Genomic DNA, 144,179 nt, shown 5'->3' with positions numbered 1-144,179 from the left:
AGCTGGAGGAGGGTGTTACGGTGTGTTAAATGGCTGCAGGGGAGCACTGTGAGCTGAGCACACAATTCCAAAAAGCTATCGCTTTGTCTAACATGCAACTTTCACTTGTCTTGATTGTCATATTATAGTCCCTTGATTCTAAGACACCATCCATTGTAAAAAGCATCAATTTACTGACAACTTCTCCAGAAAAAGCAAAGACCATATTAAACACACATACATTGAAAAGCCTACGGAAGCTTGTGTTTGTTCATTCCAACACATCCCACTTTCTCCTATCGTTACGACCATCAAAACTTGACTCTAAGTTTCTTTTACAAAGTATAAAAAGAAGTCTGAGCCACTTTCAGACCATAAAGCTATTCTAATTTTCATTACCCACGTCCATTGTCTTGACAGATAGCAATTTTTAGATTAGTAATATAACTGAAAAGCATATCAAAGAATCTGGAATTTTGTCTCCATTTCTGCTTTGATTATGCTTACAGGATTTTTAATTGAATTACATATCTCTGGAATTCAACATGCTTTTCTTGAAAGTCAGCTAGAGGCTTTTATCTGATGTTCCGAGCTTGAGTGATAGACCTTCACAAAATTAGTTAGATGCACCTTTCTCCTAGCTTTGAAAATTCGATAACGTATTCTGAAAAACTTGGCCTTCTCTGATGTCTTTAATTGCATCACATAGCGTGTGATAGGCGGTCTTTGCTGCATACACAGTAACTTTTTGTTTGGTGCTGTACAATGATGTAGGCTTGTTTTAAGATATTTTTGTCGATTTTTACAATTCCACTCCTAAATTTAATTTAAACGCTATACACATGTAGTGCCACCCACAGAACTAACTCATCTGAGGTGAACGCCTACCTTCTTGGCCCACCAAAGCGGGCACATGAACACGGGGAAGCAATGGTAACTTGGGGTCTCTGGCTACCGCCTAGAGAGTCTCTTTGGAAAGATTTTAAGACACATCCTGATTTGAGAAATGCCAAAATATGGAAAATGTGTATCTTGCAATCAAGCAAATATATAGTTTTCTTTCACTGAGACTGGATACGTGACAGGCCTTTTTAAACTAAGTGATTCAGGCACCTGGGTGGCTTAGCCATTTAAGCGTCAGACTCTTGATTTCAGCTCAGGTCACGATCTCGCCATTCGCGAGCTCGAGCCCCTTGTCGGGCTCTGCGCTGATAGTGTGGAGCTTGCTTGGGATCCTCTGTCTTCCTCTCTGCCCCTCCCCCCCCACAAAAAATAAGTAAACATTTAAAAATAAATAAAGTAATTCACATGGTTTAACTCACTTAATCCACATGACAATCTAGCAAGCTGTAGCTCTTAGGCCCATTTTATAAATGAGGAAACTGAGGTTGTCAGAATAGGTAATTTCCCCAAGACCACCCAGCCAGTAAATAACTGAGCCAGGATTGGAGGCCAGCCTGACTCCAAATCCCATGTTTAGTGAGTGTATCAAAAGGCTTCCTCATTAATTGTGTGGTAGTCAGCAAGAGTTATTAAGATAAGATTGACAAGATTAATTATAAGATTAATTAATAGCATGAATTTATCCATCTTGCTATTATTCAATTAACTGAGCTGTTTTTCCAAGAAATGTGGACAAGACTACTAAGTAGCTGTTATATGTTTCAATATCATTTCTGGTATAAGTTGGATGAATCACTATTCACACATCCTTGATTTGCTCATCATTAAATTCATCGAACTATTTTTTTTTTTTTTTTTTTTTAAATTTTTTTTTTTCAACGTTTATTTATTTTTGGGACAGAGAGAGACAGAGCATGAACGGGGGAGGGGCAGAGAGAGAGGGAGACACAGAATCGGAAACAGGCTCCAGGCTCTGAGCCATCAGCCCAGAGCCTGACGCGGGGCTCGAACTCACAGACCGTGAGATCGTGACCTGGCTGAAGTCGGACGCCTAACCGACTGCGCCACCCAGGCGCCCCCATCGAACTATTTTAAGTAATAATTATCATAGTGAGTGGGAAACAACCTGCGGCTAGGGTTCTCTGAGATGCTCAGCTCCTTCCCCCACCTGCCCTAGGCCAGGTGTCCACAGCAGAGAACTGTTGAGCAGCTAGCTGCCTGAGCCTTGCCATAACTCGCAGAGGCAAGGAGACAGGGCAAATGAACATAGAAAGTGCCCTGTTCTGGCAGGTTCCTGATCCTCTCACATTAGAATTCTGCCTCTGGGAATGGTACCAAGGGGTGGTGTGCGGGACAGCAAGGTGTCACCTCAAAAGTCTTAAAGGACATCCAGTCGGCCAACAGACACATGAAAGGCTGCTCACTATCACTCATCATCAAGAAAATGCAAATCAAAACCACAGTGAGATATCACCTCACACCTCTGAGGATGGCTAAAATCAAGGACAAAAAAATAACAGGTGTTGGTGAGGATGTGGAGAAAAAGGAACCCTCGTGCGCTGTTGGTGGGAATGTAAGTTGGTGCAGCCATCGTGGAAAACAGTATGGAGTTTCCTCAAAAAATGAAAAATAGAAGTATCGTCTTAACCCATAATTCCTCTACTGGGGGTTTATCCAGGAGAAATAAAAACACTAACTTGAAAAGATATATGCACTCCTATGTTCACTGCAGCACTATTTACAACAGTCAAGACATAGAAGCAACCCAAGTGTCCATCAAGAGACAAATGGATGAGGAAAAAAAATATATATATATATATATGATACATATTTAATGGAATATTACATGCCATAAAAAGGGATGAGATCATGCCATTTGAGACAACATGAATGGACTTAGAGGATATTATGCTAAGTGAAATATGTCAGACTAAGAAAGACAAATACCACATAATTCCATTTATAAATGGAATCTGAAAAAAATGAGTAAACAAACAGAAGAATCAGAACTATAAATACAGAGAACAAACCGATGGTTGCCAGAGGGAAGGAGGTGAGGGGTGGGCAAAATGGGAGAAGGGAGGAGGGAGATACAAGCTTCTAGATATGGAATGAATGAGAGCCATGGGAATAAAAGGCACAGCATAAGGAATACAGTCAATGATACTGTGCTAGGGATGTAATGGGACAGATGGTAGCTATACTCGAGGTGAACACAGCATGATGTTTACACTTGTCAAATCACTAAGTTGTATACCTGAAACTGAAGTAACACTGTGTGGCAACTATACCCACACTATGTATATAAAATAAAATGGACATGGTGGGGGGGGGGGGGAACGTATTAAAGAATAACCCCAGGCAGTGTAGATTTTCTTAGGAACCCTGGTACCATCTGAGAGCATATTTCCTTTGCTTGTTAGAAAACAGTGATGCTGTTTCAACCTAACCTGCCAGGTTTTGGTGAAGAGGGTTTTCTTCTAGCCACAGCCAGTAGCAAACTTCTTGCCTATCGAGTACAAGTAAATAAGTAAAGCTCACAGCGAATATTATAATAAATCACATATTATAATTACAATGCATATTAGAGATTATAATATTATACTATAATTACGGCATAAGGAACATTGAATCTGAGCATAGTAACTCATTCATGGCACTGGGGCCTCATGGGACTTCCTTCCCTAATGCTGGGAAACCCACCCTGAAAAGCTTCATCAACTTTCCAAGGACTGTGGTTGGGGTTTACTTGATAGATTGTTCAATGAACTGCAGACAACACCCATTTCTATTGTTAGAGAACTAAACAGAGGACACAAAAATCTTTATGTGCGGGTTTCAAACGTGTTTTTGCCTTGTTTCTCATTTCCTTCTATTATTTTCAGGCTCACAGGTTGCTCGAATTTGCCATCTTTATGATTTCCTCCCCCTGCACCTTATTACCAGCTGTCTATTAGTCATGCTCATCTAAGTGGCTTTTCAGTTAAAACCAAACCTTCCAGTTGATTTATCCTTTCTTTCATTCATTCACTTTCATTCATTTGTGCTGCAAATACTGAGTCCCTACTATGTTTGAAGTCCTATATGTATACCCATGTGACTAACTCACTGGGAACATTGAAATCAGTTCAAACAGACACGAGCTATATTTAATAACCGATAGAAAATTCAGTTTTACTCTTCCCTAGAATCTTGTTGGTCTCTGAGTTCCCTGTGGGGCACCTTTAGATTAAAAGCTAGATCTGCCCCTTCCTATATCATCATCTCTGCTATTGAAGGGGAAGCTCAACAGGCAGAGGCTTGTGGATTTGGGCATTTGGCAAATCTGGTCCAAATTCTGTATCACTTACCAGGTATGAAACCAGAAACAAGTTTGATAAGTTCCCTCAAGTCTTGATTTCCTCATTTACTAAATGGGACAGTCACATCTAACTTCAGGGTAGTTGAAAATCTCAAACACATTATTGTAAGTAAAGTAATGCAGGGCGCCTGGGTGTCTCAGTCAGTTGAGCACCCAACTTCAGCTCAGGTCATGATCTCACAGTTCGTGGGTTCGGGCTCCGTGTTGAGCTCTATGCTGACAGCTCAGAGCTTGGAGCCTGCTTCGGATTCTGTGCCTCCTTCTCTCTCTGTCTCTCTCTGTCTCTCTCTGTCTCTCTCTCTCTCTCTCTCTCTCATAAAAAGAAATATCAAAAAACAAAAAATTTTAAAAAAATAATTAAAGTGATGCAAAGAAGTAGTCAATAAATGTTACTTCTCCAATGCCACACCCCTTTCTTACTTATGTCTTCTTTACATTCTGTTACAGATTCAGTCTTTATCCAGTTAGCAACTCTTATGTGCCCTGCATGATGCTATTTTTCTTCTAAACTGGGCTCGAGAAGTTCTAAACAGGAAGAGCTTACAGTCGATCTGGATGGAATGGAGACTTGCCGCAGGCTATATTTGCAGAGCAAGCTAGCTTTGTACTAAGAATTTATGTGCAGGGGCAGGGAGCGGGGTTAGTGGGAGTGCTGATGGAAGTTATGCCTCTGCCTACCTGTACCGGCCAACTGCCCCAGAGAGAAGACCGCTTCCCTTGAGGCCTCAGTGATCTGGGCTACCGCAAACCTTCTCCATGCACTGCTGTGTCCTAGGTGCCCTCACTTACAAAGCAGGTGCAAAGAAAGTGCCCCTGCTTCCTGTGTCCTTGATCAGGGCCCCCAACTCTCTTTCCAAACTGGCTCTCAGGCAGGCAACTAATTTCTCTGCTGAGTAAGCTTTTCTGCCCTGACTCTGGATGAGAGACCTCTTCAGCCAGCTTCCTTCTAGCTTAGTCACTGGATTATTTTCCTTCTGCTCCTGCTTCCATTGCTTATTTATTATTTATTTCCAGTTCTTCATTCAGTATTGGTGACCAAACCTCTTTCTTCCTTATTTCTTTTGTGTTGAATTTTCTAATTTGGAAGGAAAATATTTTTAGGGGCATATAATGCCTGTTTAGTATTTTTTTAGGCTACATCGCACACACGTCATCTCATTTACCTCTTACAACAACCCTGAGATGTAGGCATTATGACTCCTCCTATTTTGAAGATTAAGAAATCCAGTCTTAGAAAGACTGATATGTGGGAAGGGTCTTCAACTCTATATGCTCTTCCCATTACCCCAATTCGAAGTATTACAAATACTTTGCAAACAAATTCACAAATAGACTATAAAAACAGCGTCTGCAATTGTCGACCGACGTGCATATGAAATTGCCTTTGTTTTTCATTAGCTAGGTCTTCAGTCCTAAACACCTGGGTGTCTTCTGGTCTAAGTTTTGAAAGACAATATTTCAACTAATTCATCCATTTCAACGGACTATTTAATAGTATATTTTCTAAGGCATCAGTAAGCAAGAGGACTACTGATAATAGAGTACAATTATTACCATATACATCAATTCTTTGTGTCTGCATTGTATTTATTTACTGACAAAGCCTTTTTCCCCCAGTGTCAGCACTATGTCATTAATATAGCTTTAAAAGAGAATTGTATTCTCTTCTGACCCATATATCACTAACAAAATTATTAGCAAAGATCCAATTCTCAATGACAAGCACAAAATAGTCCTAGATTTTAGCATATATCAAGCTGGCGTAGTTCAACAACTATTCTCTGACATTGATGTATTTCATCAGGACAGTCCGTGTCATTAGAAGACTTTGCAAGTTTCCCCAGTATCATATTATCAGGTTGTATTTTTCTTTTGGCTCTTCCAATTTTGCCTTCACGTCATAAAATCAGTAATGACCAGTTTTAAAATGTTTTTTATTAATGTTTTTTATTTATTTATTTTTTTAGAGAGAGAGCGTGCAAGCAGGGGAGGAGACACAGGATCTGAAGCAGGCTCCAGGCACTGAGCTGTCAGCACAGAGCCCGACACGGGGCTCAAACTCAAGAACCATGAGATCATGACCTGAACCAAAGTCAGACACTTAAACAGCTGAGCCACCGAAGCACCCCAGTAGTGACCAGTGTTAAAGCAGACTTATAAAGGCATGTGTAACTTTGAAATTGACACCTCACTATCAAGGTGGGAAAGTCTTAGCAAACTTGGCCAAGAAAAATCCCCTAATTTCATCAGTCAGGTTTTCTGGGGCAACCAGCCTACTTCTTTACTCTCTTCCACACTAATGTATATCCAACAATATAGCTTATCCTAAACATCACAACATAAAGGTTTGTGTCAGTCGGCTTGGGCTGCTGTAACAAAACACCATAGATTGGACAGCTGAAACAACACACATGGGGAAGTCCATGATCAAGTGCCAGCGTGGTCAGGTTCTGCTGAGGGCTCTCTTGCTGGTTTACAGATGGCCACCTTCTTGTTGTATCCTGATGTGGCAGAAAGAGAGGGCACAAGACCTCTAGTCTTGGGGCGCCTGGATGGCTCATTTTGTTGAGCATCCGACTTCGGCTCAGGTCATGATCTCACAGTTCATGAGTTCAAGCCCCATGTTGAGCTCACTGCTGTCAGCACAGAGCCCGCTTCTGATCCTCTGTCCCCCTCTCTGCCCTTCCCTGCTTGCACTCTCTCTCTAAAAAAAAAAAAAAAAAAAAAAATCTCTGGTCTCTTTATATGGGCACTAATTTTGTCATGAGGACCCCACCTTCATGAACTCATCTAAGCCTAATTATTTCCCAAAGGCCCACCTCCAAATACCATGCATGAAGTTGGGGATTAGGGGTTCAGTATACGAATTTTGGGAGGGGTACATAAACATACAGTTTATAACAGTGCCCTCATCATTTATGATATAATCTGTCTAAAAAGTTTTAACGTTTATTTATTTTTGGGACAGAGAGAGACAGAGCATGAACGGGTGAAGGGCAGAGAGAGAGGGAGACACAGAATCGGAAACAGGCTCCAGGCTCCGAGCCATCAGCCCAGAGCCTGATGCGGGGCTCGAACTCACAGACCGCGAGATCGTGACCTGGCTGAAGTCGGACGCTTAACCGACTGCGCCACCCAGGCGCCCTAAAAAGTTTTAAATTGCTGGTATTATCACTGGCTCGTGTACCACCCTAACCAGGCCTGAGTAGAGGAAGGGAATAAGGATAATAAAAGAGAATACACAAGTATGAGTCCAGGGACCTGGGATCCCATACAAACTCTGCCACTAATTCTTTGATCTTAAACCACGTCTTGTCCTGGGGCTGTACCTTGCTTAGCAGAAAAATGAGTGAGGCACAATGATCTCCCAAGTATCACCAGCTTTAATAAATAAGTAAAGATTCTGTGACTGTATGAATAACATATGCCCTGGGATCCGTGAGAAAACCCAACATAAGCGTCGTTGAGAAAAACTTCACAAAGAATGAATGTGAACAAAGCAGATGACTGAAATCGTCACTTTACTACCTCACGTCTTCATTTCTAGAGGGAATGAACCTATGCGAGATCAACAAAGCTTTCCTATTTAGAACAGATAAAGGCTTTATAAAATCTGAATGGTAATCTGCAATATAAACTGCTTGCCATTTGCTAGGCGATTCTACATGCCAATCATTTTAGATACTTAACTCATACAATCCTTAAACCGCCCTGCAAAGCAGACAGCATCCTTTCCATCTTCCATGCACTCCAATACACCAGACCTCTAACAGCCCTTCAGAATCCCCATGCTCACTCCTACATCACCTGGCTCAACACTCATCTGACTTCTCATCATTTGGGTCTCATCTCAAATGTTGCATATTTTTGAAAAGTTTTTCCCTCGTTGCTCTGGATAACATACCAACTCTGTTCTTACCCCAGTCACTTTCCATCCCATTGTCCTGTATTCTCCATGCTACTTATCACTGTGTGATATACCTTATGTGTATTTTCTCCCTCTCCATTCCCCACCTTAACTACAAGGTGAGCTTTATGAAGGCAGGTAATTAGCTTACTCAAAGCTAGATCCCGAGCAATTGGAACAGTGCCAGCTTAGTTAATATCTGGTGAAGAAGAGACTGTCACCCCCACCTCACAAATATATACGGTTGAGGCTCAAACAAGGTTGATGGCTTTCCCAAGGCTACATGCTGAACTGATAGAGCTAAGATTCAAACCCAAGGTTGTCTAGCTCCAACATCCATGTTCTTTCCAGTATCTCAAAAATTCACAGGCATCAAATACTCTCCATAAGAGTTGTTTTCATTTTGTGTTTTTGTTTGTATAACAATCTAAGACAGAAAAGTGAACATAGTCAACATGATATGGAATGTCACCTTATCACCTCATAAATGAACACTGTTCCACAATTTTAAGTCCTGCCTTTGCATTTGGATTCGCCACTAAGTTAACACTGTCTAAGCAAGTACTAACCAAAGCCTAAGTGATATCATGATATAATATAGGAAATAAAAGATTAATAGTACTTCAAATAGATCAGGAAATAAGAGCTTTACGATATTTCAACAGAACAAAATAGTGGGAGAATATACTCATCATCTTCCTTACAGCGATTGAAACATATCAAATTCAAATGAACATGTATCAGAATAATGACACAAGTAGCATTGTCTGAAGATGGTCCTAAGATCTCACTCTGGATCACCTGTATTATAAAGCAGTTGGCCCTACACCAGACCCAGTTTGGTGGCTACCCTCCCCTAACAAGAAAGTCTGCACCAAAACACGACTCCACATGGGTCCCCAATGTCTCCAAGTAACTGCATTTCCCAGATGACTCTTCTTTTTTCATTAATTTAAAAAAAATCTAATGTTTATTTATTTTTTTTTTAATTTTTTTTTTCAATGTTTATTTATTTTGGGGACAGATAGAGACAGAGCATGAACGGGGGAGGGGCAGAGAGAGAGGGAGACACAGAATCAGAAACAGGCTCCAGGCTCCGAGCCATCAGCCCAGAGCCCGACGCGGGGCTCGAACTCACGGACCGCGAGATCGTGACCTGGCTGAAGTCGGACGCTTAACCGACTGCGCCACCCAGGCGCCCCAAATGTTTATTTATTTTTGAGACAGAGAAAGAGCACAAGCAGCAAGGGGCAGAGAGAAAGAGACACACAGAATTGGAAGCAGGTTCCAGGTTCTGAGCTGTCAGCACAGAGTCTGACATGGGGCTCGAACTCATGAATGGTGAGATCATGACCTGAGCCCAAGTTGGACGCTTACCCAACTGAGCCACCCAGGCGCCCCTCCCAGACAACCCTTTTAAACAATGGATTCCAAATCCAGATATCCCAAGAGTTTGAGCAGTCTATTTGTCTCACTTTTAACATGGAAACTTTGTTGGGTTTATATTATAAAAAGGTAAATAAATAGGGGGCAAAGAATCTTCACTCAAACACCTATAGCATGTCTGGCAAAGTTCACTAACTCTAACCCATTTCCTTCCAGAGGCAACCAAATGTCTTTCTTCTTAGTGACACTTACCCTGTAAAAGTAAAGCCTATTTTCTATTCATTCTGGCTGGCATTGTGAAATTATTTTTGAGCCCTACTACAAGACAGATAGTGATCATGAAAGGAGCCATCTTGAATAGCGCAAAGAGATTCACCCTGCACAAGTACCATATTCACACAATGAAAGTACCATATTCACACAATTAACATTGTTTTTAACAAACCAGTATTAAATAAATGTTGTAGATTGGATTCTACTGGTTTTATGGGTTGCATGTAATTAGTTTGTAAATTTGATTTGGATGGTAGCTATATGAGAGCTATAAGCACAAAGCGTTTGTATCTGGTTCCGTATTTATTCATACTTAACCAATATTTTAACAAAGTAATTTAAATCAATACTTCTGCTTGGAAGACACTGTTATGTTTGTGAATTCTGGGCTCTGCTCAAGCCCAGGTGAGTAACTCCAAGACTTTAGTAAGCACATTTTTGTTTTCCCACAGGAAGAACTACCTAAGAGGGGACATCTGGTTAAAAATAACTTTCCACTGTACCACTGTGGCTATTACCTACATAGCTTTCTGAACATTTGGGTACAAGGAAGCCTGAGTGAGAAGGATGTTACTCACCCCTAAGTATTAGAAAATATACTTTGGGCTGACTTCCCCTCCAGTCACAAGTTATACTGAGTCGAACATGCTCATTTTGTTCTCCTAGAGACTGATGGGAGAATCCCTTGATAGAGAACTTTTTTTAGCCCTATACTACTCAGGCAATTTCTGACCTTACAAAAATTAAAGACTCACCTGGAGTTTGGGAAGGGAACAGATATATTAAGATACTCTAGCCTTACTGGAAGACTGAAAATATTCCCTTGAGTTTCCATGTGTAATCAAGCAGTACCAGTCTTTTTTTTTTTTTTAGTTCAAAATTCTTTATTTTTTAAATTTAGATTCAAGTTCGTTAACATATAGTATAGTATTGGTTTCAGGAGTAGAATTTAGTGATTCATCACTTACACATAACACCCAGTGCTCATCCCAACAAGTGCCCCCCTTAATGTCCATTACCCACGTAGCCCATCCCCTACCCATCTCCCCTCCAGAAACCCTCAGTTTGTTATCTATATTTAAGTGTCTCTCATGGTTTGGCTCCCTCTCTGTTTTCATCTTGTTTTATTTTTCCTTCCCTTTCCCTATGTTTATCTGCATTTCTTAAATTCCACATATGAGTAAAATCATATGGTATTTGTCTTTCTCTGACTGACTTATTTTGCTTAGCATAATAATGGATATTATTATGGAACTCTAGTTCCATCCGTATCATTGCGAATGGCAGGATTCCATTCTATTTGATATCCCATTGTATATATATGCACCATATCTGTTTTATACATTCATCAGTCAATGGACATTTGGGCTCTTTCCATAATTTGACTATCGTTGATAGTGCTGCTATAAATTTTGGAGTGCGTTTGCCCCTTCAAACCAGTATTTTTGTACCTTTGGGGGAATACCTTGTAATGCAATTGTTGGGTCTTAGGGTAGTTTTATTTTTAATTTCTTGAGGAACCTCCGTACTGTGTTCCAGAGTGGTTGCACCAGTTTGCATTCCCACCAGCAGTGCAAAAGGGTTCCCCTTTTCCACATCCTTGCCAACATCTATGGTTTCCTGAGTTGTTAGTTTTAATCATTCTGACAGGTGTGAGGTGGTATCTCATTGGGGTTTTGATATGTATTTCCCCGATGATGAGTGATCTTTTCATGTGTCCATTAGCCATCTGTATGTCTTCTTTGGAAAAGTGTCTATTCATGTCCTCCAAGCAGTCCCGATCTTACTCTGTGATACTAACATTGAGGTTGCCTTAAGAAACTTACAATAGTGAGAGTTATATCAGACACCAGAACAAAACCAAGTAGTATGAAGGTGAAGAATAAAGTCTCTGGACACCCTGGAGTTTGTTTAGCAAATCTACAACCCTGGGGCGCCTGGGTGGCTCAGTCGGTTGAGTGCCAAACTTCACTCAGGTCGTGATCTCACGGTTCATGGATTCAAGCCCCGCATTGGGCTCTGTGCTGACAGCTCAGAGCCTGAAGCCTGCTTTGGATTCTGTGTCTCCCTGTCTCTGCCCCTCCCCAGCTCATGCTCTCTCTCTCTCTCTCTCTCTCTCTCTCTCTCTCTCTCTCTCTCAAAAATAAATAAACTTAAAAAAATTAAAAAGTAAAAAAAAAAAAATCTACAACCCTAAGTCCCATTTTCACCTCTCCCCCTGCCTTTAAAGAGCTCTTGACAAAGATATGGAAATTGAATCATACTGGAAATTAAGCTATAATGACTGCATCTCTAGTCAAGTTAAAGTGGATTCTTCTCTCGTTTGTTTTTCCATAAACCGTTTGAGCTTTTGAGTTTTCCAACAAGCATAATTTACAAATTCATTTGCTATTGGGGTTCTCATTATAACCTTGATTGTAATCTTTAATGAACTGGCTTATAGCAATATTCTGAACATATCAAATCTCACTATTGATTCTATCCTAGCATACTGTGGTCACTCTGTCACCTACCTCTATATTCATTCTCCAGAGAATTAACTTATGAACTGAAAGTTTTAGGAGAGGACATTTAACTCCACTACTGGTTGTAAGTTGAAACAAATGCATTAATTGGTTTTACATAGAGATGTAGCATCCAGCTGTAACATTAACGTGTAACATTATCAAAATGCGTAAGATGTCAAATGCTATTTTAATATCCTGATTATAACTACTTAATTAAATGATCCAGATAGCATCAAATACATTAATATTGACACATATTTTAAATCAAGCATGTGTTTTGCACTCTTTCAGGAAAGGGTTTGCATAAGTGATTTCCTGTTTTGTATCGAATCGGATAACTGGATGGGTAGAAAGCTCGTAGGAACTGTTGAGACACGTGAGGTAAGAGCTAAAAAATAGAACTATACTTTTTAGTGGTGATTTAAAAAAATATTCCCACAAGGTATTTGAAGGGAATCATTTGAAGCAGCACAGCAGTTTAGTTGTTCCAGAAATGATGCTGCATTAAAGAGGAAAAAACAAGATGATACCAAAGAAATGGCACTTAAAAGGAAACTTGGAATTAAATTTGAAAACGTGATATCATGTCACGGTTCATGGGAAGTCTTAAGACTTCTGCTCAAGTCCTAGTCATGACTGAAACTGAGGTACCAGCCTTCTGATGACCACACTCTTCTCCCCCACAGCAACCCATCACAAGCGTCCCTCCCTGCCCACACTCTTCATTTGCGGGGCCCATGGGAGAAAACTCTGCCTTCACCCCTTCTCTAAGAGAGCGACAGGTCCAGGAACACCCAGGTGCGTTTGTGAAGATTTTATTTCTAAGTGCCCAATGAGCTGCATGAAAGAAATTATGATGTAACATGTTACAGTTAGGGAAGAGAAAAAGACAAAGGCTTTTTGTGCCAGACAGAAAAAAAACAACTCACCCAGAGATTCATTTTAAATATTGCCTAGAGGGGATAAACACACACACACACACACACACACACACACACGGATATGAATGTATATGGATATATATAATTGGTGTATCGATATAGATGAATATACCATACATCCATGTGTGTGTACATGAAGAAAGAGAATGCATGCTTTCTTCCAAAAGATTCTGTTCAATTCTAGTTCGATCTTTCCATGCATAGCTATTTATATATTTATTGCGTATTTTATTTATTTATTCATTTATTTGAGATAGAGAGAGATAGAGCACGCAGGTGGGGGGAGAGGGGCAGGGGGAGAGAGAGAGAGAATCCCAAGCAGACTACATGCTCAGCACAAAGCCCCACATGGGGCTCAATCCCATGACCCTGGGATCATGACCTGAGCCAAAATCAAGAGGCAGATACTCAACTGACTGAGCCACCCAGGGGCCCCTGTTACATATTTTAAAAGAACATCTATATAGATAGGGATACAGCTATAAATGTGTTATAGCAACTGAAATATTCATTAGCAACTGAAATATTTTTTAAACACCAAGGAATAAATTTAACTAGAAATGAGCAGAACCTTCCTGAAGAATATGTTATATCTCTACTAAGGTCCAGAAAAGAGAACTAATAAATCACATACCCTCTTCTTGGATCAAAACCATAAACTTGCAAAGATGCCAATTCCATTTAGTTTAACCTATAAATTTAGTAAGATCCAAATACAAATACTGGAAAGGTTTTTAACCTTGTGAAATTAGAGGTTTTTTTTCCTTTTGTACAATTTTATTGGCTAATTATTTCAAATTATTTCATTGTCTCATTTTTTATTTTTTTCATTTTATTTCATTGTCTTGTTTTTTATTTTTACTTGAAATACTTGTCACCATTAGGAGTTAGGCCAGCACTGGATGATATAACACACACACACCGGAATGTTTTAGTTACCTGACATAAACTCAACACTTCTCTATTTTCATTGTACTGAACTTCTTAAAAGGAGTCAATAGAGCTTCTCTCTCTTTCCACTCTTTTCTTGTGGCTTCTAATGCTGCCATCCGCTCCTGCCTTTCCTTCACTACTGTCCTTTTCTGTCTATGCCACTTTACTCTGACATCGAAATATTGCAGATGCCTCAGAGCCTCTCTATCTAAACACCTGCCCATGTGATCTCATTGAGCCCATCTATAGAATCCTAAACTAAAAGAGCCAACCTCAGCGTTCTCCCAAGCTCCTTCTTCATGTCCAACTACCTCATTGACACCTCCATTTGCATATGAAACAGGCATCATACAATTTACCATGCCCAAATAGAACTCTTACTCTCTCTGCCCCCAAAAGTATTACTCAGCTCACATTCCCTGTCTTGGTAAATACCACAACCAAACAGTTGCCTAAGTCAAAAGCTGAATTATTCTTGGTCCTTTCTTCTTAATTTTTTTTAATGTTTATTTATTTTTTGAGAGAGAAAGTGACAGAGCATGAGTGGGTGAGGGCAGGGAGAAAAGGAGAAGCAGGCCCCAGGCTCTGAGCTGTCAGCAGAGAGCCCGACGCAGGGCTCAAACTCACGAACCGCGAGATCATGACCTGAGCCGAAGTCGGGTGCTTAACCGACTTAGCCATCCAGGTGCCCCAATTCTTAGTCCTTTCTTTTCCCTCATCCCCCATATCCATTTTATTGTCCAGCCCAAAATATCTGAAATCCATTCCTTTCTCTCTCTACTATCACCATCCCGATGATACAAGCCACCATCATTTCCAACCTGGACCATCATGCTGGCCTCCTAGCAGGTCTCCCTGTTTCCACCCTGGGGGTAACCCCCACAGCCCATTCTTCATGCACCAGCCACAATGATTATTTTATAGCACAGGTCACATCTGGTCACTCCTCCGCTTAGAGTCCTTTAAAGCCTTCCCTTTGAAAATGGCAAAAGTCTAAATTCTTCTGCTCACCACAGCCAACAAATCTCTCCTGGTAGGACTCCTACTTACTTCTCCAATCTCAACACACCACATTCTCCTTTCCACTACAGGCTCCAACACTCTGCCCTGAGATCTTTACACTTGTTACACTCTTTGTCTTGGTTACCCTCCTTTTCCCGCTCTGTTTCCCATTCTCACACAGAAAGTAATTGCCATAAAGAGCCAAACGACAAAAATTTAAAAACAGGGGTCTCATTACCATAGTTGAAGACTATCAAAAGGTCTTTTAACATATTTTCCTGCAATGCTTTTTTAATATATAAGATCCTTATCTTGCTGCAAAAGACTGAAAATAATAAATAATTATGCACTTTTAATTTCTACAGAAATCCCAAAGAACTAAGTGTGCATTGTTTGGGGGGTGGGGGTGGGGATAACGAGTTAGAGTAACCAAGATAATTTTAAAACTAGAGCAGGTGAAAGACATCAGCTTTATCAGATGCTAAGACGTATTTTGGACCTCCAATAATTTAAAACATTAAATAAGGGGTATAACTTTAGAAAAGTAAGGGACAAACATTTGCAAATGATAGGACCGTATACCGAGAGAGCCCCCAAAGAATAAGCCAGATACGTTTTTTAAAATGAGAATTTGGTTGGAACACTGACACTACTCAACCCCAAGCCTTACTACAAAGCTACAATAATCAGGACAGTGCGGTATGGATGAAAGAACAGATAAATAGATCAATACGATAGAACAGAAAGCCCAGAAATAGACCCATATGAATACAGTGAACTGATCTTTGACACAGGAGCAAAGGTAATACAATGGAGAAAAGATTGTCTTCTCCACAAATGGTGCTGTAAAACTGGACATCCACATGCAAAAACAGGATCTAAACACAGACTTACACTCTTCACCAACATTCATGTAAAGCAGATCATAGACCTTAAGGAAAAGACACGGAAGAACCTTAAATGCATCCTTAGGTGAAAGACGCCAATCAGAAAGGAATATATACTGGATGATACCAATTATGTGACATCCTGGAAAAGGCAGAACTATGGAGAGAACAAAAATTCACTGGTTGAAGGTGTTGGGGAGACGGGGAAATGAACAGGTGAAGCACAGAGGAATTTCAAGGCGGTGAAACTACGATGGTCCCTTGACTTAAAATTTCTCAATTTTATGATGGTGCTAAAGCAATATGCATTCAGTAGAAACCAAACTCGAAATTTGGAATTTGGATCTCATCTCAGGCGAGCAGCATCTCAGGATGCTGGTCAGCAGCAGGGAGTGGCCGCCATGTGAACACGAGGGTCAACGACGATACACTCACAACCATTCTGTTTTTCACTTTCAGTTCAGTGCTCAACAAATTACATGAGATATTCAACATTTTACTATCAAGTTGGCTTTATGTTAGATGATTTTGCCCAACTGGAGGCTAATGTAAGTGTTCTGAGCACATTTAAAGTAGGCCAGGATGAACTATGATGTTCGGTAGGTTAGGTCTATTAAGTGCATTTTCGACTTACAATATTTTCAACTTTCAATGGGTTATTAGGGCATCACCCTATCATTAATCAAGGAAGACCTGTGTTTACATTTGTCAAAACTCATAAAATGTACAACACCAAGAGGGAGCTCTCAAGTAAACCATGGACTTTGGGTGCCAATGATGTGTCAATGTACATTTATCAGTTTTAACAAATGTGCCACTCTAGTGGGAATGTTGACAATGGGGAAGACCATGCATGTATAGGAGCAGAATGGGTATGTGGGTTTATGGGAAATCTGTACTTGCTTCAATTTTCTTATGAACCTAACACTGCTCTAAAAAAATAAAGTCTATTGGGGCACCTGGGTTGCTCAATTGGTTGAGCTTTCAACACCTGATTTCAGCTCAGGCCATGATTCTACGGTCATGGGATTAAGCCCCATGTCAGGCTCTGGGCTGGGTGTGCAGCCTATTTAAGAGTCTCTCTCTCTCTCTCTCTCTCTCTCTCTTGCTCTGCCCCTCTCCCCTGCTTGGGTGCTTTCTCATTCTAAAAGTAAAAAAAAAAAAATTTTCTTTTAATTTAAATAGAGTCTATTTTTTTAAAAACGAGAGTTTAGTAAAATTACAAAAAATACAGAAACCAATGAAACATAGAGGAAACTATACTTTTAAAACTAATTCTAAGTAGTAACATATAAGAATTACATGTGTAACATATAGAAATATAACATTAAATGAATAAAGAGACCTGCTTTGACTGGTGGTAGGAAGACAACACTACAGAAATATAAATTCTTCCTAATTATCCTCTAAATTCTAAGTAATCTCATTCAAAATTATTTTTAAAAAATTTTTTTTTTCAACGTTTATTTATTTTTGGGACAGAGAGAGACAGAGCATGAACCGGGGAGGGGCAGAGAGAGAGGGAGACACAGAATCGGAAACAGGCTCCAGGCTCTGAGCCATCAGACCAGAGCCCGACGCGGGGCTCGAACTCGCGGACCACGAGATCGTGACCTGGCTGAAGTCGGACGCTTAACCGACTGCGCCACCCAGGCGCCCCTCAAAATTATTTTAAGGCTAATCTGGAAGAATAAACATGTGAAGAAAACCCAGGAAAATTCTTAAAAAGAAATGTAAGGAAAAAGGCCCTAAATTACCACATGGTAAAATGCATCACAAAACGACAGGTCAATTGAGGGAAAACAAAGTTTAAAACATACAAAGGCCTTCATTGGGTGATAAAGGCATTTCAAATCCCTTGGTAAAAGAAGAATCAGAGTGTTGAGTCAACTGACTAGTCATTCAAAAATAAATAGAAACATACAGTCAAATATAAATAAAGCCGGGGAAATGTGATTAAGATTGATGGGTTGTATTAATGTCAATATCCTAGCTGTGATATTATACTGTTGGCTTTTGCAATGTTACCTTTGGGGGAAACTGGATAAAGTATGCCAGGAATCTTATTACAACTGTATGTGAATCTACAATTATTTCAATAAAAACTTCAATGAGAGGGGCGCCTGGGTGGCACAGTCGGTTAAGCGTCCGACTTCAGCCAAGTCACGATCTCGCGGTCCGCGAGTTCGAGCCCCGCGTCGGGCTCTGGGCTGATGGCTCAGAGCCTGGAGCCTGTTTCCGATTCTGTGTCTCCCTCTCTCTCTGCCCTTCCCCCGTTCATGCTCTGTCTCTCTCTGTCCCAAAAATAAATAAACGTTGAAAAAAAAAATTAAAACTTCAATGAGAGAGATCAAAGATTCTGTAACTACAGCAAAATATTTTCAGATGGCTGTTGTATCTAAATATACATATTTTTTATTAAATGTAATTTCCGTATCAATAATTTTTTCTCAATTCTACTGTTTATATTTGGTTTTTTTTTCAATGTAAAGAAATAATGTTTTATAGTTTTTTTTTTAATTTGAGAGAGAGATAGCAGGGAGAGGGGCAGAGGAAGAGAGAGAGAAAATCTTAAGTAGGCTTCTTGCTCAGCACGGAGTCCCACAAGGGGCTCCATCCCAAGGCCCTGGGATCATGACCTGAGCCGAAATCAAGAGTCCGATGCTCAATCGACTGAGCCACCTAGGCAGCCCAAAGAAATTAAATTCTAAAGGAGTTCTTTATTTTATCTGTTACCATGTATTATTCTTAGCTAATACTATATTTAAACAATTCTTGCCCTTTGCACCAAATCTAAACTCCCTCCCAGCACATATATTCTACACTTCCCCACCCCATGAAGTGTACAAAATAAGTTTGTTGAAATGAGCTTTCATTTAGTGAAACAAGCAGATAAAAGAAAAACGAAATGTTGAATAAAAGAGTAATTCTGCTCTACAAACCAATATTTCTGCTAAATTCTGCGCATGTGCAGCTGTGCTTAGAGGATTCCTTTCAAGGACTGTCATCCAACAGAAGAGAGTTAACCATGGAGCAGTGGGAGTCTTGCCTCCCTTGTCTTACTCCTTTCTTTACTCCCTGCCCTTCATGTTTCCTCTCCTTCTGCCTTTTTTTTTTTGTTAAGACTTCATTTTTAAGTAATTTCCATACCCAAGATGGGCCTCAAAATTACTACCCCTAGCTCAAGAGTTGCACAGTCCACGGATGAGCCATCCAGGGGTGCCTCCTGTTCTTGAGGACAGGAAGCATCAGGACTTATTTTTTAATGCTCCTTGGGTGATTCCCATATGCAGCCCACTTTGAAAACCCCTGGCGTAGACACTTGGTGGTTGCAAAGGCCTCCTCCTGTGGGCTTTTGATGAGAGAGGTGTTCCTAATGAGTGAAGGAACCAGGAGCCCTCCTGGTTGGTGGCCCTACTTCCAGATACTTTTCAACCCTGTGACTATGTCCTCCGTTCCCTGCCGAAGAACACCCCCCACCCACGCTCCAAATGCTTCCGTCTCCTCACTCAGATGGCAGTCTCCAAGCTGCCGGGGCCCAGTACCCCATCTCACCGTGTTCTCACCTCCTGATGGAAGCTGCTGCCTGAGTCTCTTCCACCCTGTCTCCCTCCCAGAGTGTGGTGGCAGTGTTTTGCCTTCTGAGAAAGTCATTCCCGCTTGCGAGGCCCAGGGAACCCAGAGCCGAGCAGCAGAAGAAACACTCAGATGTCGATTACAGACCCCTGGGTGGAAGCGAGCACGTGGAATGAAACACAGGCAGAAGACAGGTGTACGAGCGACTCTAAGAACTGAGAGGTTAGTTCCAGACGGAGCGTGGGTGCAAGCACGTGTGTGTGTGTTAAACTGTGTAAAAAGTGTTAGCGTAACAAGTGTTAGCGGCCTTCATTTTGAATAACTAATGAAAAGAAAACCTGTAACATTTTTGTCTTGATTTTGTAGAAAGGAATACCTAGTAATTGTCACGAATTGTTTATCATTTATGTAATTATCAGGCAGCATGCAGATTGGATGTGTACGTATCATTTTGTGCTACATGAATATACGTATGTATATATTAGACAAACGTGTGAATTTCACTTTACAATGATGCTTACTGCTGCTAGTACTACTCATATCACAGGTTATAGGTTTGTAAGATCATCTCAGAAATTTTGGCACATGAGGTTGTTTTGAAGTCCATTGTTTGATCTGTAACATATCCAATCCCTGCAAACAGAGTCCTATTCTACCCAGCGCTTCTTCACAGAGGTTTTTACAATATTCTGCCCAACAAGGTGCCATCATTTTTCTATGACCTGTTCTAAACACAGTCATGATTAATTTTCAGTACACGGTGCATAACTACAGAGCGTACTTAAGATTCATTCTTCCAGCAGGGGGCTCTCTCACCATTAGAAGCATAGATGGGAAAAGAAAAAATGATCCACCCCGTTGTTCATTCAATTCATTTACTCACTCAGCAGAATATCACTGAGTTCCTGCGATCTGCCTAATTCTGTTACTTTCCAAGGACACAGTAGGGAGTACTTCATTCTCATGGAACTTAGAATCTAGTGTCTAATTTTTAGCTACCTCTAGTGGACACAATCATTGCTTCCCAAGTAAAAGCTGTTATTACTGGGACGTTTATTTGGGGAGGAGGTGATCCTGCTGCTGAGAAAGTAAGTACTTTGGAAAAGAGTTTGAGTACACATTACTCAAACTGAGTCTCTTCCACCCCGTCCTCCTCCCAGAGTGTGTTGGCAGTGTTTTGCTTTCTGAGAAAGTCACTCCCACGTCCGAGGCCCTTTGATTGGCTCTCCTCCGTGCTCTGAGATGTATTCCCTCCTTCAACTAGGAGAGAAATGACCTCTGTTCCTACCATACCCTCTCCTGAGATCCAGCCACTGCTGTATTCTGAGAAAAAAAAAAAAAAAAGACTAATCTAGTGGGAGAAACTTTCTATGCCAACGTCAAATTTCTGATCTTAGTATCCATTATTCTAAGAGCAATGAGGGAATTAGAAACGATATTCAGGGTGCAGACATCATAAACACCATCTAGAGCAATGGTAGCCAAATCGTTTCATACAAAGACCGATTCAGAAAAACTTAAGATTTTTCAGATTACATTTTTGTCTTCCTACCAAATGAAAATTATATCATTGCATCTTACAGGGGAAAAATCATTCTTACAACTTGAATTACCCACTTGAATGAATCTTTTCAATGTGAAAGAGAAGATTGGAACGGCTTTATGGACCACTAAGATGGTAACCTCTGAACATCACCAAGAAGTAGAACATGGTGGCAGCTTCTAATCTTTCTTCTTAATGATTTAGGCTGGATGCATCCCAAGGACCAAGGAGTGTACATTTTTGATCTAGTGTCCAACCATCTTCTTTTGCTGATTAGGGATCTAGAGCCCAGAGAGGAGGCAGGACTTATACATGCCACACAGTGAGTTCTCAGGGCATCTTTTTTCCGAATTCATTCTTAAAGATTGTGAAATCATAGCATCTTAAAGTTAAACATTAAAAAAAAAAAAGATTCGTTTTATTTATTTTTGAGAGAAAGTGAGCACAAGCACAAGCAGGGGAGGGGGGGCGCGGGAGGAGACAGAGGATCCAAGCAGGCTCCACACTGTCAGCAGAGCCCCAGGTGGGGCTCGAACTCAGAAACTGTGAGATCATGACCTGCGCCGAAGTCAGACGCCTCACCGATTCAGCCACCCAGGCGCCCCAAAGTTAAAATGAATCTTAGGAAGTCAATCAATCCAACCTTCTGCCCCAAGGGAAAGCCACTTTGATAGCACCCCTAAAACAACATCATCTAAGCAGTGACAGATTGCTAATAGTGTTCTACCTCTCCAAGGGGCTCATTCCATTCTGAATTTTCTCATCATATAAAAATCATACATGGGGCCCAAAGATAACTTCTTGTCATCATTTCTAGCTTTGTTGTCTGCTTCTGTGCAAAGAATTGTACCACAGTTGCTCAAGGACAATGATCATAACTCCAGTTCCCTTCTCTGAGCAAAACATACTCTATGCTTCAGCCATTTTCCATATGCTGTAGTTTCTCCTGACCCTCACTCAAATCCCAACTAGCCCCTAAAATGTGATGCCAGACGTGAAACTTTTTCAGATGAATCTGACAAGCCATGAGAACAGTGGGATGAACAAAGATACAAAGTGTGTCCATTTCCCAGAAAACATATTTTATCTATGCAGAGAATAAAGAGTACTACTTATGACTATTCCTTTTCTTTTTTTTTTAATTTTTTTTTAACATTTATTTATTTTTGAGACAGAGAGAGACAGAGCATGAACGGGGGAGGGTCAGAGAGAGAGGGAGACACAGAATCTGAAACAGGCTCCAGGCTCTGAGCTGTCAGCACAGAGCCCGATGCGGGACTCGAACTCATGGACCGCGAGATCATGACCTGAGCCGAAGTCGGCCGCTTAGCCGACTGAGCCACCCAGGTGCCCCTATTCCTTTTCTAGAAGAAAAACTGCCTTGTGTGCCATTTCAACCCATGGAAGGCTTTTCCAGTTTAGCCAGTTCTCCAGGGTAAGAAAAAATGAGTTTATTTAGAGGGAAAAAAAATCAAAACGTTTCATGCAGATGATACAAATAAAAGTTCAATGAGGAAATTCCAAATACCACTCCCTCCATCCAAAAGTCCCAGGGCCTGAGCTCCAAGTTAACTGGGTGTAAATGGATAGTGAATGCCTAAAGGTTCAGTCCTCTCTTAAAGGTACCATATTTTCATGAAGCACATACTCTCCAGGATCTAGAGGTATAACTATAAGAGGTTTTGGGGTTCAAACAATAAGCATATCAAAAACCCACCAGGTAATCAACAATGCAAATCTCTTCTATTAGTAAATAATATATGGATGTGTTGATGCAAATCAGTGAGTACAAAATACTCCTTGCAACAATTTCCAGACTCATTTTCCAACATTTCCTAAAACCAGTTTCCACTATTTAACCATGGTGGAAACCAATCTACTGCCCTCAATCTTTCTGAAACTCTTTATGGTATTTTCAGCAACTCAGCAGTCACTCAAAAACGGTCCCAGACGATGCCAAAGAGTCAATATTGGCAAATGCCCAGAATTTCATACTAACCTCCAACAACTTACATGAATTGTCTTCTGTATCTTTTCATCCCCAAACCAACCACCTGCTCACCTTGTGGTCAGTGTCGCAGGGGAAAATTTCAGAGGCTTACAGTGACCATATTCATTGGGTTAAAAATAAGATGACTTATGGGAACAATGGAACAAAATATTTTAATTAGTATCTTCAGAAAATTTAGAAGTCACGGTACTAATACCTCTCCCCATGTGGACTTGGGCCATGTTCAGTTTTACCGAGATCATGTCCTCATGTGTAAGCCATGAGAATATTTTACATACGCTCCATTCACTCTCGTTGGAGAAATTTTAGTCCCCAAATGCACGACATGAAGATAATAGCTAATGATGTACTTACTCCAATTTGTTGGGTATCTAACAGAAATTATTTTACCTTCATAAAAAAACTTTTCATGCATGTATCTGCTTCTTCCACGTTCTGCAGATAGGGAAGCTGGGCTTTAGAAGAGTGAACTCACTCGTCTAAGGTGGCGTAGGTGGGGAGGTGAGAAAACTGAGCCTGGATCCCAGTCTGCCTCCAGAGTTTACGCAAAGTAGCACCATTCAAGAGAAGGCTTCTCACTGAGGAAGGGAGGATCTGGATCCCGGCTGAGGATCTTCGACCTGGAAACAGTAAGAAGTACCTAGGCTGGGAAGGACTCATTTCACTTCTGACAATTATCTTAAACATCAAACCAAATAGCTATACCTACTTCCTAAACACTTATTTTTGAAAACCCTAAAACCACCTTCAACCCCATTTTGAGCCCCAAGTCTATCAGTTCTTTCTTTCCCCCCATTAGGAGGACAGCTTCGTGTAATGAAAAATCGCAGAGCTGGAAGTCAGGAAACTGGGCTCTAATTCCAACCTCACCATCCTCAATCGTGGGTAAGCCATTCCCTGGAATCTATTCTCTCAACCCTAAAATGAAAATAGCAATGTTCCCAACTTCCTAGAACTGCTTCTGAGTATTAAATAAGAATATTGTACATAAAAAAAAAATGTTTCTCAAAATCCTGTACAAGCATTATAATTACTATTATGCTTTGCACTTGTTGATAACGATTTCTACTCTCTTCGTAGATGTAGCCATCTGGGATATTTTCCTATTTCCCCTTTGATTATAGTTAAATGAGAGCGAGCTGTCAACAGAGTGAAGGAATTTTCAAACGTTAATTTTCATAGGCCGTCAAACATACAATGATAATGCTTAAACTCGAATTTCCTTAACACTTCATCTTACTTGTTCTAACAAGTACACAGAACAATGAATGTAGCTAACAGCGATTCCCCATTACCTCCCTACCATAAAGCACTCAACTTTTATAATTTATGTGGAGCAAGTAATAAGCACAGAGATGGGCAATTGCTTTTTAAGAAGTATTTGTTTTCAGCTTACATTTCAGAGTAATGTGGAGGACTAAATTGTTTTCTTTTGAATGGCCTTTTGTCAGGTAGAACTCTCAGTATCACTAATAGATTATGAACCGGCAGCATAGTCATGGGAAAAGGAAAATGAATTTTTAAAAGCATTAGACCCTAAACGCTTATCAGTATTCATAAACCATAGTGAAGACCACAACAGTCTATTATGGAAGTAATATTATCAATCATGTTTTATAATATTTCTGTAGATAGTTAGACACTGTTATCGTAACAATTTTCAGTGTAGATTTTTTTCATCCAAGACACTCTTTCTCATAATCAAGGAGTAAAATGTGTGCATGTCCATCTTGATGCTAACTTATAATTGAATTTCTTTCATCCTGTATCTGCTTATCTTTATGTCTGAAAAAAAATGTTTAGGAAATGCTGTTCAATTTGTACCTTCAGGGGCCTCCCCAGACCTATTGTCTGACCCACGGGTCAGTATGTGACACAAGCATTTCCTCTGCCTTTACCCTCGTCCTGAACTATATTCTGAGAATTTCCTGGCTCGAAGCCTATGATCCTCCTGCCAGATTTTATCTTCTTCTGGCTGCATCCAGCTGTTTGCTTTGGACATCCAGTCATCTGCAGGCCAAACTGCTCCCTTCGTGGGAGCGATGAAAGGTCAGCAGACAGGATATCGGCAATCCTCATCCTCAAAAGAAAAATCTGGCTTTGGAAACAATCCTGGAATACTCCCTGACCCAAAGCAGAGATGCCAGGTGGTCCTCTGAACAATTATCTGTGCTCAAGTGCATTCGTTTAGAGATCATATAACAAAGCGGAAAAAGGATCGTCGCTAGAACAACATTGCTTCCCCAGCTCTACCACTTATTAGCTGTGTGACCTTGGATGAGTTCCTTAACCCTTCCGTGTCTCAGCGTCTCCATCTAGAAAATGTGGGAAATAATTGTACCTACCTCAGAGTTACTGCAAGAAGTGATTGAGTTCATAAGTGTACGATACTTAAACGTGCCTGGTGCGGGGCACATGCCTGATGTGTTTCCTATTAGCGTTACCACCGCCTTCTGGTTTTATTCATTCATTAAATACTTATTGGTCTCTGCAGGTGCTGTGACATCAGGCATCGTAATACAAGCCTGAGCAAAGCAAACAACAAACAGCCCGCGTGGCATCTATAGCAACAGACATAAATCAAATAACCTCGTACGTATGTAATAGTAAACATGATATAAATACACGAGACATGACTGCACCCCTGGAAATCGTGGGCCCCTCTACCAGGTTTCTTAATGTCTGCAGGTCCTCTACCTTTTCCAGGTGACAGGTAGGCGCCTGCTTGCTGTGAGCCAGTACTGACCTGCTTGTCTGGTTCCTTCGAGCCCTGCTTCTGGGAGGAGGCCCGGTTCCCACCCTTGTACTTCTTGGTTTTTTTTGCATGGCTCTGTTCGACAGTACCGTCCACATCTCAGTAGCTCAGGGCTGCCCCCTTGAAACTCTGCCCAGGCCCGGATTCTATTTAAATCAGCAGCCTCCCGGAGTCTGCCACTTGGATGGCAGGTGAGTCATATTGTTTGGCGTATTTGTTCCAGCTTCCCCTGATTGTTCGCATTCCTGCTACCTTCGACGCACGCTTTACAGCACCTGGATCCGGGGCGCCTGCGTGGCTCAGCGCGTTAAGCCTCTGACTTTGGCTCACGTCATGATCTCAACGGTTGGTGAGCTCGAGCCCAGCATGGGGTGAGCACTGAGCCCTGCTTCAGATGAACATAAGCCCTACTTCAAGTGAGCCCCTTTTGTGTCTCTCTCTCTCTGCCCCTCGAGGGAATCTCTGGCTTGTGCCCTTTCTCTCTCTCTCTCAAAAAAAAAGAAAAAAAAATACGATACTTGAATCTGGTATCAAATGCTGCCTTTATACTTGTTACTCTGTGAATTCTACTAAATTTGTCAACCTTTCTTGGCCTTTGTAGTCTCAGTGGGAAACTAAGAGTAGAAGTATCCACACCGTAGACTTGAGTGGCTTAAATAAGATAAGACGTCTTACACAACTTTTAGGTTTAACACTCAGCAAATAAATTCATCCATACAACAGACACTTATGCCCAGACGCTGAGGATATTTATTCAACAAGGACTCATCCCCAAGCACTGAGGATACACGAGGGAAAAAAAGACCTAAGTGAGTTTCTTCATTTGTGAAGATTATATTCTACCGGGAGAGGCAGCTAAAAAGTGAAATAATGTAAATTTTAAGTTCTGTCCAACCTGCCCTTGAGGAGACAGGATAATTCAAGTGGGTGAATACCAGGAGGCAGAGATCATGGGGGGCCATTTTGGCCAAATGTTATTATTACTACTACCAAATTTTGTGTTGAAAACAGATTTTCTGCTGTTATTGCTATTAATGTGGTTCTTACAAGTTAATAGGGTTCTTACAAGTTAGTGACTGGATGGCTGATGGTTCTTAGTTGCAGGCAGCGAAAACCACCTCCAGCTGACTTAAGCAGGAAGCAGGGATTATGAAACATTCAGGAGTGGCTCCCAGAATCATTGGAAGAACTAAAGAATTGGCATGGGACTGAGCAGCCGGCAACACTAGCCAGAATTGTGAGGCAAAACCTATCTGGTAAGACCCCTGCCCCCTCTGTCTCCACTACTCTGAACCTCAGATGTGATGGCCTGCATCACCAACACTCCCGGTCCCAGATGCTGCATAGGCCCAGCTGTCCTAAGAAACCGAGTCTCCCTCAGGTCCTACCCCCATAGCACTCAGGTCTCAGAGCCCCCACATCACCTGTTCTGGGCTCTCAGTGGGCACCACGTGACTGATGGAGGCTAAGTCTGAGACATAGGTCAAATGAGTAAGGATTTGGCATTTGCTTCCTCTATGGTTGCAAATAGGCCTGCTTCTTTCCAAGATTCATTAGAAGGAGAGTTCCCCAAACAGAAGATGAGCATTCCATTGCTGGACAGCCAAAATAACTTCTAAAAGCAAGGTCCACTAAAGTGGTCATTAATGATTTCTCTACGGTGAGCATGATTTTTTAATCCATGCATTAAAAATTCAGTGAGTTCCTGCAGGGAAGTTCTCTCAAGAATTTCTATCCCTCATTATATTCCTTTCTAAGTTGAAATGATATTCTTGGAGCTAAAATATTGGTCAAAACACTACATCTTTGACTGATTTACTTGTATTATTATTTTTTCACCAATGGATTTTTCCAGAAAATCATTAATTGTACATTATAGTCTCCACCAAGACTTGTGCCCTTTCAGCACTCGGAAGCCGTGATATCACAAGCCTCTTGCCCTAGAAAAAGTAAGATGTCTCTATTCATGACCACCTTGGAAGAAGTTCAACTTCTCATTGTTTGTTGTATTTTAACTGCATTTTTCTAGAAGACAGTCATGAGAGTTTCTCTCATCAGAAATGTCAGATTAGGTGATTCTGAGCCCTTGCGATTCAGCACCAGTGAACTTGATATGTGGTAGAGGCTCCCCCACATGCCAGAGAGGGAGCCTCTGACACCAAGGTCAAGGCCAGATGGTCCTCCAAAAAAGATTGTACCATGTCACATGCCTAGAAACAGCTTAAAGCTGCTGCAAAAGAAAGAGACTCAGGAAATTTCTGCTTTGGGTAATGTTCTACTTCCATTATCTCAAGAATCTAGAATTTTTCTCTAGTCTTTTACCTTAAGGCCGTAATTTCCCCCTTTTTAATTTTTCCCTGATAGTACACATCTGCAGAAGTTTGCCCAGGAAGCATACATCTGGCAAGTTGATAATATTGCTTTAAAAATACTTCACAATAGTGTGAGGGGGAAAAAAAATGGAGATGCAATCCACGTGCAGGTTGGTTAATTTGAAGTTTAAATCTTGGTTCCCTAATTCAGCTTGATTCATTTTGATTCATTTTAAATAATGTGTCTCAACCGGGGGTGACTTGGCCCCCTAGGGAACGTTTGGAAATGTCTAGAGACATTTTGGTAGTCACAGCTGGGGATGGGGAGGGGTGATACGACTGACGTCCATTGGGTAGCAACCAAGGATGTTGCTAAATACCCTACAATGCACAAGGCAGCTTCCTACAACAAAAAATTCTCCCACCCAAGATGTCAATCATGCTGAGGTTGAGAAATCCTTATGCGAACACAGTGACTTTCATAGGTGTTTCCAGTTTTCCTTCCTTACACCATAGTTCTGACCCTTCCTGGCATAGAGATACCTCTTCCAGTTCTCAGGTCTTTAAAGAGGCAAGATCCTTCCTGAGTGGTCGCTCCAGATCTCATCCTCAAGCCTGAACTGTGGAAGCTCTACCTTGATCTCCCATTCTGAAAATTCTTTGAGCAAATTTACCTTGGTGAAAACTCCTTGGTTTTCTGAAACACTTCTACTCAATTACGTGTATTTGAACCTGGGACTTGAACAAACTCAACTCCTGCTCTTATCACATTGTGCACGTCCAACCTTAGTTTTTCTAAACATTATCGGTCTAAAGCCCTGACGGGCATCCACCCTCTCCTCCTACAGTCTATGTGGCCTTGGAAAGTCACGTAAGCTCTCGCCACTGTATTTTCACGTCTGCAAAATAATATAATACAACTAACTTCACAGGATATTTTGGTCATATGACATAATATAAAAGCCTTTAATAATCAATAAGACAGGAGAAAGTTTGCTTTTACCATTATTATTCTTTTTCTCTCCACCTCCTTTCCATACCATGCTCGCCTACGGTTAATAATGTATAGAGCTCTCTGAGAAGGATGTCACATAGTGTACCAGTCAGGCATTTACTTTTAGCAACAAAACCAGTATACCTATAACATGCACTTTTATTACATTTGCTCCTACCCATAAAGACAGTAAACTACATAGTCACATGCTCTGGAGAATAGAGAACGCATTGTACTGCCATTAGACCCTTCCCCAATTTAGCAGAAAAAACTATTCCAGACAGGTCACGATTTTTACTGCATGGTGCCTGGGAATAGAAAATAAAATGAAATATCATAAAATATATTTTTTCATAAGAACAATCATGATTTGTGGTTGGAAAAAATGGCATCAAAAAATCAAGGAAAGAACAAACAATAAGTAAACTTCTATAATCTCTGAAAAAGAAATACTCCACGCCATAGAAAACAAACATAAATGTGTTGCACACATTGACACGCAATATTTTTGTTAGTTTTAACATTTATAGGACTTTTTATTGATGACTTGGGTAGTTTGTTTTATAAAAACACAACTCATGGAGGTTTGAATTGTTGTCTTCTCTATCTCTTAGTAAATTTCTCTGAACTTAGCAGAAAAAAATCAGCCCTTTTCCATCTACCTTGGAGAGTTTTGACCCATTGAGATCATTATTCAGAGTCACTGCAAGATCTGAGCGTTTGAATCTTCCCCAAAGAACTTTAGTTCCCAATTACCTCTATCCTCCAGCATCGGAAGGGAACACAAACCACATAAGGAAACCTGTAACGAACTAAGTGACGAAAAGGATGAGTATAGTGCAATGGCTGTGAGCACTGGAAGATATTAATGAGGTGCCTATTGATGAAACACAGAGCTTTTTGAGGGTTGGACCATGGAGACATAGTCATCTCTCCTCCTCTTGCCACTCCCCTGGTTTTCTGCCCAGAGCCAGTAGCATGAATTACAACTTCAGAGATTGTGCAATGAGTGAGTGTATTCACAACAAAGTGAACTACAGGTGTTAATTACCCGGTTATACACACTAGTATCTATTTGTCTATATCCCCTAGTAACCTTTCAGTTTTATAAAACACGATTCCTTCAACCCACATGTATTCTTTAGTAAGTATATACAAAGGAAAACATTTCAGAATTATGATACTCAGGAATGTTATAAATGCAGACATTTTGATGTGTGTGTCTTGAATCAAAAGTCAATTTCCCTCCAGCTACAAGCATGTTTCTGGGAGTTATTTCTGATGCATATGATCAGACTTTATACAGTCTCCACAACGTTATCTTAATCAGCACTGGCGATTTACCGATGCCTGCTCTTGTAGGCAGATTGTTGTTTAAGGATCCAGTGAGATGTCAATTCTTCCTTCAAGAAGTCTTCAGTTGCATCACAGACTCAAGTCAATGTGGCAGACTTTGCAAGCTCTATCTCTGCCTCCTAATCCATCCAGTCTAGTGAAGTTCCCTAAGGGTCCATTTCAGCAATTGCTGTCACTTGTGGCAGTGTGACATTTGCCTTTCCTATTAGGTTCAGGATCGCAAAGTTAAGACTTCAGAGACTATTCCTGTCAACCCAGGGATGGACCAAGAATCCATGTATTGCCAAAGGTGAGTAGTGGTGCCCGGCCCAGGAATCCGCATAGGTATGGAGTAACAAAATGAAAAACAGCATACTTTTCAATCGATTGTGTTTTGTCCCAACAATACATGTATTTCCATAACCAAGAAAATAACAAAAGTTGTCCTGTAATCATTGAATATAAAAAATGACACATAATTCAGAACCAAGAAATGCAAAAGTCTTAGAAGAGTAAGTGTTTACAAATAACAGTCTACACAGTAAGTCTAAGCTCCCTTATCTCAACTAAATGTCTCTTTTTGGTCAAGTTGACTCACCGTCTTCCTAAAATGGCGCATCTCCTCTCAGCTAAGCCAGTCAGAGTCTGAGTCTGCTGTTGCCACCATGATCCTGTCCTTGGAAGGGACTTTCTGAACGATCAGAGCTATAATTTCCGGGCCCCTGATGTTCATCACCATCCACATTGAGGCCACTTAAGCCTCAGCTCTAAAAATGGGTCTAGATCCTTTGAAGCAGAAGGACCTAGGCAGCTCTAGCATCACACTCAATCACTCTGGTTGTGTGTCCATCCCAAATACAGCGGCCTCCCAGATTCATGGCCACACACACAACATGGCCGGGATGCTGGTCCTCTGACCCAGCTCTGGTCTTGGACTATTGCTCACTGACTCATCTGCACTTGCTGCCTGGAACTCAGTGCTGATACCATCCATTTATTTTAGAGGGCTTAATCAGGACACGTTGAAGCACAGGGTTCCTTGAATCTTCATCTTGAAAGTGTTTAACCTGTAAGGGTCCTAGCTGTTCATGACACTGAATTTGCATGAGGCACATGACCTAAAGGAGAGCTTGAGAGAAGCAAGAGAAGCGGGAAACTGAATTTTATGCTCAGGTGGACACTCTGTGTGAGGCTAAAGTCATTTTAGTACTGTGTTGTTCTTCAGTACTGCATTTTCACATTTGAAAAGTATCGGGAAGAAAGCAAGAAATCAACCATACTCCCACAACTCGGAGAATGACACGATTAATATTTGATTCCTTCTAGTATATTTTTCGAAGTGTGGGTATATACATAGACATATACATATACATGTATGCACATACACACATAATTAAAGCTTCTGCACCCAATTCCACCATTTGTGTGTCACATGGAGTTTGGGGTGGAGGGGTGCTCTCTGTACCAACGAGAAATGTTTGGACACCAGCTAGATGCCCTACAATTCAACTCAATTCGGACACTGTCTACCCAGAAATGGCATCAGATTCCACACGTTAAGGGTTTAGTCCTACAAAACTGTCCCCCCAACACACACGTACAACTTCAGACTCCAGTGCAAGCCCAGGGGGTCACTTGTGCATCTGACTGACTATAAATTGGAGGGTCCCACGACCCCCTCCTTTGGTTCAATTAATTTGCTAGAATGGCTCAGAGAACTCAGAGAAACGTTCTACTCTAGATTACTAGTTTGTTATAAAATAATAAGACTCCGGAACAGCCAGATGGTAGAGCTGCAGGAAACAGAATGGGGAAAAGACATAGAGCTTCCATGCCCTCTCCAGGTGTACAACCCTCCCAGCACCTCTGGGAGGTTCTCGTCCTCATACTCACGAGCCCAGAAGTTCACCAATCAAGTTCTTTTGGGCTTTTCTGGAGGCTCATTACACAAGCATGGTTGACTAAATCATTAACCATTGGCCATTGATTCAACCTTCAACCCCTCTTGTCTCCCCAGAGGTCAGAGGGTGGTTGGTTCTCTCAGCCACAAGTCCCATCCCTCAGTGGGGTCCCCAAATCACCTCGTTAATGTAACAAAGGACACCTTTATAGCTCTCATCCCTTGGGAAATTCCAAGGGTTTTAGGAACTCTGTGCCAGAAACAGACAAAAACCAAATACATACTTCTTATAAGTCACAATATCCCAATAATACTCTCACAGATCCATTTTTACTGTCTCAAATTAAAGGTGCATACTATAGGGGCACCTGGGTGGCTCAAAGTCAGTTAAGTGTCCCACTTTGGCTTAGGTCATGATTTACAGTACGTGGGTTTGAACCTTGCATCGGGCTCTGTGCTGACAGCTCAGAGCCTGGAGCCTGCTTCCGATTCTGTGTCTCCCTCTCTTTCTGCCCCTCCCCCCCTCCACTTGTTCCCTCTCTGTCTCTCTCTGTCTCTGTCTCTCTCTCTCAAAAATAAATGAACATGTAAAACAATTGCATACTATAGTTCACTATTTCTGCAGAATACTATTGGTGGTAATCTACAGGAAGTTAAGAGGTGTGGTTTAAGAGAGAGATCATGGACTGCAAGAAAGGGTATTTTCACATTTTACTCCACATACCATGATGCTTTCTTAAAAATTTAAAAATAAACACGCATTCGTGTATTGCTTTTGTAATATGAAAATAAAAGGACATGGTCCCAGTTAAAATTGTCATGGCCCTCTTCAAGATTATGATTTTGTGTGTGTATGTTGAAGCGGGTCTCAAATTCTTTTAAAAAACTATTCAGACCCTGTTTGCACGCGTTGTCTTGGCTCACCACCATGAAAAAGTGAGATGAGTATCTATTCAGGCATGAATCTTGGTTATTAGTTAAGGTTCTGAATTATACTAAGACAATTAACCCATTCGATAATTCAAGAAATATTTTGAGCACCTGCTAAGAGCCAGTGTAGTGATAAATATTCAGTATATAACTTAGAGCGAGATAGACAAGGTTCTTGTCCTCATTAAGCCTATCTTCTAATGCAACAGGCAAACAATAAATTGATGTTCTATTCAGAATATGCTAGATTATTCTGTAATGATATACAATCCCCCAAATCTTAGTGGCTCAAAACAAAAGGTTTATTTCTCATATGCCACATGTCTATCACAGCTTGGCAGGGGAATTTGCTTCTAACAGATACTAAAAACTCAAAACCCAGGTGGAGGGTTGCCTGTTGGAAAAAAAATACATGGGAGGAGATCAAAATGACATTTAAATGCTTAAAAGTTCTGACCTAGAAGTGATTTCATATCATTCATGTTCATAACTCATTTGCTAGAACTAGTCATATGGGCCCATCTAACTGCTAGGGGGACAGAAAGTGCTCCAGTGTGGGAAGCATGCACAGATGAGACTAGTGACAGCGGCCTGCCCTTCTGATCATTCTTCCCATGTGCAAAATATATGCATACCCTGTGCAGGGAAATAACCCCAAAAGGTTTATCACAGTGTCAAGCTCAAAGTCCAAGATCTCACAGTACTTGGGCCTAGACGTATCTTCTCTTGATCTGGAGACATATCCACTAAATAAAATGTCTGCACCATTATTCCCACCTCCCCACGCCTCCCAACCCACCCCATCCTATTCGGAATAGGATAACCATCATAAATACTCCATCTGAAAGCAAGAAGATGATTATAGCCATCGTTAGTCCATGGCAGTTGTGGAATTCTGCCAGGCAGACATTGAGGTCCTAGACACTAGGGTGAGGAATGTTCCTTGGTGAAGCACCAATTCTGATCCATGGTAGTCTTTCGTCTCCCATTGCCTTGTCTCCTGTGGTCATTAGTTCCACCTTCCACCTTCTAGAAGCCTTCTTTTCCATTACCCTCCATGTCCTTAGATTAAGTAAGCATTGGATGGAGCGCCTGGGTGGCTCAGTCAATTAAGCGTCTGTCTTTGGCTCAGGTCATGATCTCACAGTTCGCGAATTCGAGCCCCGCATTGGGCTCTCTGCTGACGGGTCAGAGCCTGGAGCCTGCTTCCGATTCTGTGTCTCCCTCTTTCTCTACCCCGACCCATTTGTGCTCTCTTTCTCAAAAATAAAGTTAAAAAAAATTTTTAAAAGATTAAGTGAGCATTGGAGAATATGTCCTTCTTGGTTTTTGAACAGCTTTCTCGGACTACTTCCAGCCCACAGACAGCTGAGGTCCAAGGGTCATTTAAGTTTCATTTACAGTTTCCTTTAGCACTCGCTGCTCGATATTTCAGCACCACCCTAAAAATTGTGGTCAATTCCTCCTACATTTGATTCAAGTCCCTTCCATGTGCTATCATCACAGCCACTGTGCTTTCTGAGACACAAATTTTTCTCTTGTTTAATTTTTCTATTTATTTGGGTAGCTTGAGCCCATCAGGCTTTGTCAGTGAGAAGCCCTGTGCCGTTTTATTCAAATGAAAGGCTTTACTGGGTACCACTTTAATCTACTCAGAGGCTTTCGTCATGAGTGTGACTGTCATGTCCTTGATTTGATCCTTGCCACAAGGCTGAGGTCTAATCGGCCTTTTTGCTCATCTCAGTTTTAGATGAGAACCATTTGTATCTTCCAAATGCAAGCTTCCAGATCTCTGGACGCTATGATCTCTTTCAGTTGTAATTGAAAGCTGGACAATTACTTCCGTTTCATGTCTTCCTGTAGTATCTTATGTATTCAGGAGTACCAACACCCAAATGGACCTATCAGACACATGCAGAATATCCCATCTGGCAGCTGTAGGATATGCATTCTCATAAAGTGCACATGAAACATTTTTTAGGATAGATCTTACATTAGGCAACGAAACAAGTTTCAACAAATTCAAGAAGATATGAATTATATGAGATATCTTTTCCAACCATAGAATGCTTTTTTTATTCATTTCTGAGAGACAGAGAGAGACCGAGCGTGAGTGGGGGAGGAGCAGAGAGAGGGAGGGAGACACAGAATCTGAAGCAGGCTCCAGGCTCTGAGCTGTCAGCACAGCGCCCGATGCAGAGCTCGAACCCACGGACCGTGAGATCATGGCCTGCACCGAAGCTGGACGCTTAACTGAATGAGCCACCCAGGCCCCTAAACAACACATTCTTGAACAACTGATGGATGAAAGGAGAAATCAAAAGGGAAATTAAAAATAATCTGAGACAGGGGCGCCTGGGTGTCTCAGTTGGTTAAAACTCCTACTTCAGCTCGGGTCATGATCTCACAGTCCGTGAGTTTGAGCCCTGCATCGGGCTCTGTGCTGACAGCTCAGAGCCTGGAGCCTGCTTCAAATTCTGTGTCTTCTTCTATCTCTGCCCCTCCCCTGCTTACTCTCTCTCTCTCAAAAATAATGAATAAACATTAAAAAAAATCTGAGACAGATGAAAAGGGGAACACAACATACCAAAACTTATGAGATGCCACAAAATCAGTTCTAACAGGAAAGTTTATAGCTATAAATACATAAATTAAGAAAAAAGAAAGATATGGGGCACCTGGGTGGCTCAGTCAGTTAAGCGTCCCTCTTCAGCTCAGGTCATGATCTCGTGGTTCTTGAGTTCAAGCTCCACATCCAGCTCTGTGCTGACAGCTCAGAGCCTGGAGCCTGCTTCTGATTCTGTGTCTCCCTCTCTCTCTGCCCCTCCCCACTCGTGCTCTGTCTCTCTTTCTCTCTCAAAAATAAATAAACATTAAAAAATTAAAAAAGAAAAAAGAAAGATCTCAAATAAGCCGGACATTATACCTCAAGGAACTAGAAAAGAAGAACAAACTAAGCCCAACATTAGAAGGAAGGAAATAAAGACTAGAGCATAAATAAATTGAAAACAATAGAAAAGATTAACAAAATAAGAGCTAACTCTTTGAAAAGATAAACAATTTGTGGGTCATAAATACATACAAAGGGTCATAAGAGACTATTATGAACAATTACATGCATAGGTTGTTCTAGGACAACTTACAAGAGTGGATAAATTCCTAGAAATATACAACCTACCAATACTGAATCATGAAGAAATAGAATATCTAAACAGACCAATAATAGGTAGGAAAGTAAGAGATTGAAGTAAGAGATTTGATAACTTATCAAAAACCTCCCAATAAAGTTTAGGACCAGACGATTTCAGTGGTAAATTCTACCAAACACTCAAAAGATTAATTACAATCCTTCCCAAGCTCTTAAAAAACAAAGAAATGAAGAGGAGGGAATATTCGCAAACTCATTTTACAAGGCTAGAATTACCTGGATACGAAAGCCAAATGAGCACACTAGTAGAAAAAGCAGCTACAGGCCAATATCCCTGATAAATATAGATGCAAAATTTCTCAACAAAGGACTAGCAAACTGATTCAGCAGAACATCAAAAGGCTCATACACCATGATCAAGTGGTATTTATCTCTGGGTTACAAGGATGGTTCAACATACACAAATCAGTAAATGGGAAACATCACATTAGGAGAATGAAAGATAAAGATCCCGATCATCTCAATCGATGCAGGTGAAGCACAAAATTCAACATCTTTTCATAATAAAACTCTCAACAATTGGGTATTACAAGAATGTGCCTCAGCATAATAAAAGTATATATGACAAGCCCACAGCTAACATCACAGTCAAAGGTGAAAGATTGAAAACTTTTCCTTTAAGATCAGGAACCAAAACAAGGATGCCCACTTTCACCAGCCAGAAAACTCAGGCAAGAAAAAGAAATAAATACAAGACATCCAAATTGGAAAGGAAGAATTGCAAGTGTCTCTGGGTGCATATGGCATGATCTTACATATAGAAAACCCTAAAGACTCTACCAAAAATGGTTAAAACTAATGAATTCAGTAAAGTTGCAGGGTGCAAAAATCAACATATAAAAATCAGTTGCATTTCTACACATTTAACAATGAACTGTCTGAATAAGAAATAAAACAATCCTACTCCCAATAACATCAAAAATTATATAATACTTAGGAATAAATTTAACCAAGGAGGTGAAAGATCTGTATACTGAAAACTAGATGACATTGGTAAAAGAAATTGAAGAAGATACAAACCAATGCAATGATGCCCATGTTCATGGATTGGAAGAATACTGTCAAAATGTCTATACTACTCAAAGCAACCTTTACATTTAATGCAACTTCTATAAAAATTCCAATGGCATTTTTTACAGAAATAGAAAAAAAATCCTAAGATTAGTATGGAATCACAAAAGACCTCAAATAGCCAAAGCAATCCTGAGAAAGAAGAACAAAGCTGAAGGCATCACACTTCATGATTTCAACAATATTACACAGCTATAGTAATCAAGACTGTATCATACTGGCATAAAAACAGACACGTAGAACAGAATAGAGAGCCCAGAAATCAACCCACACATGTACAGTCACCTAACATTTTAAAAGGGATCCAAGAAGACGAACTGGGGAAAAGATAGTCTCTTCAATTAGTGGTGTTGGGAAAACTGGACAACCACATGCAAAAGGGTGAAATTAGACCACTATCTTACACCACTTAAAAATTAACTTGGAATGGGGTGCCTGGGTGGCTCAGTCGGTCGAGCGTCTGACTTCAGCTCAGGTCAGGATCTCATAGTTTGTGAGTTCAAGCCCCGCATCAGGCTCTGTGCTGACAGCTCAGAGCCTGGAGCCTCTTCCAGATTCTGTGTCTCCCTCTCTCTGCCCCTTCCCCGCTCATGCTCTGTCTCTCTCTGTCTCTCAAAAATGAATGAACGTTACACAAAAAAATTAACTTGGAATGGATAAAAGACTTAAATGTAAGACTTGAAACCATAAAACTCCTAAAAGAAAACATAGAAAAAATGCTTCTTGACATTTGTCTTGGCAATGATTTTTTGGATATGATACCCAAAACACGGGGAGCAAAAGTAAAAATAAACAAGTGGGATTACATCAAACTAAAAAGCTTCTGCACAGAGAAAGAAACAATCAACAAAATTAAAAGACAATCTACAGAATTAGAGAAAATATTTGCACATAATAGGGGTTGATATCCAAAACATATATGGAACTCATACAACTTATAGCAAAATAACAAATACCCAACTTAAAAATGGGCAAAAGACTTGAATAGGCATTTTTCTAAAAAATATATACAAATGGTCAACAGTTACGTGAAAAGGTGCTCAACATCATTAACCATCAGAGAAACGCAAGTCAAAACCACAGTGAGCTCACACCTCACACCTGTTAGAATGGCCATTTTGAAAAAGACAAGAGAGATAATAAATGATGGCAAGGATGTGGAGAAAAGGGAGTCCTTGTATACTGTTGCCGGGAATGTAAATTGGTGCAGCCACTTGGAAAACAGCATGGGGGTTCTTCCAAAAATTACAGATAGAACTACCATATGATTCAGCAATTCCACTTCTGGGTATATAGCCAAAGGAGACAAAATCACTATCCTAAACTGACATCTGCAGCCCCATCTTACTGCAGCATTAACTAGAATAGTCAAGAGATGGAAACAACCTAAGCGTCCATTGACAGATGAACGGATAAAGAAAATGTGGTATATGCACCCAACAGAATATTATTCAGCCATGAAAAAGGAAATCCTGCCATTTGAGACAACATGGATGAATTTGAAACATATTATGCTAACTGAAATAAGTCAGACAGAGGAAGACAAAAACTGTGAGGTCTTCATCTTACTTATATGTGGATCTAAAACACCCAACAGGAAACAAACAAGCAAACGAACACACAGAAGATTGGTGGTTGCCAGAGGCTAGGGGTGGGGCAAATGGGTGAAAGTGGCCAAAGGGTACAAAAATTCTAGGTATAAGGTCAGTAAGTTGTGAGGATCTGATGTACAGAATGCTGACTACAGCTAACAATACTGCATTGCATCCCTGAAAGATACTAAGGGAGTAAAGCTTAAAAGTTCTCACCACACACACACACACACACACACACACACACACACAGTAACTTTGAGGTGATGAACGTATTTACCATCCTTACTGAGGTAATCATTTTGCAATATGTGCATATATCAAGTCATCACACTGTATACCTTAAACTTACACAAAGTTATATGTCAGTTATATCTCAGTGAAGCGGAGAAAAAAATTAAAACATGCCCCCTCCCCCGCCATACGCACACAAAAAATAGTTACCAACACATGCCACCAGCTTTCCATTTTCCAGTCTCTTCCACTAGAGCTCCAAATGTACAGGGTACATTAGCTGCCTTTCAGGCTTTACTTTGCTACCGCGGGAGATTGTTTTGCCAAAGGTTTCACTCCTGTAGGTATGATTCATCATCCTTATGGCTTCTAATATCACTTCCTTTGTTGTGTACTACCTAGCCCTTAAGTCAATGCCATCTCATTGAGGTGTTTTGTTCTAGTAACAGCTCTCTTCTGACAATAATTTCTGTATCAGTCAAGATTGGCCCAGTGTTGGCTGCGGTCATAAACACCCAAACCTCAGCAGCTGAAACGTTTAATTATTATTTTACTCCGTATCCATCGTGGGATGGTAGGGGAGCTCTCCTCAATATAGTCACTCAGGGACGCGGGCTGACTATAGCCACTGCCTTCAATGTTCCTGGCAAGCATGGAAATGGCTATTACTTCTGCTCATAAATAATAGGCCAAAATTAGTTACATGGCATTACTCAACCACAAGGAAGCCAGGGAGATCAATTCTCTCTTGTGCTCAGAATGGTAGACAGAAGGAAATATTTGTTGAGTCCCATGAATACCTACCAAAATAGGTAAATAACAACAACGAAATAATGCAAAATCCGTGAAAAGCGGGGCAAAGGGGGGGAAAAAACTGGACTATCTGGCTATATTTGCATTGAGACTTCAAAGTTCAGAAGGAGTAAGCAAGAAGGAAAAGAATATTCCAGCCAGGAAACAAGGACAACGGCCCTCGAGTGGAATGAGCTTGGTTTTTCCTACAACTGATTAGAAGACAAGATTTTTGAGGAACTGAAGAAGCAATACGGGAGGGAGGGGAGTGTCATAAGACGCGAGAGACATCAGAGTCGGATCACAGAGGACCCACCATAGCAAATCAGTAGAATTTTATCCTAAATGCAATAGGAAGCCATTGAAGGGCCTTAGGGCAAAACGTGTCTGTTGGATTTCTGTTTGAAAAAGGTAGCTCTGGCTAGGTGAGGGATTCCTGGGAGAAGGGTAGGAGTAAAAATGGGGAGACCAGCTAGGAGGCTACTGTGGCAGTGCAGACAGAGATGACGGGGCTGGGAAGGGTTGTGGCGGGTCATCAGTAGTGAAGATGGGAAGTGGTGAACAATTTAAGATACATTGGGAAGGACTTACCGATGGATTGAATAAGAGAGAAAGATTGGGAATGATAGGGGTTATTTATGACTTCCAGTGTCAAAGATGATCAAAGCTGCACAGTTAACATGATAAGTGGTAAGGACAGATTTTTTTTTTATCAGTAATAACTTGTTAAAATCAAAGACAGAGACCAGCCTTGAAAATTCCCTGAGCAGACAGTACCAGTTTAGTGATATGAACAAAGATTAATTTAACGTATTTTGTAAGCCTAACTTGACCTCTGAAAATCACAAGCAAAGCTTAAACTGTCTCCCAAGGTTGATATGAGGTAACCCACTAACTGGTATCTTATCATTTAAGCAAATTCTCAACGTTTATTTATTTTTGGGACAGAGAGAGACAGAGCATGAACGGGGGAGGGGCAGAGAGAGAGGGAGACACAGAATCGGAAACAGGTTCCAGGCTCTGAGCCATCAGCCCAGAGCCTGACGCGGGGCTCGAACTCACGGACCGAGAGATCGTGACCTGGCTGAAGTCGGACGCTTAACCGACTGCGCCACCCAGGCGCCCCTAAGCAAATTCTAATACTATAACCAGTCACCGTGAGGAATAAACAATATGCTTTGCCACCATATAAGCTGCTTAATACAATATACCCCTGAGCCTCGTTTCATGTTTTGGTTTGAGGGCTCCTGGCTTGCAAACTATCTTTTTAGCATGTGCACAATAAACTTTTACTAATTACTACTCCTAGTGATTCATTGGTTTTACTCCTTTTATATCTGAGCTTTTGGCAAACTAGTGCCGTAGGGAAAAGAATCCAACTTGAAATGAACTCAACTTTGACTTGTACAGAGATGATTGGGTGTTTTAAAGGAAGAATGGGGGAGTAAAGGGGAGCCAAGTAGGGGCTCAATAGAGTTAATGCAAGTAGGCCAGCTGTGTATGCCAGCTGGCAATCACTGAGGTTAGGATTCTACCTTCCAGCAGAGATGGGGAGACAGAAGCCCTAACCCCAGGTGTTGGCTGGAATGAACAGTAAAAAAAAAAAAAAAAGTGGCAGCCTTGAGTTTTCTCAGGCAGGCATTTTAAGGGGGACTGGGGTCATCTTAGGATGTGGCCTTGAGCTGTTAGGAATTACGTTAGTGTTTGTTCAACTTTTTAGAGATCAAGGTTGAGGCATGGTTGAGAATAGGGCTCAGAGTAGCCTGGCTACAGTTGGGCCAAGGAGAGAATCTTTGTCACCATGCGTTCTAGTGACGTATGGTTGCTGGTGTCTTTCACAGAGAAGGGGGAGTCTATGGGGACAACTAGGTTTAGATTCCAGAGGAGATCAAATCCTATGTTGGACATGTTAAGTTTGACACATTTGAATGGCTAAGAAGTTAAATATAAGAATGGATCATAGTAGAAATCTGAGCTAGAGATATAAATCAAGAGCTGTCAGCAAGATGTAACTCAAAGATCACACAGGTGGGAGTGGGAGATCAAGAAGACATAGGGACTCCAGGATTTGCCTTACAAATCACTCCTTGAGAGTTATTTGATACAGAAATTTATCACCATTAGGTAGATGGATCTGTGTTTCTAATTGTCAGAAAGTGAAATTAACAGAACATCAATCAGGGTAGCTGTTAAATATTTGGAGATTTTTATTTTGATTTGAAACCTCTATTTGCTATTTTTTTTTAATGCTTGTTTATTTTTGAGAGAGAGAGAGAGAGAGAGAGAGAGAGCACAAACAAGGGAGGGGTAGAGAGAGGGGGAACCAGAGAATCCCAAGCAGGCTCCACACTGTCAGCAGAAAGCCCGATGCAGGGCTCTATCCCACAGACTGTGAGATCATGACTGGAGCTGAAATCAAGAGTCGGGCACTCAACTGCCTGAGCCACCCAGGTGCCTCTCTATTTGCTATTTCTAAATCATAGCCAAAAAATTACATTTATTGAACACTATTGTTCACATTTAACAAATGTGGGAAACCGAACAGAGAAGGGTCAAATAATTTTTGTCTTACAAAATTAGTAAGGGTTGGATCCTGTATTCAAAACTAAGCAATCTATTTCCAGAGGCTATAATCTGAGTATTACTATATGGTAAACATAGTAAAGTAGTTTGCCTTCTTTATAGAGTGGGTTGTAAATAATAGACTTGATATACCTTTATAACTATTTATATATATACATTTATATATAACTATATATAGTTACACATATATATGTATAGTTATATATATACATGTATATATAAATATGTGTATACATATATATGTATATATATGTATATATATACACACATATATATGTATACACATATATAGTTATATATAAATGTGTATATATATGTGTATACATATATATGTATATACATATATATTATATACCTTATATATTTATATATGTGTATATATATTTATATATATAAATATATAAGGTATATAATATATATATACGTATACACACACATATATATATATATAAATAGTTCCAGTAAGCTTTTTTGAATCTTTGTTCATGTGTGCATGTCTGGGTCATCAGTGTTGGGGCAAAATTCACTTGGATTCTGTGCCCCAAGGTATTACACCCAAACTCTAGGAAGAGTAGAACCGGCTTCACTAGAATAGTCCTGAAGCTTCAATCCACTGAAAACAAACAGAAAATTTAAAAAACACAAATTATACGGGACAGTTGGGTGTGCTCTGGCCTATGGCACCAAACTGAATTCTTAGTCCTGGAAATAAACTTATTGCATCTTTTTTAAATTATATCCTCCGTGCCTAGCAGAACCTGGCATGGAGGAGGAGCCCAAGGGATGCTTGATAGTGGAGAAAGAAAGGGAAGGAACAAGAAAGGGAGGAAAGGAAAAAGAGAGGAAGGGTGGCAGGAAGGCAGGGGGAAGGAGGGGGGGTGAAAAGGGAAGGAATTCAAATCAAACATTCCTACTGCACACTTTTAGAAGGTGAGCAAGATGCCCTCCAAGGTTGTGTTTTAAAGAAAAAGTTCTTCCCACGTGTAGTGTGCAGAAACGTCCTGGTTCCACCTGAAATACCCCAACCGCCCCTCCACTCGCTGCCCTCCCCGCCTGCGGCCTCGCTACGCTGGCCTTTCAGTCCCGCCCACTCCCGACCCCGTCAACCAGCCTGCCTAGCCACTGCGCCTGCGCCCATGGAGCGCTCCGCTGCGCGCCGTCGGGGCGGGGTCGAGAGCGGGGCGTTCCGCCGAGGGGAAGAGGAAGAGGAAGTTGGGGGAGGATCCTAGCTGGGAGTGAACCGGAAGTGTAAGCGCTCTTGCTTCTCTTCGGCCAGGCGGAACCTGCTCTGCTGGGCCCGGTGGCCGCAAAAGAACTTTCTATCTCCCGCCCCAACGGTCGCCGCGGCCAACTGCCTCGCCCGCCTGGCAGCCTTTCCCGCCTTCTCTTCCCTTCGGCTCCGCGCGGCCCTGTCTCCCTCTCGCCCCGCGGTATCCGCTTGCTGCTACCACCGCCTCCTCGTCTTCTGCCCGGCCGAGCGGCCCGCCCCGCTGCAGTGATGTGCGACAAGGAGTTCATGTGGGCCCTGAAAAACGGAGACTTGGATGAGGTGAAAGACTATGTGGCCAAGGTAAGCGGCGACGAGTGGAGTACGCGAGAGCACGGAGGTGGGATGCCGATGGATGGGGCTGAGGAAGCTGACGCGAGCTGGGTTGGCGGGGGTGGGGGCGGCGGGGGGTGGGGGGGAGGAGAACCAGCCGGGATGGAGGTGGCACCGAGGAGAGAAGGGAGTCCGGGAGCGTCTATATTGAGGGAAGGGGTCCTGATGACGCGGTCGCGTTCCGTGCCAGGTAACTGCTCGGTGGTTCAGTCAGGCTCTTGTCTGCCTGCCTCCCTGGGGGGAGGGGAGGAGTGGTCACCCTCTGTTAGGGTCCCTTCTGAGCCCTGGTCACTTGAGTCTGGCCCTCTTCTATGCCTGAGTTACTTAAACCTTGCTCTGAATGGGGTAATTCTCCATCTTGGACCTGCCGGTTGCTGAATGAATCAGAGGAACGTCTTCTTGAACTTTGAGCCGGTTAAGAATTTAAAGTAGTCATTGACCGTGAAAAAAGAGTGCCGAAAATAGCAATGGTTACAATTCTGAAACTTGGTATCACTTCACTGTGAAGCCTTCGCTTTGGGTGTGGCCTTTTTCGTCTCCCACACTACAACACATACATCCTGGCTTCAAGTGGTAACGTTGTCCATTAGCGCCGGGGGGTGTTTAAGATACAGAACAGTTTTCCAGCAGGCACGTTGACTTCAGTTACTCCATGTTGATCCTTGATCCCATCTGAAGTGAAATGCCTAAACGTGTAATAAATAGTGTGCCGTTCATTCACAGTTATATTTGGGGGTAGGATCATGATGAGGAAAGCTCATCTCAAACCTACACTCAGAATGCAAAATTGAATCTGCATGGTGGTGGAGTGGTAACATTCCAGGCCGACCTGCCTCTGGACCCCAGAACTGTGCCTTTTGTAATTAGGAGAGTACTTACGTGTTTTTTGTTTTGTTTAATTCGGTGGTAATGTTAAAAAAAAAAAAAAAATCCCCAAAGTGTAACCTTAAGACATAACCTTGGAGGACATCTTCTAAAAAGTGTAACTTTAGGACATAGCCGTGGGGGGCATCTGACTCACCTTCTAAGAGTGTGAGAACTGGTTCTGGATTTTAGTTCTTCAAAGGATATGCCCACCGATGTGCTGCTTTGCCTCCAGAGATCTGTTAGGAAGCAACTAAGCAGAAGCAGAGTTTCTTAAAACTTGCAGGATTGTGCAAGGCAAGCTGCTGCTGGTCTTTACTCTGTTTAATAAATACCATTACAATTTAGACTTTCTGCTTGCAGATCATGTGTTTAGCTATTTGCAGTGGATTTGTAGGACACCTTCTCACCGCCCTCTCAGCTAGTGGTAGTCTGAAACCTAACTTACGGGATGTTTCAATACAAAGTTTAAAGGAAGAAATTACTGGGGCGCCTGGGTGGCTCAGTCGGTTAAGCGGCCGACTTCGGCTCAGGTCCTGATCTCGCGGTCCGTGGGTTCGAGCCCCGTGTCAGGCTCTGTGTTGACAGCTCAGAGCCTGGAGCCTGTTGCAGATTCTGTGTCTCCCTCTCTCTCTGACCCTCCCCCGTCCATGCTCTGTCTCAAAAATAAATAAACATTAAAAAAAAAAAATTTAAAGGAAGAAATTACTGAGACACTTCATTGCCTGGTACATTTTTCAGTGATGGGACGCCACAGTACTCGGGAAGTTGAGTGGGCTCTTGTTTTTCTGTTATGCAAGAAGCTAGGTTATTTGGTTAACTTGAAATATACAAAGTTGGTAAGTAGTAAGGGAGCTTACACCTACAGAACCAACACCATTTATGGGGTGTTTTCCTGATACATTATTTTATATCATTCTTGTGAAATACTTTTATTAGTCCTGTTTTACAGAAACGCAGAGTACTTAAGACAAAAGTCCAAAGTTGCAGAGATAACAAATGAAGCCAGAACTGGACTGCTGGCTCCAAAACTTAGGCTCTTTAACTGCTGCATGCAGCCTCCCTGTATAAAATGTAATTGTGAAAGCATATAATGCCAAGATTTCTAGTGGGGCATTCCCAAGGTCGGCCTCAGGCAGATGAGTGACACCCACAGTTCTCAGTTACGCAAAAACACTCACGTTAAAATAATGATGGATTGATTTTTGTTGGTTTGTTTTGGAATCAGGTCATTGTGTTTACTTTTGTTTTTTCCCTGTTACTACCAGGCTGTCTATTCTCATCAAAAGAGATGTGCATGAGGGGCGCCTGGGTGGCTCAGTTGGTTAAGCATCGACTCTTGGTATCTGCTCAGGTCCTGATCTCACAGGTTGTGGGATCGAGCCCTGCAGCAGGCTCTGCACTGACAGCATGGAGCCTACTTGGGATCCTCTCTCTCTCTCTCTCTCTCTCTCTCTCTCTCTCTCTGCCTTTGTCTTGCTTGTGCGCTCTCTAAATAAATAAATAAACATTAAAAAAAAAAGATGTGCACGAGAGGAAAACTAGACATTCAAAGAAAAGGAAGTATTAACTGGTTTATCCGAAAAGGTTTGACTGTCGTGTAGTCCTACGAACAGTGAGCTTTTTCCTTAGTTTTATTGAGTAATCTGAGTCTCTTAGAATACCGTTTGTTTTGTTAATGAAAAATAACAAAAACCGAAACCGCCCAAAACCGGCACTCCAGTTTTTACTGACTGAGTTCCCTTCAGGTGTCTCTTCACACTCTCAGGTGCTTATAACATAGTTTCTTCTGTTCTGCAGCCGTCTTCCCTGCTTACTCATTGACTCATCTTTTTCATCCGCCAGTTTATGGTACTCTACTCATTATGACACTCTGAACTTACGTAATGTGCATTTATCTAAGTAACTGCAAAGAAAGTACATAAAGCACCGTTTGGAGTCCTCTAGTTTTCCTTGTAAGCAGTAAGAACCTTTAAAATATTCTTCTCTACTCCTGTGAAGATGTCTCGCATAGTTAGTATACACGAATGGACCTGTAGGTGAAGCATTTTAGTATTTTCCCTCTTTAAAACTAGTATTTAAAAAAATCAGTAATTTTACTTTTCTACCTGCTTCTGACTTATATACAGAAATCTAAATATGGAGAGCCATAAATTACTGGTTTGGGGTGAGTTCATGAACTCTGAAAACTAAGTTCAGAGTCCCCAGACCATTGAAAATTATCTCTCTCTAAATGGAAAAAGCAGCATATAGAGAAGATTTTAGGTTAATCCGTATTAAATGTTCATCTGTAACATTAAAACAATGTCTGAGACTGTTTGGCTTCTTGACTGACCTAAAGACCATACTTGGTTCATTCGTTTTTCGTGGGCACCTTTCAGGTCCCACGCACTTTGCTAGGCCAGGACTGATAGTGAAGAAATTGGACACAGTGCTCAGGAAACTTAAGCATCTGTATTCAGCAGACTTGTGTGGGAAAACTGTCATACTTTTAAAGAAGTTTGAAAACTGTAAGTAACATCTCACATAAAATTTGGTTTGTCCATTTGGAAAACGAGAAAGCCGGAAAGTAAGATAATCATGAGCAGCAGTAGTAGATACTCGTAGCCCCATTTTCAATCTGTATACATCTTCTGGGTGACATTACCCTTGCCTTGTCTGCCATTTTTCCCTGTGTGTTAATTTCTTCCATTGGACTTCATTCTGCTCTCACCTGAGCTCCAGACTTTCTAATGGATAGTTCTGTTCAGATATATTCGATTGACCCCACATTGCCCTCTCCAAAACTGTTTTCATTTTTGTTGTCTCCATTTCGACTAATGACATCACGACCCAGCCGTTTCCCCAAATGAGAAATTGGGGGATCTTCCCAAATTTCTGCGTGTTATCAAGACTGCCTTCTTAGTCTCTCGTCCATTCTTTACTCTCCATTCTTATCACGACCTTAGATTAATTGCTGTGTCTTTCCCATCTGGACTGTATTTTCCTTGACTATAGTGTTCCTCTCTTTCCTCGTCAACTTGCACATCTTAGGGGAGGGGATCTCTCTGTCACGTGAATTCTGGGCATGTTGTCTTTTTCGGCCAACCTCCTTCACTGCTCTTAAAATACTTTTATGATTCCCCATTATTAGTTTTTTAAAAAGCCATCTCTTCCGTAAGTACACTCTGATCTGGCCGGGGCCTGCCTTTCTGCAAACACTGTCTACAGGTCCTCTGCCCCAGACCCTGCCAGCTGTTTCTTACTTGTACATCTTTCCAGGCACTCTTTTCTTCCTCCCTGAGCAGGTCTGCTCACCTCAATCCCTAACGCCCAACCTCGTGAGCTCCTCTTAGTGCACATATCACTTCTTCCAGAAAAACATTTGATTTCAAATGGTACACTGCTTCTTTTACTGTTTCACTTACCACATTGCTGTGACTTTGTTTACATGTCTGTCTTTAATTAGGCTCTGAGCCTCTGGAGCTTAGATATTATATTCTTTTTCATCTTTGTATCTCCAGTACAGTGCCAGGGAATTTCACACATTAAAAACATATGTTCTGAGAAATTCTTTGTCTTAGCTACAGTTTCAACATACTTCATTAGCAATATAATTGCTATTGATTACCATTGACAGAGTGATTTATATTGCCAGGTACGAGACGATACTCTGCAAGATCTTTACCAAAATTTTCATTTGCTTTTTACCAAAGCATTTCAATATAGCTAATAGTATCCCCATTTTAAGGATGAGGAAATTGAAACCTCAGAGAAGTTAAGCAACTTTAACAAGGCCACAAAGTAGCACAACTGGGATTTAAACCTAGAGCTGTCTGACTCTACAGCCCATATTTTTTTCTCACTGTATCAGTCTTCCCTGAAATGGTTATCTGGTGTCTTAGCTCAGAGTAGCTTAGCATCAGCACCTTAAGAGAGAGAAAGGGGCTTATAAGAAGTAGGCACAAGTTATCTCTGATTATGAATAATGACATAGAAAAATGGCTACACTTAGCAGTTTGGAAATAGCATAGAAACAGTATCTCTTATAAACTTTAAATCTCACTGGGGGCTATCTTTGCTCAGTGTACATCTATAAAGAGATGGATAGTTTGATAACTTATGGAAACTTGTATTTATAGTCACACAGTTTTGGGGGCTTTTTTTAAGATTTTTTTTTTAAAGTTTCTTCTACACCCAGTGTGTTACTTGAACCCACCACTTTGATACCAAGAGGTGGATGCTCCACCGACTGAGCCAACCGGGTGCCCCACATAGTCACACAGTCTTAACAATTTATATGTGTAATTATGATCCTGCGCGGTACAGAAAAACTTAAATTGTGTCTGTTTGCTTTAAGAAACAAAAGTTAAGTATTGAGATTTCTTTTCAGTGGTTTAAATTAAACAGACTGCAGGGGCGTCTGGGTGGTTCAGTTGATTAAATGTCCGACTCTTGATTCCTGCTCAGGTCATGATCTCATAGTTCATGAGTTCAAGACCCGCATCGAGGTCTGTGCTGACAGTGAAATGCTTGCTTGGGATTCTGTCTCTCCCTCTGTCTGTGCCCCTCCCCTGCTCGCTTTCTCTCTCTCTCTCTCTCTCTCTCTCTCTCTCTCCCTCTCTCCCTCTCTCCCTCCTTCTCTCTTTCAAAATAAATAAACTTTAAAATATATATAAATTAAACACATTGTAATTTTTTCAAAAAGTATGTTCTTAAAATTTTGTATGTTTGAGCACTGTGATGCCAAGTGTAAGTATAATTTCACTTACACATCATATAATTTCATTTACTTATCACATCAACCCATGAGCATAGTTAATGTTGCTAACCCCCATTTTAGAGACTAAGAGACTGAAGCAAAGATTAAATAGCTTGCCCAAGGTCATAAAGCTCTTGTTTAGTGAAGCTGAGATTTGAACTCTGACTTCATAGTTCCTTGCTATGATACTTCAGCATGCCATTGGCCTCCATTTCTCAGTAATGCTAGGTAACTCAGGAGATGCTGTATTATTGAATATACAAGTGTTAAAAATAATCACAGCAGGATGGTAATTATCCATTGAGACTACTTAGGGGTGACTTTTTTGGTAGATTTTGAGGATCCAGCTGTCCTAGATAGAGGTGAATGCTTATGAGATGTATTGATAAGTTGTCCCTTATAATCTCCAGCAGGTCCCATACATGTAGTCTCTTGTTTACATGTGCTTCTTTTTCACTTGCTGTGAAATACTATACATCAGGTCTGTAACTTCCCTTTCTCTGTGGTTTCCCTTCTTTCTCCAGCCCCCATTCTAATTACATCTACCTTTGACACCCTGGTAGGTTTTAAAAGCAACAATTGTGCACTCTTTGAAAGGGTAGGATCTCTTGAACCTGAGAAAAGTATCAACTCTAATCTTGAGAAATTGCCAAGACTTATTGGGATCACTTTTCACTTTCCTAATAAAATTGGCAATTTAAAAACAGTCCTAATTCAGTCTGTCTTGCATTTATTCATTTTAGGTGGTTTCCCTTTTCTCCATTCCTTTTTTAAATTGCCAGTTTCTTATATCGAAAAGATTTGTTGCTGTGTTATGTATGCCTTTTCTGCATCAGGGCTGGTGACTCCGTCAGAAAGCAAATGTATCAGCTTGTATAAATATAGGTGCCCCCAGAAGGTATAGAACGTTTAGTGTAGATACTTTTTTTTCTATTAGTCTGGTGTTTGTTTTGTTTTGTTTTGTTTTAATGCAAAGGAAGACCTTTCTTATATTGGGAGGCTCGTGTTCACTCAGATGTCCATAGGCTATATATAGTGTTTTGCTCTAAAATTTTAGACAGGATCCTTACACTAGTGCAGACAATTAAAAGCGCAATAAGTTAAAGCCAATTTAATTATAAAAACAACATAAGCTTATTATTTAAAAGACAACTCTGTGTTGAATAAAATAAATTGAGACGAAGTCTCTCATTGCTCACTCCTCCTCCCCAGGTGGTTTCTTTAAAGGATGGCTTGTCAGGTGCCTGGGTGGCTCAGTCCATTAACTGTCTGACTCTTGATTTCAGCTCAGGTCATGATCTCATGGCTTGAGAGTTGGAGCTTCATATGGAGCTCAGCGTTGACAGGTTGGAGCCTGCTTGGGATTCTCTCTCTCTGCCCCTCCCCTACTCGCTCTCTCTCTCTCTCTCTCTCTCAAAAAATAGACTTGAAAAAGAAAATAAAATATAGGTTGTAGTAGGTATTTTCAAGACAGAAAAGCATAAAAAAGACAAAAATTGACCTATAATTCTACTATCTAGATAATTGCTGTTAACTTTAAAAAGTGAAATTAATTCAGGAACAGATTAAAAAATGCATCAGCTATGGCTCCCTTTCCAGGTCTCTTTGAACAAAGTGAACCATTCTTAACAGTTTCACCTAATTGCCGAAAAGCACTGGAAATTTACTTATCTATTTCCCCACTTAAAAAAACGATTCTGTATATACATACCTTCTGCACTTTGCTTTTTTTAATTCCTTTATAATTCATCTTAGGTTCCACATTGAAATCTATTCATCCTCTCCTTTTTTTTTTTCTTTTTTCCGGTGGGACACAGCGTTCTGTTTTCTGTTTCATAGGATGTACCATAGTTTATTTGACTAGTGTTCAATGCAGACATTTTTTCCGGCCTATTTTTGTGATTAAACAGTGCTGTCATGATTACCTATGTATAAACCTTGGCAGCTTTTGAGGCTATATCTGTATTACCCTCCTGAGAAAGTCTTATCAACCTAGCCACAAATCAGTAAGCACATAAGACTAATTATTCTCTCACAACATCAGCAGCACTGGCCATCATGACACTTTGTAGTTTTTGCTGTTTGAATAGGTGAGAAATGATACGTTGCTTCAAATTGCATTTCTTTAATAAGAAAATCCAACATCAGATCTTTAGCATTTGTGTTCTTTTCCCCCAATTTCTTGTTTATTTCTTTTGTTCAGTTTTCTGTTAGGTAGTTGGTCTTTTTTTTATTGATTTGTATGAGCCCTTTATAAATTAAGGAATTTAGTTTTTTATCATATGTTTTGCAGATATTTTTTCCAGTATGTCTTTTGACTTCATCCATTTTGTTTTTCTATAACAGTCTTTACTTTTCATGTGGTAAATCTCACTTTTTCCCCTTGTGTGACTTGGATATTTTCTATTACAGAGATCTCTTTCTTTATAAGATTATAAATTTGGTCTTCTAGAACGTTTTTCTTTTTTCTTTTTTTTTTTTTTTTTTGGCATTTTAGGCAGTTGATACTTCTGTTATTTATTTTCAAGTAAGCCACAAAACAGGAATGTAGTTTGTGTGTTTTTCTGACAGTTTGTTTCCGTACCATTTATTGTGTAATTTTTTAATTTGTTCCTGAATTAATAATCTGAACTACTGTCTTCATCATAAACAGAATTTCAGTATGTGTTTGGATTTCTTGCTCTATTTCGCTCCATACTAAATTGTTTTAGTTACTGTAGCTTCATTATTTAGTATGGAGTAGAGCCATTTTCCTCTTATATCCTTTTTAGAATTTTTGTAGAAAGGTTCCTTTAAGATTTTTTTCCCTTTTCTTTTGTCTCAGGGAAAATGGGAGCATTTTTTGAATGACTTCAAACTTAACCCTTATGTCTCCATAAGCATTAGACATTTTTTTTCCTAGAATGCTGGTATCATGTAATCTAAAGACCATAATGCTTTAGATTTTAATTCATTATGAACTGTCTTAAGATCAGAGGATATAGTGCAGCATGGGAGTATTCTATATCAAAGTATTTGTAACAGTGAAATTGTGTTTAGGCAATCAAATCACAGCTGAATTGATAATTAAGAGTTAATAGGTACTATAACAAAGACTACCTTACGGTAAGAAATACGACTGAAATTAATTTTTTTGCAACTGTATCTTTATTAATAGTTCCGATAAGCTTGGGCGGTTGGTTTTTCTTATTCTTTTTTCTTCTCTTTTCTTTCTTTTCTCTTTTCTTTTTTCTTTTTTTAGTCCACAAAACATTACAAAGATGGAGAGGGGCTGTGATTACTGAAAGCAATGAGAGAAGAAACAAAAACATGAGCTGACCCGAGAAAATGAAGGGCCAAGAGTCATATTACCTTAAAGTTCTAGGGGCCCATACAATAATGAATATGTATGAATGTAACTGTGAGCTTCATGAATAGTTTAAATTCGGTCCACTTTTCTCTTATTTAAAAAATCGGACACATGTATATTTTGGAAAGGTTTCTATTTGACTATATAAAATAAAGAACGTTTTGATACTTAGGTCTAAATTCTTGACCTTCTGAAAAATTTAGGCATCCAAATAAGGGGGTTTTAGAAGCTAAAACACTCTCCTTAGGGAATTTGGAATTTCATTGTTGATTTAGCTATCATGTTAATGGCTTTGGAATTAAACCCTCTAGCTGTGGTTCTCTTAACTAACTGGATCACTTTGAGTGAATGAGTTAACTGCTCAGAACCAGAGTTTCCTCACTTGGGAAAAAATGAGGATGTTTATAAGACCCTCTTGATATATTTAAACTGTGTACCTTTTTCCCTGGCATGTGGTGAAGTGTTAGCCAATAAACGTTAAGCCGTTGTTACTCATGATAGTGACCATAAATATGGTTAGAAGCAAAGCTACTTAAATATCCGTCTAGTCCACCTCCCTTATTTTGTAGAGGAGGAAAAATCAGATGTTAAAGGGCTTGACCCAGATCATACTGCTAACAGGTATTAGGATTTTAATGCAGTTTTCTGGAACCAGAACAGATTTTTTTCACTTATATTATGGTATTTTATAATAAAGTACTTTATACTTTATTACATCTGATGGAATATTTTTTGCCTACCCTATCTGCTTAGTAAATTTCTGCTTATTTTTAAGTTCTTGTTCCGCATAGCATTCACTGTGCAGTTAATTCCTCATTTATGCCAATGTGGTATCAAATATAGATATAGAATCTAATATAGAATATAGATATCTAATATAGAACTTTTTCGCTGTGTTTATTGTAGTGCAGTGTTTCTTACACCGGAGAGCTATGGGTTCCTGATTTGACTGACAAGTCCCTAGACTTGAATTTGAAAAACAGTGGTTGAGAAACTCAGATCTTGTTCTGTAGAACTGTTGCTCGTGTCTTTAAGTTTTGAATGTTCAAAAAGAGTTTTTGTCTTACTGGTTTAAAAAAAAAAGGTGCATGTGTAGGAGTGAATCGCTTGTTACCATTTAGATATTGAATAGTGCCTCTCAAACTTGAGAACTCAGAGATTACGTAATCTCCCTGCAAAATATGGTGTAGATCTTTTTTTATAATTTTTTTTAACGTTTATTCATTTTTTGAGAGACAGAGAGAGAGACAGCATGAGCGGGGAAGGGGCAGACAGAGAGGGAGACACAGAATCCAAAGCAGGCTCCAGGCTCCAAGCTGTCAGCACAGAGCCCGACGTGGGGCTCGAACTCACGAACTGTGAGATCATGACCTGAGCCGAAGTCGGACACTCAACCGACTGAGCCACCCAGGCGCCCCAGTGTATTGTGTAGATCTTGGTTTAAGGTGCAGTGTTTGTAGTGGGGCTTTTGTCTTTTTAGGGGTGGAGGTTCCCAGAATTTGAAGGCCCTTCCTTCTTACATAGTAGGAGTCTTGGTGAAATGCAAGGCTTGGCTCCTGCCACAGTAAAAGCCAAAAAGGACAAATAACTTGCTTCTTCCTGCCTGCACTTAAGAAATGGGCCCATAATCCATAACCCTAATTGGATGCTTTTACCTGGAGCTGATACAAAGACTCGGGCACTGTAACGGATGCAGTGGCAGCAGTAAAACCTGCAGTTTCAAAAAGAGAAGTAGTGTTGTGTCCATTGTGGCCTCTCTTCTGTGCCCAGATGATTCTCTGAACATTTTGGTTTTATTTCTTGTTTCTAAGCCTCTTTCATTGCTGTACGTTTACTCAGCTTGGTTCTTCAACCTTCACAATAATTCTGAGAGATACTTTTATTATTTGTTTAATGCATTCCATTTCTGTTCATCATTATGAATTGCTTTCCACTGCTTGTAATTAAGAGCCCCGTATGAATTTTTACCTGCCTGTTCTCCATTATTATGCCGTGAACTTTTTGAAGATAAAAAATCATCTTGTGTTTCCAGTATTTATCTCATTGTCTCTTTTCTGCCGTATAGTTAAGTTTGGGTTGAATTGGTATTCTAGGAACTAACCCTTACTTTGTTGTTTCCAAAGTTGTTTTACCATGTTCTTCTTTGTGACAGTTGTTTTTTCGTATAAATGATGTTCCTTCATTTCCTCTCTTGAAAATGGCTGTTTTCAAAGTCTTTGTTTTAAACTCAACAAGTACCGCCCAACTTTTTCACACTATTACAATAGTTGTGGAATACAATGATAGTGACGATAATTGCCTAGATAGAACACCACCTTCCGCTTGTAACCTCTCATGGCCATCACTTTAGAATTTCAGTGATGAATTTTTAAAACCATACAGTCTGAGTAAAAGTGAAGGTAGTTTTATGCTTGTTTTCTTGTGAAGAATAAGCAGCATCATTGCTTTTTCACTGGTAATAATGAACAAATATTAAAATCTATACTTAATGCCACATTGCTTAAAACAGTATGAAAGCACGTGGACCATCAAACCAATAAAATTGAAAGCCTTCCAGCTGCAGACCAATTCCTTGGAAAACACCTTTATTATTTACTTTAAAGCTCTCTTTAGGAGAGTAATTATACTTTCACTTTGCATTCCAGCACACCTGGGTTTGAGTGCCAACCCTACCACGTACTAACTTTGACCAAGTTGATTAATTCCATGAGCCTCAGCTTTCTCATCTGCAAGTAGGGATTGTAGTAATAGCCAATTCAGATGTTTTATCTCATTTTTAAAAGAGATACTGAATGTAAGATTCAGCATAGCATTACCTAACAGATTATAACTGCATAGCGTATGCCTGCTATTTGAGTTGCTTTTATGTAGATCCATTCCTAAAAGGAGTCTTAGGCCAAGGCTGTCTTAGGTTTTGTGAGCTCTACAGCCTCTATCATCAGTATTTATCTCTGCAGTTATGCAAAAGCAGCCATGGATGATATATAAGCAGATAAGCATGTCCCTGTTCCAGTTACACTTTATTTACAAAACCAGGCAGCAGGCCGGATTTGACCCATGGGTCAGAGTTTGCTCATCCCTGTATAACACTGAAGTTACAAAAACTGGCTTGTCTAATAAACTAAATTTTATTTCTTTCTTCTCAAGATTTTGAGACCTAAAGTAATTAACATGTGTGATCAAACATAACACTTATTTTGGGGCTCAACATTTCCGAAAATATGATTCAGAAATCTTTCTGCTGTAAAGATATTGAAGGAAGAACAAGACTTGGAAAAGCCACATGTAGATAAGGGGATGAGAAAGAAAGTTCAATGAAATTCTTTAAAAGAAAAAGCAGAGTCTTAATAGTAAATTTGAAGCTTAGGCAAGAGGCCTAGAATTATTCTGAAAAGAATCATTGCTTGTATACATGCAGATAAGAACTGATTTAAATCATTAAACTGAAAGGGAATTCTGCAATCTATAATCTTTTCGGTTATCAAAGGTCATTCTTCACCAGAGTGTTCCAGAATTATTCTCTCTCCAGTCCTAATGCCAGTCCCACAACCTCACTTGATTTTCAAACTCTGGAAGAGAAAGAGAAGGCTAGTTAGTACAGTTTTCACTGGTTCATACATAATTCATTCAGCAGATACCATTAAGCACTTATAGTGCTTAGTAAGCATAGAACTTAACAACAGTGAATATTTCTGAGGATCCATTTTCTTCAGTAGGTTCATTTAAAAGGCTGTACAGGATAAACAACAAATAAGGTAGTTGTATAGAATCTGAATAAATTATTTTCCTATTTAAAACATGGCATACAAATAAAACTTAGAAAGCAACTATACAAATGTGTTTAAATTCTACAACTATATAAAAATAGTAGACTGCTTTAAGAGCCAAGAAGTAGCCATATTTGATTGCAGTAGAGAGGAGAATCAGTGCTATAGAACATCAAATTCAAAACGGACGATAATGGGGCACCCGGGTGGTTCAGTCGGTTAAGCATCCAACTTCAGCTCAGGTCATGATCTTGTTGTTTGTGAATTTAAGCCCCACGTCAGGCTCTGTGCTGACAGTTCAGAGCCTGGAGCCTGCTTCGGATTCTGTGTCTCCCTCTTTCTGCCTCTTCCCCGCTCACACTCTGTCTCTCTCTCTCTCTCTCTCTGTCTGTCTGTTTCTCTCTCTCAAAAATAAACATTAAAAAAATTTTTTTTGAAATGGAAGAATGGGAACAGAATGCCTTCTCTTTGAGTACTTACCCTGTGCAAGGTATGGTCCTGTATAATAAATTAATATAGATACGCATATAATTTAATCTCACATCTACCCAGGTAGGCTTAATCTCCATTTTATAGTTAGAGAAATGAAAATTAAGCAACTTGCCTGAAATCCTACAGCTCGTAAGTAGAAGGACAGGATTTGATCTGACCCATCCAGGAGAGTACTCTTTTCCCATCATTTGCATTGAAATTTTTCAGAGCTACAAATGAAATAGATAGGGGGAAAATTGAAGATTATCACAGTATGTAAAGCATTGAGATGGAACCAGCAAAAGATAGGGAAGAACATACAAGTTTGAACCGATAAATAGAAATACAAGTTTTCACAACTGAAAACACCCAAAATTGGACATACAGGGTCCCCATCTTTTATTCAAAATCAGTAAACACAAATGAGGAACAAGACACATCTTAGATAAAATGATTATGAAGTTTTTTTTGTTTTTGTTTTTTTAGGTCTGTATGCTCATGGGAAAAATTACAACATTAATTTTAAGGGGTTACGTCATCTTTCCTTTATTTTTTTTTAAGTTTTTTTTTTGTTTTTTTTTGTTTTTTTTTTTTTTTTTTAACGTTCATTCATCTTTTGAGAGACAGAGACACAGAGCATGAGGAGGGGAGCGACGGAGAGGGAGACAGAATCCAAAGAAGGCTCCGGGCCCTGAACTGTCAGCACAGAGCCCAACGCAGGGCTCGAACTCACAAACCATGAGATCATGACCTGAGCCGAAGTCAAATGCTTAACCCACTGACCCACCCAGGTGCCCCCCTTTATGTTATTTTTGATGGTACTGGAAAACAGTGAAACAAGCGTTTGTGTCAGGAATAAAACCTATAACATGAATTCAAGTTGTCACTCCTGTACGATGGTGACAGAAAAACAAATCTTAAGAAAATATGTACACCCTCCCCTTCCCACTCAATAGATTTCTGTAGAGATTGCGTTTAAAATTGTAGGAATTGAATTACTCTTCCCCTTCTTTCTCCCTTGCTCCCTCCTTTCCTTCCCTTCTCCCACTCCTTTCCTATCATGGGTTTATTTACAGATACAGACTTTAGGAATGTAAATCATTGGATCCTGACAGAAGATATTTCCCTGGCTACCTAAGATTTTAGGAATAAATTCCAGCTGTGGAGCCATGAATTAGTTTCTTTGAAAATGAGGCTAATTTTTGATCATATTAATTTTTCCAAATTGAGATACTATAATAATGTTTTGAGTGGATTTTTAAAATTTTGGTAGTCTTTCTAAATATAAATACATGCATTTTGTAAAAATTTCAATTTTATACCACCAGTAAAAATTTTAATACTTCACTGTTTCCATAGGAAAATTTCTAAGTGTGACTAATGGCTTTAAAACCTGCCAAAGAAGAGGGGTAATTGGGTGGCTCAGTCGGTTAAGTGTCCGACTTCGGCTCAGGTCATGATCTCATGGTTCGTGAGTTCGAGCTCCACTTCGGGCTCTGTGCTGACACCTCTGCCTGGAGCCTACTTCAGAGTCTCTGTCTCCCACTTTCTCTGCCCCTCTCCCGCTCACTCACTCTCAAAAATAAATAAATGTTAAAAACAAAAAATAAAAGAAAAAAACCTCCAAAGAAGAAAAATAAAGTGAGCTTTTATTAAGTAAATCAACTATATAAAACTAAGTGACTGAAATAGTCATCTTGGAAAAAAAAAAAACCAAACTTACATTAAAAGTTCTATGTAGGGGCACCTGGGTGGCTCAGTTGGTTGAGCATCCAACTCAGACTCAGATCATGATCCCAGGGTTGTGGGATCAAGGCCTACATCAGGCTCCACAATGAGCATAGATTGTGCTTAAGCCTGCTGAAGATTCTCTCTGCTTCCCCCCACCCCCCAACCCCTGTCCCCTGTTCACGCTCTTTCTCGCTCTTTAAAAAAAATAACAAAGTTCTTGTAATATATAGATAAGGGAACATACCATAAAATTTGGGGCCTTACCTTTCATGGACCTTCATTTAAAAACATTTTTTGTTAGTAAAGAGGGTAAATGCTTAACACGTTTATTAGTTAAAAATACAAAAATAAAAAGTTATGCATTACATTCGCATTTAAATTTTTCTCTGGTTCATATTTTATTTGATTTTCATTAGTTCTGTGTGATACTGGCAAGTAACTTAATGAACATGAATGTATAATTTGAACATATAATTCCAGAACCTTGAATAGTCCTAAATTAAGAATCCCAGAGACAGAAAAACATAGCTATTTACATGAACTATGTTAAAAACACAGGACTTTGGGTCACCTGGGTAGCTCAGTCAGTTAAGCGTCCGACTCCTGATTTTGGCTCAGGTCATGATCTCACCATTCATGGGATCAAGCCCCGCATGACAGTGAGAATCCTGCTTGGGATTCTCTCTTCCCGTCTCTCTGCCCCTCCCCCAAATGCACTCTCTCTCAGAATAAATAAACTTACTTAAACAAAAAAAACCAAAAACAAAATAAAAACGCAGGGCTTTGTTTTATTTTGTAGTTCTCATCCTTAAACAAATTATATGTGTTTTGTTTGTTTTTTTACCATGAGCAGGTTCTTTGTTAAAAAAAATTTGTGCCAAATTATCAGGCATTATGACCATTGAAGTTTCTTAACATTACCACTATTTGTAGTGATTTTGTCAGTGAAAATAACCCTCAGTAGGTAACATGTCTGGGGTGACTGATCCTGGTAGCTTTTAGGTGACCACTTTGGTCAGGATCATCTGAGTAATGGTTTTAACTAACTAGTAATAAGAAGCTATTCAAAACAAATTTAAAATGTTTTCAGTGGATGCATTATTACATATTTACTAAATAGGTAGGTGCCCATTAAATAAATGATTATTATGGGTATTATTACTGTTCATTACTTTGAAATGAGTTCGTATTTATAATATTGAAAGTTTGATGCATTTGGTGTGGCAGATCTCTTCTGTTAACTTTAAAGAAAATATGTAGAAGTAAGAGCAAGTTGATTATATATTTCTCAGACCTACTTTTCTGTTGTGCCATCTACTTATATAATCACCTTTTTTTATTTGCTTTGCCTCTCAGTGGTAAATTATACATGTGAAGCCATTGCTATGTTGTAATTTATAACTCTGGTTCTTTTTATCCATTAATGTCACCAGTGCAATAATACATGATTTTTATGTTATGTTGTTATGTTATGTTATGTTATGTTATGTTATGTTATGTTATGTTATGTTATTGGCAAAGTTATATCCTAAGGCAAGGACTTTTAACCTCAAAGAGCAGGGGAGAGAGGACAGAGGGATAATTGTGGGAGGAGGGGCCATAGCATTCATCCAATTTCTTAAAGGCTCTGTCATTACAAAAATACTAAATACCATAGTCTTAAGGAAACTCTGAACTCCAAGTGAGGAAACATAATAAATACTTAGCTGTAACTGGATTACTGGGAACATTGACTCAACATTATGGAATTTGTTAAATTTAGTAGTTTTATGCATTCTTCTATCAGTTAGGTGTCCAGTATTAACTTACATGCTGTGCTACAAAACGGTCACACATATGCTAATTTAGTCTAGTCTCTGTTAAGTAGTTTTTGAGGACACTGGTTTCTTGTGACAGAACAGTATGTGCTTATGCCTTAGAACTCAGTTGCAGCAACATGTAGGTATCTTGGAGATCAAAGGAAGCAAATTACTTGCTTCTTTTCCCCTGAAAAAAGTCCTAAAAAAAGTTCTCTGCAGGAGTCAGATGACCGTTCCATTTGGAAATATTATGAAGAATGTTATCTCAATCTGAATATTTATTATTCAAATGAACCTAACGTGTAGTAGAGGCCTGAAAGAAGGTCTGGATCTAGTAAATATCTCCACCAAACCATACTTCTGAAAAGCATATAAAAGGTTTGCTATTACAGACAAGACATCTGAAACTTTTCAACAGTATATACATATTTGTAAATGTGTTTTTATTGCATATTAAAACCACTTAGGAGACTAGATAAGGCAAACTTTTAAAAAATCTGGAAGAATCTAGTGAGAGCAAGATTGAGACATGCACAAAAATAGAAATACTAAGTAAACTACACCAAGTAAATTGTAGTCCTCTGTTTGGACCGTGGATGTTAAGAGTTGAGCACTTCCTATCCCAAAGCCCGTTGAAATTTTTTTATTCACCATTGTACCTAACCTGTTATCCCTTATTTGTCTTAAACTTCCAAAAGCTATACTTAAAGTGAAGTAGTATTAGCAGTCCACCAGAAGAAATTTACTCTCTGGACCACGTAAGTGATTAGAATAACAATATCCCTAGAATATAGATAAAGCACTAATACTTGCCCTGTGTTACAAGTAAACATAATGAGCGGTGCCTGGGTGGCTCAGTTGGTTAAGCGTCCGACTCTTGATTTTGGCTCAGGTCATGATCTCATGGTTCGTGAATTCAAGCCCTGCATCGGGCTCTGCGCTGACAGTGTGTAGCCTGTTTGAGATTCTCTCTCCCACTCTCTTCCCCTCCCCCATGCGCGTATCCACGTGCTCTCTTCTCTCTCTCAATAAATATTTTTAAAAAACAACAAATAAACATAATGATACTCTAATGGCCACCATGTAATATTAGGTTATTTGCTGAGTACTTTGTCTACATTTTCTTTTAATTCTCATAAACGTTTGATTTTAAAAAGATACCATGAAACATGGTTTTTATGGGTAATACCGGTAAATGAAGATTGAAGAAATTTAAGTAATGTGCCCAGGGTAACCAGGCTAGTAAATGTCAGACCAAGATTTGTCTCTAGATCTGTTGGATTCCATAAACCACTCATTCCATTATATGATGAGTATTTTTGAAAGACTGAGGGAATAGAGAAATGGAGTTTCGGTTTTTGCGTGACTTAGTACAAACCTGTCGTCAAGAGAAAGTTTTAGAACCACGGTGACCGCACAGCTCATGCTATGTGAATGACAGCCATTACTTGACCTCATGAACTTGTCTTTTTTGTTCACTTTTGTACGTTTCTACCATGTAGAATGATGTCTAGCTCTTAGTGGGAACTCATAAATATTTGTTGAATAAATGACCAAATAAATGGCTAGTGAATGAAAAATATCTTTAATGCTTGAAGGTTTTAGAAAAGATCTAGAGCTGTGCATATGATGCTAAGAGTTTATATAGAAAGAGCTTGTGGCTATTCTCTATCCAGAAGATGAAATCAAGGATCAGATTAAGGAGTGTCAGCTTGAGCTGAAAGTCACTGGCAAGATTTGGAATCTAAATGGCAGGAAAAGAAGTGTCCACATTCTGAACAGGAAGGAAAGTGTTAACAGAGACAGTGAACCAGTTGACCTTCATCTTGGCATTAGCAAACTGGCAGAAAAGGGGTCTGGATCGGGTGGAGGTGGGGGAAGCTGGGACACTGTCTTGGGATTTAACTCTTGTCACCCAGTACATTAGGGATGTTCTGTGTTCATAAATGCTTTTAACTGCTTCTCAGGTGTAATACAAAAAATCAAGAGATCAAATAAAAGAGATGCCAGTCCACTTTGATTTAATCATGTAAATAATCATTTCAAGCTTCATAATTAAAAAATAGTTTGTCATTATAAGACCTCTTTACCTTTGACATAGAACATTGCTCACTGTTTCTTTTATAATTTGTTATTCAGGAGGAACCCGTCAAATTATTAGAGTACCTCCAAAACCAGGTATTAGTTGGCCAGTTTGCTTAAAATGAAAGATGAATTCAGCACCTGCTTGGACTCCTAGACTTTGACTCAAAATATTAAGACTTATTTTTTAAAATAAGCTTGGAGATTTCTGCAGTTAGTCCTGAAAGTGTTGTACATTGTTCTTAATTTTTGTTCATTCCACATGCTTTTTATAAGGATATATTTTGAGTAGGTTTGTGAATAATTATTCTAAAGGAAATAATGGAGTGTGTGTGTGTGTACATATAAATACTGGATTTTTTCCTTAAAATTGTTAAATGAACTCTTATTATTGATTTTTACAAAACTAGAAAAATAGACCTTTGAATTTGAATTCAGATGTTGTGCGATTAATTTTCTTTGGAAACAAGATGGATTGGATGAGGTTTCTGTACATTTTTTTAAATGGATTTTTAAATTTGTAAAAATTGTCATTACCTTGTAGCCAATATGGAAAGTTATCAGAATTAGTACTTAGAATTTTTGTTGTTGCAAGATCGTGGTAAAATTATAAATGTTTTCAAAGTCCAGTGTGAAGCAAAATACTGACTTTTTAAAAATTTATTTGAGAGAGAGAGAGAGAGAGAGAGAGAGAGAACCAGTGGGGGAGGGACAGAGAGCGAGGGAGACAGAGAATCCCAAGCAGGCTCTGTGCTGTCAGCATGCAACCGGACGCGCAGGGCGTCATCTCAGGAACCCATGAGATCATGACCTGAGCCGAAATCAAGAGTTGGGTATTTTTTTTTTTAATTTTTTTTTTAATGTTTATTGATTTTTGAGACAGAGAGAGACAGAGCATGAACGGGGGAGGGTTAGAGAGAGCGGGAGACACAGAATCCGAAGCAGGCTCCAGGCTCTGAGCTGTCAGCACAGAGCCCAATGCGGGGCTCAAACTCACGGACCGTGAGATCATGACCTGAGCCGAAGTCGGACGTTTAACCGACTGAGCCACCCAGGCGCTAGAGTTGGGTATTTAACTGACAGAGCCACCCAGGCACCTCAATAACTGACATATTTTTAAAAGCCATGTACAGTATGCATGTAATGTATAGTTACATTAATTTAACTAGCATTTCACAAAAGCTGTGGTTTTCCACGGTTTTGGGTCTATCCATAAGTAATATTCTTACCTTTAATATAATAATTTAATATTTTTACCTTTATTTTCAAAATAGTAATTCCAGTATTAAGCTCTTCTTTGCTTCATTGGTAATTTAGAACATTTACTGTTGGTTTGGTTGTATGTTATTTTTGTTTGTTCCTTTGGTTTTTTTGGTCCTGGTTTGTGTTTGTACTAAAGCTTTTAGTATTAATTTTTAATTTTTATTGCATTGGGATTAGAGAACCATAGGTTCTCTATGGTTTAAACTTTGGAATGTATTGAGGTTTTCTTTGGTCTGTTATAATCAAGTTTTGTTAATCAGTGGAAGTTGACGGTGTAGTTTCCATAGAGCACAAAGTTCAATATATATTAATTCCATCATAGTGATTATTAATCACGCCTGCCATATCCTCACCCACCAAAGACTGAGCTTATTGTGATAGTCCCTCGCTACCATGCTAGTTTTGTCACTTGTTTTCTTGGTATTCTTCAGGTAGATTCACGACTAACAAACATTTTTAAAATGTTGAATGGACATCTTTTTTGCATATACTTTCCTTTGTCTTGAATTTAACTTTGTTGTATATTAATTTTTTTTACATTTTAAAATTTATTTTTGAGAGAGAGAGAGACAGAGCACAAGTGGGGGAGAGGCAGAGAGAGAGAGGGAGACACAGAATCGGAAACAGGCTCCAGGCTCCGAGCTGCCAGCACAGAGCCAGACGCGGGGCTCAAACCCACAAACCGTGAGATCATGACCCGAGCTGAAGTCGGACGCTTAACTGACTGAGCCACCACAGGTGCCCGTATTAATATTAATTTTTTAGAGTATGTGCCTGATATATTTTTGCCCATTCGTTTATGTTTTTCACACTTTCTCATATTTTGTTTGTAGGTGTGCTCAGGTAGCAGCTTCTATTTGGATTTTTGTTTGCCTTTCTTTTTGTTAATGTTACTTAACAAAATCCAAGATTCATTCTTTACCATTAAAGATAACCTGACCTAGTTGCCTTTTTTGTGGAGCAAAACCCTGCAAGTTATTAATTTGGTTATTCAGACCTTGGGTATTTGGCAGATATTTTCTTTTTTTTAAATTTTTTTTCGATGTTTTATTTATTTTTGAGTCCGAAGGAGACAGAGCGTGAGCAGGGGAGGGGCAGAGAGAGCGAGACACAGAATCCGAAGCAGGCTCCGGGCTCTGATCTGTCAGCACAGAGCCTGACACAAGACTCGAACTCACGAACTGCGAGACCATGACCTGAGCCGAAGTCAGATGCTTAACCAACTGAGCCACCCAGGTGTCCGGGCAAATATTTTCTTGAAAATGAAGTTAGTGAGCCTGTCAATTCAAGGAAAACAGCTAGTAGTTTTTATAGCCAGTGGTAAAATTCAAGCTTTAAAAGAAAATTCAAATTTTGGAACATTTATATCTGCCAGCTAGAGCCTGACAGCTTTCCAGTACTTAGTTTACTGATGAGATTGGAAGCGTCATCAATGAATATGATTGTTTTGATATTGAAGAAAGAAATGTGTCAACATTTGGAAGATCTACATCACTCAGTAAACCAATATTTTCTAAATGACCAATGCATGACATTACAAAATCATGCATATATAAAAGATCCATTCAAATTGTAAATTGATGGTTTTAATGTAAGAATATGAAATTCATTGATACAGTGTCAGATTTCCACAATGTAAATAATTAACAAACTACCACTTGTTGAGTTTTGGTGTAGTGTTAGAGAAAAGCCACATAATTAACTGAAAAGGTTGTTAAAAGCATGTTAAATTTTTTACTTGTTCAACTACATATCTGTGAGAGGCCAAATTTTCATCATATATTTTGGCCAAAACAATATGTCAAAACAAATTGAATGTGGAAGCAGATATGAGAAGGCAGCTGCCCTCTATTAAAACAAACATTAAAAAGATTCCCCGCCCCCCCAAAAAAAGTAATACAGTAATACACCCTTCACTTTTTGGGGGGAGAAGGAGAGGAGGAATATAGTTATTTTTTATTTTTAAAAATCTCATTTACGTTAACGTGCAATGTGCTGCTTTTTGTTATTTCTAAATGAATGAGTAAATATTTTAAGTTTTTTACTTTAATTTCTAACTTGATAAATAACCATAGATATAACCATTATAAACAAAAACCCTTTGGGATGCTGAGAGTGAAGTGCCCGAGACTTCACTGCACTAGACATCTTAAGGTGCCGCTTACCTCCTCCTTCTCCCCTCCTGGGAACCGCAGTGGTGTGTTTTCTGATTTGCTGGTACCCAAGGCTGCCTTTGCCTTCACATGAGTGTTGATTTGCTTGGTGTGGAATGCATGAGTCATAATTTATTCTCTCTCAACTGCAGATCAGAGATTCTCAACCTTCTGCCTACCTTCAACATGTCTAAAGGACACCTCATACATCCCCCATTAGTGTTGCTGTCAGTAACTCTCCTCAGAGGGTTGTACCTGATCCCCAAGTCCTCTCTGGATATCATTACTATACATAGCTTCTTTCTCTTGTCCTCTGGAATCCAGTGTTGTAGAGAGAGACCAGACTAATTTAATTTTCTTTAGAGTTAATGTATTTTTTATTTTATTTTTTTTGTTTGTTTCTGTCCTTGTAAAACAGAAATTGCAAAACTGTATTACTGGGCAGGGGGAGTGGAGTGGCGGGGGTGTTCTATTGAATTTTGTCCATAATACAGTGAGCTTTTACGATCTGCAGATCTGCGGGCTCAGGTTTTTTGTTTGTTTGTTTGAGCCCAAAAAAGTTTACTTTTATAACTGTTTCCCTTCGTTCTGACTTTGTATCATTTATAGATTTTTACTTTACTGTCTTTATATCATTTTAAGCATTTTCATTTATCACCTCAGTATTCTGGGAGAATTTCTTAAGCTTATTGTCAATTCTTTAATTGAACTCACGAACTGCGAGACCATGACCTGAGCCGAAGTCAGATGCTTAATTTAGAGTTGGTAGGGCTGCCCAGCTCTCCTGATGTAAGTGCAGATTTTAATCTTTCAATTGCAGTTTTAATTCTCCTGCCAGATTTCACTTTCTCAGCCAGCTTCCTGTTTCCATCATCCTGGATCTCATTTTGTTCACTTTGCATGTTTGCTTGTTTTCTTCTTAAGATACTTTTTTCATAGAAACAATGTCTTTTGGATTCCATCTTGATCACTCTGAGTGCTTTCTAAAATTAAGTTTCTTGAGTCTTCAGTATGATTTTTCTTTTGCTGTAGTTTTCTTGTAGTTTTCATACACACACGCCCCATAATGTTTTTCTTCTGTTACTTATCCTTGAAAGGGGAAGAAAGCTGTCCAGACTGAGGGTGTGCAGACACACAGGACGTGAGGATTGCTCCTGACCACACATATCACCTGTCTTACACTAGAAGAATTCTAGTTTCTGGTGGCTCTCTTGGCCTGATGTGATATCTTTTATATTCTCTGTTGCCTCGTTCTAAAACACTACTTAAAAAATTCTAACTTGAGGCAGGAATGTGCCTTCGGTCTCTCTGTGACTCTGTCTCCACATAAAGTGGTTGATCCTTCGTGGGTAGAGAAATAGTGGATCACTTTTGTTTTCCTCCAACGGAAGTGGATTCTGCCACTAAGAGGAGACAGTGGGGGAGAAGAAACTTTTAATAAACCTTTTCCCAGAGGGAATAAATGATTGAACAAGAGAGTGACTTTTTTTTCTCTCTTGTAAAAGAAATCGAGAAGCAGGCAGTCCACGCCTGGTGCATTGGCTTCATGGTCATGAGGCACTCAGGCTCCTTTTCGCGTGAGGTACTTGAGCTCCTCCGTTCTTAGTCACTTCTGTCTTCAGGATCACCTCATGGTCAGAATCACTGCTGGAATTTCAGCCACCATTCTCTCATTCAAACAGGAATAAGAGAAGTAGATCTTCCAGTAAGTCTTTGAGGCACCATTCAACTTGTGTTCTCACCTATCGGCTCCTCCTAGGTACTGAGTTGCTGGGAAATGTGTGGTAGCTGAGCACATTGCCAACTTAATAAAGTCAGGATTTCTTGATAAAGAGGAAGGATAGAATGGTGATGGAAGAGGTAATCTCTGCCGCAGTGGCACTATAGTAGGGCAACATGTAAGTCAATCACAAGGGCATGCTTCAGTAACACTGTGTAGTTCATGTAGTTGGCCAATACAGTTGGTTTTCTGAGCTTTTTTGAGTTGTCTGTCTCTGTTTTCACAAAAGTTGAGGCAGGCACATCAGGAGTGTGTCCCTGAGAATCTATTACTTGTACTGGAGGTCAGTCTGCTTTCCTTTTCAAGTTTGTGGACACAACTTGGATGAAGTGAGAACTTCCAGACATTTAGGATTAGCATTGGGGTTTAATGTGTTCCTGTTGGTTTTAATTTTTTACTATTTTCATTACATTGTGGTAACCATGAGTTACCAGAGTGGGGTAACCATGCCAAGGAAAGAAAATATGAAATATTCTGGTTTAATTTAATGTGAGCAGGTCTGATTTTCTTGGAATTTCACCATTTTATGTTCTCCAACTTCAGCATAGTATAATTCTGTACTACAACACATTCTGGTATTTTGACCCAGTCATATTTTAGTTTCTGTCGTAAAGCCAGCCATAGGCAGTGACTGTTCTTGTTTTTCTAAAGCACATAATCAACCTGTAAGTTACCCTTCCCCCTTTTCACCAAGGCACAGTGGTAAGGCTTTCCTCCACCACCACCCCCGCCCTGCATTTTGTGACCCAATTTCAGAGATGTTAAAATACAGGAAAATGTGTGCTTTTGAATTGATGGAATGTGATATTGTTATGTTCTATAAAATAAGAACTTCAGTGGTATAGGGTATTTGGTATTAATCTACATGTCCAGAATTAGGAAAATATTTAGGTAAACTGGGGCACATCTGCTTGACAGAATATTATGTAGCTTTCAAGAAAGATAGCAAGGTATCTCATATGATGTATAATAAGTAGTGTGATTATAACTTTTTTAAGTAACTACTTTCACAGGAAAAAATGTAAACCAAAGTACAGCAAGGTAGTAATGATGGTTGTATTTTAGATGGCAAGACTCACTAGGAGAAAGATCTTTTATTTTTCCAAATTTTATTTAATGACCGTATTACTTTTTAAGTGTATTTGTGGTGGTCATGGGGTTGTCTGTAACACTTACGAAGGGATCAATTAGAAATAAATCCTGCTATGCTAACTTCCCTTTTTTTTTTTTTGTAGTTCCTAGACCATTAGATAAAGGAAATCTCAAACATTTCATTGAAATTTTTATGTTTTAATGTTATGCTTGGATGAATGATGGTAAAGGATGGTTGGATAAGAGTGTAGTGAATGAGATTCAAGACTGAATGGCGGTGGTATCTAAATGAGCTCTTTCTTTATGTAGCGAACTGAAGGAAGTTTCCTGAATACTGGTGGGGCTCATTCCTCAGTCTTTTCTCTTTTTCTAATAAATGTCTTAGGTCACATGATGAAGATATGTGAGGTACAGCTAGATGGAGGGTGGGGATCAGAACTAACAAATTCCTTTTAATAAGAATCTAGAAAGAACTTGGCAGCCTAGAAAAATAAGATGACCATTATAAGATGAAATTTAAGAGCAATTAATATAATGTCCCTACTTGTATACTCAGAAATACCAGTAACTGAAGGTCAGGATAACAACAAATCATATAAAAGATTTCACTTTAGTTATAATGTGATACGGCTGCTAAACATAATTGGTATATTATACCTGTTCCATGTGTCCCCAAGGAATAGAATTAGAACTGGTAAACAGTGGATTTTCCAGCATTTTAAAGGAATGAGCTGATCAGTAAGATCTTGAATTGCCTTTCATTAGAGAGGTTCAGTTTTAGGTTGGGCATACACAGGCAAGGATTCAAACACAGAGTGAGTGGTTGGGTTGGATGACCTTCAGAGTCCTTTCCAACACTGAGACTCTGACTTTCAGACACACTAATAATGTTTTTAAAATACCTCTATGGGGAGTGATAGTTGTTATGGTAAGCAACAGGTTCCATAGTGTGACAAAGATGGTGTAAATGACTGCCCCAATTCATTAAAATGGGCTGTAAGGCACAAGTTGCCCATAGACATTACATAGGCAGTATATATAAATAAGGCATGGCCCTTTTTTTAATGGAGTTTTCATTGAAGTATGTAAGTAATAAATACATGATTGAAGAAAGGTAAATGTAGTGTAGTAAGAGACATCAACAAGAACTTTGAGGATTAAAAGGAGGGAATTATATATCAAGAGTATCAAGGAGAGAAAAAAGAGTATCAGGTAAAAGTGTGACAAGAGAAAAATAGGTCTTGGAGAGTAAGTGGAATTTTAGCAGATCAAGACACGAACGGAAGTGGGGTAACCATGCCAAAGAAAGACAACAACATGAAGTTTCCCGGAAGTGGGAAAGCACTGATGTGTTGGGAGCATTGTATATATGAGATGAAACAACCAGAATGGCAAGTTGGTGTTGAATGGAAGATGACTTGAGTGTCACGCTGAGGATTTTCTGTTCAACAAAAGGGAGTAGTTGAAATTTTTTGAGTAAAGGAGTAGCACGATCAGTCTTACTTTTTAGGAACATTGATTAACTTGATTCACGTTTGTTGAATTGTTGAATGTGGAGAAATTGGGTAGAAAGCTATTCAAATGAGAACTGTTGAGGCCTCTATTAATATTAATAAAAGCATTTGGCATTATTGAGTGCTCACTCTGTGCCAGGAACTTTACATTATTTCAGCAAAGACTCACAAATGTCACGGGATCCATACTTTTCCAAAGTATCACCTCCTAGCTTTCTGGGAGGAAATTCCTATGGGAAATCCATACACCATAATAATTAATCTCTCCAGGCATATTCTCTTGTATACACATGTGCTGCATTTACCCACACTCTCCAAGTTATGTCTTAATATGGCATTTTATAACCTGCTATCATAATAATTTAGTAATCACAACAAATAATTATTGAGGTTGAGAAGTACCACATTTGGCATTGTGGTAAAAATACGTGTAAGATGTAGTCTCGGACTCCTAAGGTAGGCATAGACCCACAGTTCCACTTTTTTGTACCATTAGCATGCCCAGCTAGGACCATGGCTTCTTAGTAAATACTAGCTGATTTATTGATATTAAAGATAGAACTAGACCGTTACACCAATCATTTTCTAGACAGATAAGAACATATCAGAATAACAGAGGCTCTTAGTTATTGAGAACAGTGATACTTGAGAAATGAAGCATGGTTATCTTTCACAAATGCCAGTAATGTCATTTAATTTTTAAGAAGTTGGAAAACCTGTCCAGTGTCCAGCCCTAAAGTGTCATGCTTTAGTGTTGAAATAAGTGATATTAATAGTAATTAAGTTCTTCCCTTAATATAGACTCACCAGTGTATTGACATAAATGAGTCATGCATTATCACTTTTTTTTTTTAATTCTAAGAATAATTTTGATTAAGGAGCAAGATAGAGTCAGAGAAGGTAGTCTGCAGTTTGTTAGAATATAGGGTAATCTTAAAACTATTCTTGGGTTCCATTTGATTTAGAATTTCACAGAGACTTTTTCCTCCACCATAATCTAACCCCCCCCCCCCCCCCCCCATATTTGAGAGGCACCAGGAATCAACCTATCCTAAAGCATTTCATAGTCACTAACGTGGTTCTGGATAGAATGTATTAATTTAAACTCTCACCAGAAAATATTGTGAAGTAGAGGGCGCCTGAGTGGCCCAGTTGGATAAGTGTCCAACTTCGGCTCAGGTCATGATCTCACGGTTCATGAGTTCAAGTTCCACATCGGGCTCTGTGCTGACAGCTCAGAGACTGGAGCCTGCTTTGGATTCTGTGTCTCCTCCTCCCTGGCCCTCCCCCATTCATGGTCTGTCTTTCTGTCTGTCTCTGTCTCTGTTTCTCAAAAATTAACATTTAAAACATTTTTTAAAAAAATATTGTGAAATAGTATTATATGTGTAGTATATATTACTTACATATATTACATATGTGGAATATGCCATATATAGAGAAAATAAGAATAGCTTCATAACAACTTAAGAGAAAAATAATGGCAAAATATAATTTTAATAAAAATCTTTGTTGTGTATTTAACGGTTAACAGGCTTCGCTGTTGCAGTAAAGAAAAGAGTAAAACAAAACTGGATAAATTACTCTTGCTAAAAGGGAAAGGTGAAGCTAGGCAAGCCTTGATGTGATGATAAATTAGGTTTGTCAGTCTGCATTACCTCAACTGTGTATGGTAAACAAAAGCTTTGTGCAGAGTTATTTGTGACCTGCATGGTTCTTTACACACATACCATGATGAGAATTTTATTTCTGCCAGACTCTGTGACACAATATTATTGCATGGTAATGTCTTTAAAAACATAGGTACACTTTGTTGCCAAGGAAGTGTTTTGTTATTCCAAAAAACTTTATAGTCAGGGTATTCTGATGTAGATACTGTTACAAGACTGTATAAGGATGACTGAACTTCTCAGCTATTTAAATTATATATGATGAAAATCTGAACTCCTAATCAAGATTCCCCAAATTTGTTTTAAACACCTGGTAGACATGGGTGAGTCAGGAAACAGAAGCAGTAGTCAGGTAGGAAGAAAACTACCAACAGTGTGGTGTCACTGAAGCCAAAAGAGAGTCTGTTTAAAAAAGGAAGAAGTGATCGACTTAGTCACTTTTGGGAGGTCAATTAAGGTGAGTACTGAGGTAACCTCTGCGTTTTGCAACAAGGAAGTCATTGACCTCAGCAAAAGTGGTTATGGTGTAGTGTTGAGGGTGGAAGTCAGATTAGAACGGAAAGTGAGAAATCGGAGATAACAAATACAGACGATGCTTTTGGAAAATTTAGCCACGAAAGGGGAGGAACAACAATAACTAAAAGGTCTAGGCATGGGTCTAAGGAGAGGTTGATGTGTTGCACTTTGCTTTTTTAGTCAGAGAGTGTGTGTGGCAGGTACTGATGAAAAAGAGCCAGTACAGGAGTAGAGGTTGAAAACACAAAAGGTAGCAAACAAAGGAGTAAGTTTTCTCAAAAACCAAGAAAGGATGATATCCAAAACATAGGTGAGAGATTGGCTTTAGATAGGAGGAGAGGATTTGTCAGCTGTAGGAAGGTGAGGTGGAGAAAAGTTCCTGAGAGAGTGCCTGTCTGAAGGCAGTCTTCTGTGTAAAAAGTATATGATGAGCTTATCTGCTGAGAATGAAAGGGAAGGAGGAGATAGAGAAGTCTAAGGTCTTTAAAAAGTGAAAGAAACTTAAAATAGTCTCTGTGGAAAGTGTAAAAGCAAGGGAAAAAGGAAAACATGGTAAGATTGCCTTGTAATGCTAAGGGACCCCTTGAGATTGTACATCTTTCTCTAACCCCAGAATCTGGGAGACAAAATTAGTGTTAGATTTTTCTCCTTAGCTGGTAATGTTTCATTAAGTTGGACTCAAGATTACAGAATAGGTGTCCAGCTTCCCTCTGGTGATGTCACTAATGTCTACTGTGTGGGCAGAGGGTAGGGAGAAAGGAGCTAGATACAGCACTATCATCCTTCCCTATTTTACAGCGACTGCTGCGGTTACCACGTATCAAGACTGCTGAAAACCTAGTGAAATTGTCATTCAGATCCCCTACATCAGTAAACACGCCATTCATCTCAAGTTACTGCTGCTGCTACCGGATAACTAATGTATTGTCCGTGTCTGCTTGAAACGGAAGGTGTTGTATATGGCTTACTTCCAAATCTAGTACTTGAGCAACCTCACCATTTCTCCAAACGAAAGCTTTATTATATCAATGTTCACTGTATGTTAGAAACTATACTAGGCATTGGAGATGCAAAAGTAAATTAGGGAGACGTGGTATCTGACCTGTGTTCATAGAGGATACAGATACAGACAGTTTGAGTAGAATGTGGTAAGTGTTACAACACGGGGAGATGCAAGGTGTCTTGGGCACACCTGTGAGCTCACATTACTCCAAGTTGAGAAGGTTAGAGATACTTTCCACAAGGTTTATTAAAAACCGGCTTCTGAAGGACTAGTAAGAGTTAACAAAGGACAGGGGTGGGGCGGTGAAGTCAATTCTTCACTGTGAGAATTGAAGTTGAAAAGGTAGTCACCAGATAGATCACTCTAGATCTTCTGAACTGTGTTGTTCAGAGCAGTGAATAGTCATCAGAGGACTTTTTAAAAGGTAATGCTGTGATCACATTTTGTGTTTAGCAGGTTCCCTGTCGTTGCCTGTAGTAGCAGTTTCCCTGTAGTTGTAGTAAAGTATCGAGTAGGCAAAATAATGCTAGAAGTACTGATAAGGAGATTTTTCCCAGAAGTTCAGACAATTGTTTTGTTCTCTGAAGCTAGTAGGAACCACGTTGATCTTCTCTCATACCACTTTAAAACTTCTTGTTCCATATAGTTAGTTGAGGTATAGGACATAGAAGGCAAGAGCTTTCCTTTCATCACCACCAGGGAAGGAACTTGACCTCAAATAGCTTTTGCTCTTTAAGTCTCCCAGGAAGATTGTTAGTCTCCCTGCCCCCATTCTACCTCAGCTGTTGCTTTGTTAGCATCCCATTTTGTAACAATGAGCCACAGAAATTTGATTTCAGGAAAATCTGTTATTGAGGTATAATTAAACAACAGACAGATGTTAAACTGTACAATTTGATCAGTTTTGACGTGTGTATATTTCTCTGAAATCATCACCTCAATCAAGATAATGAACACATCCATCACTCTTACTGCCTGCCCCTTCGTAGTCCCTCCCTCCTGTTGTCCTTCCCTCCCCTTCCCCCAGGCAACCACTGATCACTTTCTTTCACTATACATTAGTGATAAAAGTTTGCATGTTTTATAATTTTATGCCAATACTGTATTTTCTTGATTAGTTTTTAATAATTCTTGGAATCAGGCAATACTACTAGCCCTCCAACTTTTTCTTTTTCAAAGTGATTTTGGCTAGTCTAGATTCTTTGCATTTCCAGAGGAAATTTAGGGTCATTTTGTCAGTTTCTTTTTTTTTTTTTTTTTAATTTTTTTTTTTCAACGTTTATTTTTTATTTTTGGGACAGAGAGAGACAGAGCATGAACAGGCGAGAGGCAGAGAGAGGGAGACACAGAAACGGAAACAGGCTCCAGGCTCTGAGCCGTCAGCCCAGAGCCCGACGCGGGGCTCGAACTCACGGACCGCGAGATCGTGACCTGGCTGAAGTCGGACGCTTAACCGACTGCGCCACCCAGGCGCCCCTTGTCAGTTTCTTTAAAAAGCCTGCTACGGTTTTGACTGGTATTGCCTTGAATCTACACATCAATTTGGGGAGAATCAACATCTTTACAGTATTAGGTCTTCTAACCCACAGACATGGTATCTCTCTCCATTTCTTTAGGTCCTCTCTAATTTCAACAAATTTGGTAGTTTTCCTTGTATAAGTGTTCCACATTTTTGTTAATTTATCACTGAGTGTTTCATCTTTGGATGTTATTGTAAATAATATTGATTTTAGGTTTGATTTGCAATTATTCATCAATAGTATATAAAAGTGCAGTTGATTTGGTATGTTGGTTGTTTTGTCCTGCAGCGTTCCTAAAGTTACTTATTTAGTAGCCTTTTGGTAGATTCCATAGAATTTTCTACATAGATGATTGTGTCACCTGCAAATAAAGATAGTTTTACTTCTTTTTTCTAAAATGGATGCTTCTTATTTTTTGGAAGAATTGATATTACTCTCTTTTCTTAAATGTTTGGTAGAATTTACCAGTGTAGCCCTCTAGGGCCTGGGAGTTTCTTTGTGGGAAGATAATCAGTAAAGTCTGATAGTAGCACTTTGTGTCTTCACTGTTTATTTTTCCGATCACTCTGGCTAGAGATTTATCAATTGTACTGATCTCAGAGAATTAGCTTCTGATTTTTATTCTTTTTCTGTTTTCCATCTCATTGGTTCCTGCTCTTTTTTCTTGCCTCTGGCTTACTTTGAATTTAATCTGCTTTTCTATAAATAAACTTTACTTTTTGGAGCATTTTTAGGTTCACAGCAAAATTGAGTAAAAGGTACAGAGATTTCCATATACCTTTTGTTTTCGCCTTAGTTTTTTTTTTTTCCTTTTTCAAGTTTTTATTTAAATTCCAGTTAACATCCGTGTAATTAGTTTCAGGTGTAGAATTTAGTGATTCATCGATTCCATACAACACCTGGTGCTCATCCCAGTGCCCCCTCCTTAATCCCCACCAGCTGTTTCCCCATCCCCCTCCCCGTCCTCTCTGGTAAACATCAGTTTGTTCTCTGTGGTTATTAAGTAAAGGGTCTGTTTCTTGGTTTGCCTCTCTCTCTCTCTCTCTCTCTCTCTCTCTCTCTCTCTCTCTCTCTCTCTCTCTCTCCTCTCTCTCTCTCTCTCTCTCTCTCTTCTACCTATGTTCATTTGTTTTGTTTTTGAAGTTCCACGTATGAGTGAAATCATCTGGTGTTTGTCTTTCTCTGACTTATTTCACTTAGCATAATACTCTCTAGTTTCTTAAAGTGAAAGTCCAAAACTCATTATTTTGAGGCCTTTCTCCTTTTCCAATACAGGTCTTCCAGTACCATAAATTCCTCTATAAGTACAGCTTTTGCTAAGGCCCCACAGAAGCCGACCCTTTCTTTCCTGTCAGTCATGCAGAGCCTTTCTGGTGTCGTCATTTTTTGTCTGCCAAAATAAGAACTGTAAAGGCAGTGTCTGCAGCGATAAAGGAGAAAGTTTAAGCTCACAAGTCCATTTCATACGCATTTTCCAGGCTCATACCAAGTGGGGAAGGAAGAGGTCACTTATTTGGATTTGGGAAAATATCTTTGACAAAGCTCTCTTATCGATGGCTTACTACAAGTAATACTTTGCTTTTCTCACTGAAAAGACCTATCCAGTTAATGCTCTGTAGTTAATAATGGAGGGGACCTATTACCAACGTAAGGGGAACTAGTTTCATCGAGAATTGTTTAAGCAGTGTCTCTTTTTGCCTCAAAGGCTCCCATTTGTGCAGCTGTGAATAAAGGCTAAGGTGGTACGCCAGATTGCCCAGACTATTTAAATTTGTTTCTGGAGAAAAAGTATATTACATTCAATCATACCTTTAAATTTCAGCTGTGCTGCAGAAACCTGCCTTAACTCAATTTTGGAATAGTCTTTTAGGGCCAGTATAAACCAACATCAGGGATCCACAGAAATAATAGTTAACCCTCATTAGACATTTTGCCATGTGTCAGGACCTACGTTAAATATGCGTGGGTTGTCTTAATGATGGTGTAAAACCTTATGAGGTCTAAGCATTTTTATTCCCATTTTACAGATGAGGAAACAGATTTGGAAAGTAACCTAAGTCCCACAGCTCAGTAGTAGAGTCGGAGCTGCAGCCCAGCCTCTACTGGCATTAGGCAAGTTGTACACCTGTCTCCTATATCTGTGTTTGAAAAGGCAGCTTGTAGTGGCCATGAAATGATAGGGTTCTGAACTGCTTGAGCTAGAATATGACTTGATGAGTTAACCAAACCAAGGTAAGTGAATAATATAGCAGTTGAGGATATAAATTCCTTCAGACATTTTGCTACTCTAAAATCTGAACTTTCCTTAAGAAAGAAGGGGAAAATATGGGGCGCCTGGGTGGCTCAGTCGGTTAAGCGTCCAACTTGAGCTCAGGTCATGATCTCACGGTTTGTGGGTTCAAGCCCCGCGTCGGGCTCTGTGCCGACAGCTCGGAGCCTGGAGCCTGCTTCGGATTCTGTGTCTCCCTCTCTGCCCCTCCCCCACTCTCACTTTGTCTCACTCTCTCAAAAATAAATAAATGTAAAATTTTTTTTAAAAAGGAAAGAAGGGGAAAATGCTGCATTGGGGGCAACATGGTGGTATAGAAAGAGAATGAGTTTAGATCTCACTTGTTACTAAGCCCCATTAAAAAGTTAACCTCTTTTCGCTTCAGACTTTTCATTTATCAAGTGGAGATTTTCTCCTTTTAGGATAAAGATTAGAGATTATGTGTATAGCACAGTGCCAAACCTGTATCAGCTGATCAGTAAAGAGCCTGGTTGCCTTTGTTATTGTTAGAATCTGTTAATTCTCAGTGAGTGAAAACTTTTCTTTTTTTGAGGCCTTAGTAAGTTCATTTTCTGACACAAGCCGCTCCCCATCCATCACCAAGATTCAATCCTGTTCTTCTGATAAGTGTTTGTATCAAACACTGAGTTCCTTTCCTTTATAGCAATTCTGTTTTGACATTCTGTTTAGTCCTGTGATGAGCCAGTTAAGGTCTGCCTCGCCACACTAGATAGTGAGCTCTGTGCAATCAGAAGCTCTGATCTTGTTCACCTTTGTCTTCTGTGCACAGTGCTTGCCGTGTAGCAGGCCTTTAGTCAATGTTAAATGAGGGAAATGATTCTTGGTAGCAGTACTGACTACCTTGTGATGATGATGTCTGCTTCCATCAAAGGAGTGATGCTTTCCTTAAAGTAGAAGACAGGTCCTGTGATCTGGGTAAAATCTCAGTATTTGAACTTACCAGTCTTTTCTGGCCACATCTTAACATTATGCTGATTGAACCCCTTGGAAGTAGAGCGCGGTAACATATTTCATTACATTTAGCATCATTGTCTGTTTCCAGTTTGACTGATCACGATTGAATTACTGCCGTACTGCGTATGTGCTGTTGCACAGAATTTAATTTCAACTTCTTGCTTACTTATTTCACTTTGCAGGAAATGTGATTGTTTCATGGAACTCTTAGGCTTTTAAGAAAGTGAAAATACTGGGGGTATCATGTCCCATCTTCCATCTACCATCCATCTAAATACCATTTTCATTTGGCTTCTCTTATAAGGGAGAAGATGTCAACCGGACACTAGAAGGTGGAAGGAAGCCTCTTCATTATGCAGCAGATTGTGGGCAGCTTGAAATCCTGGAATTTCTGCTGCTGAAAGGAGCAGATATTAATGTATGTAAAGAACGTGGTCATTCTAGAAAAAAAATCCTGTTGTATGCCTTGGGTAATTGTTTTCTAGTCTCGTAAAATAGAAATATAGTCTGAAATTATACCAAATTTCCTGTAACCTAGAAATAGATAGTTGGCATTTTTTTTTAAATAAGCAGAACAAACAGACTTTCTTAAATGGATAAAACCATGAGTTACGATGCTTCATTTTTAAGTTCTACAGCAACTTGAGAGTTAACACTGTCACTGTCTATAGGTGGCAAATGGCTGTCATGCAATGGAGGATAGGACTATGTAGTCCTAGAATAAATCCAGACTGGAGTTTTGGACAAAGGTCAGTAGGCAAATGGTCAGACAGGAGCGGTCACCTTCTGGCTCTTGCCTTTTACAGCTTTTCAGGGTTTTGGAAAAATGTTTAGCCATGACAGCAAGTGAGATGAACTTTACACATTTCAAGGGACACTATGTCACCCGGCCCCATTGTGGCAGCCTTGTCCCTCTCATTGGGTATTTTCTACCCCCTCTCTTCCCTTCCTGGGCCTCATTCGCATTCCTACAACGTCGTGAGGACTTGGGGCTCAGAGAGGCCAAACAATTGGCACAGTGTAAGTGGCAGAGCCAAGGTTTGAGCTGAAGTCAAAGCCCTGTGCCCTCTACTTCACTATGCTGATACTCAAGGAGACGCTGCTTATGGGCTTGGGCCCCGGCAGCTCTCTAAGAGGCTGAAAACTTGTAGCCTTGAAGGGATTTTGTGTAACAAGGCAAAGAGGTAAACGTTGATAGTTCTCTGATCAAATCTAGAAGGAAGGAAGAAATGAAAACTAAAGTCATTTTTTAATCTCTTATTTCATAGGCTCCGGATAAACATCATATTACCCCTCTTCTGTCTGCTGTCTATGAAGGTCATGTTTCCTGTGTGAAATTGCTTCTGTCAAAGGTGAGATCAGTTGCTAATTGTCTTAAAGTTTTTATTTAAAATTCCAGTGAACATCCAGTGAACATCAGTTTCAACACTACTTCATATATCACCTAGTGCTCATCACAACAAGCGCACTCCTTAATCCCCATCACTTATTTCACCTTTCACCCTTCCCACCTCCCTTCTGGTAACCATCAGTTTATTCTCTGCAGTTAAGAGTCTGTGTCTTAGTTTGTATTTTTCTTTCCTCTCTTGGTCATTTCTTCTTTAAATTCTACATATGAGTGAAATCATATGGTATTTGTCTTTCTCTGACTCATTTTTCTCAGCAAAATACTCTAACTCCATCCATGTTGTTGCAAATGGCAAGATTTCATTCTTTTTTATCGCTGAGTAATATTCCATTGTATGCACCCCGTCTTTATCAATCAGTAGCCACTTAAGCTGTTTCCATAATTTGGCTGTTGTAGATAATGCTACTGTAAACATCGGGGTGCATGTATCCCTTTGAATTAGTGCATTTGTATTCTTTGGGTAAAAACCTAGTAGTGCAGTTGCTGGATCATAGGGTAGTTTCATTTTTAACTTTTTGAGGAACTTCCATACTGTTTTCCAGAGTGGCTGCCCCAGTTTGCATTCCCACCAACGGTGCAAAGGGGCTCCCCTTTCTCCACATCTTCACCAACACCTGTTTGTTTCTTGTGTTGTTGATTTTAGCCATTCTGACAGGTGTGAGGTGATATATCATTGTAGTTTTGATTTGCATTTCCCTGATGATCAGTGATGTTGGCCATCTGGATATCATCTTTGGAAGAATGTTCTTGTCTTCTGCCCATTTTTAATCAGATGATTCGTTTTTTGGTTTTTAAGCTTTGGAAGTTCTTTATATATTTTGGATACTAACCCTTTATCAGATAAGTCATTTGCAAACATCTTCTCCCATTCTGTAGGTTGCTTTTTAGTTTTGTCGATGGTTTCCTTCACTGTGAAGAAGGTTTTTATTTTGACGAAGTCCCAGTAGTTTATTTTTACTTTTGCCTAAGGAGACATCTGGGGAAAGAAATTGCTATAGCCGATATCAGAGAAATTACTTACCATGTTCTCTCTTAGGGTTTTTATAGTTTCAGGTCTCAAATTTAGGTCTTTCATCCATTTTGAATTTATTTTTGTGTTATGGTATAAGAAAGTGGTCAGTTCCATGCTTTTGCACTTTGCTGTCCAGTTTTCCCACCGTCATTTGTTGAAGACATAGTCTTTTTCCCGTTGGATATTCTTTCCAGCTTTGTCAAAGCTTAATTGACCATATAGTTGTAGGTTCATTTTTGGGTTTTCTGTTCTATTCCACTGATCTATGTGTCTGTTTTTGTGCCAGTACCATACTATTTTAGTTACTACAGCTTTGTACTATAATTTGAAACCCAGAATTGTGATGCCTGCAGCTTTGTTTTTCCTTTTCAAGGGTGCTTTGGCTATTCGGGGTCTTTTGTGGCTCACAAGCTGTTACCAGTTCATGATGGATAAGAAGGTTGGGCTAGAATAAATCAATCCAGCCTCCTTCATCAAGAGTATCTTGCGATGAAAAAACAAGTTAGCCGAACTAAGCACTGTACTTAGTGATGTAGAAAATATTCTGGACTCCTAACCATTTGCAGACTGGTACCAGGTTTAGGACCACACTTTAAGTAGCCCTTGTATGAAATTTGTAAGCTCCGTTTTCTGTCGTACATACTGAGTGAGGTTGTTATTAGAGGCGGTTTGCTGTAAATAGGAGCCCTCCAAGTCATCTGGTGTCTTGATGTGCTTGAGGTCCTGGTAAATTTGGAATTTTCTGGTGTTCACTCTTAGAGGGCGTTCAAAATCCAGCTTCAACAAACCAGTCAGTTGCAGCATTTCTAGCCATGTTACATGGAACCTGCAGGTGTTGGAAGACAAGAAATCTTTGTAAAATAAGGCACCAGGATTAATCCTAAGCTTATCGTTTCATTGGCATAGACTGGAAAATGCTCTTTATAGCATTTCACTTGGGATTTTAAAATAAGTCCTGTTGAAGGAAGAAAGATAGAAAAATGAGTAAATGTATATAAAGCATTTTGCCACAGTGCCTAACACATAAGTGTTCAGTAAATAGTAGCTTTTATTTTAACTAAGACTGAGGAGGATTTTTAGCTTCATAGAGATAGCTTCAGTAAGATTTAGAAAAAATTGGGAAAGCATGTTTGTCTCTTAACACTTTATTGATAATTTTTTTAATTTACCCATAGCTGCATGTTATACACAATTACTAAATTTCTTTAGGTGTGTGGTTGTTACTGGTTTGGTGTTGGGTTTTTATTTTGGGAGAAGAGATATATATTAATAGTAATTTTTAGATACTACACATTCTATTGATAGGAATAATGTGGTTCTCCCAAAGCCAAAACAAATGGAAATATTCTTGGTTACTGTAGAGGATCTAGAATCTGTTGTAGGATGTGCTCCCCAAAATTTCCAGTCACTATGTCTCCTCACTGTCCATCCCTCCCCCACACCCATGACAAGATTTTTTTTAAGTACCTTTGAAAACTAGTGGATAATTTCATCCCTCGGAGAATATTTTTGCTTACCGTATTCAAAACTGGTTGTCACAGGCTGCAACTATTGATTTACAGTTTGTTAAAGATTTGTGTAATTCCAATATTTTATTAGTTAGAACTCTTTATATTGCAAGTAACTAAACCCAGCTCAGATCGGCTGAAACAGTAAAGAGATCTTGTTGACTCACATCACTCTACCGTTGAGGCGCATAGCCTCACCCTGGGCTTGAGCCACGTTCCCAGGATCTGATTTCTCTTTGCCTCTCAGCTCTGTTCCTCAGCATAGACTTAATTTAACGCCCTTGGCCTCGATATATCTGCTAAGCGTATAGTAAGAGAAACCGTAATATTACTATCTTGTGTATTTGAAAATTGCTAAGAGTAAATCTTACAAGTTCTCATCACAAGAAAAAGACTAACTCATGTGATATTAACGAAACTTATTGTGATAATCAGTTTGTAATCTATGCATGTATCAAATCATTGTTATAACATTTGTATTAGTTTAAGGGATACATATGTCACTTGTGCCCAAAAACTTAATTCGTAAGTCACATTAAAAGATAAAACACACTTTCTTCCTCCCCCTTTCACTCTCCCTGATATTTTTCTACCCAGCTAAGGTTTTGTTCTCGGAAAATAAAAACCTCCATGGGATCCTTTTTAGCTTAGGCTGTATCTAATGTTTATTAAATGAGAGGCTCCTAATAAGCATGCTCTTTCTTCTTAGCCGTGTCTCAAACTCTGTATTTCTTTCTGGTAAGTTTCTCTTTCCTCACAGGACAAACAAAAAAACCCAGTTATGGTCATGCCAGAGAAGTCCTGAAACCCTTGTTCTGTATTCCTTATTCCCAAAGCATGGTGCTCCAGGTCCCTGAGACATGACTGTAAGATTCCATTGTTAAAGAATCTTCTGGCTTGATGTGTATATACATTAGGCCCTAACATGGTTTCTTAGAAGGGTCTCTGTAATTATGTACTCTTCTGCTAAATTATTGGTTGTAAGTTGAGTTGTTTGACTTTTAACTAGCTTATTTATTTTTACTTGTAACTGTAATACTGTTATTTTATTTGTGTGTGAGTCTTGATTTTTGGAGCTAAGTGACATTCAGAGGTGGCTCTGTTGATGGCAGATCGATTGTACCCATGCAGAGCTATTATTTTAGATGAAAGGGTTTTTTTTACCTTTATGAAAGCAGCATAGGAAAATTTAGTTCTGCTTTTTCAAAATTACTTTTTTTATTATTGCATAACCTTCTTTAATGGATACCCTATAGTTTTGTTAGCCCGATTTTTTTTTTGGAAATTGATTGTGCTTTCAGAAATCCTTAGTTGCTAAAATAAGGCTATTCCAGTGCATTTTTTTTTTGTTACGATCAATGCTTGTATTATGAAATCTGGTTCTGCCTTTTATCAAAAGTTAGAATCCTTATGGATTATTACGAATTTGTGTTAAAAGTACTTAGTTTGAGAAGTTTATCAAATTGACGTTTTTAATGTATTATCCAGCTGGTATATCATTAGTATAGGAAAAAAAAAAAAATAAAGTTAAAAACTCAGTGTGATCACAACTAATAGGGAAAAAAGAGAAAACCACTAAAACAAAAGAAAGGAGGGTTACTAGAATGATATCAAATCAGTAAGTGATAGTATATCACATAGTTGGGACAAGTTTTCGTGTTTGGTTCTCCTTTAGTGCAGTGGAAGATGAAGTCTATGACACAAGTGGGAATTTAAAACATTTAATCCTTGATTGTCCATATAGTAAAAGAAAAAACTTTTACAGGGATAGTTATGAGAACTGTAACACGTATATTTCTGTACGTAAAAGTTATTTGGCCTGATTTTTGAGCTAGAAATTTAAAAAAAAAGAAGAAGATCAATACATGTGGGACTTCCACTTCGAGATGGAGGCCTGAGCACATGCCATGGTATGAGGTTCATTAGAGAAGACATTGTAATGAATCCTTCAGACACAGAAAGCAGAGGGGATGGCACTGAGGAAAATAACATGCCCCGACACGAGCAAGAGAGTGTCATTGCGAAAGTAGGAACTGATCCAGGGTGGCTCCAAGCCTTGAAGTGGTTAGTACCCTGAGCAAGAAACAAGTGAAGACTGGATACACCATAAACCCAAAGAGAAAAACCGAGAGGCAAGAAGGATCGTAAGAAATTAGTATATGAAAAAATCTAAGTGAATATTAAAATAAAAAACAAACGCTAAAGTTAAAAAAAATAAGCTAGGAAAACAAAATGAGGTAGGGGCGCCTGGGTGGCTCAGTCAGTCAAGCATCCCACTTCGGCTCAGGTCATGATCTCATGGTTCATAGGTTTGAGCTCCGCGTCGGCCTCTGTGCTGACAGCTCAGCCTGGGGCCTGCTTTGGATTCTGTGTCTCCGTCTCTCTTTGCCCTTCCCCTACTCTCTTTCTCTCTCTCTCTCTCAAAAATAAATAAATATTTTTAAAATTTTTTTTAAAAAGCTAAAACTACATAATTGCTGAATGGTAAGATGGTGATCAAAGTTCCTGGTACTTCCACAACATCCAGAGCACATGAAAAATACTATGCAAAACTGGTGAGGAGAGACAAGGGAAAAGAGACAGAACAGGTCAAAATGCAGGCTCGAGAAGCCTCCTGAGTAGCAGTAGCAGAGGAGGAAGAAGCCCAAGCAAGAGTGTGAAACACACATCCAGGATTGAGAAGTGGCAACCAACGAGCACAGCAGCAGTGAAAAGGCCAGACCTGATAAGACTTCTACCTGTTTTTATCAAAGCAAAACAGACTGTTTAAGTATATATCATTTTGAATTGTAATGATCTCAGTTGAATAAAGGTTTTTGGGTTTTGCCTTTAAAATCTTAAAAAGTGATACAAAAATATCCTGTGGTCCAGAGGTTGGCAGACTTTTTCTTAAAAAGTCATGTATGACTTTGAAGACCATGTGTTTTCTGGCCTAACTCTGCCACTCTAAAACTGCCATAGACAAACTAGAACAAATACTGAAATTTGTGTGGAATCACAGGAGACCCTGAATAGCCAAAGCTGGAGGCATCACAGTCTCTAATTTCAAGATACCTGCTACAAAGCTTTAATAAAACAGTATGGTGTTGGCACAAAAATACACACATTCTGTCCAGTGGACTAGAATAGAGCCCAGAAACAAACCCATGCTTAATATGGTTAACCTTTGACATTGGCCTTAGCAACATTTTCTAAGGCAAGGAAAAGAAAAGAAAAATAGACTACTGGGACTATACCAAAATAAGAAGCCTTTGCACAGTGAAAGACACTATTAACAAAATGAAAAGGCAACCTACTAAATGAGAGATTTACAAATGATACATTCAATAAGGGGTTAATATCCCAAATATATAAACCTACAGCTCAACACCAAAAAAACAAACAAAAAAAAACACTACACAAATAGACACTTTTCCAAAGAGCACATGTAAATGGCCAATAGACACATGAAAAGATGCTCAACATCATGAATCATTAGAGAAATATAAATCAAACCCACAGTGAAATAATACCTTAACACCAGCCAGAATGGCTAGTGTCAAAAAGACAAGGAATAACAAACGTCAAGGATGGGGGGGAAAAGGTAGCCATCGTGCATTGTTGGTGGGAATGTAGATTGGCATAGCCATTGTGGAAAACAGTATAGAAGTTTCTTTAAAATTTTTTAAGTAGAACTACCATACAATACAGTAATTCCACTACTGGGTATTTATCCAAAGAAAACCAAAATACTAATACAAAAAGGTTTATGCACTCCTGTGTTTATTGCAGCAATTTGGAGTCCCTAGATTAATGGATAGAGGAGATACACACACACACACACACACACACACACACACACACACACACACACAGTGGAATATTACTCAGCCATGAAAAAGTATGCAGTCTTGCCATTTGTTACAGCATGGATGGCTCTAGAAGGTATTATGCTAAGTGAAGTCAGTCAGAGAAAGACAAATACCATACGATTTCACTTATAAGTGAACTTTTTTGCTAAAAAGCAAAACAAAAAAGCAGAAACAGAGTCATAATCACAGAGAACAAACTGGTAGTTGCCAGAGAGGAGAGAAAGAGGAGGATGGGCAAGGTGGGCAAAAGGGAGTGGGAGGTATAGGCTTCCAATTGTGTAATGTGTAAGTCACAGGGATGAAAGGTGCCGCACAGGAATATAGTCAGCAGCGTCGTCATAGGGTTTTATGGTGACAGATGGTAGCTGCACTTGTGCTGAGATTCCATAATGTATAGAGTTGTCCAATCACTGTTGTATACGTGAAACTAATATAACATTGTATGTCGACTGTAATTCTAAAAAGCTGTCCTAGACAGTACAGAAATGAACAAGCATGGCTGCATTCCAGTAAAACTTTACTTACAAAAACCAGCATCTGGGTCACAGTTTGCTGACCGCTGTTCTAGCTCATGAATAGTTTGGAATTTATAGTGCACGTCATGTTAAGGTTCTAGCCCTCAGTGGGAACATGACCCTTCCTAAGTGATGCAAGTTAAGAATGTAGCTGTCATTCTGGATGCTTTTTTCCAACTCTGCTAGTGCTCATTTGTTGAAAAGTTTTATCATCAACTAGTGTAACCAAACAAGAGCTTACAGGACAATGATCTGGAATTTTCACTGTTTATTCCTGATTAAAATCTCATATGCCTCAGAAATAGCATCATTTCATGAACACATTAGTTAAAAGGTTAAGCATGAAATGATACTCGTGAATTAAAATATTAGCCAGTAGACTTTCGTAAGTCCAAAGTTAATTTCTTTTTCACAGCTGTATTTTGATATACATAAAATTGGTATCTTCTAGTTTGGTTAAAGATACAATTCTCTGAGAGAAATGTTTGCCTGCAGCAAACTCTCCGTTAGACATTTCCCATAATATTGTTATGGTACATAGTATCTGACATCTATCAACATTTCTACATTAATACTTAACTAAAATTCCTTATAATTTATGTAATGCCTTATAATTTATATGTTCATAATTGGATTTTAAGAAGTATCCTTGTTTCCTAATCCTAGAGAAAACCATTTCGAAATAAACCAATGTGGGAGAAAGGGAAATATTTAAATGTTTGCTTGTATACCTCATTTAAAGGTGTTAAGTTTGGGGCGCCTGGATGGCTCAGTTGGTTAAGCATCCAACTTTGGCTGGGGTCATGATCTCACGGTTCATGAGTTCAAGCCCCGCATCAGGCTCTGTGCAGACAGCTCAGAGCCTGGAGCCTGCTTCGGATTCTGTGTGTGTGTGTGTCTCTCTCTCTTTCTCCCTCTCTCAAAAATAAACATTCAAGAAAGAAAAACATGTTAAGTTTGCTACAATGTAGAATGTAGACAGATAAGCTATGTCATTTACTCTGGTGTGTTCATATAGTCCTCATGTAAGTATATGCTATTACTAAAAATGACCAACTTCCTGTAAGAACAAGAATGCTTTTAAAGAGAAAAAGTTGTACCCTAGCAATGTGAGAATGAAAATCTTGTGAATTGAAAACTTAGCGAAAGTTTTATTTATTTAAAAAAAAAATTTTTTAAGGTTTATTTATTTTTGAGACAGAGAGAGACAGAGCATGAACGGGGGAGGGGCAGAGAGAGAGGGAGACACAGAATCGGAAACAGGCTCCAGGCTCCGAGCCATCAGCCCAGAGCCCAACGCGGGGCTCGAACTCACGGACCGCGAGATTGTGACCTGAGCCGAAGTCGGCTGCTTAACCGACTGAGCCACCCAGGCGCCCCTAGCGAAAGTTTTAAAACAGTAACTACTGTTTTATTCCTAGATTACAAACCTACAGCATACTTAAATTATTATTATAAACTGTCATTTGTTATTAGTGATATTTAGCACATTAAGCTATAACTGAGAGGAGGAAATCCAAAGAAAATTTGGCTTTGTTTTCCATTATTTCTCTGCATCACATTGTGTCAAAGAAGTTACCTCCTTAGCAAGTCTACTGTAACCATACAACAAAATAGGTAACCACTAATTGTGTGACACCAATTTTAGTGACTCATAGCTGTGTAAAGACCACTCTCGAAGTTACTTGCTTCTGTTTGAGTAGGATAAATGAGTGAGGTACAGACACAAAGGTTTGCTCAGCTACCTTTCCTTTTATTAAAAGGAAGTCAAACTACTAATGTTTTACATAAAGTATGTCTTAGAGTAAAAAATACGAAAATTTAGAACATTGATGTCTTTACTGAACATATTTGTGTTCTATTTAAATACCAAGCAGCCAGTTAATGATAAAAACTGAATACCCCCCTCAAATGCCAGCATTGTCAAATCCTCCAAGTGTCTGTGGTACTGATTTTTGCCGCTTGAACTGAGAATTAAATGTGTAAGATACAAAGATTGGGAAGTCACCCTTCTCAGCATAAACAAATATGTACTTGCAGTTAGAACCCTTTTTTGCTCTGATTACTCACTGCCCCATCCCCAGAAAAACCTAGACAGCTTTACATATGCTCAAGCTAGGATTTTATGATTGCTCGGAACCCCCAAGTTCTGTTCCATCTAACTTAGGCAGGTTTGGTTTTAAAAGCATTTCAGGACCAGTGACCCTCAGGGAACTCAGCGATGCCTTTCTGAATTACTTTAAAAAGAAACTGCATTGTCAGAATTGATCCAGCTCTGAATTTCACCACTTAAATCACGGAGAGACCAGTTGTTACACTGTTGCCCAAATCCCCTACACAAATGTACCCGTTGTAAGCTTGTTATTTTAAACCATTTAGATCTTTCAGCCTGGCGTCGTTAGGAGGTAGTTCTGGTCAGTGACCTACTTATCGGGTGCCTTGGTGCCACACACACCACCCCCAAGTTGAGTTCTCAGTTCTGCCTCATAATCACTTTGTGGTTTTGAGCAAGTTCCTTCACATGTAATCCTAAGCTTGCTCTTCTGCAGCACAGAGCCAGTAGAGTAGTCCCCCGCCCGCCTCATCCAGAGTTTTGCTTTTCATGGTTTTAGTCACCCTCGTCCAGCCACAGTCCGGATTCAGGTGATCCTCCTTCTGACTGTCCTCAGAAGGTCGTTCGTAGCCGAACGCCGTGCGGCCGTGCCCGCGTCGTTCACCCCGTTCATTACATCTCCCGAGGCATCTGATCATCTCCCGTCACCACACTTAAAGGGACCACCTGCACCTCTTCCTTTCCCTTGAACACTTAGAGGCCAGTATAGGCTGACTGATTGGCCCACTTCAATAATTTGTGTTTCAGGGGGCAGGGAGGCCGGAGGATCGGGAGAGAGGGTAACAGCCAGTCGGTGAACAGTCAGAATACACGTAAGGTCATCTGTCCATAAGTTTGCCATCTCACAGGGTCACAGTGCATGGTGTGCCAAAACAGTTACAGTGGGAACGAAGATCACTGATGCCAGATCCCCAAAACAGAAGAAATGAAAAAGTTTCACATACTGTAAGAATTACCAAAATGTGACACAGAGACAGGAAATGAGCAAACGCTGTTAGAAGAGTGGCACTCATAGACTTGCTTGACCCATGGTTCCCACGAGCCTTTACTTTGTTAAAAAACAAGAACCCTGTATCTGCAAAGCACACTGAAGCAGAACACATTAAATTGAGGTGTGCCTGTGTTTACCATGCGGACTTATGTTTGCATACACGATCCTTTCCTTTGTCCTCTCCAGATTATGAACATATGCAGAGAACCAGCCTCTTGTTCTCTTTAACGCCCCAGGATAGGAGTTGACAGTTTCTGCAAAGGACCAAAAATAAATACTTGAGGCTTTGCAGACCATACGGTGTCTGTTACAGCTACCCAGCTCTGCGGTTGTAGCACAAAAGCAGCCATAAGCAACATGTTAAAAAATAATAATAATAAGCATGACTGCGTTCTAGTAAAACTGTATCAAAACGATGTCCGGTAATTCACAGAAACTTTATGAATGTTTGTTGAATGGACTTAGGAATTGGTTATCTCTGCAAATGTTCTTTAGCTTGAAAGGGTTCAACAGATGACACACTGTATCTATAGTGGTACAGGGTTCTTCATTTCCCTGTAGCAGGAGACACAGAAATGTTGAGAATACCTCAAGTTAATAAATTGCAGAATCTGGGTCTCATCCTAACCTTTTTAGGAGAAAAGCCATAGGTCATTTTTTTTTTTTTTTTAGTTTATTTTGAGAGAGAGAGTGAGGGAATGGCAGAGAGGGAGAGAGAGTCCCAAACAGGGCTCAAACCCACAAACCGTGAGATCATGACCTGAGCCGAAATCAAGAGCCAAACACTCAACCAGGTGAGCCACGCAGGCACCCCAGCCCTCGGTCATTTTTAACTAAAGCTGGCACAGAACACGAGATGTGGAGTCAGAAAGCTCTAGTTACCATAACTTGCTGACTGACTTTGGGGAAGTTTCTTAACCTCTCTGATCTTAAATTAAATCTATTAAAAAGATAACAGTGCCTACTTTACAGGGCTGCTGTGAGGATAAAATGAGATGATATATATGTAGTATTAGGTTAAAAACTCTAAACTGCTACAAAATTTAAGAAACCTAACATTCACTGTATTGAGTATTGTATTAGGTTTTTGGGGTGCCCAGAAATATTCTTTACTGTGGTACCTGTATCAATATGTAAATTAAATGCACGGTTAAATCCTGTACCAGTAAATAACATTATACGACATGTGTAAATGTAGGCATTTGAATAATTTTTTAAATGTTACTGTTTTTAGTAGATTCCAGAATTGAATTGTGTAAGTTCTCTAGTAATGGTAATATTTAAATATGTATTCAAACAGTTGAAAGTTCCCAGGTTCTGAGCATCTTATCATACTACAATGTAACTATGAACAGACGCCCCAAATCATGAGATAATTCTTGAGAAGCAGTATCTCAAGACAGTTCTAAAATGTGTATGAATTGACCGATTCAAAATAAGGAATTTACAGTATTCTAACACAGTGACTAGCTTTGGTGCATATATACACAAGATGGTAGAAAAGGTAGTTTTTCCTTTGAATGTGGTGAATATATGTGATCACTGAGGGTGACTGATGTTACTAATACTCGTTTGCACTGTGACCCACATGTAAATTTTTGTTAAGCATCTGCTGTATCCCAGGCGTCATCCTACGTGGTAAGGGTACAGAGATGAATATGACAAGACCCCCGCCCTCATAAAGCCCCACCTAATTTGGGGGGGGCAGGGACAGGTCTGTTAACCTAATTAACAGACTGTGGTAAGAGCCTTAAAAGAAATGGAGTCCAGCTATAACCAAAACTACCACGGTGATTTCAACAAGAAAATGACTCATAACAAGATGTCTGAAGGGATGCAGTCCGAGGCTGGGCATCAACGTCCCACACTCCCTTCTCCTCCATCTTCCCTGTCTTAGGGTCACAAGAGGACTGCTGAACCTCTAGGCATTGCGTCTGTGTTTTGGATGGGAGCAGGAGAAGAGAGCTAAGGACTCTGCTTTTCAGGAAAGCCCTCCATAGGGGAGACCGAATTGGTGTCAGATGGCCCTGTGTAGCTCTGAGGGAGTCTGGGGATTCAGGATTCAGTTTCTCTCCCACCTCTGTAGCAGAGGAAAGCCAGGAAGAAGGGGGGTGCACTGGACACCAGCTGAGCCGAGCCCCAGTATCTGCTTTGAAGTAGAATCAGCAAGTGCCAGAGGTATACAGGGGAGGGGAGAGCCAACTGCCTGGGAAATTCGGGTCTTCACAGAGAATGGAACAGTTGAGTAAGTTCAACTCGGGTGGTGAAAGGGGGAGGACAAAGCCCTTTTTTGTTCCTTTTTGAATTTTGAGAGTCCTTATGAGACCTGTAATATCAGATAAAAGGAAACATGCTATATTCATTCAGGCATTCATTTTGTGTTTGATTCTAATGATCTTTCTGTCCAGAAGTGAGTTGACTGTCCATACCACGGTTGCTGAATTTTTATGTTTTTAGCTAGCTACCTTGTAGACTATTCTATTCAAGGACAGAGATAGCAGAACTTTTTTTTTTTTTTTTTAACAATCCCTGTATTCTACAATTTACTATCAAGTAATACTTGATTATCTAAGCCTGTGACTTTTCAAGATCAAGAAGTTACTTGTAATGTCTTAAAGCTTTTACTCCCTAGAATGGTAAACGGCCTGCCTGTGTACTTGGGCCACTTGGCCATAACAACCATTTCCTTCTTCAGGAAACATTAGTCACCTGAATCCTGCTCTAAATATAGGCAGATGAGCCTAGTCCTGATTCTCTAATCAGATGTCAGAACTGAAGGGTCTCCGATGTTGAAATTACCTGAAGATAATTAAACATTTTATATATTATGCCTAATGAGCAACCTGTTCCCAGTGGCAGTACTTTGTTGATCTGCTTATAGTAATTTGTAACGAATAATTTTGTTTCTTCCAGTCCCTTAGTGTGTATGTATATTCCCTATCTTTATCAATTAATTTAATAAACGTTTATTGACTGCCTGTTAACTGATCCTCTGTAAGGCCTTGGGAATCCCAAGACTTACAAGCTTGGTTCCTGCTTCAACGTATTTAGTCTAGTAGGGGGAGAGAAAGACCTAAAACAAGCGCATTGAAGTGTTGTGATCGCTGTGGCAGGAATTTATATGTGACATAGTAGGGATCTGAAGGCAGAAGAGGTCAAGTGTGGTCCTAGGGGTCAAGGGGATAGTGTGTTTTGAGTAAGAATGCCATTACAACTTCAAGCACCATGATTCATAAAGCACCTGTCATGTAATTTATAAAAAGCATTTGACACTTCAGCTGAATCTTAGACACTTTTGTCCAGGAATCTAATAGAGAAGTGGGGTACCATTCTAAAGAGAAGCAACAATGTGAGAAAAGTCACAGGGACACAGAGAGACCCTGCAACGTTAGCATAAGGTAAAAAAAAAAAACAAAAAAAAAACCAAAAAAAAACCTCACAGCTACAGCATTCACTATAAAGGATTTAACAAGAAATAGGACTAGAGAGGTCAGTAGTGAGCAGATTATGCCTTGTGTCATACTATTTATTTTCATTCTCTTCTTTGAGGATGCCATTAAGACTTTTTTGGTAGGTGAGTAGTCATGTGATCAGACTTGGATTTTAACGAACATCACCCAAACAGATGTATGGAGTCTGAGTTAAAATGGTGTAAGAAGTGAAAAAAGATAGGAAATTATTGAATGTCGTGGCTGCAAGGACATATGAGAAATGTTAAGAATAGTCTCCTCTAAAGACTTGGTCAATTTATGGAAAGAGCCTAAATGTCCATCAACTGGTGAATGGATAAAGAAATTGTGGTTTATATACACAATGGAGTACTACGTGGCAATGAGAAAGAATGAAATATGGCCCTTTGTAGCAACGTGGGTGGAACTGGAGAGTGTGATGCTAAGTGAAATAAGCCATACAGAGCAAGACAGATACCATATGTTTTCACTCTTATGTGGATCCTGAGAAACTTAACAGAAACCCATGGGGGAGGGGAAGGGAAAAAAAAAAAAAAAAGAGGTTAGAGTGGGAGAGAGCCAAAGCATAAGAGACTCTTAAAAACTGAGAACAGGGGCGCCTGCGTGGTTCAGTCGGTTGGGCGGCCGACTTCGGCTCAGGTCATGATCTCGTGGTCCGTGAGTTCAAGCCCCACGTCAGGCTCTCTGCTGACAGCTCAGAGCCTGGAGCCTGTTTCAGATTCTGTGTCTCCCTCTCTCTGACCCTCCCCCGTTCATGCTCTGTCTCTCTGTCTCAAAAATAAATAAGCGTTAAAAAAAAAAATTTAAAAACTGAGAACAAACTGAGGGTTGATGGGGGGTGGGGGAGGGGAGGGTGGGTGATGGGTATTGAGGAGGGCACCTTTTGGGATGAGCACTGGGTGTTGTATGGAAACCAATTTGACGATAAATTTCATATATTGAAAAAAAAAAAAAGACTTGGTGATTGATGACATGCGAAGCAGCAAGAACTACATGGAGTCCGCACATTTTCCAGAAGATGATGGTGGTCTTTATCATTATAAAAAATACTGAAAAAGGGACAAGTCTGTAGGAAAAGATTAATTATGGTGGAGACAAATGTAGAGGTGAGCTTCAAGCAGATGATGAGGACAATAACATGGGTAAAGGGACCTACGTCCTTAAATGATCTTACAGAATAGAATGATCCTACCAACTTTGATACTCTTAGCACTAGACTGTCTGAGAGAATAAAATTAATTTACATTGTTAAAACTTACATAAAACCCAAAGTGATCTACTCAGCGCAACCCCAAAATCCAGTGGTACTTTCACAGATACAGAACAGACAATCCCAGACTTTATATGTGGAACGACAGAAGACTCCCAATAGCCAAAGCACTCCTGAGAAAGAAGAATAAAGCTGGAGGCCTCACACTTCGTGATCAAAACATTATAAAGCTTATAGAATTTAAAACAGTAATGTGTTAGCATAAAAATAGATTCACAGATCAGTGCAACAGAATGGAGCGCCCAGAAATAAACCCGTATCTATATGGTCAATAATTTACAACACAGGAGCTGAGAATATACAGTGTGGAAATGGCAGTCTCTTCAATAAATGGTGCTAGGAAAACCAAACAGCCACATGAAGAAGAATGAAACTGGACAACCATCTTACACCTTGCACAAAAACCAACTAAAAATGGATTGAGACCTGAAATCATAAAACATCTAGAAGAGAACACAGGGGTCAATAATCTCCTTGACATTTGCGTTGGCAGTGATTTTTTGAATTTGACACCACAAGCAGAGACGACAAAGCAAAAATAAATGCATGGGATTGCAGCAAACAAAAAGGCATCCATACAGCAAAGGAAATGAAGAAAATGAAAAGGCAGCCTATGGAAAGAGAGAAAATATTTGCTGATCATGTATATAAGGGGTTAATATCCAAAACATTATACAGAATTCCCATAACTCAATAGAAGAAAAAAAATCTGAATAAAATACAGATAGAGGACCTGAACATTTTCCCAAAGATGCCACACATGCCAGCAGGTACATGTAAAGTTGCTTCACTAGTCATCAGGGGAACGCAAATCAAAGCCGCAATGAGATACCACCTCTCACCTGTTAGAATGGCTGTCATCAAAAAGATAAAACAGCAAGCGTTAGCAAGGATATGAAGAAAAGGGAGCCCTTGCATACTGTTTGTAAGAACGTAAATCGGTGTAACCACTATGGAAAAGAGTATGGGAGTTCCTCAAAAAAATTAAAAATAGGACTACCGCATGATCCAGCAATTCTGCTGCTGGGTATGTATCTGAAGGCAGTGAAATCACCATCTTGAAAAGATGCCCACAACCCCTGTGTTCAGTGCAGCATTGTTGACAGTAGCCAAGTCATGGAAACAACCTGAGTGTCCATCGAGAAATAAATGGATAAAGAAAATGTGATCTGTAATGCACGCACACAGGAATATTATTATTCAGCCATTAAAGGAAAGTCTGCCATTTGCAGCAACATAAATGGACCTTCAGGGCATTATGCTAAGTGAAATAAGTCAGACCATAGTGTAGAGAGAGAACCAATACTATATAATGTCACGTGTATGTGGAATCTTTAAAGAAACAAAATACTGTGCTCATAGGTGCATAGAACAGACCGGTGGTTGCCAGAAGTGGGAGGTTTGGGGCAGTGGGCAAAATGGGTGAAGGTTGTCATAAGATACAAACTGAACGGTTGAAAGATAAAGAGTCCTGGGGATGTAATATACATCACAGTGACTATAAAGGCTAAAAAAGAAACTTTTTACAGAACAGAATATAAAAGCTCGTCTTGATAAAATAAAAAAGCTGGCAAGTTAAGAGATAGAAGGAGTGATGGGAAGGCAGAGAATCTTACAGAGGGATGAGATACTGTCAGAACTGATGGAACAAGAAATAAAGGCTTAAATAAGTGTCATTGGTCACACCTGGGTGACTCAACTAGTTAGATGTAACTATACATCACGGTGACTATAAAGGCTAAAAAAGAAACTTTTTACAGAACAGAATATAAAAGCTCGTCTTGACAAAATAAAAAAGCTGGCAAGTTAAGAGATAGAAGGAGTGATGGGAAAGCAGAGAATCTTACAGAGGGATGAGATACTGTCAGAACTGATGGAACAAGAAATAAACTGATGGAACAAGAAATAAAGGCTTAAATAAGTGTCATTGGTCACACCTGGGTGACTCAACTAGTTACTCTTGACTTTGGCTCAGGTCATGATCTCAGTTTTGAGATCAAGCCCCGTGTGGGGCTCCATGCTGAGCGTGGAGCCTGCTTGAAAGTCTCTCCCTCTGCCCCTCCTCCCCCAACCCCCACGCGCACACATGTGCACACTCTCAAAAAAATAAGAGTTATAAAAAGTTAAAAATGTCATTTAAATTTATGAAGAAAGAGAAATTGGTGTTTTAAATACAAGAAATTGGGAGAGTCTGGAGAAGAAGGTGGTGGTGAGCTAAAGCCTCACCCATGTAGCAGGAAGTAAGAAGGTAGTATCTAAAGTTAATAATGCAAATAGTACCCTGAGTATATTGAGAGCTACGAAAATCATCACTAGAATTAAAAACAAATGATTAAAAACAGTTTCTTCAAATCAAATACACCAATTTATGTAAGTTTTTTAGTAACTGCATTAAGTACTAAAAAAAAAATTTTAGGGGCACCTGGGTGGCTCAGTCGGTTAAGCGTCCGACTTCGGCTCAGGTCATGATCTCGCGGTCCGCGAGTTTGAGCCCCGCGTCGGGCTCTGGGCTGATGGCTCAGAGCCTGGAGCCTGCTTCCGATTCTGTGTTTCCCTCTCTCTCTGCCCCTCCCCCATTCATGCTCTGTCTCTCTCTGTCCCAAAAATAAATAAACGTTAAAAAAAAAAAAAATTTAGTTTTCGTATCCACGTTGACAAAACTGGTTCATCTTTTTCAGAACTGGTTTGGCTTCGTTAAATTTATTCCTAAGTATTTTTTTTTCTTTTTGATGCTATTATAAATGGAACTGTTTTCTCGATTTCATTTTTGAAATTTGAATAGTCAACCTTTTGTCTTATGAAATGCCCATCTTTGTAATAATACTGGTTAATTTTAAAGTTTTTGTTGTCTGACATGTAGTCACTCTAGTTCTTCTAAGGTTCCTCATTTATGTTTAAAAGACATACGTTTTCAGCATATGCTTATTTTTAGAACAAAATGTAGACAAACAGTAAAATGTTAACAAAAGTGTCTTACAGACTTACGAGTTTTTTGGGTTTTTGTATATTCTGAGTTCTGTGATGAGTCAAAATTAGGGGGGAAAGTGACTTCGGTGAATCAGCTAGATTTTTTTGTTGTTGCAAATGGCAGAAATTAACAGGTAGATATCAGGCATTTTTTAAGACTAGTCCAGAACCAACAGGAAAGCTGGAGGACCAGGCTCACCTGGGCGGGAAGATGGCAGCTGCAGGACTCCAGATGGCAGGAAGTCCTCAGTGGTCTCTTTCGGGTTATGCCACCCAAGAAGTGAGCTCTTTTCATTCTCTCTTTTGATCTCCAGTCAAGATTCAGAATTCAGAAGTGAGAGTCCTGCGTGTGTCAGGTAAATCTTTGACACTCCACGGTGAGGAAAGTACATGGCACCTTGAGTTACATAGTCCCAGGACTCCACACAGTGGGGACAAAGGATTCCCCAAAATGAAATCCGGATGCTGTTTTCAGAAGAAGGGAAATGAACTCTGGCCGCTAAAACGCAACAGATGTTCACTATAATATTTAATTTTTTGTTAGTGCCCGATTATAGTTTATAATGCTAATCATGAAAGCAGCTGGGAAGGGAGACAGTTTGAACAGAGCGGTCCCAATTACTGCCGCACAACCTGTGGAGGACTTACCCCATCGAAGTTCTCACCCACACGTTTCTCTCCCAGTTGACTAGGAGTTCGGCTGTGTTCCGCCAAGCGGTTAAGTTCAATTACAAAATGAGGAAACAGAAACTGTTACAATCATATTGGGGAGGACTTTACAACAATTTAACTAACACTTCCTAGAATGCTGTCTCCTTCTTGGCTTACCTAATCAACTTGTGCTGATTCATCGAGACTCAGCTCAAGCATTACCTCCTCCAAGAAACCTTTTTCCCTTACATCCTCCTAGCACATCCCATTGTGGTTAACAGAGCACTCTTATTCTTGTCCCCTCTGTCACAGTGGTTCATGTGTCTGTCTCCCACTAGTCAGACTGCCAGACTATCTTGGTTTTCTTTGATTCTCCTGCTCCTTACAAAGTGTCTACACATTCCCTAAATATTTGTTGAATGAGTGAGTGGCTGTCCGAGCAAAGGGGGAAGGCATCTTGTATAGAACCCAAGATGTATAACGACATGATGAGAGGGCCCTACGACTAGAGCAGTGAGACATAAATGGGAGAAGAGACCCCTGGGCTTGACTAGAGTTGGTCTCTAAGTGACCATTTCTACCAAGTTTAGAGAATTCTGTAGGTCTTACAGAGGAACAGTGGACATTTGGCAGGAGGAGAATGGTGAGACGCTAGAGGCTGGTTGATGACTAAACACTGGTTGGGGCTGTAACTAGCGAGGAGAACCCCTGGATGGTGGAATATTGGGGTCTCGGGGAGTTTAAAAAGTTCCGACGGGGCTTGGGAGCAAATTCACCCCCCAGGTGATTGGCACTTTTGTAGGTATTGGGAACCCATCGGTAATGAATACAGATGGATTCACCCTCCCACGGAGCTTCATTCTAGTAAAGCAGCTAAAACAACAGACACAAAGGTGTGTGTGTGTGTGTGTGTGTGTGTGTGTGTGTGTGTAGTCTCAAAACTGAAATGCCGTGTTGCAAGTGAAATATTCCAGAGCCACACTCTCCAGGTAAAGCTTTGGAGCAGGCTGGAGAGGATTTCCCTAGGGTACAGAAGGGACCTCCTTCCGTAGCCCACATAGCAGTCATTTACTGCTCAGTTTTTGTAAACATAATGACCAATATTACACAGTGTTCTTTAGGATTGTGTCTAAAATAAATGGTTTGTAAGCTCTGAATTTTAGAAATGTGCCATATTCATGCACTCTCCACAAGTGTTACAAAGAAAAACAATTTTGTCACAGTAATACTTTCTTCTTTAGTGAAAGTGATTCCCCCATTTTTGTTTTTGTTTGAGAGAGAGAGAGAGAGAGAATAAGCAAGGGGGTACGGGGAGGGGGCAGGGCAGAGGATCCAAAGCAAGGTCTGCACTGCCTTCAGAGAGCCCAACTTGGGGCTCGAACTCAGAAACCATGAGATCATGACTTAAGCCGAAGTCAGCTGCTTCACTGACTGGGCCACCCAGCTCCCCTCCCCACTGTTGTATATTATAGACAGAGATGATCTTTTAAAGCTTAACGGGTGCATGGTAGTATAAAATGAAAGGCAGTCATTGCCTGTTCTTGGCAAGTTGTGTTTGTAACTTACAGTTCGTAGTGCCCAAAAAATAATTTGGTATTTTTATCACTTAATCTTACAACCTAGCCAAGTACTTGCGGGGGGGGGGGGGGGGTGGTTCTTCAGTAGAAGGCACTCCATTAGTTTGGGGATTATTAATTCTGGACATAAACATTAGCATGTGCAGGTAACGGAGTTCTCTTCTGTCACGGTGGACTCATTTAGTATTAACGCTCTTCCCTCTCTTTTCAGGGTGCTGATAAGTCTGTGAAAGGTCCAGATGGACTAACTGCCTTTGAAGCCACTGACAACCAGGCAATCAAAGCTCTTCTTCAGTGATGGACGGATGGGCTGACAGCTCTGGAAGAAGGGCTCTCCTGTGGCCTCACACTGCTGCCTGTCTGTCTGTCACTCTCTATCTGCCAGCTTCTTCAGCTAAATACTTTACGAGGGGTGAGGGGAGAGAGAAATTCATAACAAATCAGACTACCAGAAAAAAACATGTTTTGGAAGAGAGGAGAAAACCGTGATCAGGCTTTTACTCGGATTCCTGATCAAGTCCGTCTCTTTTCCATTTCCAACAAAATATACCGCTCATTCCCAAGGGAGAGCCAAGACAAAATACGCCAGTAACATTTGACCTTTTCAGCTCCCTAGCTAGTTTATTCATTAGGTTGTGTCGAGGGTCTGACTATCCCAAGGCCAGCTCTCCGTGTGTGCAGCCCTAACTGTGCGAGCAGCGGCGGCTGCTGTGACGTAACTCTGGGTGCTGAGATCAGCAATCGGCTCTAGCCTTCTGCCTTAAGACGCACTCTCCTGGGGGCCTCCTGGCGGAGTTCAGAGCGCTGCCCGTGGTCGGCGACCAAATCTTCCCTCGGCGACTTTCAGCTTTACGTGGGAGCTCAGTTAAGGTGAGGGGGCACACTCCTAAATTGCTGGATGACTCAACTTTGGATTTCCTCTCCCCTTTCACATGGGTGTCATGTGTCTTTAGATAAAACTGACTAGTTTTATTTATAAAATCTTAAATTTTGGAAGCCTAAAGGAGAAATCATTCCAGTGTGCATATTTTTTTTTTCTCCTCTAGATTCAGACGTTTTTAGAGCATTCAGACACTTTCAAACTCCTGCTGGTAGTAAAAGGGGATTTAAACGTAGAGTCATAGCCATAGCCTGTGAGTGTCATGCAGAGAACAGTTGTCTTAGTACCTACGGATTTTCTTCATTTGCTCTTTGAATGGATTGGCCTCGGTTATGTTTGGAGAATCAAGGAACATTCTTTGGAAATCCTCTCTCAGACCCACCTTGGATGCTGATTGCTCACTGCACCAAAGCTGTCACTGGGGTGAGATTTACAATCTGGACAAGTTGAGCCCCGTCCCTTCAAAAATACGCTTGTTACCAGGTTTCCCCAAGTTGTCGATAGGCTTCTGCTGAACATCTGCCAACCCACCTACATGATCTATTTTTGTTTTCTAAACCATTCATCACATTAAGTGTGACATCTGCAAAATGTATTCCATGTTCTTAAAATGCAGTGCCCTAAAATGGGTGTTAAGACCTGCAGGAAGTATTCAGACACATGTTCCAAGGTTTATTCCATGAGCAGTTCAAGTAATTAAAACATATACCCTTAAATTTGCTATCCTGCATTTAAAGTATTGATTCCTTTGACTTGCCATCCATAAAAGCTTGCTAAAAATGTTAGGGTTTTTTCCTTAGCCAAATCATGCAATAATTGAATGTACCTCAAATTTTTAAAGGGGGGGGTTGGGTTAGGGACTTCTATTCAGATTGTGGATAACAAAGAATTCATGATGATTTTTTTAAGGTAATGTAGCATTCTAAAACAGGGTTAAACTACTATCAAGAATAGCCAGCTAATAACAAATCTTACTGATCGATTGCTGATTGGTTTGTTAGGGTGTGGATTTATGGGTGTGTGTGTGGGGGGGGGTGTGTGTGGGTGTGTGTGCGTGCACTCTCGTGCATGCACGTGCATGCGTGCGTGTGTATTTTTCCCCCGTGGACTTTTTTTTAATCCTGTGGCTTTTACGCTTACAACTAACCTAACCCTGTAATTTTCCTGCATCCAAGAAAACAATCACAAACAAAATGGTGGTTTAAATACTTTGATATATTTGGCTAATTCTCCACTCTTAACGCAGCCTATTCGCGTTGGAGTCAAAGTCAGTAAACAGTACTTTATAACATCACTGAGCAGAAACAGACCTATCCTCATTGAAGATGGAGGGCACTTTATCAGTTGGTAGCAACAAGGTGTTTTGGTATCTTTGTTTTCACCTCTTGGCAGAATGCTATGGAAAGGCTTGGATTTTACCCTCTAGAATTTTCACCTTTCCTTTCAAACCTGTGGTAGTTGGCTGTTGCAGAGAGTGCACTGTCCTATCGTTCCTAAACCTGGTCTGCTCTCTCCCTTCATCAGGTGTGGAGGCCATGTGCTTCTTTGTACAGTTGAGCCTGCGTTTCTTGTAGTGCAGTAGAGGCTACCCCGCCTTCCCTCTTTCTCAGCCATTTCAGAAGCCCCATGGTTTTGGAGCAATTGCTTGAGAAATAACATAAACATAGAATAGACTGGCCAAGATGGTTGACCATTTTTTTTTAACTAGTTTATTTATAATGTATTTCTGAACCACTTGGCAGAGAAATTCACAACACTTAATGTTCATTTTTTGAGTAAAGGAAGCTAAAATCATGTCTGCTTTTTGGTACTACATACATTAGTAGAAGGTTAGGTTTTGTTCTCCACTGAATATTTAACATCTCAAGAAAAACCTTGCATGTTCTGTAGTTTTGTATGGAGTCATTTTGTATGCACTAGATCAAGTAAAAACAGGTGGTGTGCCTGTTCACGGTAGTGTACTAACAAATTCGCCCTCGCAGCTTCGGACCTGCATCCGCAGACCCAGAGTTGGTGCACAGCACCCGAGAATCCCCAAGTAGCTCTTCTATGCGTCGCTCACCTTCCACAGCCAGTGGGGCACAGAGGAGAGGTAGTTGGGTACAGTGGGTGCGAGCTGCAGGCAAGTAAGGCCCTTTCCTCGTTGATTTCTTTCCCCTCAATAATGGATCCTCAAATCTCTATGTACTGACTTTTTTTTTTTTTTCCTAACACTTCAACTGAGCTGCTCTTTACTTCATGCAATATTGTGTACTCGATTGTGTATAGAAGAAGCTGGGGAGAGTGCCCTCCTACATAAGCAATTGCAGTGTTTTGCATGCAAAATTTTAAGAATTTAAATCGTCCTGATTCTATTTTGTAAATGGAGAAACAATCATATCTTTCTAAGCAGTAATGGAGGAAGACTAGTGCTTTGTGCATTTTGATATATTTGAGTTCGTTTTTTCCCCCCACAATGTAATACTTTTGACACAGTTGGGTTTCTCATATTATCCTAGTCCATGTACATCCGAATGCTAAATAATACTGTGTTTAAGTTTTGTGTTGCAAGAACAAATGGAATAAACTTGAATTGTGCTACAAGGAACGCGTCAGCAGCATTTTTACCACCACCCCCCCCCCCCCCACCTCAGTTACCAGGGCCTTTCTTTGCCAGGCTCTGTACAGGTTCTGTGACTGACTCTAACTCTTGAGTCATCTCAATTTCCCCCTGCCTCCCACCTCTAGAAAAAACTAAGTGGAAAGAAACTAAGACATAGGAAAGATTTAATTGAAGTAGAGTTACTACTCATGTGGACGTTTTGTTTTTCTGTCTTCTGATACAGACCGTCTCACTTACAAATGTTCGGTAATCCTCCCGGCTTTCTAAAAGCAAGGTACAGCCAGTATCCTCTAGAGCACCAGGATCTGACCAGGTGTGAAGGAAAACCGGGTCATGGGAAATCACGCCCATCTTTTGTATGCTCCTTAAGTCACTGCATATCCTGGTGGCTCACATTTGCCAAACTTCCTTGACCGTGAGCACTTCCTTAGAGTACTTCTCAGAACAATGTTCTGATTTAGTGTTAAATCACTTTGAACCTCAAAAAACCCATCAAGATTATCTCTAGTTGGGTTCTGTAGTAATCTTGTCAACAACCTAAGACTACTGCGTATTTTACTTTTGAAATGGTCTGAGTAGTAATACACGAGGTTGCTAAGTGAAGCAAAAGCTATCTTTCGGAAGGTTTAGGTTGCTGACTGAGGTTTCCGTGGGGGGTAGCAGGTAGCTGTAGGTGGGAGCGTTCACAGATTTTTTTTTTTTTTTAACGTTCATTTATTTTTGAGGCAGAGAGAGAGAGCATGAACGGGGTGGGGGGGGGGGGTCAGAGAGAGAGGGAGACACAGAATCTGAAACAGGCTCCAGGCTCCAAGCTGTGAGCACAAAGCCCGACGCGGGGCTCAAACTCACGGACCGCGAGATCGTGACCTGAACCGAAGTCGGCCGCTTAACCGACTGAGCCACCCAGGCACCCCCACAGATATTTTTAATCCATGAAACTTCCGTTTTAAGAATTGGGGTTCATCTAAGTGTTTGAATCTAGTATAGATTTTTAGTCAATGGGAGACACTTAGAGTTACTATGAAAATCTTTTGTGATTAGAGATCAGCTATCACAGGACTCCAGCACGGAGTCAGATGGGTTACAAGGGTTTTTGTTGTTTTTACTTCTACAAGACCAGTGATTCTCAAAATGTCCCTGGCCTGGCAACATCACCTCAACCTGATTCAAATGCCCAGCCCAGGCCTACCAAATGCCAGTCTGGGCCAAGCCCATCCGTCCATGTTGTAACAAATCCTCCAGGTGATTCTGATGCACACTGGAGTGTGAGGACCACGGTGAAAGACCACAGACAAATTGTCTAAAAGCCTATAAATGGTTGGTCATCAGAGTGGCTTCCTAGGGACGAAGCAAATGGAAACCTTCAACACGTGAGACATAGGAAATTCGTGGGTGGCCACAGTTCTGCTAAGATGAGCTTCAAAGCTACACTCTGGGCAGAAGTAGTGAGGGTAGGTTGTAACAAGGGCTGCTACAATGACAACACTGAGGAGAATGACCATTAGGGATTTTTTTCCCCACCGGATGTCCTGTCAGTTGCTGTGGATAGGATTTCCCCAGGGTTGGAGTCCCCATGACGGACTTGCTTGAATTCTGCCCACGTTCCTCCCTCAACTGCACAGAGGGTTGAGGAGGCATGCAAGGCATTTGGGAACATGGGTCTGGAGTCTCCATATCTTGGGCTTGCCACACTGCCAATACCTGGGGATGCCCCACTTAGGGGTGTCCCTGCTGGTTTCCGCCCGTCAGCCCTACAGCAGGAGAGCGCCACACCGGGAGGCCAAGTCCCGCTTTCTCAACCCCTGTGCCCTGTGCCGGCATCGGCGCTGTGAACACGGACGCTCCTCTGCCGTGGGTGCTCGCTGGCTCCGGAACAGCCCCCCCTAACCATCGTCTGTTCACCGTTAACAATCTTTCCCAGACGCTAGCCAGATCATCACGCATCGGCCAGAGGGTATTTTCCTTCAAGGCTCTTATTTCATTGAAACAGAATTACCGATTGAGAATAAAAGTGATCAGCAGCTTTCACAGCACCTGCCACCTGGTAGACATCGAGTGTTATTTGTTCTGGAACTACTAACGTCAAGCCATTACACAAATATGAAATAAGCTCTGTTTCAGTCACTCCTGACTGAAGGATGGCTGTTAGGACCCTGGGGCTACACTTAAGCGTCCTTGTACCTAACTACTGGCCAAGTAGCCTTATAAGTGCTACTGGTAACCTCAAACCCAAATCAATGAAATTAAGACAAATCTTACAGTGACCATGATTCATCGAGGAAATGCTGACCGTGGGATCAAATGCAGGTCACTGAGCCATTGTGGCCTATACTAAAGCACAGCTATAAATAGAGAAGCGAAACAAAGGATGGTCTGGCCACCCTAGCAACTTCTGTGCTTTCAGTAGCTGCAGCAGAAGATAGTCTTATCTACACGGTTTGGATAGAATGATGGGTCACACGTCTGGCAACATTCACGGCCACAGCATCTTATTACACAAAGGAAAATCATGCACAGACAACTCCTGATCGCTGGGTGGTTTTGACGATACTACTAGATAAACATTAAAACAACAACAACAAGAAGATTTTAGTTATTTTTGAGAGAGAGCGAGCACGCAAGCAGGGGCAGGCAGAGAGAGCAAGGGAGACAATCCAAAGCAGGTTCCAGGCTCAGCTGTCAGCACAGAGCCCGATGTGGGACTCGAACCCACCAACCATGAGATCATGCCCTGAGCCAAAGTCAGATGCTCCACTAAAGGAGCCACCCAGGGGCCCCTAAAACCTTTGTAAGAACCATCATTTTTCTGAGGTTTTACTACTAAGTCGGAAAATGTATTAGGATCTGTGTGTCGCTGCCTGAACTCTAACTTGTTCCAAGCGTTCACGCACATCTGCTGCAGCTGCCCAGTCTGGCCATGTTGCCAATGCTTAGGATTTACTCATCTGGTCTGCTTTTCAATAGGCTGGAATGGGGGGTGGGGGGGGGCACCTGGGTGGCCGACTTGGGCTCAGATCATGACCTCACGGTTCGTGGGTACAAGACCTGCATTGGGCTCTGTGCTAACAACTCAGAGCCTGGAGCCTGTTTTGGATTCTAGGCCTCCCTCTCTCTTTGTCCCTCCACTGTTCTCTCTCTCTCTCTCTGAGTAAATAAACATGAAAAAAAATTTTTAATATAACATTCAAAATAAATAGGCTTGAAAGTACTCAGATCTATGCTGATTTCACAACTAAATTCTTTAACATTTATTGTATGCAAGTTAGGAGCTAGGCATTGTGCCAAGGGCTTTTTTTTTTTTTCTTTTACACCCCATTACCTTACTCAGTACTCACAGTAATTTTAAAATGGAAGACTAAGAAACCAACACTCCATTGTCCCTTACCCCAGCCACTGGCAACTGCCATTCTGGTCTCTGCTTCTAAGTCTTTTTTTTTTTTTTTTTTTTTTTTTAAAGTTTGTTTATTGGAGAGAGAGACAGAACTGGAGAGGGAGGGACCGCGGAGAGGGACAGAGAATGAGGGAGGGAGGGAGAGAGAAAGAGAAAGAGAGAGAGAGAGAGAGAGAGAGAATCCCTAGTAAGCTCCATGCTGTCAGCGTAGAGTCTCATGAGGGGTCAAACTCAAACCACGAGATCATGAGCTGAGGTCAAGAGTCACCCTCTTAACCAAGTCACCCAGGCACCCCCTACGAGTCCATGGTAAGTTAGACCATGCAGTATTTGTCCTTCTTTGTCTGGCTTAGTTCACTTAGAATGCTCTCAAGGTCTGTTTGGACACCCTGTTTGAAGGCTGAGTAATGGGACGTTGTCCATCTTTACCATGTTTTCCGTATCCATTTGGCTGTTGACATTTAGGATGTTGGCCAAGCTTGGCTACTGTGAATAATACTGCAGTGAACACGGGAATGCAGATGAGAGCTCTTTAAGAGCTAGATTTCAACCCCTTTAGATATACACCCAGAAATAAGATTGCTGGCATCCCCTGTACACTATGAAGGCACTTACACAAATTGTGTCTTTCCACCAAGGCAGCTTTATTCAGTCATGAAGTAAGGTTAACATAATTATAAAGCCGACTCAAGATTCCCGACTCAATGACCTACAACTTGGCTTCGTACACATCGCACCAACTACAACGTGAAGTCACACAACAAAGAAGATACGGTGAGGCATAAGAAGTTAACAAAGCAAACTCAAGGTCAGTCTATGAGTGTTCCCTGAGGTAAGGACCCTGTCTGCTTTCCGGTCAGCTCTCGGCACTCACTGCTTATTCTGTTCAAGCAGTGGAGAATCTTTATGTTCACAGACCAGTTGGGCAGAGCCTTAAGCAGCGGCTGCCTCTTTAGGGCCATCAGATGTGGAAGTACACATCAAGAGTCTGACAGTCCGACAACAGGTGATGCTGAAACCATCCCTTCTTAAAGGGGATTAATCAGCCTTGGGCCTTTGCAAACTTCTTCTGGTCCTCATGATTACCAGCCCTCAGTTCTTCCAGGCTCTCCTGGCTTTGATGGTTACCAGTTCTGGGTGCCTTTAGCCTGTGCAGGTTTTGGTGATAACAGATTTTAGCTGCTATGCCCTTGGCTGCTTAGGTCCCTGCTTGACATGAGTGACTCCATCTTGCTCTCCACAGCTGAATTAAGTGTTAATTCTAGTTTTAGTATTTTGAGAAACCTCCACATTGTTTTCCATAGTGGCTGTACTAATTTACTTTCCCACCACCAAGAACATCGTTTTCCCCACTTTCCCCAAGACTTGTCCATTGTTATTTTTTTCTATAGATATAATAACCAACCGTAAAGGAGGCAATAACTTACTGTTGTTCTGATTTGCCTTCTCCTGAGGATTAGTGACATGAAGCACCTTTTCACATACCCGTTGGCCATTTGTAGGTCTTCTTTAGAAGGAATTGTCTTTTGGCCAGAAAAGGTCTTATTTTTTAAATTCAATTGCTTGGTTTTATTGCTGTTGAGATATAGGAGTTCTTTATATATGTTGGCTACTAACTCCTTATCAGATAAATGATCTGCAAATATTTTCACCCACTCCATAGGTTGCCTTTTTGCTTTGACGAAGACTCCCTTTGCTGTGCAGCAGCTTTTTAGTTTGATGTGATCCCATTTTATTTTTGCTTTATGTTGCCTGTGCTTTTGGTGCCAAAAGAAATAATTGTCTGGCCCAGTGTCAGAACATTTATCCTGCTTCCTTCTAAGAGTCTTTTGTTTCAGGCTTTACATTTAAGTCTTCAATCCACTGTGAGCTGGTTTTTGTTCACAAGGGTCTAATTTCATTATCTTTCGTGTGGATATCCAATTTTCCCCAGCATCCTTTAACAAAGAGACTTTTCCCCCATTGACTGTTTTTGGCTCCCCTGGTCAAATATTAGTTGACTCTATACGCGAGGGTTTATTGCTGGCTCTGTATTCTGTTCCATTGATCTCTACGTTGTTATGCCAATACCACATTGCCGATTGCTATAGCTTTGCAATATTTCTTAAAATCAGGGAGTGGAATAGCGCTTGCTTTGTTCTTCTTACTCAAAATTGTTTTGGCTGTCCAGGGTCTTTGGTAGCTCCAAATCAATTTTAGGAGTCTTTTTACATTTCTGTAAAAAGATCATTGTGATTTTGTTAAGGATTGCTTTGAATCCATGTGTTGCTTTGGGAAGATTGGTCCCCGTTTTAACACTATTAATTCCTCCAGTCAATCAACAGGAGGTGTCCTGCGTTTGTTATTTCTTCTACCAATTTTTTATAGTTTTTAGCACACAAGTCTGTCACCTCCATGGTTAAGTATTTTATCCCCTTTGATACTATTGTAAATGGATTTAATTTTCTTTTTGGATAGTTGTTCTATACAGAAATAGAACTGATTTTTATATCCAGGGACTTACTGAGTTTTGGTTCTAACAGCTTAAAGGTAAAATTACAAGTCCTTGTTATACCACAATACTATGAGCCTGGAAACTTTCATATACCTATGCTTATCAAAAAACTACCACTTAAAGGAGTTAGTTTCAGGATATTTCGTTGTTTGTTTCACCATTTTAACTGAAAATTTACTATGATCTGAGCACCATTCTAAGTATTTATGTGAACAGACATGTTTAATGTTCATAATAACCCTATGAAGTAGGACTATCATCATCCCTATTTTCAGAGGAAAAAACCAAAGCTCAGAGAAGTTAAGTAACTTGCCTGTGGTCACACAGCCAGTGAATGGTAGAGCCCGGGCTTGAACTCAGGCAGTCTGCCTAAACTTTGTACTCCCTATACCTTATTATTTTGCCTCTCCAACTTTCACGGAACCAACTCATGACATTTCAATTCTGTGAACAGTTTTTACCAAGTTCTCAAAAAGATACTTAAAAACACAACGGGTTTTGAATTTTAAACAGTCACGTGGGAAATATTAGGTAACATGCATTCAACAATCATTTCTCATGATGAAATCAAGTTCTACAAGGATGACAATTTTCAAGTCTGAGAGGCAGCAATACTTGAGTGTAATGTACATTTTCTTGGCAATCTACAAGATTAGGATATGAATAATCAGCCATCTACAGTCCACAGGCCAAACCTAGCACACCTCCTGTTTTTATAAATAAAGTTTTATTGGAACACAGCCGTACCCTATTCAAGTACACATATATACAGCTGCTTCCACACTTCAACAGCAGAGGGACTAGTTGCACACAGCCTATGGCTTACAAAGCCTCAAGTATTTTCTGTCCGGTCCTGCCCTGAAAAGGTTTGCCAACTCCAGATGATAGAAGTTTAGGTGAAATAGGTTGAGAAATACCCTCCGGGTTTGGACAGGACCTAGTTATTGAGTGATCAGCAAAGTCATGAGAGAATGTAATAGGTCAGTAGGAGCCACTGAAAAGTCAAGCCCATGAAGAACGCATCTCTTTATAGCTGTGATACATGGTTCCAGTAACCATCCCCAGTGAATCATGCCTCTCAGGACGTATGCCCTCTTGTAACCCCTCACGCTGATGCTTGAGCTTGGCCATGCTACTTGCTCGGGCCAAATGGGGTGAATGTGAAACCTGAAGATGCTTCAACAGGTACTTCCTAGTTGGGGTTTGCCCCCTTGGATCTCAGCATGAGGAAGAAGTCCCGAGTTACCCTTTAGGAGAGGCCACAGGGAGAACTGAGCTGTCCCAGCCTACAGCCCCGGCTAATCACCATTCATGTGACTGAGGCCATCTTGGGCCGTTCACTTCCAGGCATGTGAGTGACCTCAGGTGAGACCAGCCCAAAGACCTCCAGCTAAACGCAGTCCGAGCTGCACAAGTGCCAACAAATTGTGGTGGCTTTAAGCCACCAGGTTCCGGGGTGTTTTGTTTATGCAGAATAGATACCTGATGCAACACCCTAGCTGAAGCACATAGGGTCTGTGGCATCACCTAGGGACGAGACAAAGTGTCTGAATAGCAAGTGGAAAATTATGCACATGCGCGCACACACAGCAAACACTAAATACCATTAGGGACCCAGGATCTCCTTTTCTTTCCAACTCTTGAAAGGAAGAACAGATTAAGAGAAAAAAATCTTTGCCTTTCTGTTTAGCAAAGTTGAGGCGCTCTTAATAATAAACTCCTGCGCCTACAGAATCCTTATCCCTCTCTTTCCAGACAGAACAGGGGTCTCTGAAGTCCCTGCCGGTTTTTCTTTTCGCCTCCTGGACAAAGAGGCTAGTGGGGATTTACTGGCATGAGTCAGATACCTGTGCCAAGTTAGTAGCTTTAAGGCAAAAAAAGAAAGCAGCGGTTTAAGTAGTGTGGGCGGGAGGGCACGGGGTGGGCAGGTTGGAAAGGCGGGGGACAGCAGAGAAAAAAGGGGAGCCACCAGGGCTCAGCGCCTTCCCCCGAGATTCCCAACCAAGTGCTGGCTTCCCTCACAAGGAAGGCGAGGATGCCTCCGTGCTGGCCAGCAGGGGTGGGGGGCCTGACAGCTGGAGAGCAGGATCCTTCACTGTATCCAAGCATACTGGCTCAACCCAGACCTAGGAAATCATTTTGTTTCTTTTCTAGTTTATTTATTTCAAGAGAGAGAGAGAGCGAGCATGAGCAGGGGAGGGGCAGAGAGAGAGGGGGACAGAGGATCTGAAGCAGGCTCTGCACAGACAGCATAGAGCCTGATGTGGGGCTCGAACTCACACACCCTGAGATCATGACCTGAGCTGCAGTCCATGCTTCACTGACTGAGCCACCCAGGTGTCCCTGTGGCATCATTGCAAAGCAGCTTTCTTGGGACCCATGCCAACCACAAGCCAAAATAGATATACATATAGATATAGATATAGATATAGATATAGATATAGATATATAGATGCATGCCTCTGATAGCTCTAAATGCCTCTGGTGCAGAGGCAAGAAGGGAGCAAACAGCCACTGGTCAGAAGGAGGAGAGACGTCATCATGGGGGATGTAACCAACAAAGAGACCAAACCTCCAACTACACAACAAACTGGGCCCATTTCAGCTCAGCATGAATTTTATCAAGGGAGGCAGTGAGGATCATCCGTTCTCTAAATTGTGAGCTCCTTCAGCCGGTCAACACACATGCATAGCCTAAAGGTGTGTGGCACCACTGTGGGCACCGCAGATAGGGCATCAATACTCCAGACAGGACTCCTGCCCAGGCACGGCTTACCTCCTACGAGGAGAGGAAAACACAACAACCATAACCAAACCATGGAATCTACTCATGAAATCCCTACACATCCTGAGGGGTGCTGGAAGGAAATAAGCTGGCTGGGAGCACATTCGCGGGGTGGTGGAGAGGGCCACCCTGCTCCTGGCGGGGGGGGGGGGGGGGTGCGGCGCCTGGGGCTTGCTCAGGTCCACGCCTCTCATGGTGTTCGTGCCCCCAAATGAAGGGTTTTGGCCTCAGGTGAGCCAAGCTCCAGGGGTCAGACTCTCCACGTTTCCGTTTGTGGTCTCGTGGAACACTGATGCAGGCCTAGACACAGGGGATGGAGGCGGATCACAGCAGCACTGGGAACCAGAGTAGATGCCGAGCGGGCCCTCCAGGGACACTGCCTGGCACCCCTCTAAGGGTCCCGCCCGCAGGACGGGGCGGGGAGCCGTGCTTGATGCTGGAAGAAGGCCGTCTCTGCACAAGGAGCATTCAAGGACCAAGAGCCAGCAGCAGCCCCCTGGGCTGCTGCTCCAGAGCTCTCTAGATCATCCTCATGGGACTACACAGGAGACTCCAGCCCAACCTCCTCCAGAGGGAACTAATAACGCTCCCACTCCAGGGGAGGACAAGGAGGAAGGTGGTCCTTGATCGCCCTGTGGAGGATGGGTTTCTAGCATCTACTCCTCACACTAAGCAGAGAAGCACTCAAGACTCATTTTTCATCTTCTCCTTGCCCCCCACCCCCCATAACCAATTTTTTTTCCCACATGCCATGACCTAATCCTGTATTTCAGCTCATTCCCAGAGCTAGGAGTTTACATCTTGTTTTGTGTCATTATAGTAGCAACTCTTTTCACAATGATAAGGACTAAAAACCCCAAATGAAACCTGGACGTCAGGTGCCCAGTTGCTACACGAAACACAACTGTTCACTCAGAAAATATCACTGTGTTTTGATGGTACAGAGGAGGGGGGTGGGGAACAATTCTTCTCTGAGGACAGTCAGACCAACCGCCTCTGTTTTGGTTGTGTGACCCAGCGGATTATCTTTCAATGATATGAAATGAGTTCAACACACTCATTACAGAATATGCAGGAAGCAGGACTTCGAAGGAGATCTTCTAGAGTCAACTTAATACCTCTGGCCCAGGAACTTTCATTTGATTAAATTTCACTTTTTGAGAGATTACCTACTGAGTGTCAAATTCACGATTTAATACGCCTGCTAAATGACAGAGTGTTGCACACAGGGGGATAAAATCTTTCTTCTCTTGCCACAGTTATTTGGGTTCAAGATTGCCTTGTGCTTCCTGACATATGTTAAGAAAGAATTCTGTTAGTTTTGTCATGTCGTGAATCAACTGGACCATCTTGGCCTCTATGGACCTGGCATCATACTCTTTGAAGCTCTTGCCTCTTTGTCAAGAAGAAATATATGCTTTCATGAGCCCTTGGGCTAATTATGTCAAAGGGGAAGGCAGGGAAGCAGATTCCAAATATAGATTGATGGGCTGTGTTGAGGTTGAAGTCAAGCTGACCACAGTGGTGTAGCACTTCCTTTCTTCGCCTTGTGTTACGGTCTTGCCTGCACTCACTGAGAGAGGGCAGTTCTGAGCATTCAGATGAACTTGTGCTCTAGATGAACTTGCCCACATTGCCTGTGCTCATGTTTGGCTGAGCTGAAACTCTTTACCAAGATGCAGAAACGCTTCTGACACCGACAACCAAGTCTCTTCTCTCCCTAAATCCATCCAATGAAAACTGAATTAAAAAGGTCATCATTGCTCAGTCAGCTTTATCCCCTGATGCTTGATGTGTCCAAGAAGATTCACTGAAGGCCACCCTGCCATCCACGGACTAAATGGACTAAAGGAACAGTACAGGCAAGCTAGATTTAAACCACGGTGACTAATGGAGTCAAAAACACTATGGATCATCAGGCAAGAAGAGAGCATGGAGAGCCTGGGTACAACACCAATTTTCTGGTACCAAATGGTTATTAAAGGATTCAAGAGGTTTAAAGACAGTGTTCTGAGAAAGCAGTTAGTGGTGGGAGATCTGAAAACCTCCGGTTTCTACTCCCAAGAGGTGAGGCTTCCAGAAGTATGGAAGGATGAAGAATACCCTAGAAATAACAGTTTTAGACCAACTTGATACTGTCCTTCTGCATCCTGACTCCTCAAGTACATTCATCTCCTCTTTGAGAATTATCCAAATAAGCCCACCACACCGTCAACGAAATGCACCTGGTGTTCATTTGTTATGACAGGAGTCTGGACACTATTGGAGAGAGAAGTTGCAAACAACCAGAAGAGTTTCTAACACAGATGCTCAACATCAAAACAAGAAAAAAAAAGCCAGGTCAAGGGGTACAGGCCAGGAAGGGCTCCAGGAGCCCTCTGGAGGAATGACTCCCAAATCCACATCTTTCCTGAAACCTCCTCCAAGCTCTGGGTCCTTCTCTCCAGCTACTTCTTCTGCATCCAAGAATTCACTATCTTAATGAGAAAGAATGAAGTCTTGCCATTTGCAACAACATGGACGGGACTAGAGGGTATTATGCCAGGGGACTTAAGTCAGTTAGAGAAAGATACAGAGATCACATGTTTTCACTCCTATGTGGAATTTGAGAAACTTAACAGAAGACCATGCAGGAAAGGAAGGGGAAAAAAAATAGTTTCAAACAGAGAGGGAGGCAAACCATAAGAGACTCTTAAATACAGAGAACAAACCGAGGGTTGATGGTGGGGGGGGGGGGGGAGGGGGCGGGGCAAGGGAGAGGGGAAAATGGGTGATGGGCATTTAGGAGGGCATTTGTTGGGATGAGCACTGGGTGTTGTATGTAAGTGATGAATCATGGGAAGCCAAGAGCACACTGAATACACTGTATGTTAGCTAACTTGACAATAAATTATATTTTTAAAAAACTCACCATCTTCCCTGCCCGCCACCTCCACAAAGAAGGCATTTTCTTTCCTTCCAAATATAATGCACACTTAAATCAATTAATTCAATCGATGCCACATTTTTTTAATCATGTAGATTTGAAACCGACTCAAACTCGCTGGATTACACACTCTGTTTCATCCTCTCCCACAGTCATTTCTTCTATTAAAACCCTCCACTGCCCAGCTGAACCCTCCATTCACACTACCGCCCCCTGTTGCGGGTTGAATCATGTCCCCAAAAAGCAATCTTGAAGTCTTAACCCACAGAACCTCAGGATGTGACGTTCTTTGGAAATAGGATTGCAGATGCGGTTAGTTAAGATGAGGTCATACTGGAGTAAAAATGGGCCCTCGATGTAATGCAGCTGGTGTCCTTAGAATGTGAGGACAGAGGCAGAGATCAGAGGGACTCGAAAAGTCATGGAGTGCCAAGGACCGACAGCCAACCACCTGAAGCTCTGAAAAGTCCAGGACAGGTCCAGCCAGAGTCCCAGAGAAAGCAGGGCCCCACGGACACCTGGATTGCTGGCCTCTATCTCCAGAACCTGAGACAATACATTTCTGTTAAGAGATCCAGGCTGTGGAACTCTATCAGCCCTGGAAAACGAATACAACCCCCTTCCTTTCTAAAAACCTTCAGTGGCTTCCTGTTCCCATTTCAAGTTCCACCCTTTGGCCAGGCTCCTGAGGCCTGTACTTGCCCAGCTCATCGTCCCTTTACAAATACATCTCCCACCATTTCTTCATGACTTCTCTGGGCTACAACCTACATGGATCTCTGCCATCTTCCGAGTCCTGCTACCCATGTTTCCAGTAAAATACCCTTTTACTCCACCAAGTGTGTTTATTTCTGCCTTCCCTATCAGTCCACAGCCCCTCGAGGGGTAGGCTGGGACTTACTTTCTTTTGAATCTCCCCTGAGCACACCAATATTTTTTTTTTAATTTTTTCTAACATTTATTTTTGAGAGACAGAGGGAGGGGCAGAGAGAGAGGGAAACACAGAATTGGAAGTAGGCTCCAGGCTCTGAGCTGTCAGCACAGAGGGCAACACGGGGTTCCAACCCTAAGATGGTGACCTGAGCCGAAGTTGGACGCTCAACCGACTGAGCCACCCAGGTGCCCCCACAAATACTCCTGAGGTACTGGTAGATGAACTGATACAGTCACCTTGGCACATGTGTTGCCCTTGACCTCGAATACTGGGTAGGCTGTGAGCTACAAGCTGGGTACCACTATTTCAATTTTTGTGTCTCCAGTGACTAGCACAGTGTCTGGCATTTCATAGACTTTCAATAATTATTCTTAGTTCATTCATTTTAAAGCTCGAACCTCAGGTAGGTCTATTCTGGGTTGATCCCAGGTTGAACAGTATCCACCTTCTTTAAAAGGACTTGCTAATGAAATACCTTGAAGTTCTTCAGACAAAAGTGGCTGAAGAGGGAGAAAATGCCATTCTCTTTCTTCCGCAACCTCACTAATAGGTCATTAAAAGGGCCCTAGCCCGAAGCCCCAGGAAGCCTTATTAGTCCTCAGGACCCATCTGAGAGGGGAGACTTCCTCCCAATTATCAGGCTTCCTGTTTATTAATACATGACAGGGCTTGTTCCAACACCTCATTGTTACCTGTGTTTCCAGAGCCCTTTGAAAGCATAAATAAATGATAGCTGGCTGGTCTCCTTTCCCCAGGATTTTGTCAATGCTGAGCATGCTGACAGTTTTCCAAGACGTGATTTGCCACTACAAATGCCAAGCACTCCTGTCCTCTCCTATTTATAGAGATGCTTGATAATTCAAGGTGCCAACTCCTTCCAACAGAGACAGACTAATGCTGTCACAAGTCTGCAGGTCAGAGCTATGCTGTGGGCTTTTCAAAGAGCCCAAGCCTTGGCAGTGTAGAAGCCTCCTGCTCAGCAGGTAAGCCATTCAGATCCCCAAGATGCCAGGTACCCAGAGAGCTTGCAGAGGCCACAGGGTGACTCCGGTGGGGGCAGAGCCCAGAGAAAGATTATTCTATTCCAACCCTGCCTGCCATTTCCCCTTTATACCCCCACCTCACTTTTTCTGCACATATTTTCCAAAACATTTGAATTAACTGCTCTGATAGTCATTCCCTATCCCTGAACAGACCAAAACACCAACAACTCTTCTTCGGTCGGTTAGAGAAGTGAGGACATGGGGCAAACCACTGCCCCCGAGATTCGAAAGAAAGATAAGCAAACACAGAAAGGTAAGACTTACCAGAGGAGAGACGCCCTGGGAACCAGTGCTGGGCAGGAAAACTGGAACCATAATTGACAAATTGCTGGAGGCTCCGCATGGACAAGTCCAGGAGCTAAAAACTCCAGGGTGATCCAATCATGGGAAACCCCCAGAACAATGAGATTTACCTTCGGGAGTTTGACCAGATTCCCCCTAGTAAATACCTGAGAACTACTCCCTCAAGCTTCCAGCAGGGGTAGAGGGAAAGGAACCATTTTTAAATACACCAGAGCATGCTTTCTCAACAAGGCCTGCCCTCAGGTGAAACTAGTTAACCAGAGGTTAACCTGCTGGGGTATTTCAGAGCCTAATTGATCTGAGTTAGGGAAATACCCAACTCCAGCTGGCTCTAGCCATCTCATCCCACCTAAAAGAGAAAAAAACATAAGAAATACCTGTAAAGCTCACAATGGTGAGGCACACGTTCCTTAAAAGACTGAGAATTATAGGGCTGTAGAACACCCCCCACCCTTCCCCACATCTCACCAACACATTACTAAAGACCTATTTACAGCAGTCCCTTTTACCTGATACATCATGCCCAGCTATCAAGAAAAAATTACAAGGACACCAAAAGTAAAAAACAAAACACAAAACAAAACAAAAACAAAAAACACCACAATTTAAATAGAGCAAGCATCAGAACCAGATGTGGGAGGGATGTCTGAATTATCAGATCAGGAATTTAGAACAACTACGATTAATGTGCTAAGGGCTCTAATTGATAAAGTAGACAGCATGCAGGAATAAATGGGCAATGTAAACAGATGAATATCCTAAGAAAGAACAAAAAATGCTAGAGATTAAAAAGCACTGTAACAGAAATGAAAAATGGCTTTGATGGGCTCATTAGCAGATTGGACGTGGCCGAGGAAAGAAGGAATCTCTGAGCTAAAGGATATATCAATATAATCCTCAGAAACCAAAAACAACAGAGAACAAAGACTGGGAGGGTGGGTGGGGCCAGAAAGCAGAATATCCAAGGTCTATGGAACAACTACAAAAGGCATAATATATGCAAAATATGGATATCAGAAGAAGAAAAAGAGAAGGGAACAGAAGAAATATTTGAAAGGACAATGATTTCCTAAATTAATATTAGACATCAAGCCACAGATCCAGGAACCTCTAATCCAGGAACCTCAGAGATCACCATAAATGCCCCCCAAAAGTACACCTGGGCATATAATTTTTAAATTACAGAAAATCAAGGGCACCTGGGTGGCTCAGTTGAGCCTCTGACCCTTGATTTCAACCGAGGCCATGATTTTACAGTCCTGAGATCAAGCCCCATGTCAGACTCTGTACTGAGTGTGGAGCCTGCTGGGGATTTTCTCTCTCCCTCTCCCTCTTCCCCCACCCCCAACTAACTCTCTCTCAAAAAAAATTTTTTTAATAAAAATAAATAAATTACTAATAAATAAATAAAGGGCAGAAAATCAAACATAAAGAAAAATTTTGGGAAGAATCCAGAGGAAAAAATAATTACATCTGATTTCTTCTCAGAAACCATGCAAGTGAGTGAAGTGAAATATTTAAAGTGTTGACAGAGAGAGAAAAAAACCCACCATCCTAGAATTCTGTACTCTGAGAAATTATCCTTCAAAATTGAAGGAGGAATCATGACTCTCCAAACAAGCAAAAATTGAGGGAATTTTTTGCCAGTAGATCTGCCTTGAAAGAAATGTTGAAAGAAATTCTTTAGAAAGAAGGAAAATGATATAGGTCAGAAATGTGGATCTACGTAAAGAAGAGCCCTGAAGAAGGAATAAGTGAAGGCAAAATAACAACTTCCATTTTTTTTTAATTCTTAATTGATGCAGCAGTTAATAGCAACAATACATTCAATTAGGTATACTTATGTATATAACTTATGTATATTTTATATGCTTGTATATATCTATATATGCTTATGTATATACCTTGTGTATATTTATGTATGCTTATATGTAAGTAGACTGAATGACATAAGTGATACAAGGGGCAGAAGGAAGCAATTAAGGTTATTTTGTTACTATAAGGTGCTCACAGTACCCATGGAACGGCATGGTGTTATTTGAAAATGGACTTCGATTAGTTGTAAATGTATATTATAAACACTAAGGCAACCACTAAAAAGGAAAGAAAGAAGGAAAGAAAGAAAGAAGGAAAGAAAGAATGAGAAAGACAGAAAGAAAAAAAGAAAGAAAAGAGAAAGAAAGAAAAGAGAAAGAAAGAAAGAAAGAAAGAAAGAGAAAGAAAAAGATAGAGCGGCACCTGGGTGGCTCAGCGGTTGAGCATCTGACTTCAGCTCAGGTCATGATCTCACGGTTTGTGAGTTCAAGCCCCGCGTCTGGGCTCTGTGCTGACAGCTCAGAGCCTGGAGCCTGCTTCAGATTCTGTGTCTCCCTCTCTCTCTGCCCCTTCCCCGCTCATGCTCTCTCTGTCTCTCAAAAATAAATAAATGTTGGGGCGCCTGGGTGGCTCAGTCGGTTAAGCATCCGACTTCGGCTCAGGTCATGATCTCGGGTTTGTGCTGATGGCTCGGAGCCTGGAGCCTGTTTCGGATTCTGTGTCTCCCTCTCTCTCTGACCCTCCCCCGTTCATGCTCTGTCTCTCTCTGTCTCAAAAATAAATAAACGTTAAAAAAAAAAATTTTTAAAAATGAATAAATGTTAACAAAATTTAAAGAAAAAGAAGGAAGAAAGAAGAAAAACTATAACTGATATGCTAAGAAAGGAGAGAAAGTGGGGTCATATGAAATGCTCATTTAATATTACATAAGGCAGAAAAGAACAGAAGACAAAAATAATAATGAAGAGCAAGGTCAACAAACAGAAAATAATAATGAATATGTTAGATATTAATCCAGATATATCAGTAATCACTTTGATTGTTAATAGTCGAAATGCATTGATTAAAGGGCAGAGATTGTCAGAGTGGATCAAAAAACAAGATCCGAGGTGCATGATGGGTGGCTCAGTTAGTTACACATCCAGCTCTTGATTTTGGCTCAGGTCATGATCTCACGGTTCGTGGGATGGAGCCCTGCACTGGGCTCTGTGCTGAAAGCAAAGAGCCTGCTTGTAATTCTCTCTCTCTCTCTCTCTCTCTCTGCCCCTCCCCCACTCACAAACACACACACACACACACACACTCTCTCTCTCTCTCTCTCAAAAATAAACTTAAAAAAAAAAATCCTACTACATATTGTCTACAAGACACATATAGATTAAAAGTAAATGGATAGTGGGGGTGTCTGCGTGGCTCAGTCAGTTAAGCGTCAGACTTCGGCTCAGGTCATGATCACGGTTCGTGGGTTTGAGCCCTATGTCGGGCTCTATGCTGACACCACAGAGCCTGGAGCCTGCTTCCAATTCTGTGTTTCCCTTTCTCTCTGCCCCTCCCCACCTCGTGCCCTCTGTCAAAAATAAATAAGCATTAAAAAAATTTTTTTTAATAATAAAAAAAAGTAAATGGAGAAAAATATGCCATGCTAACACTAAGAAGAAAGGAAGTGTAGATTATCAGAAGAGTTTCTAGCTGATCAAATGCATTTGAGAGAGAAGAAAGGAGCTGAGGTCAATTAAAGAATCAGAAATATATGGTAGGGCAAATAAGGGACAGAATTTTGCAAGGGAACATTTAGAAAGTGGATATCTAGGCCTATGATAGCTTGAAATAAGTTACTGAGGTTGTTCCCTAGATATTTTTGCCAGTTCTCAGCAACTTTCTGACCCAAAATACTCAAAATACCGTGTACATTCCCGGAGTGAATGAGTCCTACTCTCTGTTTAGGGAACGTAAAAATGTGAGATGCCGAATAGATCTGGCCTTGGGGATGTGTGTGAGTGAACTTTAGCAATCATAGGTGAACACCCACTTTCTCTTCAGTGTCCCCCCTGTCACCACTTGTCATGGCTGTCTTCAGCCAGGAGGCTGCTCCCGGGCCTCCTTCACAAGGAACCTGCTTTTATCTAGTGTTATATCCTCACATCATCTTACAATCCCGAAATGTCCACATTTTAACTGGGCACTGAACAACCTTCCAGACCCAACTGTCTCTAAGGTAGCTGAAGCATAGCAGGATGACTTATTTTCAATCGTGCGGTTTTCTGGAAGTCTCAAAATTCCAGGCACTATGACAAATGAGAGTAAAGAAAACTATGTTTGGAAGGGAAAATGTCCCTTTATTGTTGGCACCCCAGTAGCCACAAGCACACCTACCACCCAGATCTTGGTTTCTAAATACCATTCTCCAACAAAGGGAACAAGAGCTCTTTGAAGAAGTAGTTGATTCTAGGTCTGGGCAAAAATAACACAAGATGATCCTGGACCATCTTGTGATGCCAGAAAGTAAGGAAGTACTCAAAAAGGATGAGGACATCTTGAAGGAGCCTAGCAACCAATCTAAAGGCGTTCCCAATGGCCAAGGCTGAGCAATAAAATAAATAACAATACTTAATTGCAATCCATAGAATAAAGTAAACAAGCATGAGTCTATTATGACATTTAAAAATAATTGAACAAATAAGTACATTGCCAATAAGGCATAGCTCTTCCTCACAAAAAAAAATTTTAATTATTAAGTGTAGAAGGAAAGAAGGAAATATAAAGTCACCATTAGAATTCCACATTCCAGGTAATGGGGTACCTGGGTGGCTTCGGTGGTTAAGCGTCTGCCCCTTGATTTGGGCTCAGGTCATGATCTCATGGTTCGTGGGATTGAGCCCCACGTTGGGTTCTGCGCCGATAGTATGGGGCCTGCTTGGGATTCTATCTCTCCCTCTCTCCCCCTGCCACTCCCCTGCTCATGCTCTCTCTCTCCCTCTCTCTCTGGCCCTCCCCGCCTTGTGCATGCTCTCTCCATCTCCCTCTTTCTCTCTCTCAAATTAAAGAAACGTGAAAAAAGAAAAATTCCACAGCAATAATTACCGTGGGCATAATAATCCACCAAAAGCTATTAAGATTAGTGGTCAAGAGTTTGAGGAAATGCAGAATATTTGTATAATCTAAAAGTATCTCCCCCAAGATATGTATTAATTGTAAGAAGAAACACAGTAACTTTACAGTTAATCCTTTCATACCTACCTTAACTCAATGACAGAGGAAAAAGCACCAGTAATAAGAACTACTGATATCATGTACCCCCTGGTATCAGATTAGGACCCCACACTTAGGACCTCATTTAACCCTAACTACCTCTTTAAAGGCCCTCTCTCCAAATTCAGACACATTGGAGGTTAAGGGTTCAACATATGAATTTGCAAGGGGGAACAATTCATCTATAGCACTTGAGAACCACAATGTAATCATGAAAAAATATTAGACAAACCCAAGGCATCCAAAACAACTTATAAATACCTTTCAAAAGTGTCAAGGTCTTGAAAAACAAAGAAAGATGAAGGAACCACCATAGACTGAAGGATACTGGAGACATGACAGTTAAATGCGACGTGGGTCTGGGATTGAATCCTCTAATAGAAAAAGGACATGAATGGGGAAATGGATTAAATCCGAAGAGAGTCTCGAGTTGAGTTACTATTATTGTATCCATGTGAATTTCTCGGCTTTAATTATTGTACTACGGGTTATATAAAATGTTAACATTAGGGCAGCTGGGTGAAGGGTGTACTGAAATGCTCTGTGCTGTTTTACAACTTTCCTCTAAAACTATTTCAAAATAAAACGTTTTTTAAAAATATCCCGGGACTCCTGGGTGGCTCAGTCGGTTGAGCGGCCAACTTCGCAGTCCTTGAGTTCGAGCCCCGCATCGGGCTCTGTGCTGACAGCTCAGAGCCTGGAGCCCGTTTCAGATTCTGTGTCTCCCTCTCTCTCTCTGACCCTCCCCCGTTCATGCTCTGTCTCTCTCTGTCTCAAAAATAAATAAACGTTAAAAAAATTTGTTTTAAATAGCCCTTCTCATCACCCTCCTTGTAATGTGGTGGGAGTAGAGAAATAGATCCTTGAACGTGTTCTCTTTTTTGCGGGCACAGGGTGGGGAGACTTTGCAGAAGGGAATACCTGCACAATCTCCCCCCCGCCCTCCAGGAAGTGAGAGAGAGCAGGAGGTGGGAAGATGGAAAGTGAAAGATTTTTACAAGCTGGTTTCGTGGAGACAGATGCGGAGCACAGATGCAAGGGGAGAGACAGGAGTTGGCCTCCTTCCAGGTGTCCAGCTCAGAGACCGATCACGCACCTTTATTTTAAGACCGTCAGCTGTTTGTGTCCACAAAAGAGAAAGGGAGGACCCTGCGTCCACACCAACAGCCCAATGGACATCCACCGCTGGCTGCTCTCCCCCCCAGCTAGTTGATTCTGTGGCTCTGAGAGCTTCGAGGCTGATTATTGTAGGGATTAGCACTTGGCAGTCTGCACAGCCCAGATAATTCCTTTTATTTTGGACGGTCCACAATAAAGTGGATGGCCAGCCCCTCACCCGCCTCCCACTCTCTCAGCCATCTTTTAGCTTCGTGATTCTAAGCATTTCTGTTCTTGTTCATTTTACAATGGCTTTTTTTTTTTCCTGAGTTCCCACCTTGTTTAAGGCATAAACAAGTGCCAGAAGATAGAAAATAACTTCTTAGATAAGAATAGAATGCTAACACGTACTAGGCTTTCAATAAAGAATAGACTGGAATGCCCTCTGTGGATTCCACCCAGAGTTTTTCTATACTTAGATTGTGGTATTTCTGTCCATAATCTCTCCTATGCACAGTGCCCAGAATATAATATAAATTCCTGGGCAGAGGTGTAGCTGCAAAAGTTTCTAAAGATTCTTTTTTTTTTTTTTAGAGAGAGAGAGAAAATGGGGGAGGGGCAGAGGGAGGGAGAGAGAGAATCCCACGCAGGCTCCATACTCAGCACACAGCCCAATTCGGCCTCGATCCCACAACTCTGGGATCATGACCTGAACAGAAATCAAGAGTCCGACGCCGAACTGACTGAGCCACCCAAACGTCCCCATGGTGCATCTTGGATAGAAGAGTCACTCCGTTAAAGAGCACATCTTTAGGAGCTTTAACCCAGTATGCTCCTCTTCCCTTCCTATTCCTCAATTCTGTTCCAGCCTTACTGTGGGACTTTGGGCAAGTCTTTTCAATTCTCTGGACTCCTGATTACCTGCCTGCGATATGGGGATAATAATCCCATCTTGCCCACTTCGAAGGGTCAATTACACAAGGGTCAACACAATCAAAGATGAATATATAATACATCACAATCAGCAAAGGGGATCCAGAGAACTCTTACCATGATGAGCACTGAGTCATATATAGAATTATTGAATCGTTATATTGTACACCTGAAATTAATATAATACTGTATGTTAATTATACTCCAATTAAAAAAAGTTCTCTAAAATTTCTAGGGTTCTATAGAGAGACCCCACCTTTGACCATAATGCATAATGCAATTATGAAATCAGCTACAGAAGTGATAGTTGAAATTTGTTTTAAACTAACATGCTCATAAATAAGTCATGGGTTAGAGAAAGTTTCATTAAAATAATGAATTAAAAAAAAGATATAAATCCACAAAATCTAATTCCTAAGATGGAGTGAGGAAAACTGAGAAGCAGCCTTTTTTTTTAACCCCCTTCAGGACTCCCCAAGATTTGGACATTATAGGAACCAGGAAGCTCTGGAAGCAAAGATGGAGGAAAGTCTGGAAATAGGAAGACTGCTGGAAATCAGTGTAGGAGGCACTTAGACCTCAAGGTGCCTTCCCCTCAGCACAGCCCAACAAGAGCCCCATTCCCATTCCTCTCCCTAGGCAGCTTGGATGTACCTTTTCTGGAAAGAGCAGGGCGGGCCGTTGGGGGGGGGGGGTCTCTGGTCAAGGTCACATCAGGCCATGGCTCAAGTTTCTAACCATACTTTAAAAAGCAGGTGCAGCGGGAACTTATCGTGAGTATTCACACCCTCTCCTCCCAGTCTTCTTCCCAAACTTTCTCTTGGAACCAGCAGCCAGGTATGTATGCTTCAGGCAAGACCTTCGAAGAAGCTTCGCGACAGAATCTCAGGATTCTGAAATCCAGGGTTCCCCACGACCTGGCTTAGCCAGAACTCCTTACAGTCAGTCAACCTTACCAACGGGCTCAGGGCTTCCAGCCACCGTTTTTTCCCCTTTGTGGTAAAACTATATATTACGTGACATATACCATTTTAGTCATGTTTAATTTTACAGCTCAGCAGCATTAAGTACATTCCCGATGTTGTGCAGCCGTCACCACCCCATCTATTTCCACAACTTTTCATCACCCCAAACAAACTCTTTACCCTTTAAGCACTAACTCCCATTCCACCTCCCTCTAGCCTCCGGTAAACTCTATTCTACGTCCTCTCTCTAAGAATTTGCCTATTCTAGATATTTCACATAAGGGGAATCATGTAACCGCTCTTCTTTTGTGTTTGGCTCATTTCACTCAGTATAACATTCTCAAGATTCATCCACGTTGTGACATGTATCAGAATTGCGTTCCTTTTATAGCCGACTAATATCCCCTTGTATGGATATACCATATTTTACCCATTTCTCTGTGGACAGGCTCTGAGGTTGTTTCCACCTTTCATTTTTAATCTCTTGTCATCATAAAGTGACAAGCCAAGGATCCCCGGACATTTGAGAAAAGCATGTATGATGAAAGACAGAAAACACGAACAGGAAAAAAAAAAAAAACAACTGTTTTTTCAACTTAGAGGAGACAAAGACTATGCAGAGAGAAGACAACAATGCATAACAAAAAATAACGTATATCCTAAGAAAGATGAAAAGAAGATATAGCATCTATAAAATAATAAAATAAGAATAGTGTGCTCTACACATAAAACCTTCGGAGAACAAAGAACTTCTCAGTAAATAAATGCCTGAGAGCAGAAACAAAAGCTCAATAAATACATGTGTAAAAAGCTAAGGAAATCACTCAGAAAATGAAAATGAGGACAAAGATAATAAAGGAATGTGAAGAGGAGAGCTAGCGCCTGAACAAACGGAGGCTCTCTGGATGAGAGAGAAAACAGAAAGTAATAAAATAGAAAGCAATAATAAAATACTAAATAATAACATGAAAGAAAATGAACTATTACTATCACACTCAAAATTTCCCAGAACCCCTGCACACTGTTGTTGGTGACGCGGTTTGGAGGGTTGGGACTCAGAGCCAATGGCCAAGAAAGAATTCTTGAGACGCCTTTGGTGCAAAAAAGTGGTTTTATTAAAGCACGGGGACAGGACCTGTGGGCAGGAAGAGCTGCCCCGGGTTTGTGAGGAGTGACTGATTATACGCTTGGGAGTTGGGGGAGGTAAAGTCCAGCAGAAGTTTCCAAAGGGCCATTCATATGCTAAGAAGACTCATAGGACCCTGGAGGCCTATTTATTGCCAAGCTAAGGTTGTTTTTCCCTGTAGCAAAGCATGAACATTAAGACTGTTGGGAGTTCTTGAGAGACTCTGCCCATCTAAAGTCTCTGTCCATGGGCTGGGTGTTAGAAGGGAATTTAATTTTATCTACATTTTCTTCTGCCTTTGTTTCCCACATCAGTGGCATTGAAAACTGGTTCAGCCGCTACGGAGGAAGGTATGGAACCTCCTCAAGAAGTGAAAAACAGAACTACCCTGCTGTCCAGCAATCCTGCTTCTGGGTATATCTCCAAAGGAGATGAAGACAGGTCACACGAGAGACATAGGGGCTCCCATGTCCATTGCCCCACTGTTCATAATAGCCAAGATATATAAACAACCGAAGCGTCTGTCAATGGCAGAATGGGTAAAGAAGATGTGGTGTATATATACAGTGGAATACTTTTCAGCCTTGAGAAAAAGGGAAATGGTGCCATTTGCAACAACATGGATGAAACCTGAGGATGCTATGCCGAGTGAGGTAAGTTAGAGAAAGATAAATACTGCATGGTATCACTTATATGTGGAATCTTTAAAAAAAAAAATTGTAGGGGCCCTTGGGTAGCTCAGGCAGTTAAGCGTCCGACTTCAACTCGGTCGTGATCTCATAGTCTGTGAGTTCGAGCTCCACGTCGGGCTCCGTGCTGACGGCTCGGAGCCTGGAACCAGCTTCGGATTCTGTGTCTCCTTCTCTCTCTGCCCCTCCGCTGCTCACGCTCTGTCTCTGTCTCTCTCTCTCTCAAAAATAAATAAACAGTAAAAAAAAAAAATTGTTTTCAACTGTAAAACCAGAGAGTAAAATGGTGGTTACCCGGGGCTGAGGGGTGGGCGGCTGGGAACGAAGTTTAAGGGTACAAGTCTGCAACTAATAGATGAATGAAGTCCTGTAGACCTAATACACGGTACAGCGATTATAGACAACAAAACTGTATTATAATCATTAAATTTGCTAAGAGATCAGATGTTAATTGTTCCCCCCAGAAATGATAATTATGTGATGTCACGAGATGTTCGCTACCACTTACAATGGCAATCATATTGCAATATAGATGCGTCAAATCATGCTGTATGCCTTAAACTTACACCCAGTGTTATAGGTCAAATATATCTCCATTTAGAAACAAGAAAAGAAACTTTCCCAGAGCTAATACACACAAGAAAAGGCCCGCCGTGTTTCCAGCACACGGGATGAAAATTGGCCCACACCAACACACGTCATCATGGAACTTCGGAGCTCTGAGGACTAACTGTAGACCCTGCCAGCCGATGTGGGGAACAAAGGCAGAAGGAAATGTAGATAAAATCACTGTTTCCTTGTAACCTTCAGCCCATTGACAAATACTTGAGGCAGGCCCAGTATAACAATCTTCCAGAAACTCCCAACTGTTTTAATGTCAGAGGGAAAAACAACATTAGCTTGGCAATAGGTGGGCCTTGAGGATCCTAGGAGCCTTTTTGCGCCTATGAAAATCCTTTTGGAAACTTCCCCTTGTCTTTACCTCCCCCAACTCCCAAGCGTATAATCAACTGCTCTTCACAATCCCAGTGCAGCTCTTCCTGCCCGGGTCCTGTCCCCGTGCTTTAGTAAAACCACCTCTTTGCACCAAAAACGTCTCAAGAATTCTTTCTTGGCCGTTGGCTCCGAACCCCAACATTTCCATATCACAAGCTTCCAGAGAGGAAAACAAAATCATTTATGAAGTGTCTAAAATCAGGGTGACTTCTGACTTGTCCCAAGCACTCGGGAAGCTAGAAGACAATGGAGTAATAGCTTCAAAATGCTTAGGGACAAAGATTTCTGACCTAGAAGTCTTTATTATTAAAAGCAGTTGTAGCCCATGCAACCAGATATGAGATTTCATCGTGGCAGTGTTTCCCCAAAACTTCATAAATTCATGCACTGCCTTCATGACTTTGACCTTAACCACAAACGACCTATATTATTTTTTATTAATTTTTTTCTTATATTGAGTCTTTTTTTTTAACTTAAAAATTTATGGAAAACCAGTTTTCACTTATGATAAATACAGAGTAACTATGGAAATAAATACAACCAAAGCAATGATTTAAAATTCCGACTGGCTCCCCAGTTGGCTTCCCCGTGGCTCAGCCTGGTGCCCTCTCTGCCTGAGAAAGGAAAATTAGCAACAGTGCGAGAGGTGCTAAAGACCTACATGCCTGATAAGTCTTCGGATGTAACCAAAAGGATCGAAAGAGATTTGAAAGGACTGATTGTCTGAGTGACTGTGTTCTATAATGCCACCCCGGGGCTCCTCCTACACCCCCACGCCCCCAACCATTCCACCAGCATCTCGTCTTGGAAATGTTGCACTGTAAGTACCCCCAGGCCACCTCCCACTCGCTGGCGAGTCTCAGAGCTGACAAGGTGGCCTGTGTCTCTGTATAGAAAAGCGTTAAGGGCCTGGAGCCTCCATCAGGCTCAACAGCTAAGGTCAGACAAGAACACTAAACCCTGTTTTGGTCTTTAACACCTGTCTCTGCTCTTCAAAGCTCGGAAACCGAAGGGGCCCTTCCTGCAAAAGGGCAGATTTCATTTGTGAGCCCAAAGCAGGGCTTTCACCAACCCCCCACTCGTATCTCCAAGTTTATTTAAATCATCTCAATTTGCCATTTCACAGTGTGGCCTCTACAGGCCACTTTCCCAGCAGAGTTGGGCTATGTGTGAATGGCGGCTTCCTGGACTTCTACAAGCCTTGGCAACACTGTGCTCCTCTGCGTTAACACAACCGCAGAGGCTAGTCTCTAGAGACATACAGACTTGCTGGTCCCTGAGATGGGCTGCTTCGTAACCACAGGTGGCACGTGGGCTCAGCACACTCTCTGGCAAGCCTAAGCCGGGTCTCAGACTCCAAGACTCTCCGTGGTCTGCACCGTGTGCTGTCCATGACCCGCTCCGGCCGGGAGACAAGTAGAAGCCAGATCCAGTAGTCAGGAGACCAAGCACAAGTCCCAGCAGTCGTGGTTACGTTAAGTCAACAAGAAACCGAAAAACTTCTTCCGGGTCTGACTTAACAATAACCACCCCAGCTAAAGACTATAACTTGGAAACCCATGTGGAGTGACCCCTACAGCTCCCTTGCAATCTGGATTTTTTTTTTTCTGAAAATGTTAGAGCACCGTGGAGTTCCTCCTTAGCCATCTCTCACTTTTTCCATTTACCCTCTCGCCCTTGTCATATAGTCCAGCTTCACGGTTCAAATAAGATCTACATGCGGATGCCTCCCAAACGTGTATCTGCAAACCGGAACCACTCACCTGACATCCAGGTGTGCATATTCACAAGCCTTCTCAGCACTCCATTTAGAACATTTATGGGCATCTCAAACGCAACATATCCCAAACTGAGCTCCTGGTGTTCTCCCAAAGAACTGTGCCTCCTCTGGTCTTCCCATCTCGATAAATGGCCACCTCATGGTGTCATTTGCTCTGGCCAAATACCTTTCAGTTAGCTTTGACTTTGTTTCCTTCTCACACTCCCTCCACCACCTGACCCAGCAGCAAACCTTACTAGATCTACCCCCAAAATATATCCAGAGTGTGACCGTTTCTTACCACCTGCACTGCTCCCACCCTGGTCCCCGTGGTTATGGCAGCAGCCTCTGCTGCTGCCCTAACCCCAGTCTATTTCAATGCAGGGTCTGTAAGTCAGACCACACCACTCCTGTGACTTCCATCTCCCCCCAGAAGGAGAAGACAAAGTCTTCACTATGACCTGCAAGACCGTAGAATCTGCCCTGTTACCTCTATCACTTCTCCTTTCCCTGTCCTCCTGTCCACTTGGTTCCAGCCACACCGGCTTCCTTACTGTTTGTGAAATAAACCAGGTATATTTTCACCTCAGGGCCTTTGCACCTGTTGTTCCCTTGGCCTAGAACCCTTTTTCCCCAGATAGTCACATGTTGCCTCCCTCACCTCCTTCAAGTCTTTATTCAAAAGTGACACATCAGTAAGGCTTTCCCTTGCCACCTGCTATGAGCTGGATTGTGCATCCTCCCCTCCACCCCAAAAATTCATACACTGAAGTCCTAACCCCCCAGTAGCGTGGAATGTGACTGCACTCAGAGACAGGATCTTTAAAGAGGTAATTAAGTTTAAATGAGGTCATTTAATCCAATAGGACTAGCAAGCCTGGAAGAGGAAGAGTTTAGCACAGAGAAGACACAGGGAGAAGGGCCCCAGCTGTAAGTGGGGAGAGAGGCCTCAAAAGAAACCACCCTGACACCTTGACCTCAGACTGCTAACCTCCAGCATTGTGAGGAAATAAATTTCTGCTATTTAAGCCACCCAGTTAATGATACTTTATTATAGTAACCAAAGCAGACTAATACATCAGCCCATCTACAAGAGTCCAACACTTCATATTCCCCTTCCCTGTTTTTCTCCCTAGCATTTGCCACTATTAAACATGCTATAGGGGCACTTGGGCGGCTCAGTCGGTTAAGTGTCTGACTCTTGGTTTTGGCTCAGGTCGTGATCTCCTGGTCCGTGAGACCGAGCCCCACGTCGAGTTCTGCACTGACGGCGTGGAGCCTGATTGAGATTCTCTCTCTCTCTCTCTCTCTCTCTGCTCCTCCCCGGCTAGTGCATGCTTTCTCTCCCTCTCTCTCAAAATCAATAAATAAACATTTTTTTAAAAACATGCTATAGAGTTTTCTTATTCCATTTATTATCTGTTTGTGCAGTACAATGGGGTATCTCCAGGAAGGTGGAGATTTTTATCTGTTTCCACCACTGTATCCCCAGAACTAGAATGGAGTCTGGCACATAGTGGGCACTCTGTAATCGTTAGCTGAATGAGTGAATTTTTACTGCTCCCTGCACCCTGTGAATGTGAGCTTGTGTTTGCATGCAGATGCATATGTGGGTGGGGAAGGCTGGGCCATCTTGAGGGGGTGCCATGGCTACACATGCTGCGAGGTTTGATGAGCACCCACTTTCTAGAAGATAGGCACTTTAAATTAGACATGTTTTAATATTTTCTTAATGTTTATTTATTATTTTGAGAAAGAGAGACAGAGACAAAGCATGAGTGGGGTAGGGTCAGAAAGAGAGAGAAAGACACAGAATATGAAGTAGCCTCTAGGCTCCAGGCTCTGAGCCCAGCACGGGTCTCAAACTCATGGACCCTGTTATCGTGACCTGAGCCAAAGTCGGATGCTTAACCAACTGAGCCACCCAGCACCCCTTCAATTAAACACTGAAGTAGAAGGTGGCTCCAGTTTGGTGAGGAAGATGAGACAGTATATCAAATAATTATTGACATAGTCACAAATAGCCTGGTCTCTGGTTCTGATGGGAACAGAAAACCTTGCTTCAGAGGTTGCTATAGTGTGCCATACAATGGGCTGCGTACTGGACTTTTTCTCACCACCCCCCCAGTTACTTAGTGAAATAAATATTATTATTATTATTCCCTTTCCCTTTACAGAGGAGGATCCAGGCTCAGAGAGGAAGGTTAAGTAGCTTGATCAAGGTCACATTATCTACAAAATGGCCAAGTACTAAACTGGAGTCCATTTGGTGTCAAAGTCTGTGCTCTTAACCACTATTCCAGAAGGATGTAACTGACTCTTTGGGGTCTTACATCAATCTGGGGTAGTCAACTCATTGGGCTGCCCTTGGGTATTCTGCTCTGATGTACACTTTTGCCCTTTCCCACCCAACAAGGAGAAGATCCAGCTGAACTTCAACTCCAGGAACACAGCCTCTCCTACTCACCAGCCTTCACGCTATGGGCTCCTGAGCTGGTTGAGCAGCATTGTTGCTGCCAGTCCTCATCCACCAGCAGGCAAAGGCCAGTGAGCTCTGGCACCAAAGTCTAGAATAACCATCACATCCCAAGGGTATGCTAGTGCTCAAAGCCAACACCCGGCCCCAGTGGAGACTGACCAAGGTCAGGAGCAGATGCATTCATAGGATTTCACAGTGGTTTTGGAGGAGGAGGCCCCCAAGTTATCTTGAAACAATCTTTGGTGGTACCTGTGGCTAAATCCAAGTGTCACAGTGGAGCGTGCCAGTCATTAAAATGTGTCTGGCTTTTCAGAGCTAGTGAGGTCTGTTGTTTGATACCTTCTTTGTGTTGGTCAGCAGTGAAATGAGTCATGATTGGGTACAGGAAGCGATGCAGGAGCCCCAGATATATATGTAATCTCTGTTGACTCCTAAAATTTTAAGTGAAACTAATGTCTAATGGGGGTCTATTTATGCCAGGCACTTTATCAGTATACTTCATCTCCATAATCGGAGACGGGTATTGATATCCTCACTTTGTAAATGAGAAAACAAGGCTCAGAGAACTTGCAAGTGGTGAGGACCAGCTTCAAATAGAGTCTGTCCATATCCTAAGCTCAGTGTGAACTTCCTGCTACATAAATGTGCCTTACAGGAAGAGAAGAGCCCTTTAAATTCAGGACTTTATATGTCAGGAAAGTAAGATCTTTCTAACCACATATGTCCACAGTGGTACCCAAGTTCCAAAACAACAAGAAAATCACTTACCTAACTGGGAAAAAAAAAAAGGAGTTTCCATTGGAGAACTCTGAACTTGGAGCAGAAGAATGGCCCGGGGAGGGGTGAAGAGCCCACGGTGGCAAGAAAACCCTTTTCCACTCTAGAATGCTGCTCCTGTTATCTCTCTCCATGCCCATAACATATTCCTGTAGGTTAAGATGTTTATGACTGCAAGAGGCTTGCAACATTCTCCTGCTGGACTGACCCCTGGGCAGAAATTAATTAATCTGGTTCCTAACTGCTGTAACTGCTGAGAGGACCTAGGTCCACAATAGGAAGGGGGAGGAGAATACATCTCGAGAAGACTGGAAGCACTCATCAAAATTGGTTTTGTCCTACCAAGTTGGCCTGCCCACAGCTCTGCCAACAGTTCGCTGAGTCACATTTGCATCTCTGTGAGTGCTGTGTCTCAGGACCACCATCTATAGATGAGAGAAGCCTCCCTCCAAAGGGGCCACCACTGTTCTCCACATAGTAGAAGAGGGAGCCATTCTTGAAGGTGGTTTCTCAGCTCTGCTATAAGTACCTTCCAGGGGCTAATCTTCCCATAAAGAAATCCTTCCTTCTGCCTGATTTCAATTTCTCTAGGGAATTTCCAGCTTCTTTTGTTCTCTGTGAAGATGGAAAACCCTTTTCACAAAAGATTTAAATATATTCAAACAACATTCCAAAATCAGGAAAATCTGTAAAATATTTATTCATAATCCCACCAGCCTACCTTCCTTTTCATTTCTCTGTATCCCCTTCCAAAGTTTATCCTTACGTACAAATATTGACAATAATTATAATCCTAACATAGGCACCATTTTGTAGACTCCCCTTCTCACTAAAACACTTCTTCACACACTATCTAATCTTCATCTCCATCCTTCAGGCAAATCCTCATTCATGTGCTGTCTTTCCTGCTCAGATTATTCCTGAGTCCTCATCCATACTCCAGAAAAGAACGGATGATTGTTTCTGTTTGAGGGATGTGTATGTTTGCCCATTAACAGATGGGATTCATTAAGCCAGTTTACCTAGTCTTACCATATCTCCCTTGAGCCCAATAACATATATGACATGGATGGTTGAGGTTATGCCAAGGTTTTCTTACATTTGGGTAAGTGTTCCTGTTTCTTGACTCCTTGATTTGGACCTATAATTCACCTGCTTAGTTTCCAGTGACCATGAACCTTAATGGCTATTCCATGCTATTCTGCAAAGGAGTCAGAGAACTACAGGCAATATATTATACCAGACTTCCTGCCTAGTCTTCCCCAAAATAGTGCTTAGCATCTAAAGCAGCTCTATCTTGACATTACAGGTCTGCTAAATTCTGAGTCTATGGATGCTTCAACCTCACTGAGGACTGGGCCCCACCTAACACTGATGTACTGCTGAGGGGACAAAATATGCACGAAACATACTTTCCACTCCAAGTTTTTACAGTTTTTTTTAAATGTTTATTTATTTTTGAGAGAGAAGAGAGAGAGAGCAGTGGGGGAAGGGCAGAGAGAGAGGGGGACAAAGGATCTGAAGTGGGCTTTGTGCTGACAGCAGAAAGCCCTATGCGGGGCTCAAACTCATGGCCCCGTGAGATCATGACCTGAGCCAAAGTCGGACACTTAACCAACTGAGTCACCCAGGAGCTCCATCAAGTTCTTACAGTTAGACATCACATAGTCTACAGCCAGGGGACAAGATTGTTTTCAGTAGAACTCACTGGCTGCTGCAGAATTGAATGTATCGCCTTCCATTGTGCCTTCAGTTACAGTTAACTATGAGTAAAACAGTAGTCCCTCTCTGAGCATATCTCAGGAACAAATTTTTTTAACAAAGGTAGAAAAATTAGAGTACTAGCCTGCCATCAGAAATAGCAACAAGAGATGAATACATATCTGTAGGAAAGAGATGGCAGCCCAGAATTAAAAGTTGATTTCAGTTAAAGAGCATAAGACCAAACAAGAGAGACTCCACTGACTAGCATATGGAACCCCACCTCACTCCCAAACTTCCTTCCACCTGGCACATAGGAAAAGACTCCATTTCTCAACTTGGAACAATTCTTATTGGCAATCCAATTTCTGAGTGTCATTGTGTGCCCTCTGCAAGCATAAAAGAACGATGACTTTCTGGCAGAAGGCCCTGGGAGAGTTGTCAGACATCCTGATAAACAGGAAGCATCCCTAGTCTCAAGTGTTTGACCACACATTTCAGTGCCAATCTTCTACAACTGTCTGATGTCCACATTGACTTTTCCCAATAGCCAGGCATGGAGCCAGGAAAATGCGTGAGCATCTCTAGCCCTGACAGCATAAATCCTGCTTCTCTCAGAATAGTGGACAAGGAGGCATGTTCACAATGGTGTGCTAGAGCCAGATCATAGTGGCTCATGAGAGCTGGATGTTAAATTTTCAGGAATTTGGTGATCAGGTTGATACCAACTTGAAGGCTAGAAATCAGCCACAGTGAGATTATTTACACCACAGAAATTGGCAAACACTACAAATCTGTGTCCATTGTTTAACATTTACCGGCACACCATTGCTTATTATTGAATCCCTGGAATTTTATAGACATTCAGAAAGGGTCAGAACTTGAGCTACCTCATTTTTTTATTCTCCCCAGAAAAGACCAGCAAAGATAGAAACAGAGAGCCCTAAAATGTTGGGATTAGAAGGGATGCGAGAGGTCACCTGGTGAAAATACTGTGACCAAGAGAAGTGACAAGAATGTCACACTGCTGGGTTCCAGAAAAAGGATAAGACCCAGCTCCCTGTGCCCTCCTCACCTTTGGAATGTCCCACACAGATGCTACAATAACAGCAAAAGACAATAATTGCTTTCCCTCCATTGTTCTGGAAGTGAATTTCCCCACCTTGAAAACGAAACATTTGGTTTTCACTGAGAAGCATGTGGGTCAAGCATTTTCCAAGTGTTTTATGGGAAAAAACCCACTTCCTGCTTCAAATAGTGAGTAAGAGCTATTCTGAGTAGGAAGCCCAGAGCAGATGAAGTGTCTGCCTCTGGGCAATGGTCTTAGTCAGTAGCTGCTATGACCAAGCAGCACGGACTAAGTGACTCATAAACAACAGACATGAACCTCCTGCAGTTCTGGAGGTTGGAAATCTGAGATCAAGGGGCCAGCCTGGCTGGGTTCTGGCAAAGACCCTCTTCTGGGTTGCAGACTGCTGATTTCCCATCTTATCCTCACATGGTTAGAAAGGGGGCAAGAGAACTCTCTGGGGTCATTTTTATAAACGCACCAATCTCATTCCTGAGGGCCCTACCCTCACGACCTAATCGCCTCTCAAAGGCCCCACCTCCAAATACCACCACAGTGGGACTTAAGATTCCAACATCTGAATTTGTGTCTTTTAGAGGGTTAGTTAAGGTCGCAGAATAGTCACGTCCTCTGCTATCACTGACCTTATAGTAGGATTGTGTTCAGCCTTACAAGCTCAAGAGTTAATACCAACAGTCTTAAGAATTAATACCAAAGAGATACCTCTGAATTCAAACACCACTGATTTCCCTAAGCTCCTAGAGGTGCTGAGGAGACAAGGTCCCTACCCCTTCCTCTATTTTAAGTGGACCTGGCACAGCCACCTTCAAGCTCTGGCAATGACCACCCATGCCTGAGGGACACAGAGTAACCAGAGTGTTGGGACCTGGGAAGCACATCCGAATTGCTGCCTGTGAGAGCCCCAAATATTCCTCAGCCTGAGGGTCTGAGAAGCTAGGACACTGAATAGGCTCCTTTTCCCATTTTGTGGATTGTGGAAGAAGAGGGGCAAGCAACCCAACTTGAGTTTATAATAAGACAAGGCCAAAGTGGGAACCTGTGACCTTATGGAGTTTGTTAGGCTGAAAAATAATTGAGAGCATCTCAAAGGACAACAGTGATGTGTTGATGAGCTAATTAGCACTTGTGCATGGTTTGCTAGCAGTTCCCATGTGGACAGAGTACCTGCCTTTGGCACCTAGAAGTTGCTTCTTGACGCTTCATTAAATAGAGTGTTACCCATTCAAAGGAAAAAGTTAGGTGTTAGATTATCTGGGCCATGTTTATGAAAAAATTACAGAGTATTCCATAAGAAAAGGACATTTGAGTCTATTCAGTGTGAAATTGCTGAAACTCTAGCTCCTAGGCTTGAAGTAAATAGAACTACTGTTTCTGTGTTACTCTCGACAGGTGTCACCAGCCATGCAGTGACAGACACTTTCAGTGCACCCGTAGCATCTAGTTTAACCCACCTTGGTGAAGCTAACTTTGTGAGTTGGATCTATTTTGACAAAAGGAAATCGCTATTGTGCTCTGAGGAGTCTGGACTGGGTCGCTGGTTCTGTTCAGTTCAACATTCAATGAGGGCCTCCTGCATCCAAGACAGAAGCTAGCTTCTCAAACTGTAAGGTGCATAGGAGTCTCCTGGGAACCTTGCTGTTAAAATGCAAATTCAAACAAGTTCCCAGGTGATGCCTGTGCTGCTGGTCCAAGGCCCAAACTTTGGTAGCATGGAGCTAGACAACGGAAATACAATGATCAACAGGACATCTTTGCATCTTAGGAGCTTATAGACACACATGCAGGCGATTTCAGTACAATGTAGCACTGTGATAGAGACACCCAATGCCACCTGCTAGAGCAGAAAGAAGAGGCATGGAACAGCTAGGGAAGTCTTCTGGAGAGAATAGGAGGAACAAACCTGAGATGGCCTTGAATCTGTGGCTATAGTGTTTAGAATTGTTTGATAACCATTGAGTAGCCATGGAGGGTTCTGGAGTAATGGAAGCAATATAGCATGGACTATGTTTAGAAAAATCACCCTGGAGCCACTGAGGGAGGTTGGAGAAGACATACTGACTCTTTTCAAAGCCTACTGGTTCTGCATCCAAATGATATTCCAATTCCTCCACGTCTTTCCATCTCCACTGCTGCCCCCTTAGGCCAGGCATCATCTTTTCTAGAGTCATGAAGTTACCTCTTAACTACTTCTAACTATGCTCCTGAAACCTATTTTCCATACAGCAACTAGAGCAATCTGCCTTGGACGTATACCAGACCATGTCATCTCCCCAGCAAAAATCCTCCAGTGACTTTCTTGTCAAACTCTAAGTTCCCAAACCATCTCATGGCCTCTTAGGCTCAACAAAATCCTACCTCATCCCAGACTGTTTTTCTCTTCACCTGGTATCTGCCAGCCACACCAAACATGGAACTGCTCAGAGCCCTTCTACTTGCTGTTCTCCCCACTCAGAATGCTCTTCCTCTGCCAGATCTGCCACAGACTGGTTCTTGTTCTTCAGTCAGGTCTCTGCTCAAATGTCACCTGCTCAGGGTTGCTCAGTCGGTTGAGTGTCCGACTTTGGCTCAGGTCACGATCTCGTGGTCTGTGAGTTCGAGCCCCGCGTCAGGCTCTGTGCTGACGGCTCAGAGCCTGGAGCCTTGGTTCGGATTCTGTGTCTCCCTCTCTCTCTGCCCCTCCCCCGCTCATGCTCTGTCTCTCTCTCTGTCAAAAATAAACATTAAAAAAAAATGTCACCTGCTCAAAGAGGCCTACTCTGAATATCCGAATTTAATCCACCCCATCAGTCAGCTTTTAAACAATTATCTTGCCTTTGGAGCACATAGTGGTATCTGGAATTATCTTATTTAATACAGATTCACAAACACACACACATGCATACCCACACGCTCACACTTACCATAGTATAGGGTCAGTGACAGCAGAGGACATGACTATTCTGCTTACCACTATATCCTCAGCCCCCAGTACATATGGTAGGTGCTCTATAAATATGTGTTGAATGAGTGGATTTGTGGGAGGTAAGATGGGCACCACAGAAACCTATTAGAAAGCCTTTGGCATCAACCAGGCAGGAATCGAGGAAGCCTAAACTAAGGTATTGGTAACAGAGTTGGAGCGATAATAGCTTGAGGAATATTTAGGAAGTAGAATCAATAGGACTTGGTGATTAAGGAGAGATGGAACACGTGAATGAAGGAAAAATAAAGATGGCTTGATGGCTTCTATCTTCCACACGTAGTGAGTGGCAGTGCTCACTGAGGTAGAGACCCTCAGAAGCAGAAAATGAGGAACTCAGTTTTGGATGTGATGAATTTGAGCTTCTTCTGGAACACCCAGGTGGAGAGAAATACATGGGTCTGGAGCTTGGGAGAGACATTCATGCTGAAGAGAGAAACTGAGGAGTTATCGGTATCCTGTTAGTGGTTAGGCTGCTCAGGGACAATTTGCGGAACAAGAAGATGAGTACACAATGGGCAAAATCTCGAGGTACGCCAACAGCCAGAAAGTGGAGCCCACAGGGAACAGCCAAATAGAGATGAGGAGAACCAGGGCATTTTTCTGTGTCGTGGAAGCCAAGGGGACATAAAAGTTCCCAGGAAGCAGGAGTGATCAATGGTGTTAGGTTTCGCAGACAGGTCAGGGAAGATAATGGATAGAAAGTGCCCATTGGATTTCCAATTAGGTGTTCATAGGCACCTCACATTCAACAGAACTGCGTAGGTGGAAGTCAAATCGCAGTATAATGAAGGCTGAACCGGAGGTGAGGAGATGATTAAAACACAAGCCTTTCAAGAAGTTTCAAGGAGAATGGAAGGAGAAAGAGCTGCAGCTACAGAGGCCACCGGAAGGTTCTGTTGAACATTTTTTAACGACGGGAGAGACTTAAAATACAACGTGTTTGCGCAGTAAGGGAGAGAAGCCCGCAATGAGGGGGAGGTTGAATATGGGAGGAGAGAGAGATGGGATCCAGGACACAGGTTGTGGCGGCAGCCTTCAGCAGAAAGAGGGATAGGTTATTATTATCTGAGGTGAGGGAGAAGGGAAAAGTGGAACACGATGAGCACATGAGATTAAGGGAATATAATGGCCTCAACTTTCTCAATAGGCAATAGATGGGCAGGTTAGATGTTTTCTTAAGTTTCATGTATTTATTTTTAGAGAAAGAGAGACAGCACAGGAGTGAGCAGGGGAGGGGCAGAGAGAGAGAGAGAGAGAGAATCCCAAGCAGGTTCCATGCCGTCAGCACAGAGCCCCACGCAGGGCTCAAACTCATGAACCATGAGATCATGACCTGAGCCAAAATCAAGAGTCAGATGCTTAACCGACTGAGCCACCCAGGGGCTCCAGTTTAGATTTTTTTTTTTTTTAACACAAGCAGCGACATAAAAAGATGGGAGCCGAGGTCAGGAACTGGAAGCCTGTGTATAATGTACTGTTGCAAGTGGGCCGGAGGCAGGGAGGCCTGAAGGGAGGCTGTTTTGCTCCAGCATGAATAGATGGAAATAAGAACCAAGATGACTCGCGATGTTGTGTGCAAGGCAGAGAGCAGCCCACATCACAGCATCCCACGGGAACACAGATACTGAGGTATCGTGAAGATTCAAAATTCATACAAGACACAAAATCACCCTTGCCTTTCTGTCCTGCCCTATCATGCCTTTTCCCCTGATTCAGATGTCTCAGGGTAGGGGTACGCGTAGAAAAGAGTTAACGTACCGGGCCTGAGACCGCTACCCTTCGAAAGGTCTGCTTGCAAGGTTGGCATCTGGAAACCAGACCCACGTAAGGCTTCCCTGAATGATAAGGGAGGTTTACTGGGGCTCGGACTATTTTTGTGCAAACAGCATGGCTTATGGAAGCCTTGAATTTGGGTACGAGCTATGCAAGTCTCCAATAAAAACCTGAAGCCGTGAGTCCCCAGTAGTATTGCCTAGGCAGAAACATCACACACGTTGCTGTCTTTCACTGATGGGAAAGAGTGAGCATTTTGTGACCCCTCGTGGGAGGGATAGAGCAGAAGAAAGTCTGCAGGTGGATTCCTCCAGACTCTGCCTGTGTCTTTTCCCCCTTATAATTAGCCGTACACCCTTAATGCATTACTGTTATAAGTCTTAGCAATGACTACAATATCTGCTGAGCCTGTGAAGGCTTCTCTGTCACTGACCATGCAGGACCCTGGGGACTCCGGACACGTGGCCCATACCTTTCACCCACTTTGTTGTCCCCTTCCACTGACCCTGCCACCAAATGCAATCCCGCTTCTATCTACAGCACCTCACTGAAACAGCACTCACTGCGCCTATCACCATTAAACCACGCTACAGGAGAGCCTGTGTGCCACAGATACATCAGGAATGTCAGTGTGGCCAGTGCCGCCGAGGCTTTCCAACCTCCTGAACCATGTACTTTCGTGTATGATTCAAAACGTGTCTCTAGCAGTTGCTTCAAAAACCCAGATGGCTTCGATCATCGGTCCCATGACCTAAGGGCTAAAGTGTAGCTTGCATGACTTCAATGAATGCTGACTGATAGCGTCAATCCTAGAGCGGGAGTCAGCAAGCTGTGGCCCGGAAGGCAAATTCAGCCCAATGTTTGCCAATAAAGTTTTATTAGAACACAGCCACGCCCACCTGTTTACCTAGTGTCAGCAGCTGCTTTGGCACTACAAGAGCCAGTGGCGTAGTTCCAAGGGGAATCCGATTGCGCAGAAAGCCTAAAATATTTAACTACCTGGACCTTTATGAAAAATACTTGCTAACTCGTGCCTTAAATGAATGCAGTTCTGCAGAAAGAACAGAGAAAAAGAGAAGGCAGAGACAAATTTCTCCCATTTATACGTCTGCCTCCGCCTGGATTTTGAAACTTATTCCATTTTTTTCTGTTATATTTGACTCACAAAATGTGACCTTAAGCAAGACAGGAGGTCACAGAGATTGAGCGAAGGCTCTTCATTTGCTTGGAGGAAAGGTCTTGCTCCAATAAGCATGAACTGCTACATTAAAATTTTTTTTCTTTTACTACACGCATTGATTGGTTTTTTAAATTTATTTTTTATTTTTAAAATTTTTGAAATAGTTATTTATTTTGAGAGAGAGCGAGAGAGCACAAGCGAGCAGGGGAAGGGCAGGGAGAGAGAGAGAGAGAGAGAGAGAGAGAGAGAGAATCCCAAGTAGGTTCCACACTGTCAGTGCAGAGCCTGACGTGGGTCTCAATCTCATGAACTGTGAGGTCATGACCTAAACCGAAATCAGGCATCAGATGCTTAACTGCCTAAGCCACCCAGGCGACCCTACAAGTATTTTTTGTTCAGTTTTTCAACAATTTTGATTTTATTCAAGTTTTAGAAATACACTTGAACATTTTATAACTTAATAAAAAATAACAAATTCTCTGAACCACTCTTTATTATTTTTTAAAGTTTTTATTTTAATTCCGGTTAGTTAACATACAGTGAAATATTATATTCAGATGTACGATATACTGATTCAACACTTCCATACATCATACGGTGCTCATCACAACAGGTACTCTCTTTAATTCCCATCACCTATTTACCCATCCGCCCCCACCTCCTCTCTGGTAGCCGTCAGTTTGTTCTCCAGAGTTAAGAGTCTCTTTTTTGATTTGTCTTTTTTTCCCCTTCGCTCGTTTGTTTTGTTTTTTAAATTCCCATATGAGTGAAATCATATGGTATTTGTCTTTCTTTGACTGACGTATTTCACTTAGCGTTGTACTTTCTAACTCCATCCATGTCATTGCAAATGGCAAAATTTCATTCCTTTTTATGGCCGAATATTCCATTGTGTGTATACATATCACTTCTTTATCCATTCATCAGTTGATGGGTATTTAGGCTGCTTCCATAATTTGGCTACTGCAAATAATGCTGCTGTATACATCGGTGTGCATGTATCCCTTTGAATTAGGGTTTTGTATTCCTTGGGTAAATATCCAGTAGCACAATTCCTGGAGCCATATTTTTTTTAATTAATTTTTTTTTCAACGTTTATTTATTTTTGGGACAGAGAGAGACAGAGCATGAACGGGGGAGGGGCAGAGAGAGAGGGAGACACAGAATTGGAAACAGGCTCCAGGCTCTGAGCCATCAGCCCAGAGCCTGATGCGGGGCTGGAACCCATGGACCGCGAGATCGTGACCTGGCTGAAGTCGGACGCTTAACCGACTGCGCCACCCAGGCGCCCCTATCCAATTCATTTTTTAACTTGTGTCCTATTTAAGAATCTTTGTCAAATATAAAGTTGCTAAGATCTCATGTGTTTTCTGCTGGAAATTTCATAGTTTCATTTCCTCTATTTGGGTGTCTGATGCGTGCCAAGTTACTCTTTAGAGACTGTGTGAGACACGAGTTAAGGTGCTTTTTGATTGGTTTTGGTGTTTTACCTTCAGGTATCCAGTTTCTCCAGTACTATTTGTTGAAAAGATTGTTCTTTCCCAATTGAATTGCCTTGACACTTTTGTTGAAGAGCAATGGACATATAGATGAAGGTCTATTTCTGGACTCTGGGTTGTGTTGCATCGATCTGTAGGTCTATCCTTATGCCAATACCATGCTGTCTTCATTACTATACCTTAAAATCTTAAAGTCAGATAGTGTTAAGTCCTCCAACTTTGTCTTTCTTTGTAAAAGTTGTTTTGATTATTCTATGTTCTTTGAATTTCTTTATAAGTTTTAGAATTGGCTTGTCAATTTCTACCCCCAAAAAAAGGTTCTG

The 144,179-nt window shown here is 41.1% G+C and overlaps 1 protein-coding gene across 1 annotated transcript; it reads left to right on the top strand.

Annotated features, from left to right (window-relative positions):
* Window positions 1-44,140: 44,140 nt before the first annotated feature.
* MTPN (myotrophin) lies at window positions 44,141-103,870 on the top strand. The gene is made up of 4 exons (XM_047849003.1): window positions 44,141-44,485; window positions 79,379-79,492; window positions 80,343-80,426; window positions 100,619-103,870. Exons 1-4 carry the CDS (start codon window positions 44,414-44,416, stop codon window positions 100,703-100,705), a joined length of 357 nt encoding a protein of 118 aa, XP_047704959.1. The 5' UTR covers window positions 44,141-44,413; the 3' UTR covers window positions 100,706-103,870.
* The last annotated feature ends 40,309 nt before the right edge of the window (window positions 103,871-144,179 follow it).

Source organism: Prionailurus viverrinus, chromosome A2 (genome assembly GCF_022837055.1).
Source record: "Prionailurus viverrinus isolate Anna chromosome A2, UM_Priviv_1.0, whole genome shotgun sequence".
Lineage (NCBI taxonomy): Eukaryota > Metazoa > Chordata > Mammalia > Carnivora > Felidae > Prionailurus > Prionailurus viverrinus.
The sequence above is the reverse complement of the archived record's forward strand: the minus strand, read 5'-3'. Positions and strand labels throughout refer to the sequence as shown.

Bases quoted from the DNA above. Each gene is read 5' to 3' on its own strand.
- MTPN (XM_047849003.1), top strand. From the start codon at position 44,414: ATGTGCGACAAGGAGTTCATGTGGGCCCTGAAAAACGGAGACTTGGAT. The intron at 44,486-79,378 runs GTAAGCGGCGAC...TTCTCTTATAAG, and splicing joins TGAAAGACTATGTGGCCAAG to GGAGAAGATGTCAACCGGAC. The intron at 80,427-100,618 runs GTGAGATCAGTT...CTCTCTTTTCAG, and splicing joins TGAAATTGCTTCTGTCAAAG to GGTGCTGATAAGTCTGTGAA.